Below are 144,179 nucleotides of genomic sequence, written 5' to 3' on the forward strand. Positions count from 1 at the left end.
AAGTAGAAATCAAAATGTGAATTTTTTTTTAGAAAAAAAAGGCAGCCCCCATGGGCATGCTACCAAGGTCAGGGCATGCTGCAACCAAGGCCAGGGCATGCTGCAACCAAGGCCAAGGCAGCCCCTATTGGCAGGCCGCTAAGGCCGAGGCATGCTCACGTGCATGTTGCCAAGGCCATGACAGCCCCCATGGCCAGGCAGGTAGGCAAGGCCATGACATGCTTGCGTGGGCACGCTGGCATGCCCTTAGGGGCACGCAGCCAAGGCCCTAGCTTGCATGCTGCTTGAGAGGCAGTGGCAGCACAACGTGGGCATGTGGGCGAGGCCTTGGCCTTGGGTACTGCATGCTCTAGCCTTGGCAGCATGCCTGTGGGGTACTGGTTTGGTCATCGCACAGCCTGATATCAACGAGGACACCGAAGAGGAAGAAGGGATGGACCTCCAGCCGAGGACTGGCCTCAGGGGTCTCCTATCCAACAGGTCCAAAGGGCAGACCTCTAAGGAACTCCCGAAAGGGCAGGTTGTCTCCAAATCCCCCGCTCCTCCTCCCCCTCCCTCGTCGGGCGCGGCACTGAAGCCTATGCCTAACCTAAGGCGAAAAAGGCCTGTAGAAGAGGCGGAGGAGGGAGAGGTTGCCCGTGAGAAAGCCGGGCCTAAAAAGAAGGGCAAGGAAACGAAAGAGCCCCGAGAAAAAAGAACCAGGTCCACTGAGAGCCGAGATGAGGCGGTCACTCAGAGGGGACCACGAACATGGTCTCCTCGGATCGAGCTAGATGGCGCTCCAATCCTCTGGGATGCGACCCTATGGGAGTCCCAGCGTGAGCAAGCTTCGTTCATGGCTGAAGCGTTGCAGCAGCCTCTACTCTTGCCCCGTGATATGGAAGGCCTCAGGAAGATTCGCCAGCTAGAGCTTTTCATGTCACTGAAGAGGGACATGGCTGTGGTAAGTGGAATCTTCTATCTTATCTTCGTGTTGAGAACCCTCTTATCGTCTTATCTTGGTATCGTCTTCATTTCCGTCTGAGTGCAGGTCACCCAACAAATTTATGTTGCTGAGGAGTGGGCCAAGCAGGCTCGTGAGGATGCGCATAAGGAGGCTCAGTCCCGTGCTACAGCTGAGAGGGCCGCGAGCGATCTCAAACGAGATCTTGATCGTAAGGATCATGAGCTGAAAGAAATAAAGAAGGCCAATGCGAGTGCAGAGGCTGGCCTGAAGACTGCTGAAAAGCAAACCGAAGAGCTGCGCAAGCAGCTCCAACACTCTGAGGAAAAACTGTCAGCGGAGCAACAAGCGGTTTCGGAGCTTAAGGCTGAGCTTGCAAGGGCAAAGGAGGAAGCCCGCTTGTCCAGGGAGGTTGCCGAGAAGGCTGTGGCGGCTTCGTATGAACGTGGGGTTCACGATACTGAGGAAAGATTGACCGAGGAAGTCGCCACTCTCTGCAGGGATTATGTCACCTCGACCTGGGGATTGGCCATGGATAGGGCAGCCGTCCCCGCAGATTCTGATCTCAGGAAAGCTGAGAACATCTTTTACCCTGCGGAGATACGTGAGACTCCTGGGGAGGTCGCCTCCACTGAGCTTCTTCCAGCAGATCCCCCCGTTCCCGAGACTGGAGGCATGGAGCAAGCTATGCAGGGCCAGTCACCCGAGGACAGTCTTCGCATCAGCGAGATCCTTGCCCAGGCCCAGGAGATCGCCCCGGAGAACCCAGCAGTGGATGATCAGCCTGCCCCAACTAAGGGCCCTTAGGGACGTAGAATAGGAATCCGTCTGTCCCGCTTTTGTACTTTGTTTTGTTTGATCCTTGCTAATATTTCTGAACTGAATTACTTTGAACATGATATGACAAAAGTTATTTAATTACATATACCGCTGCTTTACTTTATTTTGTTTTCATCATGAATGAATATCGGTCTTAAAGTCAAACAATAATGAATGAAGACGTTAGAATTGCGACACTTTGTAGTTGAGCAACAACGATTACAATGCTGATTTTTCCCAAGTCCATGGCTAAGAATCCGCGCAGGACTTGGGCTCCCTTTAACGCTTTTCGTGAATCATGAACGGTTAACCCTTGATGAAAGAATTGTGTGGTTAATTTCCCCCAAGTCTGTGGTCCGAGGAGCCATGCAGGACTTGGGTTCGGTTTAACACCTATTGAAAATTGCTGCGTGGTTAATTTCGCCCAAGTCTGTGGTCCGAGGAGCCATGCAGGACTTGGGTTCTGTTTAACACTTATTGAAAATTGCTGCGTGGTTAATTTCGCCCAAGTCTGTGGTCCGAGGAGCCATGCAGGACTTGGGTTCTGTTTAACACTTATTGAAAACTGCTGCGTGGTTAATTTCCCCCAAGTCTGTGGTCCGAGGAGCCATGCAGGACTTGGGTTCTGTTTAACACTTATTGAAAACTGCTGCGTGGTTAATTTCCCCCAAGTCTGTGGTCCGAGGAGCCATGCAGGACTTGGGTTCTGTTTAACGCGTATTGAAAATTGCTGCGTGGTTAATTTCCCCCAAGTCTGTGGTCCGAGAAGCCATGCAGGACTTGGGTTCTGTTTAACGCGTATTGAAAATTGCTGCGTGGTTAATTTCCCCCAAGTCTGTGGTCCGAGGAGCCATGCAGGACTTGGGTTCTGTTTAACGCGTATTGAAAATTGCTGCGTGGTTAATTTCCCCCAAGTCTGTGGTCCGAGGAGCCATGCAGGACTTGGGTTCTGTTTAACGCGTATTGAAAATTGCTGCGTGGTTAATTTCCCCCAAGTCTGTGGTCCGAGGAGCCATGCAGGACTTGGGTTCTGTTTAACGCGTATTGAAAATTGCTGCGTGGTTAATTTCCCCCAAGTCTGTGGTCCGAGGAGCCATGCAGGACTTGGGTTCTGTTTAACACGTATTGAAAATTGCTGCGTGGTTAATTTCCCCCAAGTCTGTGGTCCGAGGAGCCATGCAGGACTTGGGTTCTGTTTAACACGTATTGAAAATTGCTGCGTGGTTAATTTCCCCCAAGCCTGTGGTCCGAGGAGCCATGCAGGACTTGGGTTCTGTTTAACACGTATTGAAAATTGCTGCGTGGTTAATTTCCCCCAAGTTTGTGGTCCGAGGAGCCATGCAGGACTTGAGTTCTGTTTAACGCTTATTGAAAATTGCTGCGTGGTTAATTTCCCCCAAGTCTGTGGTCCGAGGAGCCATGCAGGACTTGGGTTCTGTTTAACGCGTATTGAAAATTGCTGCGTGGTTAATTTCCCCCAAGCCTGTGGTCCGAGGAGCCATGCAGGACTTGGGTTCTGTTTAACACGTATTGAAAATTGCTGCGTGGTTAATTTCCCCCAAGTCTGTGGTCCGAGGAGCCATGCAGGACTTGGGTTCTGTTTAACGCTTATTGAAAATTGCTGCGTGGTTAATTTCCCCCAAGTCTGTGGTCCGAGGAGCCATGCAGGACTTGGGTTCTGTTTAACACGTATTGAAAATTGCTGCGTGGTTAATTTCCCCCAAGTCTGTGGTCCGAGGAGCCATGCAGGACTTGGGTTCTGTTTAACACGTATTGAAAATTGCTGCGTGGTTAATTTCCCCCAAGCCTGTGGTCCGAGGAGCCATGCAGGACTTGGGTTCTGTTTAACACGTATTGAAAATTGCTGCGTGGTTAATTTCCCCCAAGTCTGTGGTCCGAGGAGCCATGCAGGACTTGGGTTCTGTTTAACACGTATTGAAAATTGCACAGTAGAGCGACATCAAGTAAAATATTCTTCATTAATAAAAGTACCTTTTCAGGTTATTTACATTCCATGGACGTGGCACTACACGTTCGTCCAAGTCTTCCAAATAGTACGCTCCAATGCCAGCCACAGAGGTGATACGGTATGGACCCTCCCAGTTTGGCCCGAGTTTTCCCCATGCAGGGTTCCTCGCATTGCCCAGGACTTTCCTCAGCACTAGGTCCCCAGGCGTCAAGGGTCTCGACTTCACCTTGGCGTCATAGCCCCGCTTGAGCTTTTGTTGATACTGAGCTAGGTGTACCATCGCGCAATCCCTTCTCTCTTCAAGGAGGTCCAAGCTTTTCCCTAGAAGCCCGTTGTTAACAATAGGGTCGAATGTAGCAGTCCTCTGGGAGGGAAAATTTATCTCTAATGGGATGACGGCCTCGGCCCCGTAGGTCAACGAAAAGGGGGTTTCTCCCGTGGATCGGCGGGGCGTGGTGCGATACGTCCACAAAACATGGGCGAGTTCTTCAACCCACCTCCCTTTCGCGTCGTCCAACCTCCTCTTCAGCCCATTCACTATGGTTTTGTTAACTGCCTCGGCTTGTCCGTTACTCTGCGGATAGGCTGGTGTAGAGTACCTGTTGACAATCCCCAATTCACTGCAATACTCCCTAAAGGCCTTGCTATCAAATTGCAGGCCATTGTCCGAGATTAGGGTGTGTGGGGTGCCGAATCGGGTGACAATGTTTTTCCAGATAAACTTCTTGACATCAACATCCCTAATGTTTGCCAGCGCCTCAGCCTCAACCCATTTCGTAAAGTAATCGGTGCCGACGAGAAGAAACTTCTTGTTCCCGGCAGCTTTGGGGAACGGACCTAATATGTCTAGGCCCCATTGTGCAAATGGCCAAGGGCTGGACAATGGGTTAAGTACCCCACCCGGCTGATGTATATTCGGAGCGAACCGTTGGCATTGGTCACACTTCTTCACATATTCCAAAGCCTCCTTATGCATGCTCGGCCACCAGTAACCCAGCGTCATAGCCCTGTGGGAGAGGGACCGGCCCCCCGTATGGCTTCCACAAATCCCCTCGTGCAACTCCTCCAGAATGAGTTCAGTAGCAGCTGGGTGCACGCACAGCAAGTATGTCCCCGAGAATGAACGCCTGTAGAGCTTGGAGTCCTCGGACAACCAGAATCGAGGAGCTCTCTTCCGGATTTTGTCGGCCTCGACTTTGTCGTCCGGTAAGGAATCGTTCTTCAAGAATTGGACAAGAGGGTCCATCCAGCTTGGCCCCTCACCGACGTTGTGTACCCGAATACCGTTAGCCTCCTCTTCCGTGGGGCGGCAGAGGTCCTCGACCAAAATAACCCGCGGAAGGGGCTGAGCCGAGGATGTGGCCAGTGTTGCCAGAGAATCGGCGTGGGTATTCCCGCTTCTGGGTATATGCGTTAAACTGAGGTCGTCAAAGTGGGCACATAGGCGTTTAGCTCGGGCAAGATACCGTCGCATTCTTTCATCTTTCGCCTCCAATTCCCCGATTACTTGCCCCACTATGAGTCTCGAATCCGAGAATATGCTCGCGCATTTCCCACCCAGCTTTCGGATCATGGACATCCCCTCCAGCAGTGCCTCATACTCAGCTTCGTTATTCGTTGCTGGGAATCCCAGTCTCAACGACTTCTCCAAGGTTATACCTTCGGGCGAGATTAGAACGAGCCCCACTCCGGAACCCTTTTGGTTTGCTGCACCATCAATATATACTTTCCACTTATCGTGTTCTTGCACAGAAATCGCGCTGACCAATCTCCTATCGTCGTTCGGTGATCCCTGCACTTCCACCCCTTCCAAGGTTGGCTCCGCAAATTCAGCTACCAGGTCGGCAAGGACTTGACCTTTTATGGCGGTGCGTGGCATATATCTGATGTCAAAGGCGCTCAAGATGGTTCCCCATTTAGCTATTCTCCCAGTGTAGTCGGCGCTACGGAGCACTGATTTCAATGGAAGTTGGGTTAGCACAACAACTGTATGCGCCTGAAAATAGTGGGGAAGCTTCTTTGTAGCTTGCACGACAGCCAATATTGCCTTTTCGAGGGGGAGGTACCGGGTCTCTGCCTCCTGTAGCGACTTGCTTACGTAATACACGGGCCGTTGCATGCCGTTGTCCTCTCGGATCAGTACTAGGCTAACCGCATGATCGGCGACTGCGATGTATGCATAGAGCACCTCGTCGGCCTCGGGACTGGACATGATCGGAGGTCGGGCGAGGTACTCCTTGAGCTGTTGGAATGCTACATCACACTCCTCAGTCCACTCGAAACCCTTCCACTTGTGCAACAGGAGGAAAAAAGGTCTGCATCTGTCCGCCGAGCGGGAGATGAAACGGTTCAAAGCTGCTATCATGCCGGTAAGCTTCTGGACTTCTTTGGGATTCCGAGGAGGCTGCATACTATGAATGGCCCTTATTTGGTCAGGGTTAACCTCAATCCCCCGATGGGTTACCATGTAGCCAAGGAATTTCCCCGATCCCACTCCAAATGAGCACTTGGAGGCGTTCAGTCGCAGCTTGTACCTTCTCAGAATGTGAAACACCTCGTCAAGGTCCCTGATGTGCTCGGTCACCAGTTTACTCTTTACTACCATATCGTCTATATACACCTCGACAGTTTTTCCCATCTGCTGTTCAAACATCCTAGTCATCATCCTTTGATAGGTCGAACCGGCATTCTTTAGGCCAAAAGGCATCACCTTGTAATGATAGTTACCAATTGGGGTGACAAAGGCAGTTTTTTCCTGGTCTTCCGCGGCCAAGGATATCTGATGGTAGCCCTGGAAAGCGTCCAAGAAACTCATTCGGGGATGCCCGACAGTTGCGTCGACCAGTCGGTCTATCCGCGGCATTGGGAAAGGATCCTTTGGGCAAGCCTTGTTTAAGTCCGTGAAGTCCACACAGACTCGCCATTTCCCGCTCTTCTTCTTCACCACGACTGTGTTCGCCAACCATTCGGGGTAGAACACTTCCTTGATAGCCCCAGCTCTTTTCAATTTTGCTACCTCCTCCCTCACAGCGTCTGCATGCTCCCTTGATGGGCGCCGAGGGGGCTGCTTCTTTGGGGTAATGGCCGGATTAACGTTAAGGTGATGGCGTATTAGGTCTGAGTCAACCCCAGGTGCTTCATAAGGATCCCAAGCGAATACGTCCTCATTTCGGCGCAGGAAATTAATCAGCGCCGACTTCTACTGTGCTGGTAGCTCCGAGCCGATCTGGAAAAATCTCTCGGGGTCTGATCCGACGAACACTTTCTCCAGCTCTTCGCAACTCACTTCCATGGCCGGTCCTTCATTACCTGTAGATAGGACCGGGGTTCTTGATTGCTATAAGGTATTCCCGGTTGAAGTGGAGGGCACGTTGCTTAATTGTCGAGCAATTGCCGACACCATGCATCGCCTGGCCATTCCTTGATCCCCCACTATCTCTTTGATTCGGCCCTCTGACGGATACTTCACTTTCTGGTGCAGGGTAGACGACACAGCCCCTAGCGTATGAAGCCATGGCCGTGCCACAATAGCTGTGTAGGGTGAGTATGCGTCCACCACGATGAAGTCCACTTCCACTACTTCTATGTCTGTTTGCACAGGCAATCTGATCATGCCCTTCGGGATGACAATTTTTCCCTCAAAACTAAGCAGGGGAGCATCGTATGGAGACAGGTCTTCCTGCTTTAAATTCAGCCCCTTATACAAGTCTGGGTACATCACCTCCACGGCGCTACCCTGATCAACTAACACCCTCTTCACGTCATAACCTCCTATTCTGAGCGTCACGACTAGGGCGTCGTCATGGGGCTGAATAGTTCCCTCCTTGTCCTCCTCCGTGAACCCAATTAATGGCGGGGCCCTCCCTCTAGCACTCCTGGATTCCCTTCCACCTGGCTCTGCCGGGGACTTGCCCACTAACATTACTCTGAACGGGCCGGAACCGGTTCTCCCAGGTGCGGCAAGAATGACATTTATCGTGCCTATTGGTGGCCTCAAAGCGCTTTGCCTGGTATCGACATTTGATTGCTCAGGGCGTTGCAACAGATGCCTTAGCTTTCCTTCTTGGACAAGCCGATCCAAATAGTTTTTCAGGTTCCTGCATTCGTCAGTAACGTGACCAGGCTCTTGGTGATACGCACAATATAGATTCTGATTGCGTCTTGAGGAGTCGCCCGCCATCTTATTCGGCCATTGGAAAAAGGGTTCATGCTTTATTTTCTCCATGATCTCGTGTAATGGCTCTTGGAACACGGCGTGGACTACTTGAGCCCCTGTGGATCTCGATTGTTCCGTATAATCTCTTCTCGGCTTATTGCTGCTACTGAAGTGGTCCGACCTGGAGTCCCTTCTCTCCTGAGGGACAAACTTCGCCTTTCCCTTCCCGGTTTCCTGGTCCTCTTCGACCTTTTTATACTTGTCTATCCTGTCCATGAGTTGCCGAACGCTGGTGGCTGGCTTCCCCGTAAGAGACTTTCTTAAGCCATGCTCTGTCGGCAAGCCCCTTTTAAAGGCACTGATGGCGACGTCATCGTGACTTCCTTCTACCTCGTTGTGCACCTCCCAATATCTGTCCGAGTAGGCCTTCAGCGTTTCTCCTTCTCGCATGGACAGAGATAAAAGGGAATCGAGGGGCCGAGGGACTCTAGTGCTGGTGATGAAGCGGGAGTCAAAGGCCTGCGTCAACTGTTTAAAGGAGTCTATGGAGTTTGGTGGGAGGGCATCAAACCATCTCATGGCCAGGGGCCCCAGGCTGGAGGGAAACACTTTACACATTAACGCCTCGTCCCTGGAGTGGACGGCCATCCTTTGGTTGAACTGGCTCACGTGCTCCACTGGGTCAGTTCGACCATTATACAGGGTAAACGTTGGCTGATTAAATCGCCGAGGGAGCACCGCCCGCTCTATTCTACGGGTAAATGGCGACTGGGAGATCCGATCCAGGGCCTTGCTCATGGCGTCATTGACTAAGCCTTGGTAAGGTGGGCTTTTGCGGTCGTGTTTGTGAGGCCTCTCTTCCTCATAGGAGAACGTCTCGCTCGGAGGGGTCCTCGTCCTTCGTCTGTATTCATCATCCTCACCACTGCTAGTATCCGAAATGGGCAAAGGACGTTTTTGCTGGGCTCGCCGCAGCCTTTTCTTCAAATCCTCTATCTCTTGCTGTAGAGCCTTCTGCTCGTTGTGCTGGTGGGACGCATGATCTTTCCCTTTCGAGCAACTTCTACTCGTGTGAGCGGTGTTCACACTGCCCTCTCGTTGATCATTTTGGTCCTTTGCTCGTTCAAGGTTTACAAAGTTGTCCTGTCGTTGAGATTCTGTACGTCCGGTTTGGCGCGGACCTGATCCTTCCATCCCTTGCTGTTTCGCTTATCGAGACACAAGTTCTTCCCACAGACGGCGCCAATTGTAGGGGCACGATTTTGGGGCTCTAGCCCAACAGGCGGGTGATTCTGGCCCAAAAGTCCCTCAACAATGAATTTGTAGAGAGTAGGTTACAGAACTAGTTCTTGACAGAGGAAACGCAGTTACGACCATGCCATGCAACCAGTTAAACGTAAGGATATCCCTACGAACTTTTGGAGTAATGGTCCCTGGGGCTGTTTCTTATACTTCTATCTCTTTTCTCGTTCTCTATCTTTCTCTTCCTTCTCTATCTTTTTCTTCCTTCAGCTTCCGATCCCTTTTCCATGGGGATCTTCTTCTCTTATATAGCATCCTTCCTAAGATTATGACCCTACACTTGTCAACCATCTGACCTTCCACTTGAGTGCCTGTCCCATAGGCCATCCTTTTTCTTTTCTGTGAGTTGCACTGGCCAAGATGATTCTGCCTTTCTGTCCCTTCCACATTAATGCGGCTGGAAAAGTAGTTCCTTGGCATTTAATGCGGCAGTTGTGGTTGCCCCCCTTCCTGGACGCCATGCACCATTCCTTCGTATTGAGTGACCTTTCGCCAGGTTGGAGGTGCGAATTTGACACTCACTTGGCGAGTCCGAGGAGGTACTCCTCCTCGGACGCCCCTAAACAGGCCCGGCCCATCATAGTTAGGATGGGATATCCTGCGCCCCCTGCCTTTTCTTCTTATCGTGGTTGGGCTTGGTACATGAACTACGGCCCAACATTCGCTGACAGATTTTATCCCCCACACCCTTAATTTAAAGAAATATATCCTAATAAATAATATAAAATTAATTTACTAATTAGTGAGAGTAGCCCTTGGCACAATCACGGATTCTACGCTCAACTTTTATTATATAATATATGATATGATATGATACGATTCATGAGTTATGTGGTATTTTAAGTTTAAAACAATTTGATGATATGCTTTTAGTTTTATTTAAACATTTGTTAAATATTATCCCTTAATTTAAGGAAATATATCATAACAAATAATAGAAATTAATTTACTAATTAGTTGTTCTTAAGATGTTGATAATAGATTTTTTACTTAGAGTAGAAGTCAAAAAATTGTGTATATATATATTAGAAAGAAACCATGGGTTTTTGTATGGGATTTAAGTTTAGAATATTTGATAATAGACTTTTAGTTTGAATAGAATTTAAATTTGTTGTAGTTTAAATGATATATTTTTTTTATCTAAATTAAAAAATTGCTAAATTTTATCCCTTAATTTGAGGAATTATATAATAACAAATAATATAAAATTAATTTATTAATTCATTGTTCATAAAATATTGAAAATAGACTTTTAGTTGAAGTAGAAATCAAAATGTGAATTTTTTTTTAGAAAAAAAAGGCAGCCCCCATGGGCATGCTACCAAGGTCAGGGCATGCTGCAACCAAGGCCAGGGCATGCTGCAACCAAGGCCAAGGCAGCCCCTATTGGCAGGCCGCTAAGGCCGAGGCATGCTCACGTGCATGTTGCCAAGGCCATGACAGCCCCCATGGCCAGGCAGGTAGGCAAGGCCATGACATGCTTGCGTGGGCACGCTGGCATGCCCTTAGGGGCACGCAGCCAAGGCCCTAGCTTGCATGCTGCTTGAGAGGCAGTGGCAGCACAACGTGGGCATGTGGGCGAGGCCTTGGCCTTGGGTACTGCATGCTCTAGCCTTGGCAGCATGCCTGTGGGGTACTGCCTTGGTCTTGGCTGCTATTTGCCCACATATTTAGAGTTATTTATTTATTTATTAAAGTTTAAAATTTTTTATAATAAATTTTTATTTTGAATAGAATTTAAATTTGTTGAAATTTAAATGATAAAGTTGTACCTAAATTAAACAATTTTTAAATATTATCCTATAATTGGAGGAAATATATCTTAACAAATAATATAAACTTAATTTACTAATTAGTGAAAGTAGTCACTTGGTACAATTACGGCTTCTAAGCTCAATTTTTATTATATAGTATATAATGTCATTTAATGTTTTGTCTCTCTAGTTAGTTAATATGCGTAACGTGCTTTCTTAAATATATATATATATATATATATATATATATGCATAATATGTGCGTATAGATCGTGTACGTCCATAAAAAAAAAAAATTAATAATAATAATAATAATAATAATAAAAACTCGCATCTCCCGTCATATTTGCAATGTTACGGAACTCTATGTGTTATTTTGAGACTGAAAGTACAGTAAGCCTTTATAACAGAAGATGTAAATATCGGCTTGATAAAAGATAGGGCTTGTTTCTCGGCCACCAAAAAAAAAGATAGAGCTTGTTAGAGCATCAGCACTGGGACTTTCATATGCCATATCTAATGAAATTTTGGCATTTCAAGCCTAAAAGAGCCAGCATCTGGAATTGTAAAACTGAAGAATTCTAAAAAATTTTAGAATTGTGCTACAGTGCCATTCTACATGTAGAATGGCACTGTAGCACTATTGTATAAATTTAAATAATATTTTATTCTCAACTATCTCTCACAACTCCGGAATGCTCTCTATCTTTCTCAACTCTTTCTTCCTTCTCTCTCATATGCTCTCTCCTCTCTTCAAACCTAAACACCGTCCTCCTCCCAAAATCAACATCACACATCACAGTAATTCATTTTTTCTGATGGGTTGCGATCCGGGTTGTGTTTTGTGTTCTGTTGTTGTTGTTGTTTTTTTTTTTTTTTTTTTTTTTGCTGTGACCGGTGCTTAAAGGAAGAGGTGGGTATGGCTGGGTTTCTGGGTTGCTCAGATTGGCGATGGGTTTGGTGGAGATCGGCGGGCGTGGGTCACTGGGTTTGGTGGAGCTCAGTGTGGGTCACTGGGTTTGGTGGAGATCAGCACGCTTCCATTGCCTTCTCCATCGCTCCATATTGCCAAAGGTTTACCCCACCCGAAATCGTCATCGTACATCGGAAATCTCGGCGAACTTCCCATCTTTATCATTGCACCGTCGAAATTCCCCAACGGAAAAAGCCTCGGCTCTCTCTCCCAGTCCTTGACTCCACGATGCACCGTTTCGTTATCGTGCGCCACTACGTTTTTGTGTAGGCTCACTGGGTTTGGTGGAGATCGGCGTGGGTCCGATGCTGCTGGGTTTCTGGTTTTCTGTTGTGATGCTAGTTTTTTTTTTTTTTTTTTTTTTACATGCGTTTTTGTTCCGGTGGGATTTTGGTGGGCAGTGGACAGTGGTGGCGTGGTGGGCATGGTGGAGGCGCGGTGGTGATGACTGGGCTGTAGAGGCATGGTAACAGAGGTTGAGGGAAGGGGAGGAGAAAATTGGAAAAAACAAAAAATGGAAAAATATATTTTATTGTGTAGATATATTATTTTAATAAGTAGAATAGGAAAATAAAAGTTGGAATGTTGGATGTATGGTAAAATGGTATTGTATAATTAATAAAGTAGCTTTTTAGAATGGTAAAATGGGATAGGATGGCATTTTGGGTTGTGGATGCTCTTAAAAGGTAAAACTAATAACTTTTGGCAATCAAAAGTCAAACAACTATATATAAAATATTAAAAAACTCTTCAAAGCCTTTTCTCCTTGATCGATTACAATCTTACCTTATGCAAATCAATAATAGGTTTTGCTACTTATCGAATGAAAGTTTTGTTGAATGAAAGTTCTGTGGTTATTATTATTATTATTATGATTATTATGTATTCAAACCAAATTTTTACTATATTAAAGTGATTCTAAAAAAAATGTTTAATAATCTTTTTTTTTTATAGAAATAATTACAACATGCTGCTAATCCTGCACCTTTTCCCCCTAGACCTCCAAGCACTTTGTGCATGGAGAGGTGTCAATTCAATTACAAGGCCTTTAGCAAAAAATGTTTAATAATCTATTTTATTAAAATGGCAAACTCAAAAATAAAAATAAAAGCTTGCCAAAATAATCATTGTTAGTCCTTAAGAAAAGAAAAAATTATTATAAATTTTATTATAAAAATGTATAAGTTAATGTGATATTGAATGTGATTAATGTCACTTTAACAAGACAATAGAAGAGTGTTGTTGTTGTTTTTTTTTTTTTTTTAAGGAAAAAAAAAAAAAAAAAAGATATACAGTGTTTGAAACTTTGAATTATCTTTCATGATAGGTGACACATAAATTTGTTAGATCTATATAGTAAAAATTTGTAATATACTCCCTAGCATCACTCTTAAAAAAATTAATTTTATGAGGATGTTTTAAGGCTTCAATCACACTTGGCAAGAGTTAAAGCTTAAAGGTCATGATACAAAAATTATTGTATATATCTTTAAAAACTATAGGTATATGTTTTCGTATTTTTGTTATGAATTTTTAAAAAATAAATGCAGTATACCTGTATTACACATGTAGTATTCTTTCTCCGTTTCCGTATTTTTATGCCGTTTTTTCAAAATGTACTTTTTTGAAAGATGTTGAATTAAACATGTTACTGTATCAAACACATACCGTGTTTAATTAACTATGCTTGTATCCCTTATAGAAATATATAAGTTTCCAAAATTACACTTAAATAAATTTATCAAAAAACCTGAATATTAAATCTTCAATGACACATTTTTATCAAAAAAGAAAAAAAAAATACACGTACAAAAAGTCAGCACTTTACCAAAACAAGCGCCTAGCATTTTTGGAATACTTTGAGAAGTCAAATACAAACTGTAACTTATCCTCTTAATCAAATTTGAAAAATCTACTACTACCACAATACAAAAACTATTAGCTCCAAGCATTTTGGATTACTTTTGATGGGGAAGTGGAAAATTAGTCCCAACTCCAGTTCGTCCAAAGGGATCGTCCAGAGCCAATAGAGCAAGCAAGATCAAGAATCACTCCAGAAGAAGAAAAGATGTTCATGGACGATAATATTGCTCTTGAACAATGAAGTCTCCCATAGACAATAAACTCGTCCATGGACGATTATCAGATGTCCAGGGACGACCAAATCGTCATACACTGGACGGACGAATGCGCGACACTTAGGAAACTTTCGACTCTTTGTAGCGATTACCAAACCCGTAGCTATCGCCATGAATCCCTCAAATGAGTTAACTTCCGTTAGCGGTTACAACTTTAGTAGCCGTTGAGGAAGTTATCTCCGGACTCATTGGCTTCCACAAATCTTGGGGAGGTTATTGGACAAATAACCGTCCCCAGGGTCTCTATATAAAGGACCGGTCTGAACCATATGAAGGTAAGAACATTCTGAGACTTGCCTCCCAAAAAGTTGGAATTCCATTCCTGTGAGAGACTAACTTTGCCATCGGAGGGGGTTTGGCCGATCTTCTCCGGTCCCCTTTTTGACAGCGTGTTTGCTTTTATAGGCCTTCCACCGTTCAGTAGCCCACTGAAGCCAAAGCATCCACCTTACTGATTCGAAGTGATATCATTTATATTTTTGGAAATATATTAATTTTAAAACCTATTATATATACTAAGGAATAATTATTACATCCATTTTAAAGAGGAATAACTATTCTTCAATTTAAAGAATAATCATTCCAATGTAATAACTAATCCATATAATAAAGATGCAACCAAACAACCGAATTACTATTACACATGAATAACTATTCCATTACAGAAGCTACTACAGCATACCAAACGTATCCTAAAAGACTTGTTTGGCAACCTAAAATGGACAAAAAACAAAAATTATTCTCAAAACTCAATTTGTGAAGGAAATAAAAAACATGCAAAAAGTTGTTTTCAGTTTCTAATTTTTAAAAGTCAATGAAAATATAAATATAATTTAATGAATCTGTCTCATTTAATGAGTTAGCATTAAAGTTCAAATCTAAGTAACAACATATTTTAGTATTTTTTTCTTCAAAAAACTATTTTTTTAATTTAAACTAACCAAACATGTTTTTTATTTCAAAAATACAAGAAAATTGTTTTTTTTCTTTATATTCCTAAAAACAAGTTTTTGAAAATAGAAAACAAAAATTATTACCAAACATAACCTAAGTGTTTGTTGAGTTTTTGTTTTTGTTTTTTTTTTTTTAAATGCTTTTGGAAATAAAATAGAGACATGTGGGGGCTACGGCCCAAAATAATGAGTTGGGCCTTGGGCCCGTCCGAGGAGGCAACGTGGCTTAGTGATCCACGTTTTAAGCCTTATCACGAGAGACAAAGAAAAAAGGTCCGAGGAGGAATTCCTCCTCAGACACTGAAAATCCGAAGTAGGAATACGTCCAAGCCACTGAACCCCATCCCCTAAATATGTGAAAAAGAAGGAAACACAAAATATCTCAGCAAAAACGGCCACCATTACATTGAATGCACTACAGCTACCTTCCTAGCCGCATTAATGTGGAGAAGACCCCTGAATAGTGTTGCCTTGGCTACCGCAACTCACAAATGACTGAAAGAGATGTCTAATGGGATGAGTGTTCAAGTGCAGTTAACAAGTGTAAAGCCCAGATGGTAAGGAATGGCTTATATAATGTATAGAAACCCCCATAAGAAAGGGGGGGGGGGGGCAGAAAAAGAGGTCAGAATACTGTGGCATGCAAAGAAACCCTAATGTACTGGTCTGTATACATAAATTAAAACTTTGAATCTCCTCGGACTGTGAGATTTTTCAACGTAATGGCTTTTGTTCTTGTCCATGTGTACCTTTATCCCATGCAAGCCTCTGTCTAACTTATCTAAACTTAGTTCTTAAACTCATACTCTACAAAATTCATTGTGTTGGGCTTTTTGGATCAAGACTTCACACGATTGGGGTTTGGGCTCCAAAAATTGTGACCCTACAAGACATAATTAGAAAAATTAAAAACAACATATCCCTTGAATTTAGGGAATTCAAAATGAGATTCAAATTTGAAATTATTAAGGTTTAATATAGTCACATGATTCTAAGTTGATATTTTTTCTTCACCTTGTCCCACACTCTTCTGTTTTCACGTGAACCCTTATCCCATGCCCCTTTGCTCTCTTTCTCTAGCTAGGTGCATCTCATTCTCTTGGTTTAATCATGTTTGTATTTTCATTTATATACCTATTTAAGGGTGTTCGTGGTGCAGTTTAGTGTGGATTTGAACCATTTTAAGCACTGCACTTTGTGGTGCGGTTTGGCCAAATCCATAACCGCACAAATAGTATGCATGTTAAAAACATGTAATCTAACGGTGAGAGTTCAATAACAAGTTATTAAGTGGTGTAACAAATCTTAGGCTTACCCCAGGTATAACATGAACCCAATCCATACATACACTACAAAAAAAAACCTGTTTATACTGCCGTTTTTTTACTAGCGTTTTCTAAAAACGCCGCTATTGGTACCTTGTTACGGCAATTTTGATAATTGCTGCTATAAAGCATACACTTATAGCGGCACTTTTGTAAACACTACAACAGGTATGGCCAACACTAGCGTTTTGCTAGTCTATAGGGGCGCTTCAAAGGAATAATACCTATTACAGCTTTTTGAAAGCTCTAAGATTGGTGAATTTTTTTTTTTTTTTTTTTTTTAACACAAGGTCTATTATGGCATTTTCAAACTTCCGCAATAGATAATTATTAAATACAAACCTGTTATGACATTTTGAAAATGCCAGAATAGGTCAATTTTTGGATGGGCATTTTAAAATTGCCACAATAGATAATTATAAAACAAAAACCTATTACGGCATTTTGAAAGCGCCAGAATAGATCCAAAAATTTTTTTTAGGTCAATCCCTATTATGGTAGTTTAAAAGTGCCACAATAGGTTCTACACTTAAACACTGAACTCTTTTGTACAAGGTCTATTACGACGCAATAGGTAATTACAAAAGAAATACTTATTATGGTTGTATCAAATCGCCGCAAACAAAAAATGCTGCTATATCTCTTACCCTAGTAAAATTTCAGCTAAGCATCTACACCCGCCTCTAAACACATATTCTCTATCTCTCTCTCTCTCTCTCTCTCTCCACAACTTTTCGCCTCCCACACCCCGACATCATTCCTAGCCGACATCAACGCTGACGTAGCCACTCCTAGCCCACGTCGTCCCTCCTTGCTAACACTGCTAATGACTTCTCCCTCCTCGCGGCTTTCACCCACATCTCCTCCATACCCATCTCTCCATATCTCTCTCTCTCTCTCTCTCTCTCGCGCACTCACCACCATACCACTTCCCCTTCCCCTCCATCTCTCCACCTCTCACTCTTCCTATACTCAAACAATAATCTAAAATCCCATCCCTTCTCCTCAATAGTCTCCAAACCCTAGTCATTTCCCCCACACTCTAGGTAACTCTCTCATTTTCTTTAACTCTATTTACTAGTCTGTCTAAAATTGTAGTTAATTTGGTGGTTTTTTTGTTTGTTTGTTTAGATTTTGCTTAAAGTTTGGTTTGTTTGTATTCTTCATGTGTATACATATGTTTCACTATGAGTTCATTTTGATGTTTTTAGTTTTGATTTTGGTTAAAGTTTTGTGTTTTTGTAGCCTTGTTCCAATGGTTGAAATAAAATGGTGTGAAGGTCTGTTTTATTTTATTTTTTTAATTGAGAGGTGTTTTGCAACATTTTAAAAATGCCAGCAAAAAATATAGAAGCGCCGCTAAAGACCAAATATCATTTGTAATGAATCAAGTCACTTATAAATGGTCATGTTCTACCAATAGTATATAATTATTTGTTTAGGAAAGAAATTGTCATTTTTTAACATCTTTACAAGGTTTTTATTCGGTGATACATAAGGTTTATGATTATACTAACTATTCTTCAAAGAACATTTGATAATATTGAAATTGATAACTTCATTATAATGCAATTTTTTTAATTACTAATTCTCCACACAAAAAATATTATATAAATATATATATATATGTGTGTGTGTGGTTAAAAAGATTTTTGATTGTGTGTTGTATATATTTGAATGGTTGTTCAATCATCAAATTAAACCTTATATCTAATTTGACATTTGTAATAGTTAAAATGTGTTTTAGCTAGTAACAATGTTATTGAATATAACAAGTCTACGAAAAGTTACATTTTAAAGAATCTCTCAACTTTAATAGAACTATTGTTTAGTGTAGTTAAATACAACTATTATCTCCTCCACTGCTACAGGGAGGCCAACAAAGTTGCTGACTCACTAGCAAAAATGGGCAGACTGCAAGAGGAACCTATTGTTTATTTTGTAAACACAACCCCCCCCCCCCCTATATTTTGGATGTTCCTGCTTTTGACAGCTCAATTAGCAGTCCCTCTGTAACTAATTCTAGTATTTATGCGGTGTAGTGTTTTAATGCATCTTTGTTAACCCAAAATATATATATATATATATATACTCTATTGTATTGATAAATTAATTGTAAAATATTATTAGCTTTTGCAGGGGAAGCATTCTTGATTGTGGTAATTTTGGCTTTCTTCTAAAGAGGTGTGTGGTCTATTGAGCATTGTAAGTATTTGCTGCTTAAATAATTTTTTAAATCTACAATGAGATGTTCAATTTCTACTATGTGGTGGGTTGTTGAATTGGTGCAAGTGGGTGGATTGCGTGATGTTATAAGGTGGTTTACATATTCATATGAGAGTGTTGATTGTGTACTGTGTATATTTGGATGATTATAGTCCTGATGTTGTCAATTTCATCTCCTCTTCAGGACTTCTATTACATGATTCTTGAGAATTTTTTACTGACATATTTTAGTGTTTTTGAAAATTTTAAAGGTTTTTTTTTTTTTTTTTTTAATTTTTAATTTGAGTCTATAGTCTATATGTGAGATGCTTGCATCAACACTCATACGTAGGTGTGACTTGCAAGTCATTTGTCCAAATTTAAATTTGGACAAATGACTTGCAAGTCTTAGGAATATGTTAATGGTGTAACTCTTAGTATATGCATTAATGAAATGGTGTTAAGTAAAATTCGTAAAACATTGTATAGCAATGGATAAGAGTTGTATGGACAAGCGAAGGAGTTCCTGGGAATATGTTCATGGTGTATTACAATTTTTGAATTTACGTCTCTTACTGCACGCAATGGGAAGATCTCATGTCCTTGTAAGTGATGTGTGCATGAATAACTGTTTGCGGTAGATGTTATACGTGATCACCAATACTCATATGAAATTCTTAACAATAACAGAACTTGAGTTTTCCATGGTGAATCAGCGTTTGCACGACATCAACTGAAAATGAGAGTAGTTATGTGCAAGAAAACTTGAATGAATACGATGTTTTTCGTGGACTGTTGCATAATTTATTCCCCACACATGATATGACACTAGAACCAATGGAACAAGGTCCTAGTGTGCAACAACCGGTAAAAGGTCCTAAAATGAGTAGAATTGAAGATTTAGGATTTGTACAGGTTGATTTGGGTTAGTGCTCAAATTTTTTCCAAATTTGAATTCAAGTTTTATTTTTTTAATTTTTTAAAAAAATTGATATATTAATTTTTTTTAATCAAATTCTGATGTCTCATTTTTTTAATCTCAAGTCAGCTCCTAGTGTGTCACATATGCATTTTCCATTTGTGAGTTTACGGTAAAGACCAAATTAAGTGCAAGTTCAAAATAATAGGGAGCAAATTAACTGTTACCAAAATGTAGGAATCAAATTGATTGTAAGCTTAAAATATAGGGACCAAAATAATATTTTTACCTTATTATTAATCATACACGACCATTCCATTTCTATTGGTCAAGGTAGTTAGATTAGAGTAGTTTGTCAGGAATATGGTTACACCTGTACAACGGCTATTTTTCTGTCTCTCTGTTCCTTTAGTGATCCGTTTTGTATATAATGAATTATTTGATTATATTCAATAAAATTGATCCACTTCTGTTTAGAGACTGATTTTAACAAGATGAGATACAAAAAAGATAACAAATATGATTTGTATATATTATGTAACAACTTTAGCATCTACAATATATTTATCGCACCGTATGAAATTTGACACTCACAAAAGCAAGAAATTGCCAAATTTTCAATTGACTAACCAAGCATCTCACAATCTCATACAAGCACATGTATAAAGCCCGCGTTTAAATGGCTAGCCTTTGTTTCTGAACCTCAGTTGGTACCTTCACATCAGTTGCCAATCCAATAGCTTGTAGAAGTTTTACTACATACCAAGTCATGTCGAGCTCCCACCATTCTAGGCCATGTCTAGCTGAGTACTCAAAAGCATGGTGGTTATTATGCCACCCCTCTCCAAATGAAAGTAATGCCACCCACCTAAATAATCACAAATTCCAAACCATAAATAAGTAGCCAAATTTGAATTTGTTTGAAATATTATATATTTTATATCTTAGACATCAAAAAGTTGTGATACCAGTTGTTCCTAGACAAATCACCAGTTTTCCATGGTTGCTTTCCCCAGACATGGCAAGCTGAATTTACCAGCCAAGTGATGTGGTAAACCCATACAACCCTCACACCCTGCAATGGCAAATTGGCAATAATTAGGCTTCTATTAAAAATTTGGAAAGACTTTTGTTCAATGCATTAAAGAATTAAATGGGACATAAGACTAACACGTGGTCATTTTTGGACACATGTCTTATATGTGTCATGTCCAGTGCTCAAGAGTAGTGGGCAAAAGCTAAATCTCTAACAAATTACAAGGCTAAACCCCTTATTTAACTCTAGTAAAGGTTATTCCCCCTTCCCCCTCAAAAAAGAAAAAAATCTTTGGTAATATATATTTTCCAACTTTTCTTACCAATGTTTCCTCACCAAACAAAAAATGCATCAAAAGATTTCAAAGAATACTTTATCAAATTATGAAAAAACTGAACATAATAACATGGCACACGGCTGTCCTTACGTTTAGAGGAGAACAATGGATTTTTTTTTTTTTTTTTTTTGATTGTAGGAAAAGAATGGATTGAACTGATATAACAGTTCAACAAACCAGTACTAGTAGAATTTGTCTTGATTCAATTCCAAAACCCCATTTGCTCGTGTGACAAACACTTGGCTTAGCATGCATATTGTACAATTCCATCGAGTGCACCAAAATGGTCAAAATCTGAGAACTACTTGCATTGTAAGAGGAAGCCGACAGATTGCATTGTCAGTCTGGCAATTTTAAGAGTGGAGGCCCGCCCACCTATTATTTTCGGCTGATTGGAGGCCCCATCAATTGAATTTGTGGCTTACATTGACGAAATAAAAAAGTACTTATTCGCCGCCATAACAAGTAGTCATGACTCATGATTCATCTTTAGATTACATCCTAGTGGCATAGGATTGTGCTACACGTGTGAGTGTGACACCTGATTTAAAAATTTTCTCTATACCAAATTGGTAAGACACTATGAACATTATGGTTAGAGATTTTAAACATCCATCTAGTCTCAAAGAATTCAATAGAATATAATTTTAAAAATGAGAATATAAGACAATCTTGCTTACCATTCCCCACACTAGGAAGGGCAATCCACCCAAGCCATATAGTAGAGCACCAAGTGCAATTGGATGAATAATGTAAGTCTTTTTAAGAAACCTGTAGAATGGCTGCTTCTGTAAATCCCCAACATTGTTTGGTCCTCCACACTGCATAACATACCAAAAACAATATTAATCTACAACATCCAAAATACACTATCATTAGTCCATGTTTGAGTTTGAGTAAGAATATATTATTGATTCATACCCTTTCATTCATAGAAGTGGTATCAAAGAGCCAACTCATGTGACTAAACCAAAATCCAGCAGTGGGACTATGTGGGTCTCTCTCAGAATCGACAAACTGGTGGTGGTACCTATGTGTGCTTACCCAGTCAATTGGGCTCCCCTGCAACCCCAAAGAAAAACAACAAAAGTTGTTAAAAGTGTTAAAACATGAACATTTTATAAAACTATCAATTAGACAATAACCAAACAATGAAATTCTACTAACCTGAAGTGCCTGAACACCACAATAGGCAAAGAAATACTCAAGCCATTTAGGAACCTTGAAACTCCTGTGTGAGAGATTCCTATGAAATGATAAGGTAATACCAAAAAGACCTGTTACAACGTACAGTGCCACAGCCACCAAAAGTGCACTCCAATTGAATTGAAATGGTGCGAAAAGACAAAGGCAATGCATTGCCAAAACAACGGTAGCATTGGCCAAGTCATGTGCATTCCATTTCCTCCCATAAAAGACTCTCCTTTGATGATTCACGACCACGTCCGATAACAAAATTCTCCTAAACTTTGCTGCCTCTGGCTCTGGTTTTGGCTCTGCTGCTTCTACCAATGCTGCACTAGTTATATGTGGGACTCTTCTATTGGCATTTTTATGCAAATGGTTGGAGAATTTTGTATTTAGTAAAAGCTTGTTAGACATTGAAATATTATGACCAGAATTTAGGACCATAGAAGTGTTGGACATGGCACGGGAAAGGCCGAATTCGGCTTGTCCTGGCCGCCAGGTTGCACGGTGGAGAGGAGAAAATTGGAGGGGTTTGGGATTGGATGGTGGAGATGTGATCAAGGCCATGAATAAGGCCTGCGTCTCTGTATGTGTGTGTGAGTGTGTGTTTGTGAGACAGTTAAGGACTTTTGGAGTGTTTTGATGGAAATTGGGTTTTTGGTGGTGTAGAAAAATGTTGGGTTTTTGAACCTTTTTTGGAGAGAGTTTGTGGGTAGTGGTATTTGTCAAAACAATTGATGATAGAGAGTAATAACTAACAAAGAAAAGGACAAGAGAGATGTGGCGGTGGGGCTTTTGATTAGTGTTGAGATTAGGGGTGGTGAAGTTGGATCCAGATATCTATTATCCTATTAAGAACCAAAGATGTACCCGGGGTGATTTTTTTTGGCTGTACTTGCCATTTGTGCTGGTAGGAATGTAGGATATTTCAGCAAAATTTTGTGTCTCTGGTTTTTTTCCTTTTCAAGAAGTTTCAACAATTCATTCCCGAATGGTAGTATTATCTACGATAATATTGCCTTCTTTTTTTTACCATTAGATTGAATATAAGTGCATCTCTCTCTCCCTTGGAAGCTAAGAAAGGCACTCAAAATGTGATTCATCACCCACAAATGTGTCAATCTTTGCGTCTTTGACGAGAAACCTTTTTAGGCCACACGTTTATAAAGGCCACCTGTTTCACAATGGATTTCTTGCGAGTCTCGTTCTTTTCATTTATCTTCCACTGCACGTTTTTGGCATTCACGATTTTAGTATTAAAAAACGATCATTGTTCACTGCTAAACTTTCTCAAAGATCATTGTAGAGTAATTAGGCCATAAAACACTTAGCAAGCATGTATGATTGGTAATGCTTCATAAACTTCGACTGCACCCCATAAAGAAAATGATAAATTCAATTGCCTAACCAAACGTGTCTTTTAAACGTTAAACAGTCACAAGTAGCACCAATCATATAAGCCATATAATTGACCTAGGGAGAAAGGAAGATCCTTGGTTAAGAGTTAAGACTAAAATCAAATACACAGAAATTGTCTTTGATTTTAGCTCGATCAAGAATATGTATATATACACACACATGTATTTGCTAACATTCTCCCTCAAAGGAATCAATCTTGAGTTTGGAGACAAAATCGCTAAGACGGCTTAGCGGATCAGAGTATGATACTAGTGAACAAATCCGCAAGTTGGTTTTTAGATTAAATATAGTGCAAGTAAAGACTACCTTGCTTACATAAATGCTTATATGTCTAAATATGCTGATGTGGCTGCTTACGTGGCATCGATCCTGATGTCACATAGTGATGCAAGCTGGAAGTCGCACATGACCCAACAAGGACAATCAAATGCGTGATTGGATCTTACCATTGCAAGAAGAAGTTAGGTGGTGTGTAGAAGCACACAGGGTCGGTAAGCAAATTTGGAGGCCTAGGACGATATATTCAACTAGTTTTATTAGGCAAGTAATATTTAACTAGTGTTTAATATCATCTTTTTATATAAACAAATATTTAAATGAATAATGTTAGGGATATTATAAATGTTGTGCAGTTACTCCATTTTACGAGCGAATTTAGTCGGTTTTGGTGTGGTCATGCATTTAAGCAGTTTGGTGAACACCTCTGGCCGCAAGGATGTGACTTTGATACCATGTCGAAAAAAAAAAAAAAAAAAAAAAACTCACGAAATAACTGTGCATAATATATATACTCTGAATTTTTTCTATCATGTAAGATACATGAGAGGTACTCAGTGTATAGGTCATGTATCCTTGATTGAGACGAAAATCAAGGACGCATAATTGCTCTTGATTTTAGCTCAATCAACGATATGGGTTTATACATGGAATATATACTTGCATGGATTTTTTTTTTTTTTTTTTAAAGAATCCAGGTCCAAAAGCTCTTGCTAATTTTTGGTTTGGTGGTAGCTATGGACAACGATGGGACTAAAATTTTAGAGTATGTTTGGTAATTGTTTTTTCCCCTTATTTTCTGTTTCTAAAAGCAATTTTCTATTTTTGAGACTAAAAAACTTAAGTTGGCATCCAAAATGGACAGAAAACAAAAACTGTTCTCAAAACTCAATTTGTGAAGGAAACTGAAAACATGCAAAATACCGTTTTCAGTTTCTAATTTTCAAAAGTCAATGAAAACACGTATTTAATTTAATGAATCAGTCTCATTTTCTGAGTTAGCAATAGAGTTCAAATCCTAGGAATAACATAGTTTAGTATTTTCTATTTTTTTTCTTCTAAAATCTATATTTTTAATTTCAACTAATCAAAAATGTTTTTTATTTCAAAATACAAGAAATTTTTTTTTTCTTTATATTTCCAAAAACAAGTTTTTGAATGTAGAAAACAAATATTGTTACCAAACATAACCTTAGTTTTTGGGCCAAAAGTATGAACAAAAAAAAAGTTTGGAATTCAAGAATAAAAAAATACTAAGATTTAAGTTCAAATTAATATATGAAAAAAAATAAAATTAGTATCTATTCAATATGAACAAAATATAAAATAATTGAAAACTAATATATTTCAAATGAGCATTTATCAATTATAACTTGACATTTTTTAAAACATGCAAATTATCTATAATTAATTTTATACTAAAATTTTTCAATAATTTAAAATTTTAAAAAAAAATCCTTTAAAATATGGGAGGGGAAGCAAAAAATAGACTGATCCACCAATCAAATTAGTGAAAACGCAAATAAAAATAAAATAAAATAGGAAAAAGTTTGTTTACAAACTTAGTTGTAGCCTAAGATTACAACTCCCACTTTACATGCAAATTATCTAGAATTAATTTTATACTAGAATATTTCAATAATTTAAAATTAAAAAAAATCCTTTAAAATATGGGAAGGAAAGCAAAAAATAGACTAATCCACCAATCAAATTAATGAAAACGTAAATAAAAATAAAATAAAATAGGACAAAGTTTGGTTACAAACTTGGTTGTAGCCTAATAGTACAACTTCCACTTAAAAAATCAACATGATTACATATTTTGAAAATCTAATTGTTGAATTGCTTGTTTTTTATGTTCTTAATACACAATAATACACAAGTAAAATTTCGTGTCAATCAGATTTTATATACTCCTTGATCTATAAACTTATTTTTTATGTAAAATTTTAGAGAATAAAATTCAAACATTTGATTGATGATATAGCTATTGATTTTTGATCTTCTGGAAATTTTGCAAATATGAGGAATATAAGAATAAAATGTAATCTAACAATAGATTTGTCAAAATTAATATTCAATAAAAAAATATTGAATGGAGTTATAGCCTAAAATTTCGATTACAACTAATTTTGTTACTAAACTTTTAGTTAAAGCACTCAGTTCGGGTTCAAACATGCAACTTCCGCTTTTGACAAGGCAGTGCTCTACCGATTGAACTTCAATTCCAAGAAAACTAGGTAGATAGCCACAGTTATATATATATATATATATATATATATTCTCATTGAATTTCATTTGAATCATTTAGTTTCGCCATGTTGTATCCAAGTCATGAAAGAAAAAAATAACTACATATTAATCTTTTCTTTAAAAAAAAAAAAAAAAAAAAATCTTATTAAGATATATACGTTTTTGTCTATTCCTCTTACTTGTATAGATAGATATTTATGCTTAATTTTTGTTTGTGGTGGGACGCTTCTGTTTCTACAGCGCGCTCTCTCTCTCTCTCTCTTCGTGTCTGAGAATTAGTTGGAGAAGGCACTGAAAGTGTGAGAAATGGCGGCAGTAAATGCATCAATTGTTACGTCTTCCACACAAACGTTTCTGGCCATGCAGTCCGTTTCCAATACTAATACAATTCGACTTGTTTCAAATTCGCTTGGTAAGTCTCTTTGCTATGGTCTCTGTTTCTGTTCAACTGAAAATTCTTTATGGGGTTTAGGTGGACTAATATATACTGTTTAGTGTGTACTATAACCTTTTCATGACTTGAGGTTTGAGATTCCAAAACATGTTCCAAATATTGTTCTTTATGATTTTTGGACTACCCCTCAGTTTGAAATTTACATTTTAGAACCAAATATTACACAAACTTCAATTGTTACTCATAAAACTCTTCTCTTACTCACAAACTTCAATTGCACTAAATTTAACGAGAAACAGTCTGAAATTAATGAGATAATGGGGTTCATCTTATTCCAATGCAAAAGAGGACCAGACCATAAAGAATAGAAGTTCAGTCCAAGTTGTTGCTCAACTTACTAATTAGAAGTAAAATAGTAGCAACATTTCAGTCTATTTGGTTGTGATTCTTTAATAAGAAAAATTGGCATAACTAAATCCATTTAACTGGATGGAGGTGTTTGTAGAGTTTAAGTGGCATAGCTGTTGATAAAAAATATAAATTGCCAAATGTTCAAAAGTTAAATGATACTCATTTGATTTTTTTTGAGGGTGGAAAAAGTTTATGGTAGATACTAGATAATATATATTTTCTGTTTATTTATTGGTTTGCTTCTCTGTACCTATATGTCATTCTAATTTACATTACCAAAGTCCAAAGATAAATAAAATTAATTTATCACTCCATTTCAAAATCATCAAAGAACAAAAGCTTCTAGGAGTTCTATTTCAAGAACAGCCAATTAATATCTACATTTTGTGCTAACCATTTACATATGGTCATATATACTTTGGTGATGTGTGACCAAATTTCTCAACTGCATGACTGTATCTTGATACAAATTTGGGTACAAGCTGGAAACAGGATTGAAAACCCCAAAATCAAAATTAAAAATAGCTAGAAGTTTATATCCTAGACTTCAAATATACAACAGCTTCATGTTTTCTTACGCAGCTAGCAGTTTCATCGGTAATTCGTTGCCACGGTTTTTCCCAATGAAGAAGAGAGTTGTCAAGGTTAGTGGGGAAGTCAGAGCTGCAGCATCTGTTACAACTAGTCCTGTTGAGGAAACCAAAGAGTATGAATTCCTTTTCCTGGTCATTTTTTATTTCAGTACTAAACTTTTGTCAAGAAAGTTGCTGGTGTAGAACATCGGCGGCTCTACATGCAAGCCAGGGTGGTCATAGGATCACCCTAACTTGCAAAAAAATGTATATATACACTTACCAAAAAAAATATTATATACTAAACTAACCTATTGTAACTACTCTAATAAAAATTTTGAACACCCTGACTTTAGAATTACAAAAATTTGGGTTTAACAAAAATAAGAGTATAGTACTACTATATTCACAACATTTTCTCAATAATTTTACAACAAATCTAATGTAGTAAGCTGTTACTGATTCTAATTTGGGCCAAATACTAATATTGCATAAAATTTATTGTAAAAATGTTATGAATGTAGTATTACTTCAAAATTAATTCTCCAAACATAATTCTTAATCCCTATTTTTTTTAAAGCTTAAATAACAACAATAAATATTAGCTCAAATAAAACAAACATAAACCAAACAAAAACAAGACAAGACCAAATAACAAGAAGTGAAAAAATTATTCAACAAAAAACCTATTATAAAACAAAAAAAAATGAAATTTGTAGCTTGTTCAACCTATACAATAAAAATAATTTCTAATTTCATTTTTATTAAAAAAATGGTACCAAGAAAAATATTGTGGTAATTTAAATTTCTTAGTGACCACCCTAAAAAAATTTCCTAGAACTGCCACTGGTGTAAAAAGTCTTTTTCTTAACTAAATAGCACCCTGTCTTCTTGGATTTCTATCTATTCTTATTACACACACCCCCCACCCCTCAACCGATCGCGTGCCAGCCAAAAAAACAAAGCGGAGGCATACGTGACAAAAAAACAAATCATTGCCTTATATTGTTAGAAGTTGAATCATGATTATGGTGTATCTGTGAATTCCTTCCTTTCAGGTTTACCCTCCCTTCACGGGCTATGTTTGAACTCGGCAAGGCCCCAGTATATTGGAAAACCATGAATGGTCTTCCTCCTTCTTCTGTAAGCTTGGCATTGCTGCTGAATTACAATTGCAATGGGCTTTTCTTAGTTATCCTGTTCTAATGACAAGGTGCATATAATGTTTTACAGGGGGAAAAGCTAAAGCTTTTCTACAATCCCACCGCAAACAACCTTGTTCCGAATGAAGAATTTAGGATTGCTTTTAATGGTAATATTTTATACAATGGCAAATTACAACTCACTCACTGGTGATTTGGCCGAAATTTAAGTTGCCTACCTATGGTTTAAAATTTGACACTTTATCCACCTTAGATTTGACCAAAATTTAAATTGTTTACTTGTGATTTGAAATCCCATAATAAAAGTGTTCCGCTAGATCATTTGTTATCTTATTTGATCTTGTATTTTTATGTTTTTTTTTTTTTTTAGAGGAGAAAGACATAAAAGTGGAGCAAAATTACATATTTAATCATGTTTTTAACAAATGTATGTTACGGAACTCTAACTGAGCTAACCTTAGGTGGGTAAAGTGTCAAATTTTAAACCACATGTAAGCAAATTAAATTTCGGCCAAACCATGGGTGGGTAAGTTGTAATTTGCCCTTTATACAATATAAGACCTCATAATATCTTGTAACTTCCAATCAGTTTTCTTGTCCATACCAATTAAAGCAAGCACAAATATGAAAGTCATAATGAAAACAGAAGGTATATTACTGAAAAGAATTGCGGTTAATCGGTTTATTTGTGAAATTGTATATATATAATTGTTATATTTTGAAGTCTTTAATAAACACAAGAGAACCAAGCAAGTCTTAATGCTAGACAAAAATGAATTGTGCTAGTTTATTATAGCATGGCAAATACAATTGAATGATTTTATTCTTGTGGGAGGTTTCCACTATTTGATAAGTAGTGCTGACTACTTAACTAGGAAGTATCCATGGTTTACCTACCATCTTATTGTTGCGACATTGTGGCATAAGGAGTGCAGCTGGATTGGCCTATGCATTGAAACTATTCAGTTACAGCTCATTTCAATTGGCTTTTTGAATTGTGCCCTTTGTAGGAGGTTTTAATCAGCCAATTATGTGTGGTGGTCAGCCAAGGGCGGTGCTGAGGAAGAACTGAGGCAAAGCTGATCCCCCAATATATAGTATACACAAAACAAACAAAAAAAATAATATTAAACTTTTAAACTATTGATTTTGTGAGAGTGAAATTGTGAGATGGAGAAGTGAATGATGTTTCAAACTTTCGATTTTGTATCTAACCTAAGCGAAATTGTTTTAACATGAAGCTGAAATTTACTAACACTAGGCTGATCACTTATTTCATATATTATTAAATTATTAATATATATTTAATATAAAAAGAGATAATTATATATAGGTGTGGTGCGGGATAGTTTATAACCAATTATAGTGCAGTGCGGTTACTTAATTTTGCTGGCAGTTTTGGTCAATTTGGGTGCAATCATGTAGTTTGAGCGGTTTTGTGAATGCCCCTATACCTATTTATGATGTCAATTGATTCTTGTGAATGCCAAATTAAAATTATGATGATTGATTTTTTAACATTCTCTCTCTCTCTCTCTCTCATTCATTTTGTCAGCAAATATTTGTCTAGTTTTTTTTTCTAATAAATATCGGGCGGGTTGGGTTGGATCCTAAATCGACCTGCTACCCGAAACAAACCCAATAGTTTGGCCCGAGCCAAACCCGAGCTTCCTTTCAACCCACCCAAGACCCTTCAGTTTGGGTCAAGTTGGGCGAGTTTCATGCTGAACCCTAACAAAAACCCTTTTTAGCCCACGCGTTTATAAAGGCCACATGTTTCACAAGGGACTAGTGATTTTTTAGTATATAAAAGGATCATTATTTACTACTAGTTTAAATTCATCTAGATATCCAACTAAATAATTATTCAGTGCGTACTGAGTATAGCAACATATTGCTTTCTCCTCGAACAAAATTCAGGTTTCTTAATCAAATTCATTATGAGATTTAACATTAATGTGAAATGAGTGAGTACTACCATCAAAGAAATGGTGATGGGTATAAAAAGACTTCTAATCAATCTTCAATCGAATCTGGTTCCACTATATATTAAGCACAATCAATATGAGCCTTATCCGCTCTATAGCATCCTCACCCACAACCCCCAAAGATTCTAACTTCAAATCCACAATTTCATGGTACAATCTTCAGCAAATAATATATTACTGTTCATTTAGAATGACTTGTTTACATTGGTTTATTGGGCTTAAAAAATAAGTTGGGTATGTAACTAAAATTTTTTTTTTTTTTTTTTAATCTACATAAACTAATTCAGATGAACAAACTACATGACATTTTTTTTTTTTTTTGGTTGAGAAATGACCTCAAAACCTTTTGTTCTCACACGTGGCACACAACAATTACTAATTACAAATTGCAACAATACTAGGGAAGTTCAATGTAGATAATCCTAAACCATGGACAGATTCCTCAACTAAATGATTAGGGTAGCGTTTGGATTCAGCGTCCACGTCCCACGTTTTGCGTTTTCAGCTTCTTCTTTCTTTTCTTTTCTTTTTTTTTTTTTTTTTTTAACCAGCGCCTATTGCACTGTTCATGGGACATGAACAATGCAAATAGACAAATGAACAGTGTTTTGGGTGTGAACAGTAATCCGGAAATTTTTTTTTTTTTTTTTTTTCAGTTTTTAATTTTCAGCAAAATAAACAATATCCAAATGCACCCTAAAAATGAAGGGAGAGAAATGTACGAAAGCATGCTTCACATTGATGTAAGCAGAATAGAATATTGGGGGAGGAACTGAGAAGAACTACTCTGTTTTTGGAAAGAACTTTTGAAGGCGATCATATCTATGTGAAAAAACAACTTTTCTTTGAACATATCTATGTAAAAATAGAAAAGCATCTCTTTAACTCAGGCTTCACAATCATGTTCATGCTTTTTTTGCTCCCGTGCTTACTTGCTATAGACATTATTCATGCATAACAAACTATCCTTTTTGTCCTATCATTCTTATAATAATTTAGTTTCAGTGTTTAAGTGCGTGTGTGTATAAATAATATCACACCATTCAAAAATTATTAATTGGATACTAATTTTGAAATATCCATTATTGGATTTTATTATCTTCGTTTATTTTCCATGCTCGCAAAATTTCAAGGTGATTAAAGATCAATAGTCATGTTATCAATCAATTGTTTAAATTCAAGTTTTTATAATTTAAAATAATGCATAAAAGATGAGTTTATCGATCGAATGGTAAATAACATCCAATTGGCATTAAAATTGGAATGCCCGTTAAAAACATGTAATCTTACTATGAGATTTCAATAATAAGTTATTAGGTGGTGTAACTGGCGTTTTTACATCCAATTGGCATTTAAATATATATATATATATATATATTTATATATATAAATAAAAAATAAAAAATAAACCCTGTTTATACCGGCATTTTTTTACTATCGTTTTCTAAAAACACCTTATATGTCCCCTATTACGGTAGTTTTGATAAGTACCGCTATAAACCATATACCTATAGCGGTGCTTTTGTAAACACCGCAACAGGTATAGCCAACATTGTCGTTTTGTTAGGGTCTATAGGGGCACTTCAAAGGAATAATACCTATTACAGCTTTTTGAAAGCGCCAGGATAGGTCACTTTTTGGATTCGTTTATTTATTTATTTTTTTTTAATATAGGGTCTACTGCACTATTTTAAAACTTCCGCAATAGATAATTACTAAATAAAAAACTATTATGAAATTTTGAAAATGTCGAGGTAGGTCAATTATTGGATGGGCGTTTTATAACCGTTGCAATAGTTAATTATAAGACAAAAACCTATTACAGTCATGGTTTTAAAAACCGAACCGGACATAGAACCGTTTTTTTTGGAATTTCCTGTTCAACCCCGGTTTTTGGCCGGTTTTCCGGTTGTTGACCGGTTTTGGGGTTTTTAACCGGACCGGATTGGCTCCCGGTTCCCGGTTGAACCGGTCGGACCGGCCTGTCCGGTCCGGTCCGGTTTTTAAAACAGTGATTACAGTGTGTTGAAAGCGCTAGAATAGATCAGAAATTTTTTTTAGGTCAAGCCCTATTATGGCGGTTTAGAAGTGTTGCAATAGGTCCAACACTTAAACACTGAACTCTTTTGTACAAGGTTTATTACGGCAGCTCAAAACTGCCACAATAGGTAATTACAAAAGAAATACCTAATACGGTGGTATTAAATCGCCGCAAACAAAAAGCGCCACTTTACCCTAGTAAAATTTCAACTAAGCGTCTACACCCACCTCCAAACACATATTCTCTCTCTCTCTCTCTCTCTCTCTCTCTCTCTCTCTCTCTCTCTCTCTCTCCACACAACTCTTCACCTCACACACCCGGATGCCATTCCTAACTGACGTCGACTTTAACACTCCTAGCCCATATCGCCCCTTCTTGTCGATGTTACTAATTACTTCTCCCTCCTCACAACTTTCACCCACATCTCCTCCATACTCAGCTCTCCATCTCTCTCTCTCTCTCTCACACACACACACACACACACACCCCACCATACCACTTCCCCTTCCCCTCCATCTCTCCACCTCTCTCTCTCTCTCTTCCTTTCTCACTCTTCCTTTACTCAAACAATAATCTAAAATCCCACCCCTTCTCCTCAATAATCTCCAACCCTTGGTCATCTCCTCCATAGTCTAGGTAACTCTCTCTTTCTTTTAACTCTATTTTCTAGTCTATCTAAAATTGTAGTTTTTTTTTTTTTTGAGAGTCAGAAATTGTAGTTAATTTGGTGGGTTTTTTTTTTTTTTTTTTTTTTAAATTTTGCTTAAAGTTTGGTTTGTCTGTATTCTGCATGTGTATATATATGTCTCACTATGAGTTCATTTTGATGTTTTTAGTTTTGATTTCGGTTAAAGTTTTTTGTTTTTGTAGCCTTGTTCCAACGATTGAAATAAAATGGTGTGAAGGTCTGTTTTACTTATTTTTTTAATTGAGAGGTGTTTTGCATGGTTTCAAAAACCAAATCGGACCGACTAGTTCGACTGGTTCAACTAGGAACCAGGCACAAGTCCAGTCCAGAAAACACCCCAAAATCGATCAAAATTGGTTTAGAATGACTTGTTTACATTGGTTTATTAGGCTTAAAAAATAAGTTGGGTATGTAACTAAAAAAAAGGTTTTTTTCTCTTTTTCTTTTTTAAAAAAAAAATCTACATAAACTAATTCAGATGAACAAACTACATGACATTTTTTTTTTTTTTTGGTTGAGAAATGAACTCAAAATCTTTTGTTCTCACACGTGGCACACAACAATTACTAATTGCAAATTGCAACAATACTAGGGAAGTTCAATGTAGATAATCCTAAACCATGGACAGATTCCTCAATTAAATGATTGGGGTAGCGTTTGGATTCAGCGTCCACATCCCACATTTTGCGTTTTCATCTTTTTTTTTTTTTTTGGTGTGAACAGTAATCCATAAATTATTTTTTTATTGTTTTCAATTTTTAGTTTTCAACAAAATAAGCGATATCCAAACGCACCCTAGAAATGAAGGAAGAGAAATGTACGAAAGCATGCTTCACATTGACGTAAGCAGAATAGAATATTGGGGGAGGAACTGAGAAGAACTGCTCTGTTTTTGGAAAGAACTTTTGAAGGCAATCATATCTATGTGAAAAAATAGATTTTCTTTGAACATATCTATGTAAAAATAGAAAAGCATCTCTTTAACTCGGGCTTCACAATCATGCTCATGCTTTTTGTGCTCCCGTGCTTACTTGCTATGGACATTATTCATGCATAACAAACTATCCTTTTTGTCCTATCATTCTTATTATAATTTAGTTTCAGTGTTTAAGTGTGTGTGTGTATAAATAATATCACACCATTCAAAAATTATTAATTGGATACTAATTTTGAAATATCCATCATTGAATTTTATTATCTTCGTTTATTTTCCATGCTCACAAAATTTCAAGGAGATTAAAGATCAATAGTCATGTCATCAATCAGATATTTAAATTCAAGTTTTTGTAATTTAAAATAATACATAAAAGATGAGTTTATCGATCGAATGGTAAATAACATCCAATTGGCATTAAAATTGGAATGCACGTTAAAAACGTGTAATCTTACTGTGAGATTTCAATAATAAGTTATTAGGTGGTGTAACTAGCGTTTTTACATCCAATTGGCATTAAAAAAAAAAAAAAAAAAAAAAAAAAAAAAAAAAAAAAAAAAAAAAAAAAAACCTGTTTATGCCAGCATTTTTTTACCATTGTTTTCTAAAAACACCCTATAGGTCCCCTATTACGGTAGTTTTGATAACTGCCACTATAAACCATATACCTATAGTGATGCTTTTGTAAACACCACAACAGGTATGGCCAACATCGTTGTTTTGTTGGGGTCTATAAGGGCACTTCAAAGGAATAATACCTATTACAGCTTTTTGAAAGCGCCAAGATAGGTCACTTTTTGGATCCGTTTATTTATTTATTTTTTTTAATATAGGGTCTCCTATGCTATTTTAAAACTTCTGCAATAGATAATTACTAAATAAAAACCTATTATGAAATTTTGAAAATGCCAGGGTAGGTCAATTATTGGATGGGCGTTTTATAATCGTCACAATAGTTAATTATAAAACAAAAACCTATTACAATGTGTTGAAAGTGCTAGAATAGATCAGAAATTTTTTTTCAAGTCAAGCCCTATTATGGCGATTTAGAAGTGTTGCAATAGGTCCAACACTTAAACACTGAACTCTTTTGTACAAGGTTTATTACGGCGGCTCAAAACTGCCACAATAGGTAATTACAAAAGAAATACCTAATACGGTGATATTAAATCGCCGCAAACAAAAAGCGCCACTATATCTCTTACCCTAGTAAAATTTCAGCTAAGTCTCTACACCCACCTCCAAACACATATTCTCTCTCTCTCTCTCTCTCTCTCTCTCTCTCTCTCTCTCTCTCTCTCTCTCTCTCTCACCCGAATGCCATTCCTAGCCGACATCGACGCTAACGCAGCCACTCCTAGTCTCACCCCTTCTTGCCGACACTGCTAATTACTTCTCCCTCCTCACAACTTTCACCCACATATCCTCCATACCCAGCTCTCCATCTCTCTCTCTCTCTCTCTCTCTCTCACACCCCACCGTACCACTTCCCCTTCCCCTCCATCTCTCCACCTCTCTCTCTCTCTCTCTCTTCCTCTCTCACTCTTCCTATACTCAAACAATAATCTAAAATCCCACCCCTTCTCCTCAATAATCTTGGTCATCTCCTCCATAGTCTAGGTAACTCTCTCTTTCTCTTTAACTCTATTTTCTAGTCTATCTAAAATTGTAGTTAATTTGGTGGGTTTTTTTTTTTTTTTTTTTTTTCATTTAGATTTTGCTTAAAGTTTGGTTTGTCTGTATTCTACATGTGTATATATATGTTTCACTATGAGTTCATTTTGATGTTTTTAGTTTTGATTTCGGTTAAAGTTTTTTGTTTTTGTAGCCTTGTTCCAACGATTGAAATAAAATGGTGTGAAGGTTTGTTTTAATTTTTTTTTTTTAATTGAGAGGTGTTTTGCATGGTTTCAAAAACCAAATCGGGCCGACTAGTCTGATTGGTTCAACCTGGAACCGAGCACAAGTCCAGTCCAGAAAACACCCCAAAATCGATCAAAACTGGACAAAAACCGAGTTAAACCGAGAACCAGAGGCAAAAAGGGTTTTGCCCCCGGTCCGATTTTTAAAACCATGGCGTTTTGCAACATTTTAAAAATTCTAGCAAGAACTGTAGAAGTGCCAGTAAAGACCAAACATCATTTGTAATGAATCAAGTCACTTATAAATGGTCATGTTCTACCAAAAGTATATAATTATTTGTTTAGGAAAGAAATTTTAATTTTTTTTTTACATCTTTACAAGGTTTTTATTTGGTAATACATAAGGTTTATGATCATACTAACTATTCTTCAAAGAACATTTGATAATATTGAAACTGATAACTTCATTATAATGCAATTTTTTTTAATTGATAATTCTCCAAAAAAAAAAATGGTTAATATCTAATTTGACACCTGTAATAGATAAAATGTTTTTTAACTAGTAACAATGTTATTGAATATAACGTGTCTCTATGAAAAGTCACATTTTAAAGAATCTCTCAACTTTAATAGAACTATTGTTTAGTGTAGTTAAATTTACGGGTGGCAAAGTAAGCCCAAACACATTTGCTCACCCAAACCCACCCACTCAATTATTAGTTGGGTTAAATGGGCATCAACCCAATTAGACCCAATGATTATTGGGTTTTAACTAAAAACCCATTGAGCCCCATTTAACCCAAAAACAATATACCCAAATTCAACCCTGCCCTTCCCATGAAAAAAAAAAAAAAAACCAGCCTTCAGAAGTCAGACGTTTCAGTGTTTCAGGGTTTTCATTTTCCTTCATTTTCTCGGCCTCCAAACACTTCTCTCTCTCTCTCTCTCTCTCTCTCTCTCTCTCTCTCTCTCTCTCTCGCTTGCTCTCTCTCTTTCTCTCTCTAGCTCTCATAGAGAACAATAAGGCACAACAAACACAGCACAAAGACTAGTGGATTTCTCAATGTGGCAACGTGGGGGTTTCGGCGTTTGTGTTTGTGTTTTAGAGTGGATTTCGGGCTGGGTTTTGGGTTGTGTTTCTATATCGGTATGGGTTTCGGCATTTGTGTTTGTGTTTCGACGTGATTTCGGGCTGGGTTTCGGGTTCTGTTTGCATTTCAGGTTTGTGTTCGGGCATGGGTTTCGGCCTCTCTTTGCATTTCGGGCTGGTTGTTCTCGATCTGTTGGTTTCAATCTGGGTTGCTCATATTTCTGCTCTTTTTCTGATCTAGTTTTCTGCTCATTTTTGCTCATATTTCCGATCTATTTGTTTTTCTAGTTTTTTCTGATCTGGTTTCAATCTGCGTTTTTTTTTTTTTTTTTTTTGTTCTCAGACCACCGAGTCTCGCTTCTTAGGAACCATATCCACTTCTTACAGTGCTTTTTTGTTTATTTGTTTGTTTGGTTGCTAAGAAAATGCAGGAAATGGAAGCTAAATGCTTAATAAATAAGGCCCCTTTTATGTTTTTTTTTTTAAAAATAAATAAATTTTGTTGTTTAGATAGTGCTATTTGCATGCCAAGAAAGTGTGGGAAAATAAAAGGAGAAGGATGATCCAATTTGAAGCGATTTTCTTTTCAAGCTTGTATCTTTTGTTTAATTTGATTTTTTGGGAAAGTAGAGTGGAAAAGGGAATCCAAGAAAGTGTTGGGGTTTTCACTTTCATGGCATTTTGGTAATTTTGATAATTGGGTAATTGGATGAGTTGAGATTTATCCATAATAATTAGATTGGGTTGGATTTGGGTCATAAGCAATTAGTTAAATGGGTTTTAATGGGTAAATGAGTTTTATATACCCAACCCAATTATGCCCACCCCAAACCTATCCAAACCCACCCATTTGACACCCCTAAGTTAAATATGACTATTATCTCCTCCACTGCTACAGGGAGGCCAACAAGGCTACTGACTCACTGGTAAAAATGGGTAGACTGCAGGAGGAACGTTTTGTTTATTTTGTAACCTCCCTCCCTCTATTTTGGATGTTCTTGCTTTTGATAGCTCTATTAGCATTTCCCCTGTAAATAATTCCTGCATTTCTACAGTGTAGTGTTTTAATGCATCTTTGCTAACCAAAAAGAAGTACAACTATTACTCTACTGTATTGATAAATCCACTGTAAAATATCATTAGCTTTTGCAGGGGAAGCATTCTTGATTGTGGTAATTTTGGCTTTCTTCTAAAGAGGCGTGTGGTCTATTGAGCATTGTAAGAATTTGCTGCTTAAATAATTTTTTAAATCTACAATGAGATGTTCAATTTCTACTTTGTGGTGGGTTGTTGAATTGGTGCAAGTGGGTGGATTGCGTAGTGTTATAAGGTGGTTTACATATTCATATGGGAGTGTTGAGTGTGTACTGTGTATACTTGGGTGATTATTGTTCATGATGTTGTCAATTTCATTTTCTCTTAGGGACTTCTATTACATGATTCTTGAGAATTTTATATTGACATATTTTAGTGTTTTCAAAAATTCTTAAAGGTTTTATTTTATTTATTTTATATATATTTAAAAATTTGAGTCTATATGTGAGATGCTCGCATCAACACTAAAACGTAAGTGTGACTTGCAAGTCACAAGAATATGTTGATGGTGTAACTCTTAGTATATGCATTAATGGAAGATGTTGTAGGTGATCACCAATACTCATATGAAATTCTTAACAATTACAGAACTTGGGTTGTCCATGGTGAATCAACGTCTACCACAACATCAACTGAAAGTGGGAGTAGTTATGTGCAAGAAAACTTGAATGAATATGTTGTTTTTTGTGGGATGTTGCATAATTTATTCCCCGCGCATGATATGACACCAAAACCAATGGAACAAGGTCCTAGTGTGCAACAACCAATAGAAGGTCCTAATGAGAATGAGTAGGGTTAGTACTCAAATTTTTTCCAAATTTGAATTCATGTTTTTTTTAATTCTTTTTTCTTTTTTCTTTTTTCTTTTTTTGAAAATTGATAAATTAATTCTTTTAATCAAATTCTGATGTCACATTTTTTAATCTCAAATTAGCTCCTAGTGTGTCACATATGCATTTTTTGTTAGTGAATTTAGGGTAGAGACCAAATTAAGTGCAAGTCAAAATAATAGAGACCAAATTAACTGTTACCAAAATATAAGGATCAAATTAACTATGAACTCAAAATGTAGAAACCAAAATGATATTTTCATCTTGTTATTAATCATACACGACCGTTCCATCTCTATTAGTCAAGGTAGTAAGATTAGTAGAGTTTGTCAAGAATATGGTTACACCTGTTCAACCGCTATTTTTCTGTCTCTCTATTCCTTCAACAATCCGTTTTGTATATAATGAATTATTTGATCATATTCAATAAATTACATCTACTTCTATTTAGAGACTGATTTTAACAAGATGAGAAACAAGACAGATAACAAATATGATTTGTATACATCTCTCTCTCTCTCTCTCTCTCTCTCTCTCTCTCTCTCTCTCTATATATATATATATATATATATAGGTAAAGTTTAGAAAAAATCCAATTAAATTCTACAATTGAAGTCCAATTGTGCGCCATATGTCATAAATTATTTATTTTTATAGAGATTTTTATTTCTTAAGTTTTTGAGTCAAATGTGAAACCACATCATAAATATTTATCTAAATGAGTTATTGCGTATAAAAACCAAAAAATCTAGAATTAATTAACATAAAAAAAAATTAAAAATTAAAATGGACAATTTACATTTTCTACTCAATAATATTCTTACAAGACTTTTTAAAAAGTTAAAAAAATATATAAGAACGACTATCAATAATATTTAAATTATATATGTAATAATTATACAATGCATCTTAACGTATATCTTTTAAGTATATCCATACATATGCATGGAATTACAAGCTAGTTATGCAATAACTATAGCATCCACAATATATTTATCATTCTGTATGAAATTTGACACAAACAAAAAATGGCCAAATTCAATTGCCTAACCAAGCATCTCACACTCATACAAGCACATGTATAAAGCCCACGTTTAAATGGCCATCCTTTGCTTCTGAACCTCTGTTGGTACCTTCACATCAGTTGCCAATCCAATAGCTTGTAGAAATTTTACTACATACCAAGTCAAGTCGAGCTCCCACCATTCTAAGCCATGTCTAGCTGAATACTCAAAAGCATGGTGGTTATTATGCCACCCCTCTCCAAATGTAAGTAATGCCAACCACCTAAATAATCACAAATTCCAAAACCATAAATAAGTTGCCAAATTTTAATTTGTTTGAAGTATTATACACTGTATATCTTAGACTTCAAAAAGTTGTGATACCAATTGTTCCTAGACAAATCGCCAGTTTTCCATCGTTGCTTTCCCCAGACATGGCCAGCTGAATTTACCAGCCAAGTGAAGTGGTACATCCATACAACCCTCACGCCCTACAATGGCAAAGTGACAACAATTAAGCTTTTATTAAAAATTGGAAAGACTTCTGGTCAATGCATTGAACAGAGTTAAATGCGACAAAAGACTGACATGTGGTCATTTTTAGACACGTATCTTGTCTGTGTCATTCTAGTGCTCAAGAGTAGTGGACAAATTACAAGGTTAAACCCCTATTTAACTTTCGTAAAGGTAATTTCCCCTTCCTCCTCAAAAAAGGCAAAAAAGAGAGAAAAAATAATAAAGAAGTACTAAGTCACCGCCATAACAAGTAGTCATGACTCATGAGTCATCTTTAGATTACATCCTAGTGGCATAGGATTGTGCTACACGTGTGAGTGTGACACCTGATTTATTCTTACAATTGACCAAAAATTTTCTCTTTACCAATTTAGTAAAGACCCTATGAACATTATGGTTAGAGATTTTAAACATCCATCTAGTCCCAAAGAATTCAATAGAATATAATTTTAAGAAGAGAATATAAGACAATCTTGCTTACCATTCCCCACACTAGGAAGGGGAATCCTCCAAAGCCATATAGAAGAGCAGCAAGTGCAATTGGATGAATAAAGTAAGTCTTTTCAAGAAACCTGTAGAATGGCTGCTTCCGTAAATCTCCAACATTGTTTGGTCCTCCACACTGCATAACATACCAGAAACAATATTAATCTACCACACCCAAAATACACTATCATTAGTCCATGTTTGAGTTTGAGTAAGAATATATTATTGATTCATACCCTTTCATTCATAGAAGTGGTATCGAAGATCCAACTCATGTGACTAAACCAAAATCCAGCAGTGGGACTATGTGGATCTCTCTCAGAATCAACAAACTGGTGGTGGTACCTATGTGTGCTCACCCAGTCAAATGGGCTGCCCTGCAACCCCAAAGAAAAACAACAAAAGTTGTTAGAAGTGTTAAAACATGAACATTTTATAAAACTATCAATTAGACAGTAACCAAAACAATGAAATTCTACTAACCTGAAGTGCCTGAACACCACAATAGGCAAAGAAATACTCAAGCCATTTAGGAACCTTGAAACTCCTGTGTGAGAGATTCCTATGAAATGATAAAGTAAGACCAAAAAGACCTGTTACAACCCACAGTGCCACAGCCACCAAAAGTGCACTCCAATTGAATTGAAATGGTGCGAAAAGACAAAGGTAATGCATTGCCAAAACGGCGGAAGCTTTGGCCAAGTCATCAGCATTCCATTTCCTCCCAAAAAAGACTCTCCTTTGATGATTCACGACCACGTCCGATAACAAAATTCTCCTAAACTTTGCTGCCTCTGGCTCTGGTTTTGGCTCTGCTGCTTCTACTAATGCTGCACTAGTTATATGCGGGACAGTTCTATTGGCATTTTTACGTAGATGGATGGAGAATTTTGTGTTTAGTAAAAGCTTGTTAGACATTGAAATATAGTGACCAGAATTTAGGACCATAGAAGTGTTGGACATGGCACGGGAAAGGACTAATTCAGCTTGTCCTGGTAGCCGGGTTGCACGGTGAAGAGGAGAAAATTGGTGGGGTTTGGGATTGGATGGTGGAGATGCGATCAAAGCCATGAATAAGGCCTGTGTCTCTATATTGGTGTGTTTGTGAGAGAGAGTTAAGGACTTTTTGGAGGGTTTTGATGGAATCTGGGTCTTTGGTGGTGTAGAAAAATGTTGGGTTTTTGAACCCTTTTTATTGAGAGTTTGTGGGTAGTGGTATTTATCAAAACAGTTGACGATAGAGAGTAATAACTAACAAGGAAGGGGACAAGAGAGATGTGGCGGTGGGGTTTTGAGTAGTGTTGAGATTAGGGGAGGTGAAGTTGGATCCAGATATCTTTTATCTTATTAAGAATCCAAGATGTACCCGGTGTGAGTTTTTTTGCTGTACTCGCCATATGTGTGTTAGGAACTTAGTGGTTCCTAACAAGGATGGATAGGAATTGTATGGGAGTGTATGAGAATGGTGGAAAAATTCCCTTAATTCGAGTTAGTCACCCTCCATAGAGAAAGAAAGAGATTAAGAGAGAAAGATGCACTAATGCACTAAGCGATTGGTTAATTCTTCATTGATATCTAATGTTAAATTACAATCATGTATTTATAAGAGACTAGCGCTAATGTTATTGGCCCACATAGGTTAAGATAATTGGCTAGTTAACTAACTCATCTTAATCTCAACCAACTAGCTAACTACCTAACTAGACAGATTATAACAATTATTTCATATTCCTAACAATGTGCTGGTAGGAATGTATTCCTAACAAAAACCATAGGCACCACCATAAACAAAAAACCCCCCACCACCATTAAACAAAAAACTCAGCCACCACCATTAACATAAAAACCCAGCTACTACCATAAACAAAAAACCCAACCACCATTAAACAAAAAACTCAGCCACCACCATTAACACAAAAAGCACAGCCACCACCATTAACACAAAAACCCAGCCACTACCATTAACAAAAAACCCAACCACCACCATTAAACAAAAAGCACAGCCACCACCATTAACACAAAAACCCAGCCACTACCATTAACAAAAAACCCAACCACCACCATTAAACAAAAAGCACAACCACCACCATTAACACAAAAACTCAGCCACTGCCATAAACAAAAAACCCAACCACCACCATTAAACAAAAAACTCAGCCACCACTATAAACAAAAAACCAACCACCACCATTAAACAAAAAACACAGTCACCACCATTAACACAAAAACACAGTCACTACCATAAACAAAAAACCCAGCCATCACAATAAACAAATAACCCAGCCATCACAATAAATAAATAACACACCACCAACATTAAACAAAAAATCCAACAACCATCATAAACACAAAAAACCCAACCACACAATAAACAAAAAATCCAGCCACCATCATTAACACAAAACCCACCACTACCATTAAACAAAAAATCCAACCACCACCACAAACAAAAAAGCCACCACCACCATTAAACAAAAAACACAATTGTGCTACGGTACCCTCATACATATAAGAGGTTACTATAGCACAATGTAAAAATTTTTACAATTGAGAGACCGGGTAATGCTAGTTTTTGTGTTTTTATGCTAAAATATAGCAACATATACCATATACAAACCCCAATACTAATGCTCTTAGGCAGGAAAATAAAACACTAACCAAGGTGTGTTCTAGTTAGTAGATGAGCTCCCCCCACTGCCACAAATGTCACTGTCACTCTTGCTCTTCAAATATTGTATGATGCAATCCATCTTCTCCTCCAGCCTAAAGTTTGCATCCTGGAGCTCTTCTACTCGACCCTCGAGTTGTTGAATATACTGAGTTGAGGAAGATGAGCAGGAGTCCTAAGAAATGAGGAAGGCCTCATGCCAAGTCCCTTTACATAGCTAGATCTCAGCTTAAGAACCATCATAGATATCTCCTCTTCGGTCAAAGGCTGTGCTTTAGGAGTGCTATAATGCTCATCTTGTATTCTCAACATCTCTTGCTATCATTTCAAATAATAGAAACTATCAGAAATACATATGTTCTAGTTTTGCAAACATATATAGAATAAAAATACATATATTCTAGTTTTGCAAACTCAAGGCATGTACTGATATATATACATATGTATGTTCGCAATTAGGGTGTACCCACTGTTTTGTCTTTGAATTGAAGCGGGTATCATAGTAGAGTTGTGTCAGCTTAGGAATATGACCTCCATTTTTCCGTCTCTGATTAATTTGCTTTCCAATGTCAGCTATCCTAAATTGTTTAGAGTTTGCCGAGACAAGGAGGTTAGTGTGGCTGAGCTTATGAAGCTTGATAATGGAGTCCTTTTTTGGGATGTAAGTTTCTTTAGGGGTGTGCATGCTTAGGAATTAAAGGCACTGGCTGGTTTCATGGATTCCATTTATGTTGCTTTGGTGAAAGAGTTTGGTGAGGATAAGATGTGCTGGAAACTTGATAGAGAGAAGGGCTTCCTGGTTAAAGACTATTATAGTCTCTTAGTGGGCTCTAATGACTATTGCTTTCCTTGGAAAAGTATTTGGAAACAGAAGATTCCTTCTCGATTAGCTTTCTTTGTTTGGATTGCTGCTTTGAGGAAGTGCTTAACAATTGACAATTTACAAAGAAGGAAGGTTTGGATATTGGATTGGTGCTACATGTGCAAGTGTAATGGTGAATCGGTTGATCATCTTTTTCTTCATTGTCCAGTTGCAATGGATATGTGGGCTATGGTGTTCGGATTGTTTGGAGTGAACTGGGTTATGCCGCAATTTGTAGTGGGGCTTTTAGCATGTTGGCAAGGCAGATTTGGTTGTCATCGAAATGGGTATATATGGTTGATTGTTCCCCATTGCTTATTGTGGTGTCTTTGGAGAGAGAAATAGTAGGTGCTTTGAAGATAAGGAGAGATCAATATCAGACTTGAAGCTATTTTTCTTTAGAACTTTAATGGATTGGGTGGCCACATTGCGGAAACAATCATTTTTATCTTTTCTTGATATCCTAGATTCTTGTAATTTTTGTTCTTGATTGTTTGACCCCTTTTACACTCCCTGTGTACTAGGGTGCTCCCCTTTTTGATATCAATAAACTTATTACTTATCAAAAATACAAGTAATATACTAAGCTTTTGAAAAATTGAAATAACACACCGCCTCATCCACCCTAACTGCAAGCGACTTGCTTCCACATCTATGAATGTGTTTGTCAACCATTCCCTCTTTATTTCTGTTTCTAGCATTTCTTTCTGAGACTTTCTATAAAGAATAAAGACCAAGAAAATATTAGAGTTTTGACTTAAGTTATATATATAGATTACACGGCCAAGTTGGCCAGCACAAGAAATCTATTTACTTCTAAAAGAAAACGTAGTATTTTACTTTGTGGGGGGGGGGGGGGGGGGGGTAAACTTTGGTTACAAAAAAGGTATTGTACCATTTCACTAATAATTATACCATTCTCTTCTTAAAAAAAAATATATATATATATATATATTTATACCATTCAAACTAAAATTTATAAATTAGGATGGAAACAATATATGATAATGAAAAATAAGGATTTTAACCTTATTTTTTAAAAATAATGATAGAAAAAATCAAAAAGTTTTACAAAATAATATTATGCCTATTCTGTCAATATCGACTTTGGCTTTTTTTAAGTGATGGAAATTGTTTTTGCAAACTGCTAATTAGTATTATCCTAATTCATGATGCCATCTTCACTCTACGGTCCAAATTTCTTTCTTTCTTTCTCTTTTTCCATCTATCTTTTTAATATTTTAATCTTGGAAACTTGGACAATTATCGACCACTAGCACTATAGTGAAACATGGGGCTTGAAGATGCCTTGATCTGTGATTTGCATCCAGCTGAAATCAAGTGGATCAATAAAATTAGGTTGGATTGGAACAATTATTAATCCATTGGTGGTTTGATAAGTATCCCAGGCATTAACATTTTTTTTTTTTTTTAACAAAGAATTTTTTTTTTTTTTTTTACATCTTTTATATGTTTTTTTTTTTTTTAATTATTTATTAAAATTAAGATGGTCTTATAAATGAAAATATAAGTGAGAGTGTTTGAACAGTTTGGTCATGTGCTTAAAAGAGAGATTGATATTCTAATAAAAAAGAATGAGTTTATTCAAGTTAAGGAAACAAAAAAAAAATGGACATATCAATTAAGGAAGTGAACATATAATATAATTTGAACATGATATAGAATGACATTAAAAATTTAAATTTAAATTTAAAAATAAAATAAAATAAAATAAAAAACACAGATGGCAGATCTTGATTAGTCTATTGATAATCCATAATCGACCCAAAAGTTTTGGAACTAAAACTTATTTGTCGTTAGTGTTGGCATTTTTTGGGGTTTATAATTTTTTGCTTCTTTTTACTATATAATCATTGAAATAACAGTCAAACTAAGCATTGACAACAAGTTACATGCGCAAATACCATAAGCCACTCATATAATCCAATATAAGATTAAAATAATTGATAAAATGTTTTACGTTTCTATTCCAAAACCTTATGCATACTTCAATAATTTTTTGGTTCATAATTGAAACTTAAGTGTATTATTATTCCTAATTAGTTCAATTGATAAAATGATTTTTTTTTTTGTTGAATAAAAGAATTAGGATTGAATTTTATGTCTACACAAAAAAGAAAAGCATTGATGTTTTGATTTAATAATAAAGAACAATTATAATAAAACAAATATCGTATGTTCAACACTTATCAAATCTATTAAAAAGGGGGGTGTGTGTGTGTATTATGTAGCGTACAAACATTAAACAATATGAGTAAACAAAGATATACTGTACTTTGGTAGATGTACCTTCAATTAGGGCAAGTGGCCCATAAAATTTTCCAGAATCCTATCTAATTGGATTTTCTAGTGGAGACACATAATGCAGATAATAACTCAGTCCAAGAATCAATCAGCCAAATTTGTGTGGTTGACTTTCTATGCAGTTTAAAATTGGTGTGTGCTTTTGTTTCTATTTCCCCTTTAATTTCAGTGAGTAATGGTTCCTAACTAGAATTGACCATGTTGATGTAATTGAAAACAATATTGCAGGGAGTGTAGCTACATATCAAGTTACACTTTATGTGCACAACAAATGTCCCTTTCCTAAATGGCCTGCAACAGCACCAAATATTGGCTATCCAAAACCCAAAACACAAAACATTTCAAGCATAAGAACAAACAAGCAAATCACATATAGGTAGTAGCTAAGCCAAGAAATTGGGTGGATATACAAGCATATATGAGAAAACCCAAATCACAGAAAAGATGAACTGAGCAACAAATCCAATATAATCCAATATTGGATTAAAATAATTGATAAAATGTTTTACGTTTCTATTCCAAAACCTTATGCATACTTCAATAATTTTTTGGTTCATAATTGAAACTTAAGTGTATTATTATTCCTAATTAGTTCAATTGATAAAATGATTTTTTTTTGTTGTTGAATAAAAGAATTAGGATTGAATTTTATGTCTACACAAAAAAGAAAAGCATTGATGTTTTGATTTAATAATAAAGAACAATTATAATAAAACAAATATCGTATGTTCAACACTTATCAAATCTATTAAAAAGGGGGGTGTGTGTGTGTATTATGTAGCGTACAAACATTAAACAATATGAGTAAACAAAGATATACTGTACTTTGGTAGATGTACCTTCAATTAGGGCAAGTGGCCCATAAAATTTTCCAGAATCCTATCTAATTGGATTTTCTAGTGGAGACACATAATGCAGATAATAACTCAGTCCAAGAATCAATCAGCCAAATTTGTGTGGTTGACTTTCTATGCAGTTTAAAATTGGTGTGTGCTTTTGTTTCTATTTCCCCTTTAATTTCAGTGAGTAATGGTTCCTAACTAGAATTGACCATGTTGATGTAATTGAAAACAATATTGCAGGGAGTGTAGCTACATATCAAGTTACACTTTATGTGCACAACAAATGTCCCTTTCCTAAATGGCCTGCAACAGCACCAAATATTGGCTATCCAAAACCCAAAACACAAAACATTTCAAGCATAAGAACAAACAAGCAAATCACGTATAGGTAGTAGCTAAGCCAAGAAATTGGGTGGATATACAAGCATATATGAGAAAACCCAAATCACAGAAAAGATGAGCTGAGCAACAAATCATATATTGGCAGAACTCACGTGTTTTTAATGGCCACAACTTCTTCCAATTGCTTCCCCTTGACCCATTTAGAAGCTGAAAATTATGATAGAGAGCAATTAGAACAATCCCTTGCAATAACAAAGGCCACAATACCATGGAAAAAGGACAATAAGCTAAAGCAGAACACAGATGGCAACTTCCAAAAACTTGACAAATCAGTTAAAGAGACAAATATTTAAAAGCAATTTCTAACTCTAGACCAAGTTTCAGATATTTTCTCAATAAACAAGCAAAATCTCAATAAACTGAGTGATGGATTGTTACTGTAGGCAATCTATTTTTTAATGGAACATTGACTTCCAAACCAAATTACCCTAGCAAGATGACATTAAGTAAATAGATGTAGTGAGGATTTTATCTGAAATTTGCAAAGAGAGCAACTTGAATTTGAGTTGAGAGCATACCTGTTTATACTAGCAAGATGACATTAAGTAAATAGATGTAGTGAGGATTTTATCTGAAATTTGCAAAGAGAGCAACTTGAATTTGAGTTGAGTTGAGAGCATACCTGTTTATATATATAAACAGGTATGCTCTCAACTCAACTCAAATTCAAGTTGCTCTCTTTGCATATATATATTTTGATAGAAATGTTTTCTCTGGTATATAAAATATGTTATTGGTAGGTGTATAACATTTTGATAATTATCATCATATTATAAATAAATGAGAGTGGTCCATGTAAATAGTCGAATGGCCTTACTACCGTCCATGTAACAACCATATTGGACAAGACATAACATAAAATGAAATCAAATTATATAATGGTAGAAAAACAAAGAAATCAAACATTAACACGCCTCTTTTTCTGTACTTGTCAGCCTTTTAAGGATCACTATTTGAGATGCATACAAAACCAATTTATAGATAGTGCAGCACAGTTCCATGCATTTGTACTTTTGAATTTATCCTTTAGCTTTATTGGTAATCTTGTAATAGTTTGACTTAAATTGTATGTGTAAATGAATATAATATAACTCTTTAATTTCTTCATGCAAACTTTGCATTTATTTTAAAAATTGGGTTAAATGTACAATACCTTTCGATTGTAAAGAGTTTTTCTCATGATATCTATAAAGTGGTTATTTTAATATTTTATCGTATTAGTTTGTGAATACATACTACATAATGTTTAGGAATATAAAAGTTAAGAGCTTCTAGATTTGAAATTTAAAAATTACAGTACCATTCTGTACCCATAATAAGAAAAACGATATGCAGGATCACTATATATGTAATGTTTGACTTGAAAACTTACTTTTCAATCCTAGCTAGATTGCACTAGACATTAACATCAAACCTTCCTAGTCGGTATTTATCATTTATCATTTGGGTTCTTTTAGGTCTAGGGCTACATCATTTATCATAACTTTTACTATAACTTGATAAAGAGGCTTATTGTTAGTAGCAGATAATTATTTTCACATGTATCTGCTATTTTTTTCTCTCTATCACTCATCATATGACAAAAAATGACACAAATAAATGTTGTGTTTGACTATCTCTCATCATTTTGGTTGCTACACATAAATAGACACAAATTTTCATAATTTTTTCTAGTGTTTCCAATTTTCGGTCGATTTGTTTTTCAAAACTCAAGAAGAGAAAATAGAGAAAACATAACACGTTGGTATATGTTTACTCAAATGGAGTTTTTAGTAGTTTTATTGCCACGAAACCAAAATAGATAGTACTCCCTCCACCCGATATTATGTGATATGCTAATTGATTGGATTAAATGGATATCTAATCTTATTTTTGATAGAAAGTGGATATCTAATCTTATTTCACACATATGTTCTTTTCAATCAACCATACTTGTTTTCTTGATTCATAGCCATAGGGGATTGTAAATCAATCCACCACAAAACTTCAATCTTATAACTTGGACTTATTATTAAGGCATAAAATTATTTTCAATCCACAGATATCAGTCAAATCAAAACCGAATGTAACCATTTGAATATGTAGTACTTATGAATGGCTAGAAGAAAGGACACGTATGCATGGTTCAAAAAGTATACCAAATTTTGAATTATTGTAAGGATGCACGTGTAAGTGTGTAACCCTTTATTTCTTCTAGGTCTAGCTCCTAAGAATCAAAACCTACATATGCAAAATATGCAAATCTTCATTCAACCCTCGAATTCCTTTAGTTTTGATAGCAGTTTCACCTATATATAAACAAAACTTGCTTTTCTTATCCATGCTTAACCTACTCGGCACAAAGCATCACCAACCCCATTTAGCAAACCTAATTATAGGGAAGAACTGTTTGTAAGGAACGACAAGACAAAACAAAACACTCCTACTGATCAAAGAGCTTCAAAGATTAAAGAGAAAACCCCATATCAGAAGTGACTACCAACCCCTATTTTGGTAGGTTCATAGTACTTTGTACTTAAAAGAGCATGCATCATTCATGGTGGTGTTGTTAATCAAGGTAGATAAATAGTACTAGCTAGGAAACTGAGTAGATATTGTTAATCACTTGGTTTATTAACGATTTTGCTAGTTTATTGTCCCTTTCCAAGTTTCAGTTTATTGAAAGGATTCCACACCTATAAAGGAAGAGAAACTTTATTTCTGTCCGTTTTTAGTTTTTTATGAATGAATTCGTTAATAATACAACAGAGCTTGGAGTTCAATAAGTTTTATTGAAGACATAAATTCAGAGAGATTACATTACATTCTAACACAAAAGGCATGCTTGAACTTGAAAGCATAAAGAGCAATAGATGGACTCTAAAACCATCCAATGCAAATTCACCCCAATTCAACCCCTTTGGACAAGAAACCTAGGTTACACACTGCCAATTGAACAATGCAACAAACACATGCAAGAAAGCCTCAGTCTTAAAAACACAATGCCGACAAAATTAAAATTAAAAAAACGATTCTATTTCACTTCCCTAATAAATTTTAGGGAATCCATAGAAAAACACTAAATCTATCCAAATAAAGAAGACCCAGAAGAGAAAATCCAACTGGGTATGTAAAAACTTGACTAAAAGATTAAACAAACCCAGAAAGGAATTAACTTTTACGCGCAAGTTTCAAACAAAGACAAAGTCAGAAACTTTAATTTGTGTTATTTTTTCTTGCGCAGAACCATGAAACAAAAGAGAAAGACTCTGTTACCTTCTCCAATCCCAAAATTTATGTCCTAAAACCAACACCCTCTCTAATCTCGAAATCAATATCCTGCTAATCCTGAAAGAAGAAAAAAGAGTGAAGGAACAAACTTACGCTTTTGATAGAGATTAGAGGTTAGAGAGAATGAAGCAATATAGTAATGGAATATGGAGAGCAAACTTACGCTGGCATTAGATTTTTCAGGAATAAAAGTTGAATCATGCATTTTCGAAGAGATGTTTTGTAGGCATTCTTGGAGCTAACCAAAATGAAGAAAGAGACGAAAAAGGAACAAAGCATCAGACTGAAGACAAGAAGAGAGAAGATAGAAAGCTAAAGAGGAATTGATGGTGAGGATGAAGTTTTGAATGTGAGAATTTTGGGATTTGTTAATTGATAAGACTAGAGAGAGCAATTTTAAAAAAAAAAAAAAAAAAAAAAAAAAAAAAAAAAAAAAACCTAGAGAGAATAAGCCAAGACAATCCCACGTGAAAGAGATGAGAATGGCAAGAAACAGTTTTGGGGAGTGGGGCCGAATGAAAAGTGAAAACAAGTCACCTGAATTAAGCTTTTTTTTTCTTTTTCTTTTTCCTTTTTGTGATAATTATGATTACAAAAAAAAAAAATAGTAATCCTAGTTAATTAAGTGAATAAACTTTAAGTTACTTAATTTTTATATAACATTAATTAATTTATTATATATAATAATAATTTTTTTATGATTACAATTAAACATATGTGATTGACCCTTCTAAGGAAAATTAAATAAATTTAAACGAAAAATGTCACTAAATGTTATATTTTTACATTTTGCTATTTTTATTTTCTAAATTTAAGATGTGAAAACTCACATAATTTCTTAAAAATATTTTTACCTACATATTACTAGTAATAAACTTATTATATTTTTATTTGTATAATTTAAAAATTACTAATTAAATTATTTATGACGTCACCGGTTTGACTATCGGTCGGACCCTTGTCCAACTAAAAAACGGTTAACCAGTCCCTTTTTTAGTTCTTTCACCATACTGGTTTTTAAAACCATGGTTATGAACATGGTTTTAAAAATTGTACAGGACTGGCCAGTTCAACCGAGAAAGGGAACTAAGTCCGATTCGATTCTATCTAAAAATGAAAAATATCAAAAAATTCGGAAAAACTAGAAATCATCAGTTAAACCGGTGAAACTGTAAACCGGGATGATTCGACCAGTTTTCAACGATTTTATTCATTGAGAAAATTTTCCGTGGACTTCTTGGCTTCTGACAAGGAAGGTGCAAGTTTTTCTACTCTATTTTGAAAAATCTCAAATTTGGGATAAAAGGAGATTTTGGGAGACACTTACTTTGGGAAAAATCTCATATTTGTTTGAGGAGTTGTGAGAAGCAATGTGAGAAAATGATTAGGAAATATCTCAGATCTGTTTGGTTTGGGCGAGGAGTAAGGATGAATTGTCGAACTAGGCTTGAAGGAGAGAGCAATTCAAATCTACCACTACTACTTCTTTGGAGAGAGAGCTCAGAGCAATTTTCTAACTTTTTATAGATCTACTTTTGTTTAAGCCTTTAAGGAGAGGTGAAGACTTAATATTTTTTAAAAACTTTAGCATAAACATGCATGGTTGGATGTTGTTTGGCCACGTTGATGATTTGGTGGGAGACCACTTTGTGACTCCCATGTTGATGGTTAGGTGGAAAGTTTAGGATATGTTTGGTAATTGTTTTTTTCCCTTATTTTTTGTTTTCAAAAACAATTTTCTATTTTTGAGAGTAAAAAACTTGTTTGGCAACCCAAAATGGACAGAAAACAAAAAATATTCTCAAAACTCAATTTGTGAAGGAAATTGAAAACATTCAAAAGACTGTTTTCAATTTCTAATTTTCAAAAGTCAATGAAAACATGCATTTAATTTAATGAATCTATCTCATTTAATGAGTTAGCATTAGAGTTCAAATCCTAGTAACAACGTATTTTAGTATTTTCTATTTTTTTCTTCAAAAAACTATCTTTTTAATTTCAACTAACCAAACATATTTTTTATTTCAAAAATACAAAAAAAAAATTGTTTTTTTTATATTCCCAAAAACAAGTTTTTGAAAATAAAAAACAAAAACTATTACCAAACATAATCTTATATTTTTTTGGTTTGTTTGTTTTTTTCCTTTATATGTATACTTATAACACAAATAGTCTACTAATAATAGTAGCCCACTTAATGAAAAAAAAAAGGGTATTATGCATAATTCATTTCTTTGATTGATTTTATTCATTATTTCTAAAAATTTGACATTTAATTTTTTTAAGTTATTTTTTTCCCTATGAAAATACAGGTCGGCCCATTTACCTCGCAACTCGATTAACTCGACCTGACCGTTTGCCATGCATGTCTAGCTATACCCATTGGGTAATGGATATCCAACTCTACCTGATCCAAATATTCTAGGTAATACTTAGTTCTTAATGGGGCAGAAGGTAATTGAGTAGGATTTAGATATTATCCAAATTTGTCGAATATGGTTTGGATATTATCCATTTACCCATTATTACCCATTTAACTAATTAAATATAATTCAAACCTAACTCAACCAAATTATTATGGGTAAACCCCAACCCACCCAATTATCCAATAATCAAAATTACCAAATTGCCCCTAAAACTTGCAAATAACCAAAGTACTCCTAAAATCTTATAAAATTGCCAAAATGCACCATAAACCTAAAAAATGACCGAAATACCCCTAAAATCTTAAAATTCCCAAATACCCCTAAAATTTAAAAAACAAAAATTGCCAAAATATCATGGGAAACTAAAAAAATACCAAAATACCCCCTAAATCTAATAAAAAACCGAAATACCCCCAAAACCTTTAAAACGACCAAAATACCCCCCGAAACCTAAAAATGACAAAAATACATCCTAAACCTAAAAAATGACCGAAATACCCACCAAAACTTAAAAATTATCAAAATACCCTTGAAATCTGAAAATTACCAAAATACCCCCAACCTAAAAAATAATTGAAAATACCCCCGAAACCTTGAAAATGACCAAAATACCCTTAAAACTTATAAATAACTAAAATACACCCTAAACCTATAAAAATGACCGAAATACCCCGAAATTACAAAAATGAGTATATTTTGGTCATCTTTTAGTTTTGCGGGTATTCCGATCATCTTTTAGGTTTAGGGTGTATTTTTATCATCATATAGGCTTTAGGGGTATTTTGGTCATTTTCTAGGTTTCGAGGGTATTTTGGTCATTTTTTAGTTTTAGGGGTATTTTGGTAATTTTTAAGTGTCAAGGCTATTTCGGTCAATTTTTAGGTCACAGAGGTATTTCGGTCATTTTGTTAGGTTTAGGGGTTATTTTGGTAATTTTTTGTTTCAGGGGTATTTTAGCCAAATTTTAGTTTTCGGGGGTATTTTGGACATTTTTTAGGTTTCATGTATACTTTGGTCTTTTTTTAGGATTTGAGGGTATTTCGGTCATTTTTTAGGTTTAAGGGGTATTTTGGTAATTTTTAGTGATTTTTGAGCATATTTGGTGACTTCGGGGGTATTTTGGTCATTTTAGAGTTTTCATGAGTATTTTGCTCATTTTCGAGAATTTGGGATATTTTGGTCATTTTAGTGGTTTTTTAGCATAATTGGTGATATTAAAGATTTTAGGGGTATTTTGGTCATTTTAGAGGTTTCATGAGTATTTTGCTTATTTTAGAGATTTTGAGGATATATTGGTCATTTTAGTGGTTTTTGAGCATATTTTGTGATTTTATAAAAATTTAGTTTAGGTAGGGTATGGATATTCATGGATAAACAAACTAGATAACAATTGGATATGAATTCTAATTAGGTAAGTTAATCAGATATCCATGAATAAATCAATTGGGTCGGGTATATATGGGCATGCCCTGCCCATGGCCATCCTTAATTATTTGTAAACAATAGGTGACAAACACTTATTTCGTCACTAATTTGTACATCTTTGGTGACGAAATATTGATTTCGTCAACAATTTTAAAATTTTTATAATATTTGGTGACGAATTCTTCTTTTCCTCACCAAATGTTATCATTGGTGATGAAATTGTTTATCCTCACTAGATTTCGTCACCATAGCCCACTTTTGTTGTAGTGATGTGCTAGTAGGAATGTAGGATATTTTTGCAGAATTTTGTGGCTCTGGTTTTTTTCATTTTCAAAAAGTTTCAACAATTCATTCCCGGATGGTAGTATTAGATATCTACGATAATATTGCCTTTTTTTTTTGCACCATTAGATTGAATTTAAATGCATCTCTCTCTCCCATGGAAGCTAAGAAAGGCACTCAAAAGTTTGATTCATCACCTACAAATGTGTCAATCTTTGCATCTTTGACGAAAAACCTTTTTAGGCCACCTGTTTCACAAAGGACTTGTTGTGAGTCTGCCCTATATGTTCCTCCAAAAAAAAAAAAAAAAAGACTTGTTGTGAGTCTCGTTTTTTTCATTTATCTTCCATTGCAGGTTTGGCACTCAAGATTTTAGTAAAAAAAAAAAAAAGAATCATTGTATACTTTCTCAAAGATCATTGTTGCTACCTTGCGGACTACCTTAAAGACTACCTTGCGGACTTGAATGTTTACATGTCTAAATATGCTGATGTGGTTGTTTATGTGGCATCGATTCTGACATCACATGTTGATGTGGCTGGAGTTAAAGTGACACAAACTGGAAGTCACACGTGACCCAAGTCACCCAACAAGGATAGTCAATGCGTGATGGGATCTTATTATATTGTATTAAGAAGTTAGTGTGATCGGCTTTGAGAAAAAATTGATATAGTTGATTTCAAGGAGATCAGCAAAAAAAAAAAAAAAAATTGATAGTGATGCCATTGAGCTAGCAGCAATGTGCAAGGTTGCATGGTGAATAAATTGGTTATGGAAGACTACAAGGATGTGGCTTTGATATCATGTTTAACAAGAGAAAAAATCAATAAAAAAGACTCATGAGCATAATATATATACTCTAATTTTTTCCCTATATTGTAAGATACTTAGATACATGAGGGAGACTCAATTTGTAAGTCATGTAGTTGACCACTTGATAGACCTAAGGGGGGAGGAAGATCCCAAACTGAGATGATAATCGAGGACACATAATTGCTCTTGATTTTTTGAAGAATCTAGGTGTGAAAACTCTTACTAATTTTTGGTTTGGTAGTAGCTACCGACGCGGATGAGACTAAAATTTTAGTTTTTTAGTGGCCAAAGTATGAACTAAAAAAAGTTTGGAATTTAAAAATAAAAAATATACGAAAATTTAAGGTCAAACTATGAAAATTAAAATTAGTATCTATTCAATATTAACAAAAATATGTAAAATAACGGAAAAATAATATATTTCAAATGAGCATTTATCAAATATAACTTGGTCTTTTTTTAAACTTGCAAATTATCTAGAATTAAAATTATACTAAAATTTGTCAATATTTTAAAATAATAAAAAAAAACCTTTAAAATATGGAGAGGAAAAAAAAAAAAAATAGACCAATCTACCAATGAAATTAGTGAAAAATACAAATGAAAATAAAATAATTGACACAATTGAAAGTACCAACTTGGGGCTCGAACTTGCAACTTCCACTTTGACTGAAGGCGCTCTAAAAGATTGAGCCAATTCCAAGAAAACCTTTTGATTTTTTTAAGGAACCAATTCCAAGAGAACTTGGTGTACAGCTTTCTTTTTCTTTTTCTTCTTCTTCTTCTTTTTTTTCATTGATTTTCATTTGAACCATTTAATTTTGCCTTGTTGTAACGGTTAAACAGGAAAAAAAAAAAAAAAAAAAAAAAAAAAAACCCTCGTGCAATGACATTTTGCATTGCAGCGGTGTCATTCTAATAAGAAATCATTAAATGAATCACATGACAAAAAGCTGGGAAGAAACACTGTAATTTTGTTAATGAAAACTAACTTGTATCAACTTAAGTATAAAAAAACAAAGCAGTTAGGAACAAATCAGAGCGAATTATGGAACTAAGCGGGAATTAAGGAGTTAATTATTACTGTATAGAACTCAGTTATTTTTCTTTCTTTACTTTGATCGTGTTCTATTGCTCATCTCTATATATTAAGAAAATTCAGAAAGTCAGTTATTGTCTTTTTTACTTCCAAAAATATCCATAATTTAATTAACTTATCCTTATTCCTAAAACTTAAAAATGAAGTTAAAACTGTAAATTGACAAAAATTAAAAACAAAAAACCTACCAATGTTTATAAAATTAAACCATGTTCTATAAAACTTCCCACTACCCCATCTACACAACCAAAACTACGCCATGGTACTATAAAATATAAAATAAAAATAAAAATAAAAAAACTACTCCAAGTTCCTATTAAAAAAAAAAACCTCATTACACGCACGAAACACATGTGATGAGGCTAGTATGTAAGATAAGAGTATCTAAATTGTAAATTTTTCATTCACTTTCATTCACATCAATAAGATTGCTCTCCATTTCTATTTAGAGATTGAGTAAATTCTAAGTGAGAGAGAGAGAGATTGAAATTTAACAAAAACAAACATACGAAAGTCTTTTTAAATGCAGTAAACCCAAAGTGCACTAATTCATGAATTGAATCAAAAGGGTTAAGAGGGGGAAATTGAAAGGATTTTTTTGGCATTTAACCTAATTTTACAAACAATTTTGTTAGTTGACAAGAAAATCAAACATATTTGTTAAGCAACATCTCAAGTCTGAGGGACTAAGTTAAATGAAGGAAGACTCGAGTTCCACATACGCATTCCAGTGCCTTGCAAAGGGATCAGATCTAGAGAAACCCAATAGAGAAGAAGAAAGAGAGAACCACCTCAGTGGGTAGAGAAGAAGAACGAAAGCCACCTCAATGGGCGGGTGAGCTTTGGCCCTGGAGGCCTGATTTGACCTTAATCCAGAGAGAAGATTTAGAGAGAAGAAGAAGGATCAGTAAGCTCGAGTTTTTCTCCTGATTTTCTTTTAAGAAACTCAAGTCTCTACCAATTGATCTCGAGTTTCAAAGACTTGAGATGCCTCTTTACAAATATGTTTGCAAAACTTGTCAACTAATAAAATTGTTAGCAAAATCAAGCTAAATGCCAAAAAAATCCGGAATTGAAAGGTTGAAGTGTCAAAAATCAAATAAGATGGAGGGGTGAAAGAAAAAATATCTACATATATATTAACTTTTTCTTAAAAAAAAAATCTTATTGAGATACATACCCATGCTTGGTTTTTGTCCGTTCTTCTTGCTTGTATAGATAGATATTTATGCTTAATTTGTGTTTGTGGTGGAACGCTTCTGTTTCTACAATTCCCTTTCTCTCTCTCTCTTGTTTCTGACGACTAGTTGGAGAAAGCACTGAAAGTGTGAGAAATGGCGGCAATAAATGCATCAATTATTACGTCTTCCACAAGCATTTCTAGCCATGCAGTGCGTTTCCAATACTAATACAACTCGACTTGTTTCAAACACGCTTGGTGAGTCTCTTTGCTTTGGTCTCCGTTTCTCTTCAACTGCAAATCCTTTATGGGATTTCGGTGGACTAACAGATACTGTTTAGTGTTTACTAGAATCTTTTCATGACTTGAGGTTTGAGATTCCAAAACATTGTTCTTTGTGTTTCTTGGACTATCCTGTAATTACCTCAGTTGGAAATTTAGATTTTAGAACTAAATATTACACAAACTTCAATTGTTACTCATAAATCTCTTCTCTTAGACTCTTACCTTATATAAATAGACAGTTAGAAATATATATGCTTTTCTTACCAACAAATTGCGCTAAATTTTGTGAGAAAACACTTCTGAAATTAAAGAGATAATAATGGGGTTTCATCTTATTCCAAAGGATAAAAGGACTGGACCGTAAAGAATAGAAGTTCAGTCCAAGTTGTTACTCTACTACTTGAAGTAAAATAGCGGCAACATTTCAGTCTTTTTGGTTATCATTACGATTCTTTAACAAGAAAGATTGGCAAGCGGTATAATCTCTGTTTATTGGTTTGCTTCTCTGTAGCTCTATGTCATTCTAATTTACATTACCAATGTCTAAAGATAAATAAAATTAATTTATCATTCCATTTTAAATTCATCAAAGAACAAAACCTTCTAGGAATTCTATTTCAAGAACAGGCAATTAATATCTACATTTTGTGCTAACCATTTACATATGGTCATTTACTTTGGTGATGTGTGACCAAATTTCTCAACTGCATGACTATATCTTGATACATGATAAGGGTAATTTTGTAATTAATCCCTGACGAAACAAAAGGCGACGGACATAACAAGGTTGTCAACTTCACTCATGAGAGACAACCTTGTTGTAAAGTCTACAGCTCCACCCCATACCTGACGGTTGCATCTTGGGCACAGTAAGTTGAAGACAATAAGCTGAAGATAGTAAGCTGAAGACAGTAAGCTAAAGACAGTAAGCTGAAGAGAATAAGATGAAGGAGATATATGAATCTCTGATGAGTCTGACATGGCCTTGCTTGGTCTTTAGGCATGCGTGTATAAGGAAATATCTTGCGCTCTACGCTTACCTCTAATCAAGAAGACTTTTATAATGAAAGGATTTCGAAAGATACACGGATTAAAGAGGTTCTCTCCTATAAGGAAAGAACTTCTGGATCAAGGCATGGATTCAGCGCTACACTACTATAAAAACCCCAAAACCCTCACAAACGAAGGTACGCACAATTTCCTCCCAGCTCTAACACTCTAGAGTTATGAACAAGAGATTTCTCTAACTTTACCATCGGAGGGTATTTGGCCGGTACCACACCAGTACTCCTCTTAAGGTCTTCAGCTTTTGCGTTGTGCAGGTTCTTGTTAAGAGCACGTAAGGACCGTGTGGCTTACTGACGATTTTTCGGCATCATCAATACAAATTTAGGTACAAGGTGGAAACAGGATTGAAAACCCCAAAATCAAAATTAAAAATAGCTAGAAGTTTATATCCTAGACTTCAAATATACAATAGCTTCATGTTTTCTTACGCAGCTAGCAGTTTCATCGGAAATTCATTGCCACGGTTTTTCCTAATGAAGAAGAGAGTTGTAAAATATTAGTGGGGAAGTTGTTGGGCTTTGTATAGTCTAGTTTTGTTTGATTCGATTCGATGACCTGACTTGACCTGAATAATATTGCGTGGTTTTTAATGGGAGATTTACTGAGGCTTAGTCCATAAAGTGGAGACTTGGGCTAATAGGCTCAAGTTGGAGTGCTCATGGACAAGCCTTTGGGGGTGGAAATTTTTTTTGGCCCGTTTAGCCCATTGTGAAGCTGCCTTTTGTAATTAGGGTTTTTTATAGAGTCAGTTGCCGTGTCTTATATATAGAGAAAATATTGTAGCCGCATCTGGTGTTGGATTCTTCCCTGAAAATAATGAAATCCTTGCAACTCCGTAGACGTAGGCAAATTGCCGAACCACGTAAATATTGTCTTGTGCGTGTGATTGTTTTTCTTTGGCGTGTGTTTTTTTTTTCTCTATTTTTGTTTCTCACAGGTTGTGAATTCGGTGTAATTCCCTACAGAAGTCAGAGCTGCAGCAGCTGTTACGACTAGTCCTGTTGAGGAAACCAAAGAGTATGAATTCCTTTTCCTGGTCATTTTTCATTTCAGTACTAAACTTTTGTCATGAAAGTTGCTGGTGTAGAAAGTCTTTTTCTTAACTACATAGCACCTTGTATTCTTGGATTTCTATCTATTCTTATCACACACACCCCCCACCCCTCAACTGTGCCACCCAAAAAAACAAAGCAAGGGCATATGTGAGAAGAAAAAAATAATAATAATTGCCTTATACTTTTAGAAGTTGAATCGTGATTATGGTGTTGTAAACACAAATTTTTTCCAATTGTAGAAAATCAAGCAATTGAAAAGAAATATGGTTTGCAAATAATAATTTGTATTGATGAATAATAAGTACAATCTCTATTTCAATTCTTTTACAAAAGAATACCCTCTGATTCTATCTTCATTGAACTTGACTCGAACAAGGAATCTTCTTGACTTTAGTTGAAAGATGGATTGAACAGTCTCCACAACAAATCTCTAGCTTCAAGCTTATTAGAGATTTATTGTTCTTCAAGTCTTTGAATATGAAGGCTTTTAGGTTGAAGTTCTTTGGGGCTTTAGAGGCTTGATCCGTAGAGCTTCAAGGATTTGAGGTTTGTTGAAGTTTATGGAGGCTTTTTCAGCTTAATTCCAATAGAACTTCAAAGAACTTATTTGAATGTTCTTCGTGTGTTCTTGAGACAGAATTTCTCCAGAGCTTTGACGTCTTGAAAACTTCGTGTCGAAAATGAGAAGGGATGCCCTCTATTTATAGTGATTTTAGAGGATAAACTCCACTTCGAATTGATATACTTGAAAGTATGTAGTAGACTTTTGATTGGCTCAAATTCTTCTTAGAAATAATTATCTTTATTTATCTATTTTGATAAATATCATATTTTGAATAAAGATAATAATCAACAAATATAAATAATTATCTCTATTTAATTTATTTAATAAAGATAATTATCTACCAATTTTGAATAGAAAATTTATCTTTATTTTATTTATTATTTATTTTAATAAAGATAATTACCCATAAATTTTGAATAGGAAGTTTATCTTTATCTTGTGGGCCAAATGACACATGGCAAATCTTGGTATGCCAATGTGATGCCAATTTGGATGACACATGTCATTATTTGATTTAATTAATTTAATGACATATTAATTTAAAATTTGTCACTAAATTTTGATGTGGCATTTTATAATTGGCTTAAAATTTTGCCTCCTACAAATGCCCCCTCGAGACTTGACCATGTCCACAATTTTGAGTGTGGAAAATGGGCGAAGTCTCAACTTGCATGGTGTTAAATTTTGTATACACCATTCTCTTAGTTTCCAAGGATCCAAACTTTTCCACTGTGAATCCAGACCATTAGATTTTTTTTTTTTTTTTTTTTTTTTTTTTTTAATGTCCAGCTCGTAGTTTTGGCTCTTCTTGAAGTACACCCAGACATGTTTTACAAAGCATAGGAAACTTGCTATGATGTATACAATGCTTTGACTTATGTATATCCAAATCTTCACGTGATATACATAGGAACTTCTAGTCATCCAGATCTTCTTCCCAATAGTTCCACGTGCACATAAATTCCCAATAGCTCTACGTGAGCATGGATATTGGACCATATTCTACCCGAGGTGGACTTCGTTTCCTAGTATAACTATGACTAGATGACTTCTAGATGGAGTTACACAAAGCTTAATATCAATCAGCCAATGTCCCAGCCATATAAGGACTAAAACCCTATCCTTTGGAGAAGTCCCCACTCGCAATGATGATTATTTTAAACTTCTTATCTTCGTATCTTTTTATGACAAGTAGGAGTTAGTGTCTGTTGCAACTAAAACCTATTTAAGAGTTTAATTCCAAGTAGGAGTGGAATTCTCAATGCCTTATCCCTTCAATCAGATACAAGAATTCTCCTTCATTCTGACTTCTTTTCCTGGCCAATCCGGTTTTAACTAGATGAGTCTTAATTGCAGTTGAACTTTCTCTGACTAGCACTATAAAAGGATAGCCGTAGCTGCACATAATTCACAATTTTTTTTTTCATAGTGCGTAAGTTTGGAAATCATAAGCTTTTTCCTCTATAGAAGACGGATAGCAAAGAATATTTTCTTTTCTATATTCTTTTCTTCTTCCTTAGTCAGATAACAAGGTATAATCTTTCTTCTTCTTTTTTATTGCGACTTCACGTTTTTTTTTTTTTTTTTCTTGGTAATCCATGTTCATGACTTTATTTTCTTCATGTAGTATCCGGCCCCACAATTTCTAAAGAAACTTGCATCAAGTTTATCTTCTTCAATTAGAAGAACAATCATCACCACCATAGATTGCACCAAGTTTTATCAATCTATACGAATATTGGTTGAGTATCTTCCTTCTGCTCTCTTCTCCTTTTTATTTTATTTTTTTGAATCTAATTTATTCTTTGTCCCCCTTTCTTTGTGCAGCTACGGTCCATCTTAGAACACTTTAGCCTCAAATTTGGCAAGAGCCCCATCACTCTAATCTTTGGAGGTACATTCTTGTACCAAACTTTTCTTACTTGTGAATTTCTCTTCCTGCATGTCTATTTTTTTTTTTCAAGCCAAGTAGCTACCAAGACAACGACCTCAACAACAATCTTGAAGACCAAGACAATCTTGGCAAGGAAGTCTATCTGTGATACGAAGACTTGCTTGAAGAGGAAGACAATCTTGACAAGGAAGTCTATCTGTGATACGAAGACTTGCTAGAAGAGGAAGACAATCTTGACAAGGAAGTCTATCTGTGATACGAAGACTTCCTTGAAGATGAAGACAATCTTGACAAGGAAGTCTATCTGTGATACGAAGACTTCCTTGGAGAGGAAGACAATCTTGACAAGGAAGGAGTGATACGATGACTTCCTTGAAGAGGAAGACAATCTTGACAAGACAATCTTGACAAGGAAGGAGTGATACGATGACTTCCTTGAAGACGAAGACAATCTTGACAACGAAGTCTATCTGTGATACGATGACTTCCTTGAAGACGAAGACAATCTAGATACAATGACTTCCTTGAAGACGAAGACAATCTTGACAACGAAGTCTATCTGTGATACGATGACTTCCTTGAAGACGAAGACAATCTAGATACGATGACTTCCTTGGAAGACAATCTTGACAAGGAAGTCTATCTGTGATACGATGACTTCCTTGAAGAGGAAGACAATCTTGACAACGAAGTCTATCTGTGATACGATGACTTCCTTAAAGACGAAGACAATCTAGATACGATGACTTCCTTGGAAGACAATCTTGACAAGGAAGTCTATTTGTGATACGAAGACTTCCTTGGAGACGAAGACAATTTTGACAACGAAGTCTATCTGTGATACAATGACTTCCTTGAAGAGGAAGACAATCTTGACAACAAAGATTGCATTGAAGAAGAAGGCCACTTTGAGGATGAAAATTGTCTATGCAAGGATGTGTGTCCATTGATATATTGCAGTGGAGCAATACTTGCATATGAGGATATAATAACTTTTTTTTTTTTATTGCATGTCCATGCCCCTTTTTTTTTATAACCTTCTTTGCACCGTAGTTTATATTCTTTTGTAGATTTTTTTTTTTTGTAGGTTCGCCCTATCATCATGGTGCTCTTCAAAGACTTCTCTTCATTCGGCAAGAAGTATCTTGTTGTTACTAAAGAATCGAATGACACTAAGGAAGTAGACATATCAATGCTCATTGAAAGGCCGATTATTGGTCGATTTGCGGAAAAGCGGCTTGAACTTAAAGACTCAAGAGACATTGTTGAGTGGACCTATGATGTCTCTCGGAATTCTGATTCCCTTTCTGGAGTGTGGTCTTTGCAATGGAACAACTGTCGATGCAACAATCTAAGGACGTGCTTTGGCATCTTTGCAATGGATGTGCATTGGCTTCTTGCTATGATACTTTTTAAAGGTATAAAATGATGAGTACCAGACTTTAGCGATACGGGGTGACACCATTCAAAGTTTAAATATGTGAGAAGATGACATCAAAACTTCGAGGATTTGAGGTGATCCAACTCAACAAAGAGGCAACTCAGTCCAAACTTTAGAGATGCAAAGAGGTGCCACCAAGTTTTTGAAGATGCAAGGAGATACCACCAAGTCTTTGAAGATGAGAGGCAACACTGTGCAAACACCAAGACTTTATACGTGAAAGGTAGAACTACTTAGACTTTAAAGACGAGAGAGAAAGCACATTTTAGAGATGCCAAGAGACATTCTCACAATGATGTTTGCTTTCATGGAGACTTTGCATTCCTTCTGGTTGTAATGTCTTACAATGATGTTAGCCTTCATACGGTAGCATTGTCTTCTTGTAGCGACTATCTCATAGTGATGTTCGCCTAAAACTATGATTGCACTTAGTGTGACATACCAAGTTTTGCCCGTGTTGCACTTGAGAGAGATCGAGTCATCACGTGGTTCAAGAAAGTTTTTTTTATCAAGTAGTTCAGGAGGAGTTTTTTTTTTTTTTTTTTTTTTAAGGATGTGACTGAACTCAATAAATGATACCAAGCTGCCTAAGTACCCGAAAGGAGATCAAGTCAACATGTAGTTCAGAAGGAGAGATTTTTTTTTTTGAGGATGTGACTGAACTCAGTAAATGATACCAAGCTGCCTACATACCCGAAAGGGGATCAAGTCAACATGTAGTTCAGAATGAGAGTTTTTTTTTTTTTTTTGAGGATGTGACTGAACTTAGTAAATGATACCAAGCTGCCTACGTACCCGAAAGGGGATCAAGTCAACACGTAGTTCAGAAGGAGAGATTATTATTATTATTTTTTTTTTTTTTGAGGATGTGACTAAACTCAGTAAATGATACCAAGCTGCCTACGTACCCGAAAGGGGATCAAGTCAACACGTAGTTCAGAAAGGGTTTTTTTTTTTTTTTTTTTTTTGCCTAGGCCGCCTTTTTAAAGGTTTTCAACCTAGCGAGCTTTTAATACCCTAACTTTTGCCTAGGCCACCTTATAAAAAGGTTATCAACCTAGCGGGCTTCTTTTTTTTTTTTTTTTTTTTGTGTGTGTGCCCTAACTTTTGCCTAGGCCGCCTTATAAAAAGGTTTTCAACTTAACGGGTTTTTTTTTTTTTTTTTTTTTTTAGAACACTTTCAAGAGTAATGGGAAAACATCATGTACCCTTTGAGTGTTGAGGTAGGCAGTTTTAGGCTCTTACCAAGGAGCATTTCAAACTTCAATCATAGTAATGCTTCAAGAATTTGCCGTTGATGGGGCTAATTCTCAAACCATCTTCAGTTGTATTAGTGTTGATTTCCTTCAATTCCTCAACTGTAGCTTGTATGCCTTCTTCAAAGATGGGTGGAGCATCCTTAACATCATCTTTGACTTCTTGGTTTGTGGTCACCATTGTACGCCTTTTTATAGTCAAGGCTTCTCCAGTATTCACTTCCCAAATGGTTCTACGTTTCATACGAGATGGAATGGAGTTTCGAATCTCATTCAAATCTTGATCAACAATAAGTGTGTCGTTAGCATCTCTAGGAAGGAAATTTGTCCTCTTATTCTGCTTTCGTCTTGCCTTTAAATCTTTTGAGAGTCGAGAAGGGATTGAATGACTAAGCCTTTTGAGAACTGAACCTCGAGTGCCAACTTGAGAAGGGGTTGAGTGACTGAGTCTTGTGAAAATAGAGCCTTGAGTGTCAACAACAGAGTTATCTTCTTGAGTCCCTAACCTATCAAAGACTGAGATATGTGAAGTGGGTCGCCCAATGCGGTCAAAAACAGACAAATTCTTTGATAGATTCAAAGATTGTTCTTCTTCCTCATAATTTGCCGAAATTACAGAAACACTAGCTTTTCGGATGGGAATATGAACAAGAGTTGGTGGGGTGTATCCAATTCCAGCCTTAGAACTTGTTACACTGAAACCTTTAGCCTTTGACACTTTATGTTTTTCTTTTCCAGAGGCTTCAGGGATGAGCTTACCCAAACCACTTGGCTTCTCATGGTCATAACCAGCTTTAGCCATAAGTCTATATGCATTAGGGTTAAAACCCTCTTTGGTTCTTTTGGTGGGCAAAGTCCCATGTTTAACAATTGGTCCTTGGGATGGTCTTGTAAACCCTTTCAATGGTTGGCTTGAGATTCTTGATTTTGTGATTTTAGCAACTGGGAGAGTTAATTCCTGTAGATCTTCCAATACTGACTCTCCATCTCCTGAAAAGGGTGATTGACCCTCTTTTCTTTTGGTGACTGGGACATAGTGTAACATAGGAGCTGCCTTAGTCGCTTTAGAAACTTGATGCTTCTTCTCTTCTGTGGAAGTCTTTGTTTGCTTGGTTTCCTTCTCCTCAATTGGGTTGGCTTCCTTCTCCTTAATTGGAGAGTCAATCCTTGAAGTTTTGTAGTGGAGGTTTACGTCTTTGCTAGATGGTGAAACAATGACTTGTGCTTCTTCTGGTGTATCATCTTCCAAGTAAAATTTTGCATCAGCAAAATGTGCTTCAGCTACAGTAAAGGGCTTGTGATCAGCTACTATCTTCTTAACTTGTCCATCTTGGAAATATTTAAAGCATTGGTGATACATAGATGGCACAACACCATATTCATGCAACCATGGGCTTCCAATAAGCACTTTGTAAGTGGTCTTGGCATCAATGACATGAAAGAGCGCACTTGATTCCATTTCACCGATGAGCATATGAAGTCTAATCTTTCCAATAGCTCTTTGTCCACCTTGATTAAAGCCTTGAATCATCAATTTACTGGGAAGTAGTTCATCCAATGAGATTCCAAGTTCTTTCAATATTTTGAGTGGAAGGATATTGACTATAGATCCACCATCAATAAGGATACGATTGACTTCTTGTTCTCGAATGTAGCCAGTCACAAATAAAGGACGATTATGAATCTTGGATCCCAACAAACGATCATCATCAGTGAAAATGATTGAAGACCAATATGCTCTATACACAATAGCTCGCTCTATTTCTTCCTCACTATCTGAAGAGTCTTCTTCACCACTTACTTGATAACATGTAAGAGATGAAAAGATATAGTCCTCGGGAACTGGAACTGGGGAGAAAGCTATTTTCATCTCAATAGGCTCAAATGAGCCAAATTGAATTGTGAAATAAGTAGAAGTGGTTGTTGAGGCTACCATGGCTAGATTGGCAGTTGCAACTTCATCATCAAACGTGATCTTTCCTTGATGGGCTAGCTCCATGATTTTATCTTTCAACACAAAGCATTGTTCTATGGGGTGGCCTATGAGGCGATGATACTTGCAATACTTGGGATCATTTGTTTGGTCAGCCTCTTCAGGATGTTTCATCTCTGGTAGCTCAATCAACTTCAACTCAAGCAGATGATCCAACATGTTGGAGATATCGGAATCAGGGAATGGATATTTCTTTTCTTGCATTTCTTGTAAGGTTGGTCTTCTTCTTCTCTCTTGTGTGAGAGCATATGTCTGTTCTTTTATCTTAGGTTTAACTGGAACTTTGAGAGGAGCAGTAGTTACAATCAAAGACTGTTTGTTTTCCAATTTAGGAGGGAATTTGCCCCCTTTGTGAGTATTTCTCTCCCATTGTAGGGTTCTTGAAGAGGTGGGCCTTGGTGACCATTGGAAGCAATACTAAGCTCCATGTCATGAGCACGTGTTGCTAATTCTTCAAATGTTTTAGGCTTTATTCCTTGAAGAATGTAGCTTATAGCCCAATTCATTCCTTGAATGCACATCTCAATTGCAGACGCTTCAGATAATTGATCCTTGCAGTTGAGACTAAGATTTCTCCACCGTTGAATGTAATAAATGACAGGCTCTTCTTTCCACTGCTTTGAATTGGTGAGTTCTATCATGCTAACAGTACGCCGAGTACTATAAAAACGGTTTAGGAATTCTCGCTCCATTTGATTCCAACTATCAATGGAGCCAGGCGCTAGGTCAGTATACCAATCAAACGCATTTCCCTTCAAAGAGCGAACAAATTGCTTGACCATGAGATCCCCATAAGTTCCAGCATTGTTACAAGTTTCCACAAAGTGAGCTACATGTTGCCTTGGATTGCCTTTACCCTCAAATTCTTGGAACTTCGGTGGTTGATAGTTTTGAGGCATCCTCAAGAGATCTATCCTTTGAGTGTATGGTTTAGCGTAGGCAATGGATGCTTGACTTCCACCCCCTACTTGGTCTTTGATAGCCTCCTTGATTAACTCCTTAAGCTGGTCAGGAGAGATAGACCCCTCTGTAGAGAAATTAAGATCCTTTGTTGAATTTTTAGGTTTGTCATTATGGGTTTGTTTCGACCTAGAGCTTTCATCTTCACGATTCACTTCAGATGTATTCCCCATCTTATCCATTAGGAGAGCTATTTGTGCGTCTCTCATTGCTTCCCTTTCTTTCATAGACTTCATTAATTCTTCTAAGGTCTGGGCTATAGTCGAGACTTGTTCCTCCAATGATGTTGTGTTAGTCATCATGACTGGCATGGCAAATGAGCTAACAGAGTGAGGAGAATCCCTAAGCTTGGAAGCAGGAATATCGTCTGAAAAAAAGAATTCAGAGCCATCAAGTGATTCATCCTTTTCGTCAACAATCAGAGCTTCTTGTGTTGGTTCTAGTGACAAAGCTGGTTAAGACAACATTTCTTTGACGAGGCCAGCTACATCTTTGCTTGCCCCCTGAGTAGATGAGGCTGTTTGTGACTTCTCGGTTTCAGAAGTGTTGAAAACAGACGAAGATTGGGGTATAGGTGTTGTTTGAGCATAGACTTCTGCAAGGGCTTTTATCCTTCCCCTTGTCATGGGTCCAGTATAAGGATATCAGAGTTTGAATCAAGTGTGGGATCAACTTCACTTGTTCCAAAAAGAGGGTTGTGGATTTGAGTCTTCTTTGAAGCCATATGGCTTCAAAGGATGTGACAAGTTGATGAAGAAGAGATGAGAGGTAGAGATTGTCCCACCGAGCGTGCCAAAAATTTGTAAACACAAATTTTTTCCAATTGTAGAAAATCAAGCAATTGAAAAGAAATATGGTTTGCAAATAATAATTTGTATTGATGAATAACAAGTACAATCTCTATTTCAATTCTTTTACAAAAGAATACCCTCTGATTCTATCTTCATTGAACTTCACTCGAGCAAGGAATCTTCTTGACTTTAGTTGAAAGATGGATTGAACGGTCTCCACAACAAATCTCTAGCTTCAAGCTTATTAGAGATTTATTGTTCTTCAAGTCTTTGAATATGAAGGCTTTTAGGTTGAAGTTCTTTGGGGCTTTAGAGGCTTGATCCGTAGAGCTTTAAGGATTTGAGATTTGTTGAAGTTTATGGAGGCTTTTTCAGCTTAATTCCAATAGAACTTCAAAGAACTTATTTGAATGTTCTTCGTGTGTTCTTGAGACAGAATTTCTCCAGAGTTTTGACGTCTTGAAAACTTCGTGTCGAAAATGAGAAGGGATGCCCTCTATTTATAGTGATTTTAGAGGATAAGCTCCACTTCGAATTGATATACTTAAAAGTATGTAGTAGACTTTTGATTGACCCAAATTCTTCTTAGAGATAATTATCTTTATTTATCTATTTTGATAAATATCATATTTTGAATAAAGATAATAATCAACAAAGATAAATAATTATCTCTATTTAATTTATTTAATAAAGATAATTATCTACCAATTTTGAATAGAAAATTTATCTTTATTTTATTTATTATTTATTTTAATAAAGATAATTACCCATAAATTTTGAATAGGAAGTTTATCTTTATCTTGTGGGCCAAATGACACATGGCAAATCTTGGTATGCCAATGTGATGTCAATTTGGATGACACATGTCATCATTTGATTTAATTAATTTAATGACATATTAATTTAAAATTTGTCACTAAATTTTGATGTGGCATTTTATAATTGGCTTAAAATTTTGCCTCCTACAGGTGTATCTGTGAATTCCTTCCTTTCAAGTTTACCCTTCCTTCATGGACTATGTTTGAACTTGGCAAGGCCCCAGTATATTGGAAAACCATGAATGGTCTTCCTCCTTCTTCTGTAAGCTTGGCATTGCTGCTGAATAACAATTGCAATGGGCTTTTCTTGGTTATCCTGTTCTAATGACAAGGTGCATATAATGTTTTACAGGGGGAAAAGCTAACGATTTTCTACAATCCCACTGCGACCAACCTTGTTCCCAATGAAGAATTTGGGATTGCTTTTAATGGTAGTATTTTTTACAATATAAGACCTTATAATATCTTGCACATTGCAATCAGTTTTCTTGTCCATGTCAATTAAAGCAAGCACAAATATGAAAGTCATAAAGAAAACAGAAGCTACATTACTGAAAAGAATTGTAGTATCTGTGAAATTGTATATAATTAATGTTATATTTTGAAGTCTTTAATAAACAAGAGAACCAAGCAAGTCTTAATGCATAATATTTTCCAAAAACATATTTATATATAATTAATGTTACTTTTTATGATGAACTCATTACTAACAAAGTTTTATAATAAATATGCTATAATATATGCATAATATTTTCCAAAAACATATTTATATAAGACACTACAACATTATTCGTGCATCGCACGGGCAACTGACTAGTTCTTAACAATTACAGAACTTCGGTTTTCCATGGTGAATCAGTGTTTGCCATGACATCAACTAAAAGTGGGAGTAGTCATGTACAAGAAAACTTAAATGAATATGGTGTTTTTTGTGGGATGTTGCATAATTTATTCCCCATGTATGATATGACACTTGAACCATAGAAGGTCCTAATGAGAATTAGTAGAATTGAAGATTTCGGATTTGTAAAGGTTGATTTGGGTTAGTACTCAAATTTTTTCCAAATTTGATTTTTTTTTTTTTGAAAATTGATAAATTAATTTTTTTAATGAAATTCTAATGTCTCATTTTTTAATCTCAAGTCAGCTCTTAGTGTGTCATATATGCATTTTCTATTAGTGAGTTTATGGTAGAGACCAAATTAAGTGCAAGTTCAAAATAATAGGAACCAAATTATGACCAAATTAACTGCTATCAAAATGTAGGAATCAAATTTATTGTGAGCTCAAAATGGAGGGACCAAAATGATATTTTGGTCTTGTTATTAATCATACACGATCGTTCCATTTCTATTGGTCAAGGTAGTTAGATTAGTGGAGTTTGTTAGAGCATTTGCAGCAGTGTAGCTATATTGCTATATTGCTATATTTTAACTACACTGCTACTAAAATGATGCTCCAGCAGTGGAGCTAAATCTAAAAATTTTAGCTCCACTGTTCATGAGGAGCAAAAAAAAAAAAAAAATATATATATATATATATATATTTTAATCACCCCCTTGTTAAATTAATCCTCTCATTCTCTCTCTCTCTCTCTCTCTCATCTCTGAACATCACTCTCTCTCTCACTCCAGTCTCTCACTCTCTCACTCCGGACTCCGGCCTCTCACTCCCTCACTCCGGTCTCTCACTCTCTCACTCCGGCCTCTCACTCCCTCACTCCGACCGGCCTCTCACTCTCTCACTCTGATCTCTCACTCTCTCAACTCCGATCACCCAAGTCGCCGATCCACCGCTTCTGCCGACCCAACTCGCCGACATGATCGGTGCTTGCTCGTTGTGGGATTTTTTTTTTTCCTACTGTGGACTATTGGTGCTGGTGGTGGTTGTGGCTGTGGTTGTGGCCGTGGTTGAGGAAAAAGATTGGAGATTTGGGGTTTTTTTTTTTTTAATTTTTTTATTTATTCCTGCTGTGGACCGGTGGTGGTGGTGTTGTTGGTGTTGGTGTTGGTGGTGGTTATGTCTGGTAGAGGTGTTTATGGTTGGTTTTTTTGGGTAGTGGGATATATTATTTTATTGTAGTGGTTATATTATTTTATTGTGATGTTTATATTATTTTATTGTATTGAAAGCTAAAATAGATCCATTGCTGCAGTATGTGTGTAGGTAAAATAAATAAATTTAGTTTTGGTGGTGCTAAATAGCTAAAATTATAGATCCACTGCTGTGGATGCTCTTAGGAATATAGTTACACCTGTTCAACGGCTATTTTTCTATCTCTCTGTTCCTTCAATGATCCGTTTTTTATATAATGAATTATTTGATCATATTCAATAAAATTCATTCACTTCTATTTAGAGATTGATTCTAACAAGATGAGAAACAACAAAGATAACAAATATGATTTGCATACATCTATATAGATATTAATTGGTAAATTTTAGAGAATATCTAATTAAATTCTACAATTGAAGTCCAATTTTGCACCATGTGTCCTAAATTATTTATTTTTAGAGAGAGTTCTATTTCTTAATTTGGAGTCAAATGTGGGACTACATCATAAATATCCATCCAAGTGAGTTATTGCGTACAAAAACCAAAGAGTCTAGAATAGTCTAGATTAATGAACATAAAAAAATAAAAATAAAAATAAAAAAATTAAAAATTGACAATTTATATTTTCTACTTAATAATATTCTTACAAGACTTTTTAAAGAGTTAAAAAAAATATAAGAATGACTATCAATAATATTTAAATTATATTTAAATGACTATCAATATAAGAATTATACTATACATCTTAATGTATATCTTTTAAGTATATTCATGCATATGCATGGGGTTACAAGTTAATTATGAAATAATTATAGCATTCACAATGTATTTATCGTATTGTATGAAATTTGACACTCACAAAAGCAAGAAATGGCCAAATTCAATTGCCTAACCAAGCATCTCACAATCTTATACAAGCACATGTATAAAGCCCACATTTAAATGGCCATCCTTTGCTTCTGAACCTCAGTTGGTACCTTCACATCAGTTGCAAATCCAATAGCTTGTAGAAATTTTACTACATACCAAGTCAAGTCGAGCTCCCACCATTCTAGGCCATGTCTAGCTGAATACTCAAAAGCATGGTGGTTATTATGCCACCCCTCTCCAAATGAAAGTAATGCCACCAACCTAAATAATCACAAATTCCAAAACCATAAATAAGTTGCCAAATTTTAATTTGTTTGAAGTATCATATACTGTATATCTTAGACTTCTAAAAGTTGTGATACCAGTTGTTCCTAGACAAATCACCAGTTTTCCATGGTTGCTTTCCCCAGACATGGCAAGCTGAATTTACCAGCCAAGTGATATGGTAAACCCATACAACCCTCACGCCCTGCAATGGCAAAGCGGCAATAATTAAACTTTTATTAAAAATTGGAAAGACTTCTATTCAATGCATTGAATAAAATTAAATATGACAAAAGACTGACAGGTGGTTATTTTTAGACATAGATCTTGTCTGTGCCATTCTAGTGCTCAAGAGTAGTGGACAAATTACAAGGTTAAACCCCTATTTTAACTTTCGTAAAAGTAATTTCCCCTTCGTCCTCAAAAAGGGGCAAAAAAGAGAAAATAATAACAATAAAGAAGTACTAAGTTGCCGCCATAACAAGTAGTCATGACTCATGAGTCATCTTTAGATTACATCCTAGTGGCATAGGATTGTGCTACACGTGTGAGTGAGACACTTGATTTATTCTTACAATTGACCAAAAAATTTCTCTTTACCAATTTGGTGAGGACCCTATGAACATTATGGTTAGAGATTTTAAACATCCAAATAGTCCCAAAGAATTCAATAGAATATAATTTTAAGAAGAGAATATAAGACAATCTTGCTTACCATTCCCCACACTAGGAAGGGGAATCCTCCCAAGCCATATAGAAGAGCACCAAGTGCAATTGGATGGATAATATAAGTCTTTTCAAGAAACCTGTAGAATGGCTGCTTCTGTAAATCTCCAACATTGTTTGGTCCTCCACACTGCATAACATACCAGAAACAATATTAATCTACGACACGCAAAATACACTATCATTAGTCTATGTTTGAGTTTGAGTAAGAATATATTATTGATTCATACCCTTTCATTCAAAGAAGTGGTATCAAAGATCCAACTCATGTGACTAAACCAAAATCCAGCAGTGGGACTATGTGGGTCTCTCTCAGAATCAACAAACTGGTGGTGGTACCTATGTGTGCTCACCCAGTCAATTGGGCTGCCCTGCAACCCCAAAGAAAAACAACAAAAGTTGTTAAAAGTGTTCAAACATGAACATTTTATAAAACTACCAATTAGACAGTAACCAAAACAATGAAATTCTACTAACCTGAAGTGCCTGAACACCACAATAGGCAAAGAAATACTCAAGCCATTTAGGAACCTTGAAACTCCTGTGTGAGAGATTCCTATGAAATGATAAGGTAATACCAAAAAGACCTGTTACAACGTACAGTGCCACAGCCACCAAAAGTGCACTCCAATTGAATTGAAATGGTGCGAAAAGACAAAGGTAATGCATTGCCAAAACAACGGAAGCTTTGACCAAGTCATGAGCATTCCATTTCCTCCCAAAAAAGACTCTCCTTTGATGATTCACGACCACGTCCGATAACAAAATTCTCCTAAACTTCGCTGCCTCTGGCTTTGGTTTTGGCTCTGCTGCTTCTACTAGTGCTGCACTAGTTATATGCGGGTCTGTTCTATTGGCATTTTTACGTAGATGGGTGGAGAATTTTGTGTTTAGTAAAAGCTTGTTAGACATTGAAATATAGTGACCAGAATTTAGGACCATTGAAGTGTTGGACATGGCACGGGAAAGGACTAATTCGGCTTGTCCTGGTAGCCGGGTTGCACGGTGGAGAGGAGAAAATTGGTGTTGTTTGGGATTGGATGGTGGAGATGCGATCAAAGCCATGAATAAGCCTGTGTCTCTATATTGGTGTGTTTGTGAGAGAGAGTTAAGGACTTTTTGGAGCGTTTTAATGGAATCTGGGTCTCTGGTGGTGTGGAAAAATGTTGGGTTTTTGAACCCTTTTTGTTGAGAGTTTGTGGGTGGTGGAATTTATCAAAACAGTTGATGATAGAGAGTAATACCTAACAAGGAAAGGGACAAGAGAGATGTGACGGTGGGCTTTGAGTAGTTTTGAGATTAGGGGAGGTGAAGTTGGATCCAGATATTTTTTATCTTATTAATGTCGGGGGAATAAACACTTTGGAGAGCTTCCTTAAGTAATTAATATGATATATAGAGACACACTTTAACCCAAAAAGCCTAAGCCCAATGGATATGTGCTCAATTATGTTATATTAACCACTCATTCTTCTCATCTTTATTCAATGTGGACTTCACTCACACGTGTAACCCAACAATTAAGAATCCTAGTATGAGTTTTTTTGCTGCACTCGCCATATGTGTTAGGAACTTAGTGGTTCCTAACGAAGATGGATAGGAATTGTATGGGAGTGTATGAGAATGGTGGGAAAATTCATTTAATTCGAGTTAGTTACCCTCCATAAAGAAAAAAAGAGATTAAAAGAGAAAGATGTATTAATGCACTAAGCGATTGGTTAATTCTTCATTGATAACTAATGTTAAATTACAATAATGTATTTATAAGAGACTAACGCTAATATTATTGGTCTAATGTTATTGGCCCACATAGCTCAAGATAATTGGCTAGTTAATTCAACATGTGCTCTATGAATTAAGTCATGTATTAAATGAGCTACATGTGCTCAAATCTTAACTAACTCATCATAATCTCAACCAACTAGTTAACTATCTAACTAAATAAATTGTAACAATTATTTCATAATTCTAACAATGTGCTGATAGGAATGTAGCAATGTTATAAATACCGTTTCGAAACCCGTTTCGGTTTGTCCATACTGTTTCAAGTTGTTTCAGATTTCCATATATATATATATATATATATATATGGTATGGAAAATTATTTGGTACTCTCGGAGTACCATAAATACGTACTCCCCCTCTTACATAAATGGTGGGTCCCACCATGAATTTAATTAGTAAAACTCACCATTTATGTGAGTGGCAGGAGTATGTATTTATTGTACTCCAGGATTATACAATAATTTCTATATATATATATATATATATATCTTTCAATAAATTTTTCAAAAGATGATAATAATAAGTAATTAATTAATTACCAAAGTAACCACAAAAAAGCAAATAATGAGTAGATTATTCATTTTTTAAATATTATTTATATACTATTAATTGGGTGTCTTTTTTTAAGAACAATGTGTATTTTTTTTTCTTCTAAACAAGTAGTAGTGTGGTACTATTTTTAATTATTAGCACATGTTTAGACTTTTAGCCTTAGGTTATGTGGCACTATTTGGTAGAAAAGAAAAAAAAAAAAAAAAAAAAAAACAAGGCATCATTTGCTTGCTTGCCCATTTAAAAGATTCCACCTACCCCACTTAACCCCAACTCCTTTACCCAAGTACTAGTGTTCAAACTCTTTACTTTGAGTCTGAGTTTTTAGCTTTTAACTTAGTGTACGTTAGAATTAAAAAATAAAAATTATTTTATTATTCAGTTTATTTTTGTTATTATTTATGAATTTCATTTTACTTTTTGTCTTTATTCATAAGTTTCATTGTACTATTTCAACTAATTTTTACCTTTAGTTACAATACTTTTAGCAATAATTTTTCGGTTTTTGCAAAATAAACGGTATCCAAACACACCCTCACAGCATTCTTTTTGCCGCAAGACTTCTTATGCCACTCTCTTTGTGCTGCAAAATTGCAATTATGTGAAGGTTGAAGTTTCATGAGTAATCTACCTCAGGCTCAAAGAATGATCCAAGTTCACCTTTGGGTTCTTACCTCTCTCTCTCTCTCTCTCTCTCTCTCTCTCTCATTACTTCATTGTTGTGGATTTTTGGGTTGTATTTGATGCTATGAGGTAGAATAGAATCTGTGGAACTCAAAACATTTTTGCATGTAATGGTGAAAAATATCCTTAGGTTGAAGAAGGAAAAAAAAAGGCAAAACTCATTCCGGAGGAAAATTACATTTTGGCCGAAATTGCCCGGAATTGACTGGAATGCTCGAAACTAGGCGAAATTTGATCTAAAGTGGAAGATAGGCTATTCCCGTTCTGGTTTGCATACTGGTACGAAAAATTCTGTTCCATTCCGGTCGGAACGAAACGGAATTCATAACATTGGAATGTAGGATATAATCTCAACCAACTAGCTCACTAGCTAACTAAATAGATTATAACAATTATTTCATATTCCTAACAATGTGCTAGTAGGAATGTAGGATATTTTTGCATAATTTTGTGTCTTTGTTTTTTTTTTTTTTTTTTCATTTTCAAGAAGTTTCAACAATTCATTCCCGAATGGTAGTATCATCTAACGATAATATTGCCTTTTTTTTGCGCCATTAGTAGGGCTGTCAACGGGTCGGGTCGGGTCGGTTTTGGACCCATACCGGACCCGACCCGCCGGCGTCGGGTGGAAGTCAGAGGGACCCGAAACCGACCGCCGGTGTCACTCAGTTGAGTCGGTTTTGGGTTCGAGTGGTGTTCGGGTCGGTTCGGTCAGTTGAGAGAGTCGCCGGATCCTATAAATGTCGCTGGAATCTTCAAAAAATTTGCCAGAATCTACAAAAACCCAGTAGATCTGCACCAAAAATCGCCGAAATCAACTTGGATCTCCTCGAATCTCGCCGGATCTCACCAAATATGGTCGAGATCTAGCTTGGATCTCCTCGAATGTCACCGGATCTCACCAAATCTCGCTTGAATGTCGCCGGATCTCACCAAATTTCGGTTGGATCTCCCCGCATATTGCAGGATTTGTATATAACGTTGGTCGGGTCGGGTGGGTCGGGTTTTGGAGAAGAAAATCCACCACTTGACCCCCCAGCGTCGGGTCTTGGGCGCGGAAACCCGTCACCGACCTTCGGAGTGGTCGGTTCGGGCGGTTGCCGGTTCGGGTTCAGGCGGGTTGGTTGGGTTCCGGGTTGGGTTGGACACCCCTTGGCATTAGATTGGATGTAAGAGCATCTCTCTCTCCCATGGAAGCTAAGAAAGGCACTCAAAGTGTGATTCATCACCTACAAATGTGTCAATCTTTGCGTCTTTGACGAAAAACCTTTTTAGGCCACCTGTTTCACAAAGGAATTGTTGTGAGTCTCCTTTTTTTCATTTATCTTCCATTGCACATTTGGCACTCAAGATTTTAGTATAAAAAAACGATCATTGTTCACTGTAAACTTTCTCAAAGATCATTGTAGCTAGAATAATTAGGCCATAAAACACTTAGCAAGCAGAGGAAATAGAGTGCAAGTAAAGACTACCTTGCGGACTTGAATGTTTACATGTCTAAATATGCTGATGTGGTTGCTTATGTGGCATCGATTGTGACATCACATGTTGATGCAGCTGGAGCTAAAGTGACGCAAACTGGAAGTCACACGTGACCCAAGTCACCCAACAAGGATAGTCAATGCGTGATGGGATCTTATTATATTGTATTAAGAAGTTAGTGTGATCGGCTTTGAGAAAAAAATGATATAGCTGATTTCAAGGAGATCAATTTGATTGTGATGCCATTGAGCTAGCAGCAATGTGCAAGGTTGCATAGTGATTAAATTGGTTATGGAAGGCTACAAGGATGTGGCTTTGATATCATGTTTAACAAGAGAAAAAATCAATAAAATAGACTCATGAGCATAATATATATACTCTAATTTTTTTCCCTATATTGTAAGATACTTAGATACATGAGGGGGACTCAATTTGTAAGCCATGTAGTTGACCACTTGATTGACCTAAGGGGGGAGGAAGATCCCAAACTAAGATGAAAATCGAGGACACATAATTGCTCTTGATTTTTTGAAGAATCTAGGTCCAAAAACTCTTATTAATTTTTGGTTTGGAAATAGCTACCGACAAGGATGGGACTAAAGTTTTAGTTTTTTAGCGGCCAAAGTTTGGAATTCAAAAATAAAAAATATAAGAAGATTTCAGGCCAAATTATGAAAATTAAAATTAGTATCTATTCAATATTAACAAAAATATATAAAATAATTGAAAATTAATATATTTCGAATGAGCATTTATCAAATATAACTTGATCTTTTTAAAAACTTGTAAATCATGTATAAATAAAATTATACTAAGATTTGTCAATAATTTAAATTAAAAAAAAAAACCTTTAAAATATGAAGAGGAAATCGAAATATAGACCAATCTACCAATGAAATTAGTGAAAAATACAAATGAAAATAAAATAATTGACACAATTGAAAGTACCAAGTTAGGGCTCGAACTTGCAACTTCTACTTTGAATGGAGGGCGCTTTGAAAGATTGAACTACAATTCCAAGAAAACTTTTTTTTTTCTCCTTCTTCGTCTTCTTCTTTTTTTTTTTTTTTTTAATTGATTTTCATTTGAACCATTTAATTTTGCCTTGTTGTAACTGTTAAATAGAAGAAGAAAAAAAAAACCCTCGTGGGATGACATTTTGCATTGCAACGGTGTCATTCTAATAAGAAATCACTAAATGAAGCACATGACAAGAAGCTGAGAAGAAACGTTGTAGTTTTGTTAATGAAAACCAACTTGGATCAACTTATGCATAACAGAACAAAGCAATTAGGAACAAATCAAAGCAAATTGTGGAACTAAGCAGAAATTAAGGAGTTAGTTATTACTGTATAGAACTCAGTTATTTTTCTTTCTTTACTTTGATCGTGCTCTATTGCTCATCTCTATATATTAAAAGGATTCAGAAAGTTAGTTATTATCTTTTTGACTTCCAAAAATATCCCTAATTTAATTAACTTATCATTATTCCTAAAACATAAAAATGAGGTTAAAGCTATAAATTGACAAAAATTAAAAACAAAAACCTACCAATGTTTATAAAACTAAACCATATTCTATAAAACTTCCCACTACCCCCATAAACACAACCAAAACTACCCCATGGTACTATTATTTAAAAAAAAAAAAAAAACTGTCTAAAAAAAATAGCCTCATTACACACACGAAGCGCGTGTGATGAGGCTAGTATATAAGATAAGAGTATCTAAATTGTAATTTTTTCATTCACATCAATAAGATTGCTCTGCATTTCTATTTAGAGATTGAGTAAATTCCGAGTGAGAGAGAGAGACTAGAATTTAATAGTAACAAACATACGAAAGCCTTTTTAAATGCAGTAAACCCAAAGTGCACTAATGCATGAATTGAATTAAAAGGGTTAAGAGGCAGAAATTGAAAGAATTTTTTTGGCATTTAGCCTGATTTTACAAACAATTTTGTTAGTTGACAAGAAAATCAAACATAGTTGTTGAGTAACATCTCGAGTTTGAGAGACTGGGTTCAATAAAGGAAGACTCGAGTTCCACAGATGCATTCTAGTGCCTTGCAAAAGGATCAGATCCAGAGAAACCCAATAGAGAAGAAGAAAGAGAGAACCACCTCAGTGGGTAGAGAAGAAGAAAGAGAGCCACCTAAATGGGCGAGTGAGCTTCGGCCCTGGAGCCTGGAGGCCCGATTTGGGCTTAATCTAGAGAGAAGGTTTAGAGAGAAGAAGAAGGATCAAATTTGGAGAGAAGAAGAAGGATCGGTAAGCTCAAGATTTTCTCTTGGTTTTCTTTTAAGAAACTCGAGTCTCTACCAATTGACCTCGAGTTTCAAAGACTTGAGATGCTTCTTTACAAATATTTTTGCAAAACCTGTCAACTAATAAAATTGTTAGCAAAATCAAGCTAAATGCCAAAAAAATTCCGGAGTTGAAAGGTTGAAGTGTCAAAAAACGAAATAAGATTGGGGGGTGAAAGAAAAAATATCTACATATATATTAACTTTATCTTTTAAAAAAAAAAAAATTCTTATTGAGATATACCCATGCTTGGTTTTTGTCCGTTCTTCTTGCTTGTATAGATAGATATTTATGCTTAATTTGTGTTTGTGGTGGAACGCTTCTGTTTCTACAATTCTCTTTCTCTCTCTCTCTTCGTTTCTGAGAACTAGTTGGAGAAGGCACTGAGAGTGTGAGAAATGGCGGCAGTAAATGCATCAATTATTACGTCTTCCACACAAACATTTCTGGCCATGCAGTCCGTTTCCAATACTAATACAACTCGACTTGTTTCAAACTCGCTTGGTGAGTCTCTTTGCTTTGGTCTCCGTTTCTCTTCAACTGCAAATCCTTTATGGGATTTTGGTGGACTAACAGATACTGTTTAGAGTTTACTAGAACCTTTTCATGAATTGAGGTTTGAGATTCCAAAACATGTCCAAAATATTGTTCTTTATGTTTCTTGGACTCTCTCGTAATTACCTCAGTTGGAAATTTAGATTTTAGAACCAAATATTACACAAACTTCAATTGTTACTCATAAATCTCTTCTCTTAGACTCTTACCTTATAGAAATAGACTGTTAGAAATATAAAAATATAAATAAATATATAAATATATATATATATGCTTTTCTTACCAACAAATTGCACTAAATTTTGTGAGAAAACACTTCTGAAATTAATGAGATAATGGGGTTTCATCTTATTCCAAAGGATAAAAGAACTGGACCATAAAGAATAGAAGTTCAGTCCAAGGCTTTACTCTACTACTTGAAGTAAAATAGCGGCAACATTTCAGTCTTTTTGGTTATCATTACGATTCTTTAATAAGAAAAATTGGCGAGGGGTATAATCTCTGTTTATTGGTTTGCTTCTCTGTAGCTCTATATCAATCTAATTTACATTACCAATGTCTAAAGATAAATAAAATTAATTTATCATTCCATTTTAAATTCATCAAAAGAGCAAAACCTTCTAGGAGTTCTATTTCAAGAACAGGCAATTAATATCTACATTCTGTGCTAACCATTTACATATGGTCATATACTTTGGTGATGTGTGACCAAATTTCTCAACTGCATGACTGTATCTTGATACAAATTTGGGTACAAGCTGGAAACAGGATTGAAAACCCCAAAATCAAAATTAAAAATAGCTAGAAGTTTATATCCTAGACTTCAAATATATAACAGTTTCATGTTTTCTTACGCAGCTAGCAGTTTCATCGGTAATTCATTGCCACGGTTTTTCCCAATGAAGAAGAGAGTTGTCAAGATTAGTGGGGAAGTCAGAGCTGCAGCAGCTGTTACAACTAGTCCTGTTGAGGAAACCAAAGAGTATGAATTCCTTTTCCTGGTCATTTTTCATTTCAGTACTAAACTTTTGTCATGAAAGTTGCTGGTGTAGAAAGTCTTTTTCTTAACTAATAGCACCCTGTCTTCTTGGATTTCTATCTATTCTTATCACACACACCCCACCCCTCAACCGTGCCAGCCAAAAAAACAAAGCAGGGGCATAGGTGAGAAAAAAAAAAAATCGTTGCCTCATATTTTTAGAAGTTGAATCGTGATTATGGTGTATCTGTGAATTCCTTCCTTTCAGGTTTACCCTTCCTTCATGGACTATGTTTGAACTTGGCAAGGCCCCAGTATATTGGAAAACCATGAATGGTCTTCCTCCTTCTTCTGTAAGCTTGGCATTGCTGCTGAATTACAATTGCAATGGGCTTTTCTTGGTTATCCTTTTCTAATGACAAGGTGCATATAATGTTTTACAGGGGGAAAAGCTAAAGATTTTCTACAATCCCACTGCGACCAACCTTGTTCCCAATGAAGAATTTGGGATTGCTTTTAATGGTAATATTTTTTTACAATATAAGACCTCATAATATCTTGTACATTGCAATCAGTTTTCTTGTCCATGCCAATTAAAGCAAGCACAAATATGAAAGTCATAATGAAAACAGAAGGTACATTATTGAAAAGAATTGCAGTATCTGTGAAATTGTATATAAGTAATGTTATATTTTGAAGTCTTTAATAAACAAGAGAACCAAGCAAGTCTTAATGCCAGAAAAAAATGGATTGTACTTGTTTAATATAGCATGACAAATACAATTGAATGATTTCATTCTTGTGGGATGTTTCCACTATTTGATAAGTAGTGCTGACTACTTTACCAGGTAGTATCCATAGTTAACCTACCGTCACATTTTTGCGACCCAAAGCAAGCGTAACATTGTGGGATAAGAAGTGCAGCTGGATTGGCCTCTGCTTTGCAACTATTTCAGTTACAGCTCATTTCAATTGACTTCTTGAATTGTGTCCTTTTCAGGAGGTTTTAATCAGCCAATTATGTGTGGTGGTGAGCCAAGGGCAATGCTGAGAAAAAACCGAGGCAAAGCTGATCGCCCAATTTATACCATCCAGATATGCATTCCCAAGCATGGTTGGTACTTGTTGTCTGATGCATCTTGCTTTCCACTAATTTATCTAGCAGTCTGTTAATTCTCTTCATCTTACAAACTCATCATCTTTCCACAGCTCAGAACTTGATCTTCTCATTCACAAATGGAGTTGATTGGGATGGTCCTTACAAAATGCAATTTCAAGTCCCCAAGGCTTGGCGGAACAAACCAATTGACTTCTTTAACCAGGTATAATAGGACACATTCTGTTAGATGTTTGAATTTACTGCTACTAGCTTCAAAACAGTAACTGTATGATATTACCAAATTCTTATTGAAAGCATAAATTAATTCGAACAAAATCATATTTAGCAAGTTATTGTACAACAATTCAGTATGAGACATGCTGAAAATGAGTCTTGTGTTCTTATTGCAGGGCCTAGCACAAGAGTTGAGTAAAGAAGGTGCATGTGAGAAAGCAATCTTTCCAGACACAGAAATTGTTGTCACAAGATGTGATATGATCGGAAACTTGACAGTAGAAGGGGTAAGTAAAATTTTCAGAGTGATTTTAAACAATCATTTCATAAGTTTTCTAGTTGGGAGTATAATAAATTTATCAATCACTGCAGGGTGATCGTTGCAATCTCAATCTCGTACCAGGATGCACAGATCCTAGCTCTCCCACTTACAACCCACTTGCCAATGTAGATGATGGATCCTGTCCAATTGATTCAGATTCTGAGGTTTAGTCCATATCCAATCACCTCACACGTAAATATCATAAAGCATGTACAAGAAATGTTTATAACATACCCAATTAAAGGGTGGGGGAAAAAAAACTCGTTTGGTTAAATAGAAAATGAATATATTACTGTCATCACTGCTAATCTTCATACTGGTATTTCAATTTTATACGGTTGTAAACCATCTACATTGATTGAACAAAATTTATAAAATAAGTGTTAGAAAGATGATCAGTACAACCTCGTTAGACAGGTTCCACTGTGGGCTGTGGCCAAGCAAGAGTTGGGCCAAAACAATGAATTCGACTTCATTAAATTACTCTGGCCCAGCTAAAATGAAGATTAAAATGGTACTATTTAATTTTCCAAGATCATTTCGAAACTGCAAAAGAGTACACAATTCTAAACAATGAATACATTATAAATGACAATTATTAGCAGCCAAGTATACATACGGATCCTTTTTTTTTTTTTTTTTTATCAAAGAAAATAGGGGCCTCGCATGTATAGTCATCGCCTCACACCCCAAGTACAAGTTGGGTAAAGCTCAAAAATACCACCAACACATAACAGGGTATATCACTATTTGTATCCACGTTTTATACAGTCGAGACAACTTAGGTCAAATGCTAAAGCAGCTCACTACACAAAGTTGCAAGAGATGGGAATCGAACAGATGGGGGCTTTAGAGAATTTCCTATCGTTGGGATAGGATTAGCAACCAAGTACATATACGATCTTATATTTTCCTCTTACGTGTACAGAGATGCATTTAATGACAGACATGCATTAAATTATAAAGGCTTAGCATAACTAAAAATTAAATATTTACCAAAAAAAAACTAAAATTAAAGAATGGTTAAAAATTTGATTGAGACATGGACCGCAGTGGTCCTATGCTCAAAATAGTTCTCTCAAAACCGACAAATGCCGACATAGATAATGAGTCAACAAAATAAGTGGTCAAAATCAACCAGCCCCCCAAAATAATTATATGTGTTTCAGTTCTCTTCTCCAACTATTTGTCCAAATAAAAAATTTAGGAAAAAGAATGAATACGAGCAGCATGTTTTTGATTCGCTCATAAAAAATAAATAAATAAAAAACATGTTTTTGATTCGTCAACGCGATCAAACTGCCAAGGATTTTTCTATTCCAGGTACAGGTTTTGTCTAATATGAACAGAACGAGGTGAATTGAATATTTAGAAAAAAAAAATATATATATATATATATATATATAATCTATGCAATAATTTCTTTCTTTCTGCTTAGCGCGCGTTTGTCATAAGTTTTATTCAGCTTACATCATTATTTAGCTTATTTTTCTTTACTATTTATAGGTCATTATTTAGCTTATTTTTCTTTACTATTTATAGGTTTTATGGTACTTTTTTTTTGTTACTATTCATAAATCACACTATACTATTTTAACTAATTTTTATCTTTATCTAAAATATTTTTACTCAAATATTTTCAGTTTTAGCTAAATAAATTGTTCCAAACACACCTCAAGTGTGAGTTTGGATAGCAAACACTAACGTTTTTCCTTAGTTTCATGCATTGTTTATGAGACCTGCAAGTATAGAATTTAACAAATATAACTTTAAAAATGGGTCTCACGGGCATTATTTATAGTTTAAAAATTATTTTGCTATAGTGTTTTCATCAATAAATTTTTAATTTTCAATAATAAGCAGTATCCAAACACATCCTAAATGTGAAAACTTATGCTTTTTTAACTTTTCACAAAATGGTACAACGTTATGATTACATGTTGCTGTCATCAGATTTTTCACTATAACATTTGTGTCAATTCATGATCCGGGGCTTACTAAACGTCTATATCTAAAAATTAATACTAGTAGTTGAACTAGAAATTGCAACAATTTAGTGTGACATGACCCGCGACAATTAGGGCTGTAGACAAACCAAGATGGCAAGGTTATTTAAGTCCTATTACCGTTAGGGATTTAAAAAGTTGAGCTTGAACCAAATTTAAAAACTTGTTTAGTAAGCAATATTTCAAACAAGTTATTTTATTCATAAACAATCTCACGGAGCTCAAGGATAGTACATTAAAATGGCTAGCAATTTCTCATTAGATTAGTGTCCAACAAATGGTTGAGTTGAGAGAGAGAGAGAGATGTAGATCATTTTGATTCAAAATGGTCAACAAGACATTATAGAAATACCTAAATATTTAATTTATTACTCAAAAATAATAATAATAATAATAATATGGTCACTTTGCTCACTAGACAGTGACAGGTTCACATGAAGAACATACTATATATAAAGTGCAGCTCGCCTAACTTTTATGGGCAGCCGCATTTTGCATCCTTTTTATGCTTGTTAACAATGCCCTCAATATTTGTATTTTGAGTTTTTGACTATCCATGACTATGAAGGGTCTATAAGACATTTGGCAATTGTCTACACAAGACAGCTATGTATTCGTTCTTCTTTTCTCAAATCAAAATGTAAATATTGTTTTGATATCTATGATTATACTATGCATTTTAGGCTTTCCCACCAACTTCATAGTACGCAAGTTAAGCATACACATAAAATAAAAGAATTCCAACAAAAATTCCTTTAGGTAAAACCAAGGCACTGCAATGAACAAAGAAAATGGTAGTTGACCTCTCTAAGCACCTCTCTTTACAGGGTCACATTTTTTATTTTCTTATATTCGTTGGAACAGCATTTCCCATCGTCTTGTTGACATTTCAAAGCGTGTTCCTAAGTAGACCAAGGAGAATTCCTCCATTGGTTTTAATTTATGTTGAGAAAATCTAAAAATATAATTTTTGCTACAACTTGTTGAAATGGTCGACTATAAGTGATGGGTCCATATGACAGTGATAGTGATTGTCCATCACTCATAGTCGATAACTTCATCAAGTTGGACGCGTAGAAGAACGGGTTTCTGTTTGTTCTTCCTCCTCGCTAGTATTATGTAAAGAAAGTGTCTTTGGTAATGGTGGTGGCAGCAATGGGTGGTATTTTCTTGCTTTCTTCATACTTTCCAGCAAGAGAATCAAAGAGAATTCCAGCTCCAACCCCTACGGCCAAATCAATAGTATAGTGACCCCTAGTACCCAGCAATCTCACAGCTTGGAGAATATTCAACACGTCAAAAATCCTTGCCAATTCAAACCTTTGCATTCGTCGCATGTCTAGCGACGCAATCACTGACCCAGCTACATGACCCGAATAGAATAGAAAGAATGATACATTCCCTACAGGAAAGTCCACTCCAGAGCCCAGAAATCCCTGTTATCATATCAAAAACTAAACAAATTAATACTATATAATATGAGAATTTTATAAAGATAAATAAAATTGTTATTGTTACTATAAAGTCTTAACTACAAATAATTTAGTTAAAAACTAACAATAAAACTCATATTTTGTCGAATTTTTTCGTAGGACATGGAACATGCAAACACTAGGCCATATTAAAGTTTATTTGAGTTTTAATTTACTTTTTTTTTTTTTTTTTCTAGTACAATATTGTTTGACTTTTAGTTATAAGCACAATTTTTAGCATTTTAATTTTTACATCTCACATGTCACAAGTGGTGTAACAGTGACTTTATTCTAATTTTTAAATAACACGCTCATAAGTCACAAGTGGTGTTATTTACATATTAAAGAAGACGAGACTGACATTCATTGATGTTGTCCTTTAATTGAATAGGTACAAAGCTTTTAAAACTACCCTAATTAATTTAAAATCGGCCAAAAGAAAAGTATGACTTTTTATTTAAAATAAATACTAAATTAAAATGTTTATTTATTGATTTCCCAAAAATTACTAAATTTTGAGATATCTCAAAATCAAATAGAACATCAAAATATATATATATATTTATTTATTTATTGATAGAAGAACTCCAACAATTTGGGTTGGAGAGTAAAAACAAAACCGAACTAGTTTTCACTCTGTGGATCCCACGGATTTTGAGTTTTGAGCTATATAATTCAAATCACCCCGATCCAAAAACATCTGAGTATCACTTTTTTTAAAAAAGTATTAAATATATATATATATATTTAAAGTTAAACAGCTGTAATTTTGAATAACAAACAAAAGAAGCTAATCTCAAAACATCTACTGAAACAGGACAGATAGTAGACTGACACACGGTGTCATTTTAGGACATATATACAGCTGACAGTACTGTGAAAGTGTGCAGTGAAGGCCTTAGATGATTTATGGCTTTTTTTAAAGTGGGGAATTTTATTTAATAAGCAGAACATAGATAGATGGGAACCTGAGGCAGAGGGAGCTGCGTGGAGTAACCAAGAATTCCTCGGCACGTGAACATGAATAGAGCCGATATTGTGGCCCTCGGACGTCCTTCTATTAGCCACGTCCACAGGATATATGTTGTTTGCATTCCCACAAATACCTAATCATCAAAAATAAAAAAATTACATAAAAATACACTTAATCATAAAACCAAAAACAAATTAACAGTAATACAACCATATATGGAGGATTAACCACGTTACAAGTTGTTCATAGCAATTATTGGTAATAAAGAAAAATATAGTAATTTCAATCTAAATTATAATTAATAATAGCTGTCATTAATTATTGTATGTGAAAATATTAGGAATGTGTCATTTATGCTACAAGAGATATTATAAGATGTGATTGGATTAACCATATTTGACATGATCAAATCCATATCCCTCAATTCTATCTACCCAATTCCAAAAACTATGCTACCAGATTTGCCAATACGGCAAATATCTGGAAAGTAAAAACCCCCCATAATTATCATAATACTTAAAAGTCCAAAAAAAGTGAAAAACAATAAGTTAGAGTTGGACCCAACTTCTGACCGCAAAATTTTTCCAAAATTCCATCGTTGTGAACGGTGGGGAATGTAGAAAAAAGCTATGAATCTAAATATAAATGTGATGATTTTTTAAAACCGAGTCAACGTCGGCAAATAATGACAAATAGTGTGGTTATAGTCTTACAAAAGCACTGTTTAGTTTCATCAAAAAATAGAAGCAAAAAAATAATTAACGTGTGATACCAAAAAAATTAACACATAACACATAGAACGTGCCTAACCTAACGCATCAAAATTAAAATTTTTTTAAAAAATAATAATGTAAATTAAAAAAAAAAAAAAGAAAAAAAAGCACCATACAGTGTTAAGAAAAGCGAGGAAGGTGTTGAGTTCAGGCGAAGCGGAGAGGACGCGGTGGAGGGAGCGCGTGGCGACGAACCCCAAATCGAAAGGCTCAGAAGACGAAGGGATCATATGGAGCGTGTACTCCACGCCCATGAAGAACAGCAAACCCATGGCGAACAAACAAGGCATCCAATGGAACTTCGCCACGTGCGCCACGTCCTCCGCCGTCCACGTCATAAACGACGCTCTCTTTTCCTTCTCTTTCTTTACAACCATGTCCCTAGTAACGTCGCCGCCGTTAGTCCTGGTACCGGTAGTAGTGTGCCTTTTGTTGAGCGTGAATGAGGAAGGAGTATTATTATTGTGAAAAGGAAGAGGCAAAGGTAACGCAGCTGGGGCACCGTCCATTGCTGCCGTTAGAAATGACGGAGGATGAGGATGAGAATAAGCAAAAGAAGAATGGCATTGTGAAAATGTGTGAATGAAGAGTGTGGACCTTATAAAGAGACGAAAAGGCGGAGTTTCCAAAGATTGGGTGAGAAAAATCTGAGATCTCAGAAGATTACATTACACCACATTTTTATTACTTCTTTCTTTCTTTGCACCCTTTGGAAAAAACCGTGTTTTCGTTTTTCCTTTAAAGGACTCTTTTTGTTTTTATTAATTATGTTGGTTTTTATAGTGGGGGTGGGGTTGTTGGTGTGACTTGTGAGCGAGTCCACTGACGCTAATTTTTTCAAAACATAATTTTGTCGTAACTTTGCTATACGATGACTTGTAAAAGTAGTAAAATCATGAATCTATATTGGTTTATTATTTTATTTTCACTGCTCATCAGTCGTCACGTAACAAAATTTTGATAAAGTTGTGATAAAATCTGTTACTAAACTTACTATGAAGTTGTTGAGACTTGTGGGTTGGCTAGGTTTGGAGGCAATTGTGAATAGTCAAGCAAAGACAGAGAATAGGGTCGTGTTACATTTATTTTTTTAGTCTTTTTCGGTTTCTCCATGTGACATTAATGCATTTTTACCTTTTTCTTATCTCCAGTCCTGGACCTTTGATTCTTCTCTCTCTCTCTCTCTCTCTCTCAGTGTCATTTCCACTCCCTCAATCTTTCTTTACTACCAAAGTTTTCATCTTTTCTTTCCATTATTTTTTGTTACTCCAAATCAACGAGAAAGTTTGCAGTGGTGGGCTTCAGAAAATTTTTTGAGAGTGGTCATTAAAAATAATTAAATTAAAAAATTTTTATAATAATAAAACTTGAATATATTAACATCACAAAATAAAAACACACACAAATACATAAAGTTTTAAAATTTCCTTTCACAAGTTTTCATATTTTAAAATTATTGTATGATATGATAGTTTCAATATTAATGTTATTAGTTATATCTTTTTTAATGTACACAACCAAACAATTATTAAGCAACTGATTTCTCATTCAATTACTAACATATTTCTTAAATAAGTACTAATATAAACAAAATGTATTATCTTTTCGAAAAAATTTATAATATAAATCTAACAAATTGGGCTAAAGACTAAAGCAAGCACTAACATTAAACATACTAGCTATTTAAAAAGTGTGCATTTTTTATATAAAAAATAGCGATATTAAAGTATGTCATTTGAAAACACAATTTAAAAAATCACAATTAAACGTTTGATTTGAGATTTTAAGCTAATTTATTTGTTTGGGCAATTTTTGAAAAGTGCTATATATTCATAACATTTTTGCAATACGTTCACAACAAAACCTAGGTGGTAAGTTTTTACTGGTTCTAATTTGAACTTGCCATTGAAATTATTTTTTTTTTGTTTACTAATAACAACATGCTATTTAGGATTGTTATGAAAATATTGTGAAAAATATTGTGAGCATTGCATTTCTTGTAATTTTTTTTATTCAACATTCAATGGACCAAAATTTTGAAGAGGTTTAATTTTATTTTTAATGGGCTCATTGTTATTAAGGGTGTTTAAGTTTTTTTTTTTTTTTTAAAGGTGGTCAAGTTGTTTTTCTAGGGTGGTCAAAAGACCTATATTAATTTAAAACTCAAAAATTTTAAGGTATATTAAAAAAAAAAAAAATCAGGGTGGTCCTGTGACCATCCTCATAAGTACATGGCGCCGCCTGGCCATTTGATATCCAATAATACTACGTCAATTATATCAAAAGATTAAATAAATGAAAGATAGATGCTGATATGATTATTTTGTACATAGAGAGATGCTACGTCTACAACATTTTTATAACAAATCACAGGTGGTTAGTTGTTATTAGTTCAAATTTGAAACTAACACTAAGATTACTTTTTTGCCCTAACAATAACAACCAGTAACAACTTGCTACTTAAGATTTGTTGTAAAAATGTTATAAAAATATTGTAGATATATCATTTCTCTTTGTACATATATCTCTCAATTATTATTTTTCTTTTGGTAAATATCTCTCAATTATTGGACTTTAATATAGCTTACCTGGTATTAAATATGCTAAATAAATTTTCCAAAATTCTAGAGGCTATTATTAGTGTCGTGCTGTGCATTTAAGAGATGTGTCATGCGTTTGTCTGTTTATAATAATAGGGTCTAGTTAATGTGTGCCCTAAGGGTACACATTAAGCCTTTTATTTTTGGAAACATTTTCTCGAAAATTGAAAAAGCTGTTATTACTTTTTCAATTCCCAAAAAAATGTTTCTAAAAATAGAAAACTTAATGTATGCCCTTAGGGCACACATTAGCAAAATCCATAATAATAATGATAATAAAGAAATGTGTATACTGTTTATCTATTATTCACCTTAATAAAAGTATTGCCAAAAACCTTATAATAAATTGGTTTATATATTTTAGTGGTTCTAAATAAAACATTATTTTTCTCAAAAAATAAAAATAAAACATTATCATTCAGATCTCCTCCTAACTATTGGATTATTAAAATAATAATAATATTAGGGTAAATTACAAAGTTGATCCTTATCTTTTACAGCATATCTCAATTTGATCCATAACCTTTTAATTGTGTCAACTTGGTCTCTAACCTTTTTAATACCGTGTTAATTTGGTCCTCGCCGTTATTCCTTAAATGGGAAAAGCTGAAGTGTCAAACAGAATAATAAAAAATGATTTTTCATGTCACATCAACTGCTAACTATACTACTATGTCAAATTTATTAAAAATAAAATCAAATATATAAAAAAAATTTAAAAAAAAAAACTCAAATTGAAATGTTAAATGACACCTGGCTATTTACTAATCCTACCGTTTAAAATAAGCCCACTTAATCTATGTAATTTCCTCATCTTCTTTTCCTCACCTCACCTCTCGCTGCAACATTGCCACCATCACCTAATCATGAGAGGCCCATCAATGCAAGCTTTGATTCAACCCAAGATTCCAAAGAAAATAAATCCAACACCATCTCCCTTCTCTAGACCTATTACCCAGTAAGATTAGAATTTAAAATAAAATAACATTGAAAACAACTTTCCAGATTTGCTAATATTAATCATTGTTAAATATAACAACATAAAAATCTGAAGACAATACTAATATTAATTCGGGTAAACTACATATTTGGTCCCTATCCTTTATACCATATTTTAATTTAGTCCTTAACCTTTCAATTATGTCAATTTGGTTCCTAACCTTTTAATATTGTGTCAATTTAGTCCCTGCCGTTATATCTTGGATGAAAATTGCTGACATGATAAATGGCAAAAATAAAATTTAGTTTATTCTCACATTAACGGAAACTAATTTTTTATTTTGACTATTATACACATCATCAATTTTCATCCAAAAGATAATGGTAGGGACTAAATTGACATGGTACTGAAAGGTTAAGGACCAAATTGACACAATTGAAAGGTCGGGGATAAAATTGAAATACGGTGTATATGTTAGGGACCAAAAACATAGTTTACCCTATTAATTCATTCGAATCATATAGACATTTACAAATATTGATCACAAACAATAGGGAATATCACTACATTGCAGAAGCATTATGCCCAATCTCCAACAACAAACAATCCCAATCAGCAACCTTGTTGCTCTACTTTGCATCTTGTCTTACTGGGTAATAAAGTTCGGCTACCCAATCGGCTTTTTGGTACCTCCTACTCTAGCCGCAAACCCATCCATACCATCTTATAATTTCCACATCTTCTTGTGATCAACCCAATGTGTGTTCTAAAATTTCTTGACATTTGTGAAGTGGACGATGGGGGTTGATTGGCGGAGGACAAAAACTTCTAAATTACTAATTTTAATTTGGTTTTTTTTTTTTTAAATGATGCGGTGGTATAGTTACTAGTTGATGTGGCATGAAAATCAATTTTTATTATTTCATTTGACACATCAGCTTTTTTCATGCAAAAGATAACGGCAGAGACCAAATTTACACAACATTAAAAAGCTTAGGGACTAAATTGACACAATTAAAAAGTTAATGACCAAATCGAAATATAGCGTAAAGGATAAGGATCAACTTTGTAATTTACCCATAATATTATTACCTTTCTCTCAAACAAAAGTTAATTAAAAATATTATATATAATTTAAAGTGCTAGGTTCTAAATATTTAGGTTAAATGTTTAGATTCCAAATTTACTTAAGTTGGCAAACCAAGAACAAAAACATACCTAAATTAGGTGTTAGACATTACTCAAGATTGTTCAAGTCAAGATTCAAGAATTGTCAAGCTGCAAAAAGAAGAAGTAAGTTTTTGTGAAGCTCAACCGATTGAAAGAAAGGTTCGACCAATCGAAAGTCGTAATTTGTAGAATTTAAATCAAGCCCAAAGCCTGCGAAAATATTTAGAGTTTCAGTCCAACACTGTTAGGTATAAAAGGAAAACCCTAAATACGTTTCAGAGGTTCTTGGAAGTCTTGTGAGATTTGTGAGGTTTCTATAGCCTTCTAACTCAACAAGCATCTACTGAAACGAGATCTACTATTGATGGTGATCTAAACCGTTGAGTAAGATCTCAAAGTCACAAACGTGAGTGTTTTTGTTCAACAAATTCAGATAGAAGAGTTCGTGGAGTCGGAGTTGCACGTGGTCGAGTGAGTCAGTACTATAAGAGGTAGCTTTAGATTTTAGGGAGAAAATCTATTGTAAACTTTCATTCTATCATAATGAATTTGTTTACCTTGAGAATAGCTCGGTTAAATCCTCTCCAGGTTTTTACCTTGAAATTATTAATTTCATTGGTTTTCCTGGGTCATCATATTGCTTGCCTTCTTTATTTTTTCACACTAAGTAATATGATTGTATGTTTTTAAACAAGATCTCATAGTTAACCTAAGTAACTACTTAGCTAAGTAATTAGGTTAAACACTCTAAGTATACAGGGGTCTAAACATTAAAAAAAAAAAAAAAAAAAAAAAAAAAAAAAAAAAAAAAAAAAAAAAAACATAAAAAAACATAAAGAAAATATTTTTAAAAATATTTAAAATTGAATGAATAAATTATCATAAGTTTAAATTGTTATTTTCTTCTATTTTATTTAATTTTATCATTTAAGAAGGTATTTTCTATTACCCAGTTGTTGAATTCTCATATTAATCTTTAAATATAAGAATTCAACATATCCTTATCTATTTGGGATTCGGTAAATTTCACCCTAGAGGTTTGAACTCTCTCATAGTAGTCAATTTATCAAACTAAGGGGTCCTGATTCCCTTGAGGAAACAAACAAAAAATAGCACATAACATTGGGTATCAAAGCCACGTTATGGACAATTCACACTTTGAACAGCTAGAAACTCGCATGGTGTTGTTGTTTTTTTTTTTTTTTTTTTGGATAATCTGCAATGCATTACTAGAAAAAGGAAGAACACAAAGGATAATCTGTCTTACAACAAGCCGCTAAGGCGGGGGGAAGATTATCTTTATTGAAGAAAAAAGACAAACGAGAATTCAAAGCAAATCTAGCTGCATGGTGCGCAACACCATTGCAGGATCTATTAACCCAAACAAAAGAACAAGAAGAAAAACAATCCAAAAGAGCGCGAATATTTCGTATAGGAATGATCAACGTCCAAGGGCAAGGGTTGCTGGGCTTGTTAATAGCATCCATGTAGATCTTGGCATCCCCCTCTAATACCACATGACTCCATTTTTCCACCCTGGCCAACTGCAAAGCCCAGAGAAGTGCATCGGTTTCAGCTTGAATTGGTGAGGTTTTCCTGATGGTCCTCGCCCAAACTTTAACAGGTACACTGAGGTGGTCTCTAGCGACAACAGCGATTGCGGCAAAGATTTTTGAAATTGCAGCATCCACATTCAATTTGATCATACCCAGAGGAGGGGGTGACCAATGTTGAATACTAAGACAAGGCTTAGTAGTGCAAGGCTGTACAGAAACTACAAAGAGTTCATGTACCTTGCTATGAATGAGGTGGGTGGATTTCTGAATGTCCCAGGTGGAGTTTTGGAAAAATGAATAGTTTCTTGACCGCCAAATTTCTTCCAGAGTTAAAGCCATAAGAAGTGATACCTACCCCTGTTGCCGCTAACCATCAAAGAAACTTGGAGGGTCTAGTACCCACTTAATAATGTCCTCGGGTTGATTTGAAACCAAGCACTCTGTTCTGAGACCCCAGCAGGCAGCAAACCATAAAGCTTTAGAGGCAAGACAACCGAGGAAAAGGTGGCAAGGTGTCTCAACTTCTTCCCTACAGAAAACACACTTTGGATCTTCGATATATAGCCGGAGCCTTAGATTCTCTCTGGTAGGCAGCGCATTTGTACCTAGACGCCATAGGAAAACTTTGGTCCTCTCGGGAATTTTCAAATTCCATAGCTTGCTCCAGTTTACTTCAGAGGAAGTTGTCTGGGAGGTGGGGTCACGACCAACAAGGTAAGCAGATTTTACTGAAAAGCAACCTTTTGAGTCCGGGATCCAAATGAGTTTGTCTGGAGACGGTTTGGAAGGCACCGGCATGGATAAAATAGCTTGTGCAGATGGGGAGTCAAATAGAGCCTTGACCAGGTCTACTTTCCAACAAAGTAGGTTCGGATCAAAAAGGTGGTATACCAGTAGGGGCCTTTGGATATCTGCTGCTTCTCTAGGGGTAGGGATGAAGCCCTAAATCCAAGGAACCCAGGGGTCTTGCCAGACATTGATAGTAGTACCATCCCCAATAGAGTAACAAGCTCCCTTTACAATGACTTTCTTTGCTTGCTCGATGGCCTTCCATATTGGTGATGCACGTTTGGGATAGTCTGCATAGATACAATTTTGACTGATCTTATATTTGGTTCTTAAGATGCTCATACATAGGCTGTCTCTCTTAGTTGCAATCATTCAAGCTAATTTGGCCAAAAGAGCGTTATTAACTTCCTTAGCTTTTTTGAAGCCAAGACCTCCTTGCTTTTTTGGGAAACAGAGTTTGTCCCAAGATCTCCAGGCGAGGAAATTTCCTTTTTGATTTTTGGGTTTCCACCAGAATCTTCTAGTGAGGGAATCGAGGTTGTTACAAACCTTGTTGGGGATATTGAAAGATGACATGGCATAAATGGGGATGGTTTAAGCTACAGAAGTTATGAGTGTTCTTCTCCCTGCCCAAGACAGACACTTGCTTCTCCATCCAGCAAGTCTGGCTTCCAATTTTGATTGGAGATAGGCAAAGTCTTTTGATGGAGCCCTGGACAAGAAGAGCGGTGCACCAAGGTATGTGGAATCTCTTTTAAGGGCCGTGACATGGAGAATATTTTTGATAGACCTTTGGGTGGCTCTCTAAGTGTGCTTGGAGAAAAAAAATACCCAACTTACTTCTATTAACTAGCTGCCCAGACCAGCGGCTATACTTCTCCAGGATTTCAGATATAGTTTCAGCATCTCTTTTGGTGGCTTTTGAGAAAAGGACAATGTCGTCAGCATACATCACATGGGTGATAGTTGGGCCACTTATGCTGGTTTTGATGCCCTTGATACTGCTTTGCCTAAGCTCATGGTCAAGCATTCTTGAGAGAATTTCCTGCCCTAGTATGAATAGGTAGGGGGAGAGTGGATCTCCCTGCCTCAGACCTCTACTTGGCCTGAATTTTTCAGTCTTGCCACCATTAACCAAGATTTCGAAAGTGACAAAGGAAATATAGGATAGAACCCAGCTAGAGAAAACCTCATTGAAACCCAAGTGGAGTAACACCGTGTGGATGAAATCCCAGCTCACTCTATCATAGGCCTTTTGGAGGTCCAATTTGATCGCCATCAGGCCAGGCTTAGTTTTACGGGTTTTGAAACTATGGAACATCTCTTGGACAATGACCTGGTTTTCTGCGATCCACCTATTAGGTATGAAAGCTGATTGTGCTAGGGATATAATTTTGTCGAGGTATGGTCTAAGCTTTGCTACCAGGAGCTTTGAGATGATCTTGTACACCACATTGCAAAGGCTTATAGGTCTGAAATGTTGAATAGAGGTGGGGTTAGAAATTTTAGAAATGAGGACAATCAAAGAATTATTTACCTCCCTGGGCATAGACCCGATGTGGAGAAAGGAAGTGACCGCCCTGATGACATCATCCCTAACAGTTGGCCAAAGCTGCTTGTAGAAAATGACAGGATACCCATCTGGACCCGGGGCTTTGAGATCTTGCATATTGAACAATGTAGCTTTTATCTCCTCAGGAGTGGGTATTCTACTAAGCTCATCATTTTCGTCTTCCGTAATGCACGGGAGAACCAGGTGTTCTAAATGAGTGGGGAAGTTAACTTCCTCTTGCTTGAAAAAGTTTTTGAAGCTATTTAAGAAGAGATTCCTAATGGCCCCCGTCTCCGTTATCCAAGCTCCTTGCTCATCCCTGATTGCATCAATGTTATTCCTTTTATGCCTGATAATTGTGGACAGGTGGAAGAACTTGGTATTCCTGTCACCGAGCTTAAGCCAAAGCTCCCTGGATTTTTGGCGCCACAAGGTTTCACTTCTTAGCAACCACTCAGATAGTTCTGTCTGGAGCGCATCCTCTACCGCTCCAGAATTTTCTGTGGAGGGCCCTTGTTGGATATCCTTGATGGCTTGGAGCAGAGAATTTATTTTGTTTTGACAATTACCAAATACATCTTTATTCCACTTCCGAAGCGCATCCCTGGCTAAGCCTTGTTTCTTGTACAATCTGATGAATTCAGAACCTGCAACTTGATCCTTCCAAGCTGATTTGATAACTTCATGGCACCGGTCATCCCTAAGCCAAGTAACTTCAAACCGAAAAGGGCGGTGAGCAAAGTTGGATCGGGGATTTGTATCCAAGAGAATTGGAGCGTGATCAGATTTTATAACGCCAAGGTGGACGATAGTGGCTCCTGGATAAGCCAATCTCCAAGACATGTTTGCTATACCCCGGTCTAACCTTCTCTTAATTGAGGCATTTCCCTATTTGCCTTTTGCCCAGGTGAACTTACTACCCGAAAAACCAAGATCAATTGCTTCAAATTCAAACATCAACTCTTTGAGGTAATTTGTAGCTGAGGAACAGCCTTTCCTTCCTCCTGAGGCTTCATCCTCACTGATGACATAGTTGAAATCACCCATGCACATCCAAGGTCCTTGGTAAGCCTCAAGCAGAGCCATAAGGTTTTCCCAAGCCTTTTTCTTTTTAGAGAAGTAAGGTGGACCATAGAAACCAACCATAAGCCACTCACAAACAGAATCAGTTACGATGACTGCAATGAGATTTTTATTGAATTCAACTTCCCTAACCAAAAAACCTTCTTTCCACAAGACACAAAGACCACCTGCTTTGCCTTTAGCTTCAACCACTAACATGTTATCAAACCCAATAGAACTTTTAACAAAATCCATTCTACTAACAAGTGCTTTTATTTCAGACAAGAAAATTAAATCGGGTTTTACCCCTTTTAAGGCTCGAACTGTCGAGGCGTTGCAGATGCCTCGACAGTTCCAACCAAGGAGTTTCATGGGGATGGTGGGGGCATGATAAGGCCCGCCTCCTCGGCCACAATAGTAGTAGAGCATGAATTATCATAAATGGGTATGCAGGGGTGAGAGTGCAAATGAGGGAAAAACTTACGAGCATGTTCTTCATCTTCATATTTTTTTCCTTTCTTGAAGGATGAGTTACTCTAACCTTGACTGAGTGATGTTCTCCTTAAGCATGAAAATCGCATGGTGTTGTTAGATTTTGGCGACAACGCATGCTTAAGGAGATGTGAGAGATGTACTAAGCATTGAACTCTCACCTGGATCAACTTTTGGGTAACATTAATTGTGGTTGAGTTGAAGATTCGCACAATCAAAATAAATCGAAATGTCCCAATGATCAAATGGGTCTTAATCAACTTGCATGCAATCAAGATTAAAATCAAGTTGAAATTTTGTATAATCTAAACCAATGAGAATGTCTCAAAGGCCAAACTAGTGACCTTTGAGACATTCCTTTGACTAGTTATCATTTTTTGGAGAAGCATTATCATGATACCAGTTATTCAAGAAGAAGGAACGTTGTCAAGACAAGCTTGAAGATGTTTAAAAAAAAAAAAAAAAAAAAAAAAAGAATAAGAAGAAGTAGCCCTTGACAAAGGTTAGGAAGGGTAAATTAAGGAGGGAATGTTATGAGTCACTATTTTATTTAATTTTTATCATTTCACGATTATATTTTTTTGCTATTTGAGGTTGGGTAAATACATAAGGATGAATTGCTATATTATTTTTGAATAAATATGATTAGTTTTCAGTAGATTAAGATTAAGTTTATTCTGTTTCTCCAAAAAAAAAAAAGTTTATTCTCAAATTAAATGTTAGTTTTATTTTGTAAAGCAATTTATTTATACATCTAGATAATAAAGCATTTTGAAAATAAAATTATTAAATGAAGTTTCCTTTTGGAGGTTTGGACTCCTTCAAAGTAGTCTATTTATCAAACTAGGAGGTCTTGAATCCCTCACAGCAACCAAGAAAGAATTAGACACATGACATATATCATGGAAACATATTGTATGACATCCTATTTTTATTAAAACTACAAATGAAGCTAGATGATTAAAATAATATATATTTTAATCAAATCTAACCGCTAAAGCCCCACTGAAGCACAGACCATCGAAAATTCTATCGAACCACAGAAGCTACATCGAAAATCGGACCACAAACCACCAAGAAACACGATGAGAGAGTGGGAGAGTTAGAGAGAGAGAGAGGGACGAGCAAGAGAGAAAATTTGAGAGAAGATAGAGCAGAGTGGAAGAGACAGAGGGAGGAGAGAGAATTTGTGAGAATTTTATTAGAGAGAGAGAGAGTTAATAAAAAATTACTTTTATTTTTTAAATAGTTACTACAGCAAGTTGTTTTATATAGCAGTTTATTGTAGTATGTTGCTAAAAAATTTAGATATAACACTATAAATAAAGCTTGGTTTTTGAGGTTTTGAGAGGTAAAATAACGTTTTTGCTATATTACTACCATTGTTGTAAATGCTCTAAGCACCAATCTTTAATTTCCACAACTTGACAGGGGGGATTACATGCATCCAGTACATGCATTCCTCCTCTCATATTGGAAGTTCACCTTGATATGAGAGGGAGAATACATACACCAGATGCATCGATAAAATTTTCCGAACTTGACAATGTGCTCACCTTAGCTATAGTCCAAGGGCCGAACATGACAGAGTCAGACAAGGTGTTGAGGTTCAGGGAATTAGCTAGATTATATCATCATGATTAGGAAATGATGAGGAATGGTTCGGAGGAGGAGCCTTTTGGCTAAAAATTGCAAAAAACAGAGTTTATTGTTGTTATAGGTACTATTCAAAGTTATTTGGCAAAATGAGGAGAGACATTGAATTTCGGCAATGGTGTTGCCGAAATTTCAAGAAAGAGTACAATGTGTCAGGGGAGAGAGAAAATTGAATTTCGGTAATGAGATTACCGAAATGGAAACCAATTGTGGCAATGGCATTGCCGAAAATGGGAGAAAAAAAAAAAGAATTGTGGCAACTAAGTTGCTGAAAATGGAGGAAAAAAAAAAAAAGATGCTACGTGCACAATATTTTTCACAACAAATTACAGGTGGTTAGTTGTTATTGGTTCAAATTTGAATCTAACACTAAGATTACTTTTTTGCCCCAATAATAACAATCAATAACAACCTGCCACTTAAAAAAAAATTGTGGTGTCGAAAGAGAAGGAAAAAAAAAGTGGCAAATTGTAATTTTTTTAGAAATGATACGTCCACAACATTTTCACAACATTTTTACAACAAATTCTAAGTGGCAGGTTGTTATTGATTATTATTATTGGGGCAAAATAGTAATCTTAGTGTTAGATTCAAATTTGAACCAATAATAACTAATTACCTGTAATTTGTTGTGAAAAATGTTGTGGAAGTAGCTTTTTTTTTTCCCCCTCCATTTCGGCAACTTAGTTTCCACAATTTTTTTTTTCTCCCATTTTCGGCAATGCCATTGCCACAATTGGTTTCCATTTCGGGCAATGCGGACATGACAATAATTTACATATTAAAGAAGACGAGACTGACATTAACCTCTCATTCACTTTCTCTCTCTCTCATCTCCTTAACATTACTCTCTCTCTCACTCCGGCCTTTCACTCTCTCATTTCGATCTCTCACTCTCTCATTCCGATCTCTCACTCCGGCCTCTCACTCTCTCAACTCCGGTCTGCTGCCGATCCACCCCTTTTGCCGACCTAGCTCGCCGACGTGATCGGAGTGCTTGCTCGTGGTGGGTTTCTCTTAACTCTGGTCCCCCAAGCCGCCGATCTACCCCTTCTGCCGACCCAGCTCGCCCACGTGATCGGAGTGCTTGCTCGTGGTGGGTTTTTTTTTTTTTTTTTTTTTTTTTTTGGTGCTGTGGACTACTGGTAGTGGTGGTGGTTGTGGTTGTGGTTTTGGCCGTGGTTGAGGAAAAAGATTGGAGATTTGAGTTTTTTTTTTTTTTTCCCCTGCTGTGGACTGGTGGTGGTGGTGGTGTTGGTGGTGGTTGTGACAGTGGCTGATGGTAGAGGTGGTTGTGGTTGATTTTTTTGGGTAGTGGGATTTATTATTTTATTATAGTGGTTATAATATTTTATTGTGATGTTTATATTATTTTATTGTATTGAAAGTTAAAATAGATCCACTGCTGTAGCATATGTATAGGTAAAATAGATAAAATAATTTTTGGTAGAATTAAATAGCTAAATATTTAGCTCCACTGTTGTAGATGCTGATGTGTGAGTGGGATATGTTAATTAATTAGGTAGGAAAAATATTCTAAGTGAAGCCGAATTTTAGGTTCGGGGATAAAACTTAATGATGCATTCTATGTGAACTGTTATCAAACTATCTCACTCTGGTTGGGTGGTTTGGTACTATTTATTAGTCACTATCAGTCAGTTTCCAGTTAGAAGTATCTTCTATCGTATAAGGCGGCCACACCTGTCTTTATTTTTAGGCAATCCTTTTTTTTTTTTTAGTAAATTATTTTTAGGCGATCTGATTCACCTGTTTAAGACGTTAAGGATCCAATCACACTTGTCACCCATCAAAAAAAATAATAATCACACGTGTCATACATTGAGGGCCATGTCTATTTATCATTTTGCACTTCCTCACTCAAACGACGTTGCCGCCAATCCATCAATTAGGGTGAATTCCCACCTACACAGAAAAATAAATAAATAAATAAACAATGCAACAGATGAAAAGACCCAAAATAGCTTACTTTTTATACTCTATAGACCGAAATTGATCAATTTAAATATCAGGAATTTTATATATATATATATATATATATATAAATAGTTGAGAGTGGAAAGATTTGAAAAAATGGAGAGATTTGAAATCACAGAAGTTACTAAACGCGAAACTGTAATTTAAATTTGAAACAGCTATAACCCAAACAGACACATTAAGTTATAGTTCTCTTTATAGTTTACATGTATTAAAAATCAAAAAAAAAAAAAAATATTGAAGTGATGATGTGAAAAAATTTAGACATTTAAAACAGGGTCGGACCTAGGATTTTAAGCTAGGGAGGCCAAAGTATAAGAAGAAAAAAAATCCAAATAGGTATCCATATAGTACTAATAAACTATCAACCAAGATCAATACACAAAATCATTGTTTCTTAATTCATTAAGATGCAATCATCTACCAACAAAGAAAACACAAAATAATATTGTTTCTTAAGAGCATTAATTGTTGCAAAAAGAATTTATTTTCACAAATCAAACTTACTTTTACTACTTTAATATAGTATTTGAAATGTCTCATATAGTAGTATTTTTGGTATTTGGTGTTCTAAATACTAAATATTTAGCATTTAGAACACGTAATGCTAGTACTCTAATACTGGGTTGACTAAGATTTTTTATTTTTTATTTTAAAATTTTGTTTTTGTTAAGTTTTTGAGTTGGGTAGTTGCTAGTTGGATTAGGTGAATTAAAAATGAGGAGGTCTAAGTTTTTGGAAGAGTGAGGCTAGAAATAAAAAAAATATAACCATTAAAAAAAATTTCTTTCTTGGCCCCCACTAGGTCCGTCCCTGGTTTAAAAGCTCCGCATCATTAGAAAGAGTAAGTTAAAAAAAAGTCAAAGGCTCCATTTTTTATATATATAACTAGATGCTAACCTTTGTAATGTATGAGAAATCTCTATACAATTTTTTTTTTTAATTTTATATTATACACATTAATTCATAACTATTAATAAATAAATAAAATACAATTAATGATTTTTTTTAAGTACTTATCAAAATCTTATATACCTAATTTTTAATTAGAATTTGCTTCATATTGAGTTGCTTTATTAAAAAAAAAAAAAAAATTCTATTTAGTTTAAACTAACATAGTGGTAATATTAGAAGAAGTCAATAAAAAGGTAGGCTTATATTTTATATTGACTATAGATTATAGATATGAACTATTCTATAGACACAATTTGTTGAAGTGATTGGGGCAAAAGCACCTTCATATAGATCCATAATTATTTTTTTTCCACTAATAATAATCGATTACTTCAGCAAGTTATGACAAGCTAATGCAAGAGCTAGATTTTTTTTTTTTTTTTTTTTTTTTAAGAAGCTAGAATTTCAAGTTAGGATTACATGTGATTTGCATTGATAATAGCTTAATTTTGCATATTTATATCATTATTAGAAAGCATTATCATACTTGTTTTGATTTAACTCATGCATTTTATATTTGATTTTGGAATAATGCTGAATAATTAATTTTGTGCTTAATTGAATTTTATTGCGTGAATTTGTAGGAGAATGGAATTAAATAAGTGGATTTGTGTAAAGAAGAAATCTAATGAACTTTAATTTTACAAGGGTCATAATGAAGTTAAAGAAGGCCAACCCAATTAAATTTAAGTCCAATTGGAGCAAGGAATCAAAGGAAATTTGGACCAAATCCAAGTCCAATTCAGATTAGGATTCCAGCCTGCACATCAGTTAGTAGTTTTGGCATAACTTTTGGTTCCAACCTCCAATTGAGATGATTCAAGTTGGGATGGAAAGTTAACTTAAAGGGCTACAACTTTTTAGTTTACCAAAAGTCATAATTCTGATGTTAAATGGGCCAAATTGTCGATTAAATGAAGCTTGAAAATCTGGAATTTTCTCCAGGAATTCAACTTCTAGTAAGATTCCTTTACCCATTTAAAAGCTCTTTAGGGCTAAAATTCAGAGAGGCGAGTGCTAGGGCTGGCATGCGAAACAAAAAATTGGAGTAAGAGGCAATGCCGCATGTGACTTCTCTGTAGCTTTTCTCCATGATAGAATTGTGACTATTTATTTCTTTATTTTATTTGTCTAGTTTAATGTTTAGTATTTTATTCTTGTGTTTTATTTCAATTACCATGAGTAGCTAAATTTATAATTAGGGTTGAAAATGAAACCTTGTTAAGGATTATCAGTAATATTTATGTGATTTGATTTTTCCCACAATAGTTGTTCTTTAATGATTTAAATTGTTCTTGTTTCATATCAATTGACTAAGATGAGATTCTAGATATGAGTTCAATCATGTTTTTCTCATGATTTAGGATTTATCTTAATTAATTGAATGCTTGGTTTATTATTTCTTGATTATAAAATTGGATATCTCTTGTGATTTATTTGGCTACGGATATAATTGATAATTTGATTTTATACTTAAGAAGCGAAAAAGAACATGCTTTAGATATTTAAATAGAAGTTTTAATGATAATATTCTCCATAGTAGCAAGATTGATTTCTAGATTATCATGCAGTAGTTGAGAAAATTTAATGATTATAAATATATGCTGATATGAATTAACAAGGTGTATTCCAAAACCTTAATTCCTATCTCTAGATTGTCTACATCTCTTTATTGCTTTATATTATATCTTTGCTTGGTTTATTTTAATTACAAACAACCAATTTTTATTAAACTAGATTAGGATTAATTTGGTTAAGATTTGATTAATTTTCCTACTGTGAGAGACCGCAACTTCTTGAAAGGGTGCTTTCAAAAAAGAGATTTTTGGGTGCTTTGAAGGGCACCTCTCTTTTTGGGTAAGTGGTGTGGAGTCGCCACTTATTTTTTTTATACGAAAAAAAAAATTAAATACAACTTTACATGACTGAATTGTTCCTTTATCATTGATTGAATAAAAAAGAATACATATTTGATAAATTGAGTATTACATGGCTTTAGGTCCTAATTACAAACTACCAAAAAAATAAATAAATAAAGATAAAGCCTAGGTCTACCTATCCAAAGACACTAAATTTGGAGGCTAGGTTACGGAATAGAAAGGCGTTAGGCACCCATTTTGCCCAGATAAAGTCTGGTCTTCTAGATTCTCATGACCAATGTACCCCTTTTATGCATGACATGAATAATATGTTGCACACATGAAAAACTAAATCACCTAAGTTTATTTATAAATGCATCCTCTTCTTTGTTAAAAAATTCAGATCTGTGTTGTGATAAAAAAAAAAAAAATGATTTGGTTTAGAAAAATCAGATCTGTTTTTGTATGTGTAAAAAAAAAAAAAAAATAGTTTTTGGCATAGAAAAGTCAGATCTGTGTTTATTAAATAAAACAAAGTATTTTGGTTTAAAAAAATATCAAATCTGTTTTTTAGAACTAAAGAAGTAGAAAAATTGGTTTTTGGTTTGTATTAAAAAAAAATCAGATCTATTTTATAACAAAAAATTTAGATTTGTATATAGGAAAAATCAAATCTGTTTTTATATGCTTAAAAAAACACAAGAAAAAGATTTTTTGAGAAGAGGACTTTATTCATTAAATAAACCTATGCTACATGCACTAAACAAACAAATAAAACTACTCATAATTTTTTTATTTCAAAATCTGCTTTGTTAAAAAAAAAAATCATATCTATATCTAAAAAAGATATAGTGATGTTTTTTTTGATCTAAAAAAAAAAAAAGAGAAAAATTCAGATTTGTATCTAAGGAAGATACAAACCAGTTTTTGTTAGAAAATTCAGATCTGCATCTAATGAAGATGCAAATCAATTTTTGCTTGAGAAAAATTCAGATCTGCATCTAATGAAGATGCAAATCAGTTTTTGATTTGAGAAAAATTCAGATCTGCATCTAATGAAGATGTAAATCAATTTTTTATTTGAGAAAAATCAAGATCTACATCTAATGAAGATGCAAATCAGTTTTTGATTTGAGAAAAGATATGATAACCAGCGGATTTTTGAAATAAAAATAGATCTTAACAATAAAAACATCATAAACACATTCTAATAAAGAAAATATCGACAACATATGAGATGAGCATTGCAAAATCAAAACTAAACACATATTTATTCATTTATCACAAAATTAAAAGAGATGGAAGAAGAAAAAGTAAAGAAAAGCTACCTCTTGCATGGATATACTCTTTTTCTCGAGAGAATATTTTAGGGTTTAAAGAAATTTATGCAATTGTCTTGAAACCTAAAAATCCTTGCTTACAAAATAGAAATTCTTAAGACTAAAACCTTTAGAACCTCTTTAAAGTAAGAGAGAGAATATTAGAAAAGGGAGTTAGAAAGAGGGGAAATCTGAGAGTGTCAAAAAGTGTGTTGAATTTTGAGATCCAGTCTCTATTTATAGAGGCTGGGAGACTCGAAAAAATAGTTTAGACAATCAAAATACGAACCGGGATGCGTCCTTATCGCTAAAAAATCGAAAATGATGTGTTTTAATGTCACCCGAATGCCATTGGGCCAAAACCCTAATGTGTGCCATTCGACGCTTTGAAAGTGCCGGTTTGGATTCCAATCCCGCTTTCGAGTTCGGGTGCATTTTGGACTCCTTTTTTAGGTTTTCTTGAGTAGGGACTTGCACTTAGACACACTTTTAATCCATATTCCAAAATTTAAACTCTTTTCTGGATAATTCAGGTCTTTTCAGCAACAATTATCTTATAAATAAATACTCTAAAATAAATCTTGATAAAGTTTAGATTATCCACAATTTTATCGTTATCCAATTACCCCTTTATTCCCATGCAAGCAATTCTATTTTTGACACTAACTATCAACCAATCACAAAATTATTTAATTAATTTTAAATGTTTAACCAATCAGAATTAATTTAAATTAATCATGCGGGGTCGACTCTACTAGATACAATGCATGCTAACCGTGCAAACTTGATCATGCAATATCTTTTGTTCTAACGGTCCGATTTGGAAACCAAGGCATACCGTCGCGACCGTTAGAACTTCAAGATCATTTTTATGAAATGCAATGAATGAATTAATGCATGTAATGCAATCATGAATTTTGGATATATGATTAGTCACTTCAGTTATCTTCCTTGATTAAATCATGGCTACAAAATCGAGTGTCTACACCTACGTTCATACAAGTCCCTGTGTGTTCGATCTCGTTCTTATCAAACTATACTTCAGTACGATTCGTACACTTGCGAGTACTTTAAAATTTCACAACAACATGGTATAGTCATTTTTTATAACAATTTTTATTGATTTTAATAGTCAAATCATTAATTATACACACACACACACACATATATATATATATATATAGATTAGAGGATTCATTTGTATTGATGTTTTTATTTTTTTGGTATGATATAAAATCTTCGCTTAAGTAAAAGAAATCGGGTAGTCTAATTAACTAAAATTAGTGAGTTTTGGTGGGTTTTAGTTAGCTCAACTGGTAAAATCTTTTATACCTGAATAAGAGATTTGAGGTTCAATCTCTGCCTATATCAAAAACTAATAGGTGTTTTGGTCTGATAATAAAGAGTTTTCATCAGGAGTAGACGTCATAAATTGAAACTATCTCTCAAAAAATAAAAATAAAAATAAAAATAAAAATAATGGGTTTTGGGTGGCAAGTGTTTTATTATTTTTTTTTAAGTGGTAAATGTCTTCCACCTTTAAAACCATAGTTGTCAGAGTTGAATCATCTCTTTTGGCATGTTGAACTATTTTTTTTAATGTTTATTATTTTAGATGCCTTAATACCTTTCGTTATTTTGGATGGTTGATCTTTTCTATGATTTTTTAAATGTTTTGGAACCAATACATGTGTAATTGAAAGTAAAATATTTTTAGGTTAATTTGTCGGTTACTTTACACAATAAGTATGTTGTGAATGTAAATTTTGGTTCAAATAATTATTTGGAATTAAAATAAATATTAATTATTATCCGTATGAAGCCAAACAATAGGAGCTATTTATTTATTTTAATTTTTTAGCTCTTTTGAGTTGGAAACAAGCATACAATGACGAGTCAATTTTTATAAAATATTAGGAAATAACCTGCACTTTGCGCGGTTTAACGTTATGAAGATATATTTGTAATTAATATTATGTTTAGAAATTTAGGTGCAAATTATATGTTAAGCACCTAGAGAATTGAGTAGAGTTTGTAGACTGGGGTAGATCACTTTGAGGGGATCTGGGCCTCCATGAGAGAGAGAGAGAGAGAGAGAGTAATCTTAGTGTTATCTATATATATATATATATATATATATAAAACCGAAACTTTTGAAGCTCCCACAATTTTCCACGTCAGCACAATATTTAAATTAAATTTTCCACCTCATCACTGTTTTCCTTTTCCAATGCAAATTAGACTTCTAGCCAAATAAGGACACTCTCCCACCGCCTCTACTCTCTCCTATTTAAGAATTGCTTGCGTAGAAAACCTAAGCCCCAAAAACTTATTTTTGCCGCAACACAATTTTCTCCTTAAAACTTATTTTTCTTCAAGATTTTTTTTTAGGGCAGCTCATGCTTCACAATTCACATATTCCACTTATGTATTGGACTCCTCTCCTTCTTCGGTCAATGCATCAAGGTTAGGGTTATTTGATTTGTTCAATAAAAATTATAGATTTGTTGCTTTTTCTTATAAGTTTGTCAATTGTTGTTTTGTTTATTTAATTGTTGGGCCTGAATCTTTTAATTAAATCTTCAAATTTTTAAATAACCCTAACCTTGATGCATTGACCGAAGAAGGAGAGGAGTCCAATATATAAGTGGAAAAACTATAATCATGGATTCCCTTCTTTCTATTGTATTTCTCTATTGCGTAATTATATATATATATATATATATATATATTGTTTTATTTCAATACTTTTGAAGCTTTGAATCTTCTGATTTTTTTTAAGAAATTTTTTTTGGCCTTTTGGAAGTTTTAACATCATAACTTTTGGGTTTTATTTTTTCTATTATTAGAAATTATCTAGAAGATTTCAATGAATATCCATGGATTATTCTTTTTGAGGGTAACCCATCTTTATCTTATATTTCTATTCCTAACTTTTTTTTCCTATATTTTTTCTTTAATTGTCCGTGTTTACGTCTCTTTTGTTTTTCTTATTTTTTCTTTAATTTTCCGTGTTTATGTCTCTTTTTGTGTGAGTATGTGTCATCGTATCTGGGTACTTAGGCAAAATCTATAAAGACTAAAGATGCTTTTTTTTTTTTTGGTAATGAATCCTGTGTTTTTCATGACTTTAGTGAGTTATATTCTTAATGATCGAAATGGTTTTGTTTGACATGGATTTTGTTCATATTGGTTTCAAAGTTTATTTCTTGGCTTATATTATAGATTGTAATATATTTATTCATCAAACTGTTTAGTTGAGTTTGTTTTCGAAATTGTTTTCAGTGTTGGACATTTTCTTGAAGCATGTTGGTATCATATATTAAAATACTGTTAAGTTGATAATAATAATAATAATAATAATATAGTTTAATAAATGTCTGAAACGTATAGCTGTTAACAAATGTTTTAGCTATATGATTTTATTTTACAAATTCAATTTTGGTGTTGTAGTAAAATAAACAAAGATTAAATTATATATTGTACTCAATACATTTCCCGTGCATCGCACAGGTTAGCGACTAGTTTCTTCTATGAATCAATATCATCCATTCTGTTGCTTTATACAAAGTAAACACAGCTTAACTAACTAACAAAATGATTAGCTAAGCAATCCATTTAATTACCAACTAATTCCCTAACTAACCCACTGGTAATTGAGGCCAGCTGTCACAAGAGAGTAATACAACTAATTGAGGTGTCTAACATTAAAAAAAAAAAAAAAAACTTTTGAATTTTTTTAAACTTCTAAACTTGTTGAAATCTTTATTTTTTCCGCATTACAGACGAAAAAAAAAAAAAAAAAAAAAAAAAAAAAAACCCTTAAGAAGATCTTTATTTTTTATTTTTGAATTAGAATGGTAAAAGCACTAATTATATAAAATTTAATTATTATGCATTATTGACTTCTTTTTTTCTTAATAAAATAAAACATGTTGCAAATCAATCCAACCAAGATATGAGTTTTAGAAGTCAAAATAGATAAAAGGAAAATGTTTACAATGATACTTGATTAAAATAAATATCATGGAGCATTCAGGTTTGAAGCACTACCATATTTATAAATATCTAAAATTAAAAATTAAATAAATAAATAAAATTGATAGGCTAGGTACTATCAATTACTACTTATTAATAATTCCTCTCGAGTTAAAATCCAAAATTTGAAGTTTCTATGGTGGGCATGACAATTGACAAAATATTCTTGTAAGACGATGTAATACTACAGCAATACAAATTGTGAGTTTGGCTCTAAATTAAAAACTCGGTTTATTTTACTATTCAATTTATTTTTGCTACTATTTATAACCTCATTGCGGCACTATTGGGTCTCCACTATACTATTTCAGCTAACTTTTATTTTTAACTATATTCAAAATTTCAATTTTAACAAAATAAACGGATCTCAAACATACCCTAAAAAAGAGCGTAGATGAAAGTCATTTTTTCTCTCCCTGCAAAAGTCCTAGAAATAATTTTATAAGGATAGTGCAATGAAGCATCTTTCATCCTTTCTGGATTCTGAAGTAATTTGACTTTTCTACTTAGCCATGTACATGGTCGGTAATCTACTAGCGCCCCACTGCCCCTAACTTCTTGTGCAATATAATCTTCCACTGAAGGTCATATTTAGTTACCCATCCAAATCAAATCACAAAATTTTACCAATAATTCTTAAGTAGTTCTAGAGTAGTACTCTCACCTGTAGGATCACTTCTAATGTGAGAGTCCGGATATGATCTACCTAACTATTTTACAGATTTTACAAGGGCAGCTAAGATTTGAACTTTGGATGAAATGTCACAACAATGTTCCTTGGCACTAAGAAACAAAATCAACTTTGATGCTTTGCTATATATAATGGCTTTCTTAACACAATTCTTAATTTGTACGTGATTATTACCGATGATATATGTACATAATAAAATGAAAATTAATGTTTGGGATTAAAAATAAGGATTTTTTTTTTTTTTTCTGTTAAAGATAATAATATCCAAAATTATCTTGAACACATCATAAGAAAAGATATCTCGTAACAAAAACAGGACAATACACAAAATTCAAGTAAAGAAAGTTAATTTAAGGGGACAGATTCCCATACCATTTCACAACTTGCCGAGGTTTATGACTAGTGTAAAAATTTGAATGACCAGCAACAAATTGTGATTGGTGTGAAAAAATTGATTGAACAGTATGTGAGAGTGCTTTTTTTCTTTAGCACACAGGCCCAAGGATCCTGGGCCAAATGATTATAATTTGGTGGACTGGGCTTTGGTTCACTGCAGCTAAAGGGCTGTTTAAGAACCAAGTGGTGCACAGGGTATACTTCCTACAATACACATAAACTAACAAACGAGGATATTTGTATTGAGCAACAATCAAAACAGCAAAAGTAATGCAAAGCAATCAGTAAATGTACAAAGTAATGGTTAGGGATCCTCAAATTAATAAGAAATACTTCATTAAATTTTCTTTATTATGATTACAGTGTGCTCACTAAGACGTGATACAAGGTTCATGTAAGCTCAAAAATTATAGACTTAGATGGCTATTCAAACCTCTAAGACTTGCAAAGTTTGAATCTTTTTGAATCCGAGTATGTGCTGTAGTGGCTGTTTTTGGGATATCGGGAGATGGTTTACTAATTTTTCTGAGTTTTTCTCGACAGAGCTTTCTCAAATGATTCTTGTTCTGATTTTTGTTGCCTTCTTCACAATCCTTCCCCCCTTTTTATGGTGTTATGTTGAGGGTCCCGGGGAATTATTGATTCCCCTGTTTTGCCCCCTAGGTACCAGAGCCCGTTTTGTGCCCATTGCCCAGAAGGTTGAGTTTTCCCTGTTTCTCATTTTTTTTTTCTTCCTTTTGGTGCTATTTCCTTGAAAGCCCATGGCTGACTATCTATTTCGGAGTGCACTAGTTTTTGATGTCACGTTCCTTATGATTCAGCTTTTAGCCGTCCTTCCTTTTTATCTTTTTTCTCAAATGGGCGGAATCCCACTCTACCGATTTGAAATTCCTTTGCTGCTACTCCACTTTTTATAGCCCTTCATTCTGGTTTCCCGAGGTACTGTCCACTTGCGCTGTGAGAGGTCACTCTAGGCTTTCTTCTTTTTCTTGCTAGATCTCTGGTACCTAAGAAGGACGTATCTATCCTCTGTTTCTTGTGTTCTTTTGGCTTTTCCTTTGAGCTGTCTTAATCCTCTCTTGGCTGTGCTACACGCCTCAGGGATCCCGACTCAGCTTTCTTTTTACACTTGTAATTTTCCAATCTTTTGATCTGGGCTTCTTTTCTCATAGGCTTTTGGGCTTGTCTTTTTCTTTATGGTTTTTGGGCTTCAAACCTTTTGGGCTTACCACCTTTTTTCATTTTTCTATAGCCCCTTGTGTTTATTTCTTTGGACCTAGGTGCTGTGATATTTTGGACCTCAACACAGTATTGTCTTGTATAAAAACATTGTAAGACCAATCCACCTCAATAGGTTGGAAAATGTTGTAAAAGAGTGCGTGAAAAAGTGTCTCACAGCTCAAATTCAAGAGGGTGTTGGTGCCCGTAAATGTGCATAATTACCTCTAAAATATGAGGGTGTTTCATTTGGCAAGAGCACCGAGTCTGATGGCTGCACTGCTTTTAGCCTTGCATGCAATTAATCAATGGATGTTGTTAATCACTGTTTTAAAAACCGGACCGGACCGGTCGGTTTGACCAGTTCAACCGGGAACCGAAAGCCAATCCGGTCCGGTTAAAAACCCCAAAAACCGGTCAAAAACCGGAAAACCGGCCAAAAACCGGTCAAAAACCGGGGTTGAACCGGAAATTCTAAAAAAAACGGTTCTATGTCCGGTTTGGTTTTTAAAACCATGTTGTTAATAAGTGTCCGGACCATGTTAAAGATTAATAACTGTTCAGTTATAACACCAATAAACGTTTCTTTTAGAGATTTCTTGGAGGATAATATACTACAAACCTTTAATTAAAATATCCAAAATGGCTTTCTTACTTTTCAAGTCAGACAATTCTATCTTGCTAGACCGTTGCATTCGTTAAGTTAGCATACTTGGTCTCTGATTTTCAATCTTAACGTGTACGTAACATCCATGCAAAAGATAATTAACACGTAAAATTAAAGAAATACAAAATAAAGCACACAAGCAAGATTTTCACATCACTTGGGAATCCAGTAGCAGAGACAGCCTTATCACTCTAAATTAATCATGTCTGTGTGGGGAAAAAATATTTAGTATCAATTAATATATCGAGCTAACTGTATCTAAATCCAATAATTGAGAGATATGTGTGCAAAATAATCATTGCATTTTACCACTACTTTCACAGGTCTTTTTTTTTTTTTTTTAGATAGAATTTCTACTCTAACATAATCTAAGTGTATATGTGTGTGAAACTTTCTCCTAGAGACTCGAACTCCGGCCCTTACCCCCTCACACCCCACAAGTATTTATACTTGTAGAGTGACCACTGCACCAAGAGTGTGCGGTCGTTTCACAGGTGTTAGTAGAATAGATATTTTTGTGTACATGTTTTTCATTTATTAGATTTTGATACAACTAATATGGTATTATCTATATATATATATATATATATATATAAAACCGAAACCTTTGAAACACCCACAATTTTCCACATCTTCATTTTAATTTAAAAAAAATTTTAATTTTTAAAAGTAAATAGTGAGAGAGTCCTAACAGGAGTCTCTTTTATATATATATATAAGACAAAATCTTTGAAAACCCTAAAGCAATCTTCTCTGTTCGTCTCCACTAAGAGAGAAAACCCTAAACTTCAATTTTTTTGGTACGCTTGCTATTGCTTTTTCTCTTTTTTGTGAATTAGTTTTTTTTGCTTTTGTTTTGTATGGAGTAGTACTTTACAATATATAATATATATATATAGACAAGTATTGTAGTAAGTTTGCTAACTTTTTGTGTGGTTCAAAGATGCTATATTCTATATTATTTTAGATTCTATAACCTTAAGCTTTACCTTATGGAGACGTATGTACAAGTTTTCAATTCCTTTTGTGTGGATATTTTCTCACAGCTGTGGAGTAAGGTATATGCATTATATGTTATCTTATGTTTTCTCTTATGGTGTCATGCTTCTTTGTTTATTAATTAAAGATTATGTTGGAAGCCTATATTATTTGCACCTTCAAAGTGTTCGACAATGTTTGAACCAAATTTTTCATCAATTAGGAAGAATTGGATTAAAAAAACTTAGAAAAGCTTTCCATCCTTACTGAAATTGTCTCGCAATAATGACTTTTTTTTTTTAAAAATAATTTGTAGGTTCTGAATGTTTTGATTTTTAATTTTATTGTCTTTTGAAAGTTTGATCATCTAAATTTTTGGGTTCAATTTTTTGCAATATTTGAAACAGTTTAGCAAATTTCAACTGTTATAACTATGGATTATTCTCTTGAAGGTAACCTATCTTTCTCTTATATTTCTCTGTTTAGTAGTTATATATATATTGTTTTGTTTCAATAATTTCTAGGCAATGCCAGTAAATTTTCTGATTTTTTTTCCCCTTTCGAACATTTTAACATCAGAACTTTTTAGTTATTTTTTTTTCAATATCTAAATTTGGCTTATTCATCAAATTGTAACTCAAAAAGATAGGAGCAATTCACGCAATAGTATAGTTTCATAATCAATTTAAAATTTTATAAAATTATTTTAGTCTATTATAAATAGATAAGTTCCCGTGCGTTGCACGGATTTCCGACTAGTTTAATATAAAATATCTTCTTTTATGAGGGAAAGATGCCCGACAACGACAAGCAAACCCTGTTTGTCCACGACCCAAACTCAGTGCACATAATTATTCTATAAGTTCATAACTAAAACCCTGCAGCCTTCCTTCAACTAGTGTTACATAACAAGTATTATTTAGAGATCATTTCAACTAGTGCGTACTGCTGCATAACAAGTCTCACGACCATTATTTAGAGATCAATGGTGAATTCCATGTTGACACATGTCAATATTTGATGTGACTAAGGCTATCATGTGTCATTTAAAATTAAATTAGTTTAGCCAGTGGTGAAGCCAAAATTTCAGTTCAAGGAGGAAAATTAAAAAACAATATAAACAATAAAATTAATTAAAAAAATGTTAATAGATATTAATAAATAATAAGCAATTTTTCACAAATATAAATGTAAAATTTATTCATATTTTCATACTTAGTTTAGTTTTCCCTTGACCTTGAAGATTTGTAAAATCTACTTTGATCCAAGTTCATTTAGAATTCAATCTTGACTCATTATTATGTTTGGGTTTCTTCATAATCTCAATTAATTATAAGTATATATTTTATATCATTAAAATAAAAAAAATCAATTCCTAATTAATTAATCTAAATATATAATCTTTAAACATGTAATTTGATTTCTTAAAATAAATTAAGGAAAAAAAAATCAAATGTAAAGTGTTAAGCTAGAATATATCAATATAAAATTGCATTAGTCTCTCAATGCATTGAGTGCTTTTAAAAGATTACGAAAAATTCAACTATTGTTTCTCTGCCAATACAAATTTACATTTGTAAATCAATTTTAGTTGTACCAAAAAATTACAAACATAAAATTTCAAGTAATGCTAGCTCTTTTTTTTGAGTCCTAAGTAATGCTAGCTGATTCATAATAATTAATAAGTATATATTACAACGTGTAATATTTATATTAAATTATCGTGATTACAATGTATAAGAGACATCTATAGTGTATGATATAACAATAATAATAATAATAATAAATACTTTTATTTTAGGGCATTGGATAGGTTGACTGGATGGACGGATGACTGGGAAAATATATATATATATATATACACTTTTATTTCAGAAATTATATATATAATTTCTGAAAATTTAAGGTTAGGTCACCGACCTAATTAAAATGATGGCGATGTGAATAAAGGTGAGAATGGATGATAGAAAGAGAAAGAGCAGCCGTCTCATAAATAGCGTGTGAACCGCTATGCCGAAATTTGGAATATAAAATATAAAGTTTTACTTTTACCTACATACGATTACGAGAGATGGTCGTACAAGGTTGCACGCCACACATTTTTCACATTGTCTTTTTCTATTTTAAATGAATTTGGATCTTAAAAAATAAATAAAAACCAAAAAGAAAGAGAATTTTGGGGGTGTTGTGTTTTCAATTTTCATGTGCAATATGGCCTACATGGCCTGAAAGTGTCCAGGGGAGGAAGCACACCATTAGTGGCATCGTAAATGTGCATTTTAAGGGATTACAAAGAGTTGGTTGTGATGCACTATGCTTGATTGGATATCACATGATGCCAAAATAATTATGAATTCATGAATAATGTCGGAATCTTTTCCTTTAACACTTTCTTTAGGCCACTCATTTATTTTTGAAAGAGAGGTCCAATATTAAATTTTTTTAGTACTTCATCATAAACAAATTTAATCCCTATGTCTTCATTTAATTTAACCGGTAAAATTTTTATCATTATCGATAAATAAAAAAAATTGAGGTTTCAATCTGTATACACAAAAAACTAATTAATATCTTAATTTGATAATAAAGAACAATTATCATAGATAAGATATAATAGGTTGATAGAACGTATTTATATAAAAATAAAAAAATAAAAGCAATTCCTAACCCCTAAGAAGTACTCAGGTCCTTATTATTGAGAATGCGAGAATAGCTTTCAAAATTATATGTTGAGTTGTTGATTCTGAATGATCGGGATTAGCTAGTTACATTCCGTTGTATTCAAGGACGGACCCAGGTGGGGGCCCAAGGAGGCCCTATCCCCCGTGGGTCCAATTTTTATTTTATATTTACTATATATTTTATTTTGTAGTTGGGCTTCCTTACAAAACTCTAGGCTCTTTTTTTTCTCAATAAGCCTAGCTAGCATCACCCAAATAACAATTATCCAACCCAAAAACTTAACAAAAACAATAAAAATATTCATAATGGTGTTTGGATTTTAGCAAAAAAATAGTTATTTTACCACCAAAGAACCAAAAAATAATGTGTTATTGGACAAGCTAAAGCTAAATTTTTTGCAACTATAGAAGTTTGGTATAAATACCAGTTGATTGTAGCAAGTTGTTAAAAATAAAATACAATATTTTATTAAGATTATATCTCTTCCTTCAATTAAAAAACTCAAATTCTCTCTCTTCTTTTATTATTTTAATGAGTAGTTTATATTATTTTAAATGAAGTGATAAAAAAAAAAATAGAACATTTGATATTAGTTGTATTGTAAAGTGAGGTGATAAAATAGATAAAGTAGTTTTTTAAGGTATTAAAAGTTAAAATTTTTAGCAATACCTCTGTGAATGCTCTAACTTCAACAAAAAAAAAAAAAAAAAAAAATCCTAGCCAACCTAGTATTAAAAAATATATTTTTTGTTTTTATTGGTAAATAATTGTATCTTAATGTATTTAGAAACAACGATTTTGTGTATTTATAATTTTTTAATACTATATAAACACCTATTTGAAGTTTTTTTTTCTTTATACTCTGGTCCCTACTAGCTTAAAATCTTGGATCCGTCCCTGGTTGTATTGGTGGAGCACCTAGCTAAGTAGACTTTGTTGTTGCATATGACTCATGTTAACGAAGTTTACCACAATCAAAATCATTATGACTATAACATTTTTTAAGTTTGCAAACTTTGTTTTTTATGTTCGTTCATTTGGAATCCTTTTGGAAGAATTATATAGATGTCTTCTTGTAACTTGATATTCAGAAAAATTTGTTTTGAATTTTGATATGTAGCTCATGCAACAAGAAGTCTAATATCATAGCGCCGTATGCCCGTATCTTAGGTTAGGCCACATGTTTAAGGGGAAAATGGGTTTTTTCCCTTTATTTTTAAAATATCCAGCACAATGTCTCTATTTTCAAACTAATAAGAATTGTGTCCCTCTTTTGGAATTCAATTTTTAAAAAATCGAGTTTCTATGTAACTCGATTTTATGATTATTGAGTTTTAGGTAAGTATTTGCTACTTTGGACTAGCAGTACATGGCTTCTCTGGCTAGGGCTTCTTCAGTTTAGGGCTTCACCGATTAGGATTTGAGGATTTTAGTTTGGATTTGGGGCTTTTGGTTTCAATTTGGAGATTTCACGACGACACTCAACACATGGCTCACACGCGTTGAAGGAGGAAGAAAGGGGCGATGTAGCTAAAGGAAAGGGAGGAGGAGTGCATGGGGCGATTTAGGGGTTTCACTCAAAATCGATTTACCTATTATCGAGTCACTACTTGTTTTTTTCTATCCAAAACTCGCTAATACTAATAGAGAGTAATGATAATATATATATATATATATATATATATTCTCTATGGAACTCAATTTTACTAAAATCGAGTTTCAACTGGATTTTTTTTAATTGGGAAAAGCCACGCTTGCTCATCCAGTGTGTCAAAAACTTACCTAAAACTCGATAATAGTAAAATCGAGTTACATAGAGAACTTGATAATCATAAAATCGAGTTCCAAAATAAGAACACGAAGCGAAATAGTTTCAAAACAAATACAATATGCTGAATATTTTAAAAAATAAGGGCAAAAGCCCATTTTCCGCCATGTTTCAATTCATGCTTTCTTGCTTTCAATTGATTAATTGCATGCCCACATTTTAAATGTAGATTAGTCATTCTCAAAAAAAAAAAAAATATATATATATATATATGCGGCTTTGTCCTAATTAGCATCACTATGATAAATTAATATTTGAATCCCCAAAATCCAATCTGGAACTCAATGCAAGGCTAGAAATCACGGACACGGTTGGGAGGGTGCCGCACCCAAGTCCGATGCGGCCCGACACGGTTGCCCGCGCGTCGATGCCGCGTCTGAGTTTTTTTTTTTTTTTTTTTCCTCGAATTCGCACCGACGCGGCTCGATTCGTGCCGAACCGGGCTGATTCAGCCATATCAGGTCGTATTAGCCGACGACCGATACGACCGAAACAGGCCGAAATTTGCCTTGAAACTCGTTGGAAAAGCCGAAATTCTAACCTCAGATGTGTTTCTTGCCTTCTTCTTTCTTTGTTTTGTGAATCAAGGCATATTAATGTGTTTTTTAAGAATATTTTAATAGTAAAAATATATAGAAAATATAAATAAAAATATTTTTAATAATTTTTTAATCGTCGAGTCTCGCCGCACCCGCACCCTACTTTTTCAAAAATTGCCGAGTCCTGCACCCGCACCCGAGTCCCAAAACGCACCTGTGCTACCTAGGTGCAAGGCTAAACGCAATGTAGCCTTCGGCTATGCACTTTTAACAGGCACACACAATACCAACAGTCCTCTACGCTTGGATCATATCAACGATCTCAATTCATAGGGATGGCACCAACAAGATTAGTTAAGAAAAGAGGACAATATACTACAAATTAAACCTTTAATTAAAATATCCAAAATGGCTTTCTTAACAACACAAACTGTATGCTTTTCATGTCGGACAAATCTATAGTGCTAGACCATTGCGTTTTGTTAAATTAGCATACTTGGTCCCTGATTTTCATTCCTAACGTGTAGCACACTAGAAGGCTTTTCACATCACTTGGGACTCCGATTGCAGCGAAAGCCTTATCACTCTAATAATGTCTGTGAGAGAAACAAGCCCGACAAGTAAGCCCTGTTGATCCACAACCCAAACTCGGTGGACATGTTTAGTGACTGCTTTGTCAATCACTTCGGTGAGGGATGATTCAGGTAGACAAGTCACGAGTTGCCTTGGTGAATCCGAAGATGCATATAGGGGGCCTTTCGAGACATACTCGGTAAAGTCTAGTGCACTCAAAGGCAACCATGATTGCAGTGTGGCAAGGAGGCTACCCCTCAAATCTGTGGCGAAAAATGTACCTATTAGCTTCCTACCTCTGCCCTGCAGTTTGTAGTCTCAATTGTGAGTTTATTTGGGAATAGGTCAATGAAATAGGGGGTAATGTATATAGCATAGGGAAAACTGGAATATGTATGAAGTGACTATTGCAAACACCAATTAATTAACGATAGAAACTCTATGTAGTCTCAAACGTGAGTTTACTTATGAATTGGTCAATGAAACAGGATATATATAGCACAGCAAAACTGGAATATTTATTAATTGACTATTGCAATCACAATTAATTAACTATAAAAACTCAAATCCACCTATAATAAGGAAATTTATTAGATACTCCGGAAGTATACTCCCTCCCTCTCACATGGGGTTGAGCCCTATAGTGAGTGGAATCCACTATTATAGTATACTCTCGGAGTACCCAATAATAACCCATACGATAGTATATCATGAGAATCCCGTTTCCAGGAATATATGTAAAAGTGAGGGAATCAGGATAAACCCATTTCCATCCTCAAATGTAGGAATATATATATATATATATATATATATGAAAAAAGGGCTATGAAAAAAAATTCATTTAAACAGGTCTCTTTGGTCCTCAAAAAAAAAAAAAAAAGATAAAATAAAATTCTCTTTGGTTCCTCGTGGCGCTCAAATTTCACCATAATGGGCTAAACCTATTCAGTACAGTTGACAACATGGTCAAAACTTATTTGATGTTAAGCAAAAATTTAATATAGCAAATGGGTCTACCTAAAGGTCTTAGTAATGAAGTTGTGTTCATATACAGTTCCAAAACAGAGTTGATATCTATTATCTCTGTTAAGCGAAATTGTATCATTTATGAGTAGGACAAAAAATAAATCCATTTAAACTGCAGTGTTAGGAGGCTTACATCTATAAGCTGCTTGTGATCTTCTTCATGGGCATTTGAGGCTGTAACTATAGGAACTGCATTAAGCATTGTAGCCCTCATGCACTTGATGGCTTCAATTACTTTTGTGCGATCAGTGATGGCATAAACATTCTCGGTAACTGCTCCTAATTCACTAAGTGGGCGTGATATGATGCCTTCTAGATCAGACTCATGCTCCTTCAAGAACCTTAAAAAGTCCATTTGTGTAAGCATTCGATAGCTCGATGCAGACTCTACGAGTTCCACTCCTGATATATTCTCCATGTGGCTGTCTAGTGGTACCAAAGCCCGGTGGATTCCTTTGCTGAACACTTCCATACAATCTAACATGCTGCATCTCATATTAACAGCAATTGTTTAATTCACAGTTACTACAGAGCTGATTAAAACAAATATACTACTACATACCTAAAGGAATCTTTATTTTCAATGCAATCAAATATGATAAATTTAGTTTAGAAAACTATTACAAAAAGTCATGTGGCATTTTCACTAGGCATAGCCAATTTGACTCCTAGTACCCAAGCAATTTGAATTGATATGCCACAATCTGAGGCCTACCACCTTATCATATCTTTGTGAAAGGTTTAATCTCTTAGATCCCTGCTGATCTAAATAGAAGGCATTCATTCAACTACATTTTCTATTCTATAGGACAAACATCAAAAGATGCTTCACCAGTTTTACAAAGAAGAAATATTCCTATATATAGTAACACCCACCCACCCAACCCGCCTCCTCCACACACACACACACACACAAAATTGAAAACATGTCTCCAAAGTATGAGTGGATGTGGGTTATGTTCAAGGAATTTGGGATTAGAAAATAACGGAAGACACAAAAGTCAGTCTCTTACAAACATTAAGAATTAAAATGCAATTATTATGTCATTTATTCATGTATCTCGGTCTCCTTCCTTGAATGCGTTGGCAACTCAACAGACCATACATTATTATTCCTGCTCTGATTTGGTCCAAAATTTCTTCCCAATTTCTTAAGAGGGTTCACTTTAAAAGACAATACAATAGCACAGCCCTATTATAATTCCAGAAAAGGGCAACCCCAATGACTGTATGTACCTCATTTTGTTCAACTGCATATATAAGAGGCACCTGCACCACCTTATTGCACAGGGGTAGTAACCTTATCAAGCATACCTACACTGTTGGCTGTTGCCTAACACCTTAATAATAATAAATAAAACCAATGAAGCCCCTTGGTCTGTGATGATTTACTTTTTTTTATTATTATTTTTCTAATGTGTAGCCCCTTCCAAATCAGTTTACATGTTAAGCGTTTATACATGGTAGAACAGCTAGAAACATTTATGTAGGCCATCGAATATTTCATGAAGAGGGAATTATAGGCCGGGCCCAATGGTTATTTAGGATTGAGATTTTCTTCAATTGATTTTTAAGCATACTTATAAAGAGTAAATTATGATGTATGGATACAATCGGTCTTTTTGGTAAAAAGCATTAGTCACTACAATTCACATAATCATACTACTTTTTTACTGACCAAGTGACTTGCTCAAAGTGAATTTCTAATAATGTTTAGAGCATCCACAGCAGATGTGTCAAATGTGTCAAATGCCAAATATTTGATACATTTGACACGCCAAACACAAAAATGAAGCTTTATCAGATGTGTTAAATATGTCAAATTTTTACAACATGCTATAGTACCATTGTATTTTGACACGGCACGGACTCAAATAGCATTTGTACTTTATTATTTTTTTATTATTCATCTTTCTCTCTCATCCCACTCAGTCACTCCATCTCCACTTCTCCAGATCCTGCTTTCTCTCCTCCCTCTCTGTCTAATCGCCCTCTCTCTAGTGAAGGATGGGTTCCGATGTGGGTATATTCTAGCGTGGGCTCCGGCGTGGGTCAGGTGATGGTGTGGGTCGTGGGTATGGCGGCATGGTGGGTCACGGCGAGCTGGGTCGCGGTGAGGTGGGTCACAGGCTCATGGCTGAGGTGAGTGGGTTTTGATGGGTGGGTTCAGATGGGATTTGGGGTGGTTTCCTTCATCGGTTTTTTTCCCCTCCTTTTGTTTGCTCTCTCCTCTCTGTTCGATCTCTTTGGTTATGTTTGATGTGGGTTTTGCTTTTGGGTTTGTTTGATTTGCCATGCCGATCTCTCTGGTTTTTTTTTTTTTTTTTTTTTTTTTTTTTTTTTTTTTTTTTTTTTTTTTTTTTTTTTTTTTTTTTTTTAAGGTGGCGCTGGTGGATGTGGGTTTGTGCTGGTGGTGACTGGTCAATGTTGTTGCAGCAGTGGTGGATGTGTTGTTGTTGTTGTTGATGGTGATGAGAGAGAGGAGATAATATATTATTTTAATGTGTAGTAAATATTATTTTAATGTATAGAATTGAATGATAGAACATCTGATAAATGAGATATTGTAAAATGATGTGGTAAAATAATAAAGTAAGCTTTTGGTGTGTCAAAATGACATTTTTTTTGCAACATCTGCTACGAATGCTCTAATATGTCAAATTAGAATGCATATGGTTTAACTTATTCCCAACTCCCTTTTCGTAAAGAGAAAACATTGGGTCAGGAGCTGTGTTTTACGCCAGTCAATCTTGACCTGCCACGTCACCTTCCTTTTTTTTCTTTTTCTTTTTTCAGCAAAAACATTAAGCCTTAAGCCTCTCTCCCTCTCTTTCTCTTCTCTTCTCACCTGATCTCTCCATCTTTGAATCAAACCCACAACCTCCATGGCCGGAGCTTAAAAGCTCAACACAAGCCACCATCACCACTGCCATGGCCGGAGCTTCAAAGCTCAACACAAGCCACCATCGGCCACAACCACAAACCATAGTAGCAAAAAAAAAAAAAAACACCTTTGCCCCAACAATCAAACCCAGCAACCCAACAATCCAACCCCAGCCAAAAACAAAATAAAAATACCTCCACTGTTGCCCCATTTCCTCTTCCACTTCTCAGCAACCCATCAACAACCACCATGCCACTAACCCATCAATAACACCACCAAGACTCATCATCACCATTGCCGAGGCACCTCCGATACAAACATCCAAGACCCACTAGCACCGACCCACTCACCCACCAAATCAAACCCACGAACCGCCAGACCACAATCACCACCGAGACCCACTAAATCAGCCCACAAAACCCACCAAATCAACCCACGAAACCCACCAAATTAGACCCACATCACCACCGTGCCTCATGACTACAATTGCTGAACCACCACTGTGCCTCTTGACCATAATCGCCAAACCATAATCACTGAACCACCAAGCACAAACAAAAGCACATGAGTGAATAAAGACAAAAAAGAGAAATGCGAAAGGAAAGAGAAGAGAGCAGAGGCTGAGGGAAAAAGAAAGAGTCGTTGGGCAATAAACTCAGGCCGCGAGACTGGTGGCTTGTGTTGAGCTTTGAAGCTCCAGCCATGGAGGTTGTGGGTTTGATTCAAAGATGGAGAGATCAGGTGAGGAGAGAAGAGAAAGAAAGGGAGAGAGGCTTAAGGATTATGTTTTTGCTGATAAAAAAAAAAAAAAAAAAGGTGACGTGCGCGGGTCAGGATTGGCTGGCGTAAAACACAGGTTTTACGCCAGCTCCTGACCCAATGTTTTCTCTTTGGTAAAAGCTTACTGCTGAAAGATGGCAAAATTACCATTGCACCCCAAAAGTAAAAATTTTAAAAATCAGCAATAAGTAAAGAAAAAAAAGAAGAAGCTAATCCAAACACATACTTTAAGTGTCACACCAGTGTTACCTTAATTGTTATGATGCCTCCCATATCATATGTGTGCACTAGATCTACCATTCTTTATTCAATATATAAAGAAACCTCCTTTTTTTCAAAAAATATTAAATGTGCAAATATCATTTTAGTCCCTACTTGAAAGTTGGACCATTTTATTTTTAAATTGCAATTAATTTGGTGTTTGCCATGAAATCATAGTTCAGTTTTTCTTGCACTTTTTTTACAACCAAATAGACAAACACAAATCATGATTTATTAATATCCAATAGGCACATGTATCAAGTCAGCAAATGAAACAAACCCAAATTTGGACTTGAAATTATTGTAAATTGAAAATAAGAGAGACCAAACTTGTTGCAAGATAAAAATAAGAGGACCAATTTGAACTCTACCAAATGGTAGGAACTAAAAATAATAAAAAAAACAAATTAATTGCTACCAAAATGTAGAGAACAAATTTATGGTGATCCCAAAATGGTATTTTCTTGAATATTAAATTATTTGCTTTCCAAGGGAGTATACTCTAGGAGGACTATAGCCTGCTATTTGCAACAATATATAATAATGTTATATTCTATCCCAACAGGCAGCATCATCTAGAACGATAATTCTAGAATCTTCAAGATAAAGAAATTAAAAGTTCCTCAAGCATATGTACAATTGGATCATAAGCAACTATAAATCTATAATAGAAAACATTTCTAACATAAGTATAATAGGACTTGATTTAGGTCCAGTGCATGAACCCAGTCAAATGGTAATACATGTCCAAAAGTGGATACATGTCCTCATCTCAACTGGTCCAATGCTACTTTTTTTTTTTTTTGATAATCAAGATAACTGAAACTTTCATTAAGCTGAGATAATACTCAAATGAGCTACATCAAACAACAGTTGATTTCCAATAACAGGTGGAATATCTTCCACCCATATACAGCAATCAGTTACAGACTTGGCAAACTTTGCCATGATATGTGCTGCAGAATTTCTAGTCCTGCACACGTGGTTTACTTCCCACAAATTAAAAACACTAAGGTCCATTTTAATCCCTTCTATCACCTTTTGGATGGCACTCACTGGACTCTTTGCACTGAAGGCTTTTATGACAACCTGTGCATCACTTTCCACACTGATATTTCTAAGACTGAGGTCCCTTGCAAAGATGATGCCCTCCTCCACTGCTTTCGCTTCCGTTTCCAAAGCTTTCAATGGCAGCTCCACCCTTCTACTCATCTCGCCCATAACCTGTCCTTCCTTATTTCTGATGACCACGCCCACCCCACAACAGCCCAAATCTTTGAACACCGCCCCATCAACATTGACCTTGTATTGCCCCCTTCTCGACGGAGTCCAATGTTGCCCAGCAGCGCGTAAAGGCCTACTCTACACTTCATTTTTCTACCTAACTTCCTTAGCATATGCAGACGCTTCGCGCACTATCAAATCCGCTGCTTTACTCTTCCCACCATGGCAGGTTGAGTTCCTATTGTTCCATAGGCTCCACGCTATGATCGCAAACAACTCCCAGTCTATGTTCAGCTTCTTGATCTTTGTTTCCCACACAACATCTATGAAATCCCTAGGCGTAGTCTCAAAGAAAGGCAACTTCAATCTTATATTTCCCCATACTTCCCCTGCCAATTTGCACCCCCACAAAGCATGTCCCGTTGTTTCACAACACAACAGCCACACAACACGCATTTATCACTTGGAGTATGTTCAGGCATGCTCTCCACATAAAGTGTTTTATCTTGTGGGGGCAGTTCAAACTCCATATCAGCTTCCACAAGTTTTGCATACCTGAATTGTTTGAGGTCTCCCCCCATTCCAGCTTTTGGTCAGCCTCTCTCAACAGCAACTGGGCCACTTTGTATGCACTATTTATAGTAAATTTACCACTTGGAGTCCAAGCCCATACCAATGAGTCTTGAGGGAGTCTAGGGCTGATGGGAATGCCTAGGATTGCTTGGGCTTCTTGGATCATGAAAGTATTTCTCACTTTGGGTACATCCCACCCTCTCCTATCCATATCAATGAGGCTTGCCACCAGCTCAGAATCAGCATGAGGAGGTCTTTGGCTTACAACTTTGAATGAACTCGGGTTTGGGAGCCAACGATCTTTCCAAATACGAACTTGTTCCCCGTTTCCAATAGACCATTTTGACCCCCTTTCTACTACTTGCCTAGCAGCCATGATGCTTCGCCATACATAGGACGGCCTCCTTCCCAACTGAGCTTCCATAAAAGAACATTGTGCAAAGTATTTCGCTTTGAACACCCTATAGATCAAAGAGGTTTGATTTTTCTGGATTCACCAGTCTTGCTTAGCGAGAAGGGCCAAGTTAAAGGCTTTTAAATCCCTAAAACCCATACCTCCCATTTCCTTTAGAGTGCACAATTTTTTCCATGAGACCCATGCCATCTTCCTTTCCCTATCCTTTTGTCCCCACCAAAAATTACTAATCATGGAGTTTAGTTCGTTGCACAACGAGTCCGAAATTCCGAAGCAGCTCATTGTGTATGTGGGTGTGGCTTAGGCCACCACCTTAATAAGGATCTCCCAACCTGCATTTGACAGCAACTTTCCTTTCCACCCAGCTAAGTGTCTCCCCACTTGATCCTTGATTTGGTTAAAGGCTTTACGTTTCCCTCTACCAATTAAAGGAGGCAGTCCTAGGTATTTCTTGTGGTGATGGACAATTTGAGCTCCAAATCTTCGCTGTACATACTCTTGGGTCTCTCTAGGAGTATTCCTACTGAAAAAGAGGAAGGTTTTCTCCTTGTTAAGCTTTTGTCCCGAGTCCCCTTCATACTCCTCCAGAACACTAATAAGCCTATCACATTCTTCCACTAATGCTCTACAAAAACTATGCTATCGTCAGCAAAAAGCAAGTGGGACACGCGTGGAGCACCTCTGCATACAGCCACTCCTTTAATCTGCCCCTCTCTCTCTTCCTTCTTAAGCATAGCAGATAACCCTTCAGTACACAGCAGGAAAAGATAAGGGGATATAGGGTCCCCTTGTCTCAGGCCTCTAGTTGTATTTATTTTTCCTTTTGCTTCCCCGTTAATCAGAATCGAGTACTCCACTGTGGTCACGCACATCATAATGAGAGAAACCCACCTCTCATGAAAGCCCATCCTCCTCATCATTACCTCCAGATAACTCCATTCGGCCCTATCATAGGCCTTACTCATATCTAGTTTCACTGCCATCAGAGCTTCTTTCCCCTTCCTCCTTTGGTCTATGCTATGCATAGTTTCGAAAGCCACCAAGACATTATCCAAAATGAGCCTACCCGGAACAAAGGCACTCTGGGACTCATCAATAATCTCTGCAAGCTTACTTTTGAGTCTATTAGCAAGCACTTTAGAAATTATTTTATAGATAACATTGCATAGGCTTATCGGTCTATATTCCGTAATTTTTTGGGGTGATTTTACTTTAGGGATAAGGCAGATATACGTTTCATTAATTCCACAAGGCATCACACCAAAATTAAGAGAATTTAGAGCACAATTAATCACCTCAGGACCCACAATATCCCAATATTGTTGGAAAAAGATCGGGGACATACCGTTTGGCCCCGGGGCCTTTGTGGGGTGCATTTGCTTTAATGATCACCATACCTCCTCTGCCTTGAACTCAGCTATCAGGCTCTCATTCATCTCCGGAGATACCCTTTGGTTTATAGCATTCAGAGTTGCATCGACATTCGAAGATTGCTTTGACTTGAAAATACCCTCGAAGTACTCAAGAATAATGCTTTCAACATCCTCCTGGTTCTCCTGCCATTCCCCATTCGCATTCTGTAACCCTCTAATTCTGTTTCTTCGTCTTCTTTGGCTAGCCATAGCATGAAAGAATCTTGTATTGCGATCACCCCCTTTAATCCACGCCGCTCTGGACCTTTGGCTCCACATGATCTCTTCCCTGACCAGCATTTCATTAATTTCTTTTCTTAATTCTTGAATTTCCTCTGCTTTTTCGTGAAGGCTGCTCAGATTTTCCAGTTGCTGAAGTCTTTCTTGCTTTTGCTTCAAAGTTTTGTTTACATTTCCGAAAGCCCTCCAGTTCCATCGTTGCAGGTTCGCTTGGCAGCTCTTGAGTCTATCTGTGACCGTATACTCCTCATCCCATTTGTACAGATCCTATGCTTCTTCCACTACCTCCCTGCACCCTGCCTCTCTAACCCACATGGCCTCAAAAAGAAAACGCTTTCTAGCTGGTTTCTTTTGTTGCCCAATCTTCAGGGTAAGAACCAGTAAACAATGATCCGAGCTTGACATTGAGCGATGGCGGACTCTGGCTTCTTGGAAAAGTGCAGACCAGCTTGCGTTAGCCACCATTCGGTCAAGCCTAATCAGTGTTCTATGGTCCCCCAAACGCCCATTACACCAAGTGAAATTTTGCCCCACAAAGCCCAAATCAAAAAGACCACACTGACTTAAGCATTCCCTAAAACTTTCCATCTAATTAACATCCCTCTCTAACCACCCAATCTTCTCCTGCTGGTGCGTGATTTCATTGAAATCACCAAAAACTACCCACGGCATCTCACACTGATCTCTCAACATTTCCAAAAGTTGCCAAGAAGCATGTCTCTTGCTCGCGTTGGGATGACCGTAAAAGCCGGTAGCACGCTATAGGATCGGCGATGACTCTTCTCGAACTACCACATCTATGTGAGAATGTGAACAGCTCTTGAAGGTCACCGCCAAACCCTCTCTCCACAGCAATGCCAGGCCTCCGCTTCTTCCATCACTCAGTACCACAATCCCTTGTGTGAAGTTTATTTTGTTTTGAATCCCCTTTATTCTACCCTTACTCGCCTTTGTCTCTGATAAAAAGACCAGCAGTGGATCCATCTCTTTCACCGCATCGGTGAGTGTGCGAACTGCCAGGGAGGATCCGAGACCTCGATAGTTCCAGGCAAGGATGCTCATAAGGCTCGGCGGTGTTGCGCCGCAAGCACCGCCACTCCGCCATCCATACTCTCTGTTTCGTTCTCTGTATTTCCATTCTCTAAACTCTCATTTCGTTTCAGACCTTTCCTACGTTTCTGGTCTAAAGTGTTGGGATCCAACTCTTGTAACGGGGTTGGGCCCTCCCTTTTTCCAGACTTCAAGCCTTTTTTTCCTTTGGGCTTATTTTGATTCACCTCACGCGCAAGTCTTTTCCAATGTTTGCTTTTTGGGCCGAGTTCAGCAGCCACCCAGCCTTCATTTGGGTTATAACTTAACGTCATTGGGCCCATTACAACATCTTTATCACTTGGGCTTTCCACATGGCTTCCCACCTTCTCATTTGGCGCCACTACGTATTTGAAGATGGCTTCTTTCTCTGGAAAAGGTGCCTTCTCCCAATGCATAAAAGCTGACTGGTCACCATGATTTGTGGATGAGGCCGAGACACTTTCGCTTGATTTGGCTATCTTCTCATGCTTCTTTTCCACACTCTCGCACTCCTTACTATTTTCGTGTAAAACATCCTTTACTTGATCTGAAACACCAAGCTTTGACTCTCCCAATGTGATTGGTGTGTTTCCCCGACCTGTCGTCTTCTCCACGTAAGCCCTACTAATCTCAGTTTGGAGTTCTGGGATTTGCGCCGTGGCCACCATCTGTTCCGTTCCACCACCTGAAGCCGCCTTTCCATTTGGTGGATCACCACGCACTACCGATTTCAGAACCTCATATCCACCCCTCCTACTTGGTTCGCCTCTCAACCAAACCCCATACTGCAGTTGGCTATCATCCATTTGATAGTTCACCCCAACTAACTCCGGACAATCCCTAATCGCATGGCTAAGGAGACCACATCTATAGCAGAAATTAGGTAGTCTTTCATATTTGAAATGTACCCACCGACTCTCCCCTCCCTCGATAGTGATCTTCTTCCCACGCACTAGTTTTTTTGTAAAGTCAATCTTTACTCTTGCCCAAAGATATTTTCCCCATTGAACACCTGAGTCAGAGACATCCATCTCCATCACTGACCCCAACTTAGACCCAATAGCCCATGCTGTCTCCTTTGTTCTACATTTGAGTGGAAAATTGTAAATCTGAACCCAAAATGGAGACCATCTCATCACTATTTCCTTCGGTGTTAGTTCCCCCTCAAATTCCTGTAAAAGGACAAGTTGTTTCTCATAACTCCATGGGCTCATGTCAAGCACCCTTCTCTTCTCCCTTTCGTCCCCAAATTCTACCAAGACCAAGTCCTCTTCAAGTTCACTAAACTTTATGCTCTTGCTTGGTTTCCAGAGCATGTTCAAAGTCTTTCTAAGCGCTTCCACGTTAACACATCTGTGGGATAGGATTTTTAGAACCACACAAAACCTCCCACGATCTCTGGCTGCCTTAGTACTGTTACTTCCCAGATTGATGCCTCGTCTTCCTCCTCAATAAAAGATAGCTTACTCCACAGCTTCTCTAGTTCCTCTGCCATGTTTTCTTGCAGTCGAACCCCACTTACACACACACCCTCTCACGCCCCACCAAAGGAGGGCACGCAACTTCTTGCACAGGGCAAGAACACTCAACTGCTTCTACGTGCTCGAAAGCCCGAGAGCACCCTTTTTTTGTGGTCCAATGCTACTGGACATTGGACCTAAACCTCACCTAATATAATATATGATGCAACATTAACTGGCCTAGTATTAAGATTTAGAGTCCATACACTAAGACCCTCAAGGCAGTGTCCAATGATAGAAGAAACTGGGACCGCCATCTTCTGATCAAGATCAAACACATCCCCACCGTCCATTTGATCATCTCCAGCAATATGTGCCAGGATATCAAGCATGGTAACCATACCAATATAGTGCTTCCGTACAGCCCCAGTCTGCTTATCAGACTCCATGATCATAGACGCACCAGCTCCAATCCAGTGCCCAGGTGGCGCCGCCACTGGCACCGCCACCACGCGGTTGGCCACTAGGGCGTTCATCGTGTGGGCCAGAGACGCCGTGTACGGCACCTCCACTAGTCTCCTCTTCTCCACCATCAGATCCCTAACATGTTTGTCTCTCAGCCGTTGATTTTCAGCGCTGCTGCTGCTGCTGTTGAGCTCCCTATTTTGCTGCATATTATGCTGATGCTACTTCTACTGTAAAAATGGTTAGGGATGAGAATGAGATTGAAAGTGTCTTCTTATGAAAAAGACTGTTTCAGATGTGCATGTACGTACGTGTCAATACCATGATTTGCTTAATTGCAAGGCTAAGTTTCTGTCGGCACGTGGCCATTCTTGTATGACGTAGTTTATGGCATCCCAGACAAGTGTTTATTTCTCTAAATATAAAGTATAAAAATGTTTATTTGCAGTTTTAAAATAACATAGCTCTACCAAGACATTTAAATTCAGATTTAAAAATGATCATAAATCAATAAAAATCCCATCTATATCAAATTTAAATTTCAACTTTATGTGTTTTAAAATTCTACCTAAAATATAATTTTATGATTTAAATAATAAATAATATTGTTTTTGAACAAAATCTAATTGCATATTAAATATATAAAGAATAATAATTAAACGAGAGGATGCTGAGAGAATTAGCACGGGAGGTGTAAAACTCCTTAAATTGCAATAAACAGTAAGTTTGTATATATATGAACTACTGTAGCATGGTTGTAAAATAAAAATATATTATTTTATTTGGTTTGTTTTAAAAGAAGAGATAGAGAATGAGTGGAAAAGAGAGAAAAAAGTTGGAGAGGAAGAGAGAGAAATGAATAAATAAATGAAAAGAGTTGAAAAATAAGAATTGGGATATTGGGTGAGATGTAAAATGAGATTGTAAAATAGATAAAGTGACTTTTGAATGTAAAATAGGTAATTTCTTTAGGTACCCTGATGTGAATATTTTAAAATGTTTACCCATTTAGTGTTTGGGATGGGAACCAGGGATGCATCTTCTTGGATATATATATATATATATGGCAAAACTTAAATATAGTTCCTTAGGATTTCCTCTTAAAATTCAGTCATATAACTATTTAACTAAAAATACACTTCCATCCCATAAAAAATAAAAATAAAAACTCATGATAGAATTTTAAGAGAGCAGCCTAAAAACAACACCTAAGATACTGTTGTGTGGGCCAAAAACTAACGACCCAACTCGAAGGAGATACTCTGGTGCTATATTGTGGCACGATACAATTCATTTATGGAGGTAGGTTATCAAGATCAACCTTTCAAGCTTAATTGAGTATGTCAGATGATTAAGAGAGGGGTGTGCAGTCTATGGAAGACTTCCAAAGGAAAGAAAGAAGGGAAAAACAGGAAAATATAAGTATAATTGCTTCCTCGGGATGGTCCGAGGAGTCTTTGATAGTTTGATTACACTTCTTATTTGGTTACAAAGATTTTTATTACACTTGATCTCTTCTTTCTCTAGATTTCTCATCCCCTCTTTTGGAGGAGTCTATTTTCCTTATATAGCTACCTGAAATTCATCTCAGCCCTCCACTTGGACAATCACCATTTCTCATTAGGATGCTTGTCCCATCAAGGCCTTGCTGGAGGTGGTGGAATGTGCTGCTAGTTGTGAAGGCACTGTTAAGGGGGCATTCTGTCATTAATATAGCCAACTGAGTTGATGTAGTGCATTAAATGCAAAGATGATGGGTATTTTATTTTGAAACTTCCCCTCTTCTTTACTAAATGTCTCCACTTCTTTTCTCAATCACAATCTCCTAGCCCAAGTGGCTTATCTACAATCCTCAGAGGAGTGTTCGCTCTTTAGGCTCCTCGAGCAAGCTGTTTCCTCGACTCCCACATCGGGGCTCTTATCAATGTGCTGGGCTAGGGCTAGTGAGAAGCCGTACCCATTTTCTCCTCGGGTCGGGCCTGTCTGGTAATATTCCTCCCTCATCCAAGCCTCAGCCTCCCACATTAGCCCCCCAAAGCTCCACTCTCTTTACCATTCAAGGGAGTGAGGCTTTGGTAAGAGGCGGGAGTGGGGCTTTGGTAAAGGGCAGGAGGGTTGGCACATTCTGGATGTGTTCTCACATAAGAATGTCTTTTCACCTGTCCCATACAAGTTCCTGACGTTTCGATATTGTTAGGGTCATATTTTATGTAATTGGCTAATCTTTTAACAAAATGCACTTTACTTATGATTGGGTAAATTTAAGATGAGTTTAATGCATCAAGAAATATGTTGTTTAAGCCTATCAAGTGTTCGTATTAAAAGACATGAAGATTGATCCAAGAAATAAGTGAAGAAAAACTGTTCATTAAGTCTCGACAAATAGTTCGACAAATGCCTGCTATTGAGACTTAATATGAAGTTCGATAAATGACTCGATAGCAGCTCGATTTATCGAGAATTACAATTTTTAGTTTCCAGATCTGAAATTCGGCCCAAGCTTATGTATTTGTTTAGGGTTTCTTTTCTCACAACCTTAGACATATATAAGGCTTATTTTAAAAGCTGCTACATACGGATACAAGACCTAGAGATTTATTTTCTTTGTGAGAAGCTACTGCATTTGTATGTTATGGGTTTTGTAACCAAGTTCTTCCTAATCTTCATTATTGATGAAGTAAAGAACTTTGCAACTAACAACATCATTCAAAGTTGCTGGAGTTAGTCACGTATTGAGATCCGTACAAAGGATTAGTCACAGATTGGAGATTTGTGCATCAAGAGAAAGATTGAACTTCATTTCCAATTTTCCATCCCTTTAAGCAAAAGGCAGAAGAGCTTGCACAAACAAAATGTTGTGTAGTTTCAGAATCAAGGGAATGCAAAAATACAATGTTGAGCATAATTAGCGCTTTAAAGAAGTTCAAACTCCAAACAGAACAGTGATTGCTTTCATTTAACGTCATTTTTCTCAGAAAACCATTTCAAATTGGAAAAACTAGCAGTGGCAACATAATATCAAATTACACATCCCAAGATTGAGATCCAATACAATATCACTTTCAATAAATGTGATTAAAAGTTTTAAATAAATAAATCACTTTTTAATCTAATTCCGTGAATTGAATCTAAATTTTTTGAGTAAACTACGTATTTGATCTCTATCCATTACACTATATTTCAATTTAGTCCTTAAATTTTCACTTTTGTCAATTTGGACCCTATCTAGTGGGGTTTTTTTTTTTTTTTTTTTTTTTTTTAACTTTTCCTTCTCACGTCAAATGGTAATTGCACTGCACTGTATTCAAACAACCGCACATCCCAAGTGTTAAAAAACGAGAAAGAAAACATAAACATTTCCACATTCCACAAATTTGATGGAATCAGTCATGCCTTGAACATTTGCAACATTGATGATTGCATCCTCAATTTGAATAGTGCAGCCCAGAACGTAGAAGATGCGCTGCATTTACAATTTAAAGCAAATAGGTAATGAGGATGCTTAATCAATTACATCCGATAATGAAATAAATGAATGAAGTGGAGAACAAATCCATCTTGCAAAGGATTGTTCATGATCAAGCAGATACCTTCCACTACATGAAAAAAATTTGTAGAATTAAGATAGATTACATATCTATTTTTAATACATTTGAGAGGAAATATCTCTCCATCAACCCTAATAAGTAATGACTGCTCTCCTATATCTCTTCTATTATGTTAACACTAGCGTACCACCTCTTTAATGTGTATGGAAGAATTGCCCATCTTAAATCACCTGCCTAATGTTATAGCTGTGCATTAAACAGACTTAAGAAACCTAAACATTTGCTGTTTCCCCTGGAATAAAAAGGGACTCATTGAGATGAGGTATGCATAAATCAGTGGTAAAAGCCTGGCATAATCATTCCAAATCAGCTGCAAGGTTGAAGCTAGGCCCAGCACCATTTTCAAGAGGCAGTATCACACCCCAGTTTCCCTTTGATTCTGGAGGCTCAATAACATATACTCCACCATTAGTAAGTCCAAGTGCAAACTGATTAGGTTGAGACGGATGAGCCGCAATGACAATGGGATAAATCCTTGAGCTGTCCAACAATAGCTTCATTAAAAAAGCAAACATGGAGTTTATAAATGTACATTAATTATCAGCACTTGTAAAACTATATATTGCTAATCAGAACCTGAGATTAGAAGGAAAATATGCATCAGGACTAATCCGAGACCTCGGTTGGAGCATTGTGGCAGTAAGAACCCACACGCTTCCATCTTCAACACTTACATATATTGACTGGCTATCACATGAATATGTAGCATCTGTAACTGAACCGCATGATTCTTGGGGAACCCACTGTCACAGATAAAGTTTCTTAATAAACATAGTCATACAAAGCTATTCTCAACATGAAAATTACCAATACTGCAAAAAATAACCTGCTTTCCCTGCATAAAAAGCAGGCGGATTTGAGAATGCATACATTGAATAAAAACCAGGCAGTTTTGAGCATGCATCCATCTATATTCAATGCAGTTGAGAGTAAGGCTCCATTTTTTTGGGAATAAAATATTTAATGAATAATGTTTTCAGGTTTTCCCAATATTTAGTACAATGGAGATTGCTAGTCAATGGAAAACGTTTACATGGCCAAGAAAATTACCCTTCATAGCATAAACCATTTTCTAGACTAAACCTAGTGCCTTATCCCCACCTATGAAGCACCAACGCGGCTGGGAGGGTGCCGCACTGGAGTCCAACGCAGGGTGCGCCCGTGCGTCAGTGCCGCGTCTAAGTTTTTTTTTATTTTTTTTTGGATTCGTTCCGACTTGGCTCCGATTCGGCTAGAATTAGGTCGTATCAGCCAGCGACCAAAACTAACCGAAACGGCCGAAAATGGCCAAAATTGGCCTTGAATCATGCCAGAACAGCCGAAATCGGCTTTGAATGGAGCCCATACATCCTAAATCTGTCATTCCTCAATTTTATTCTGAATATTTGTTGCTTCTTTTGTGTTTTCCTTTTTATTTTGTGTTTCTTGCCTTCTTCTTTCTTTGTTTTGTGAACCAAGGCCATAGTAATGTGTTTTTTAAATATATTTTAATAGTAAAAATATATAGAAAATATTTTTAATAATTTTTTAATCGCCGCACCCATACCCTAATTTTTCAAAATTTGCCGAGTCTCATACCCGCACCCACCCCCAAATCCAGAAACACACCCGTGCTTCATAGATCCCCACCCTCCTCAATCCCACCTCCCCCAACTCCTTTGTAGCACCATAAAAACCATCTTCCTCTCCTCTCCTCCCCTTCCCACTCCCCCCCATCCCACAAACACCACCTCCCTTCTCCCACTGGCTAGCTGCACTGCCACCACCTTGCTCCCTCCTCCATGCGCCCACCACCAACCTCCCTCCCCACTCCCCTATGCCACCACCACCACCACCCTCCCCCCACCTCCACGCTACCATCACCACTTTTCCCCTATTCCTCTACACTCCCACCACCAGCTCCCACCTCCCTACCCCACCCCCTCACTCCTACCAACCCCTATTCCCACAACCAACACTGACTACCAACTTGTGGTTTTTGTTGGTTTTAAAATAAAAATTTTCAATGCAACCAAATGCTAAATTTTCCAGATTTCAAACCAAACAACCAAAAAATTCATTGCCCTTGAAAAATATTTCTACTTAACATTTACTCATTTACCCTATGAAAATGTTTTTTTTTTTTTTTTTTTTTTTTTTTTTGGATAAGTAACATAAAAAATTTATTAAAAAACACACAGCCCAATATATAGGAAATGTACAAAAAGGCAAAAACATCAAGAAACCAAATTACAAAGATCTAGCAATTCAGGAAGGGAAAAACAAGAAAAAGATGGTAAAACAAGACACCATTCGAGAAGAGTAAAAAAGAAGAAAGACTTAAACTCAATCATGGACCGTTCACAACCCTCAAAACTTCTAGAATTCCGTTCCCGCAAGATACACCACATCAAACAGTGCGGCACAAGCCTCCAAATAACTATATTATGATGACACCTGAAATTGCATGTCCAACAATCCAACAAATCCACTACCCTTTGAGGCATCACCCAACAAATACCAAACAAGCTATAGGACAGTAAAGGAGGAGATGATCTACAGATTCCCCACACCTTTTGCACATAAAACACCACTCAAGGACAACAAAATGCCTCTTCCGAAGGTTGTCTATAGTTAGAATCTTGCCTAAAGCCGCAGTCCAAGAGAAAAAGCTACCCGATGAGGAACCTTCGATTGCCACACCATTTTCCAAGGGAAAGAAATGCCAATAGAAGGGGAAATAGAATGATAATACCCACTCACCTTGAAACCTTGACTGCTGACTGGCTTCCAACAAAGATTGTCAGAACCAACACCCTACACCTTTGTGGAATAGATCAAAACCATAAACGAATCCAAAGATTGTGACTCTTGATCATTCACTAAACGACGAAACTGAATGTCCCAAGAAACTCTCCCATTTACAAAGCACATAACCTTCGAGACCGAAGCATCCCTTGTCCTACTAATATTATATAAACTTGGAAACACCTCCTTAAGAGGACGATCCCTACACCACACATCATCCCAAAACTTCACACGAGTTCCATCACCCACTTCATACTAAATGAACTTGGAAAAATTCCCCCAGCCACTTTGAATGAACTTCCACAAACAAACATCACATGCCCCAAACACAAATTTTGTGCACCAACCACCCTACTCATTCCCATACTTCTCATTCCCACACTTCGTCCCAATGACCCTTCTCCAAAGGGCATCATTCTCCAAACCATAGTGCCACAACCATTTGGCCAATAAGGTAGAATTAAACCTTCTCAAACACCTAATGCCCATCCCTCCAAACTTCACTGGCCTACATATCTTAGACAAATTTACTAAGTGAATCTTATGCTCGTCCCCCATACCAATCCAAAGGAAGTCCCTTTGTAATTTCTCCATCCTCTTAGTCACCTTGCTTGGGATAGGGAAAAGAGAAAGGAAATACGTAGGTAGGCTAGAGAGAGTACTCTTAATAAGGGTAACCTTAACCCCCTTAGATAAATACAACCTCTTCCAACCAGCTAGCCTTCGCTCCATCTTCTCCAAAATAGGATTCCAAATCGTCTTATCTTTAAAAGAAGCACCCACTGGAAGACCTAAATATTTCAGCAGAAGAGCCAACTCCCTACAGCCCAAAATCTCCACTAGCTCATGAAGATTAGGCACATCCCCAACTGGAACCAATTCAGACTTCCCTAAATTAATTTTTAGCCCTGACATCTCCTCAAATCTAGAGAGAATCCCACGCAAAGCTGTTATATGAAAATGTTTTATGTTGAAAACACCAGATGACTTGTCTCACAAAAACAAGCAATATTCACACTAATGATGACTCAACAGTCAAACAATACTATCATGAACTCAGAAAAAAAATTAGAATACAAAACCCATCAATACTTTTACATATTTAGGGTGCATTTGTATAAGTTTTTGCGAAACAGTGTTTTGGGATTAAAATGAGCATTTGTAAAAAAGCTATAAAGATACTTATAAAAAAGTAAAATTAAAAAAAGCTATAAAGAGTTATTGTTGAGAAATGGCATTTTGGGTTTTAAAAATGCTCTTTTAAACTCCTAAATCACCTAACCAAACAAACTCTTATAAGTTTTGGTTAACACAAATAAGTGACACTGTGGCACTGCCTCATTTGCTCTCTCTCCTACACTTCTGAGGACTACAGGAAATGAGCTAGGAGTCCATTCCCTAACTGCTGGTAGAGTAGAGAATTTAAAAGGACAATTATGCAATGCCTCACAGACCTGCTTAAGGTAATCCAACTTTGGTGCCTTATATATGGCTATTTGAGTTTCATGAACAGCCAGCACATGTATCTGGTCTTGGTGAAACTGAACACGGGTCTGTGCACAAGGAGATGATACACGCCCAGGGGGAATCTGCAAGAATTTACTAGCCTGCTTCTCCCAGGGAATCTCCCACTCATCCATGCTCCATACACACAGCTGGAAATCAGTTCCAAAAAAAAAAAATTAATAAAAAAATAATATTTCATAATTCTTCATGTCTGTCACCCATGCACATAAAATAAGGAAACAACTCAATAAGAAGAATATTTCTCATTTCTTGCACTGCAATTGCACCTAAATGGAGTAAAGAGAAATTGCATGTACATCTTAATGAGCATCCAAGTTACTCATGGACCTCAAATGGACCCATAGATGAAGCACAAAAACTGCAGTCACAATAATACAAAAAAGAGACTCAAAACTGTGTTGGAAAACTGTTCCGCAGATGCCACTGTTAGCAATATTACAGTCTACAGAGCAGTCTGTAGAACACACTTGTAAAAATATGTTATCCAAAACACACATGCTTTAGGTCTATAAGAGAGAATTTCCACTGCGCTGGACACCTTTTTCCTCTAGATTCAAATGTGTTGACTGAACATATATAATAGATACCAAGAAAAAATTAATGTTCCTGAAATATTCTCCAAAAAATTAAAAGCTTCAACTAGTTCTTAGTTTCAGTGAACTTCAGCCTAATTTATTAGACAGATTAGCACTTTTTGACAGTTGACCTCCTCCATTGAAACGAATTCCCAGACTGGACTTCTGTCCCCAATATCACAACATAATTTCTAGACTCGACCTGTTACCTTTGACCCCTTTCTTCTTATATACATCCAGGGACCAATATAGTCAAAGACTAAGGCAGCCTTAAGGCACCAAGGCCTTGTATTGCCCAAGGCATGAGGCATTAGCCTAAGTGCAGCAAGGTGCCAAATTCTACATGTAATTATTATACATTTAGAACTTAAACTATATGTAATAATTAATCTAAGAACAAGCTCTATTAATTAGTCTGAGAATAATCTATTTCGAAAAGGAACCATTTGTAAATTGAGAGAAGAGAGAAGAAGAAGAAGAAGAAACAAAGTAAAAGAGAGCTGTCCATAAGGTGAGAATGAGAAATAGTTACCAAAGAGGTGTGAGAGAGTGAGAGAAGTATAGAAATAAGACAGAACAAAATAAAAAGCTTAACTTACCAATTTAGTCCTCAAACTATTGTGGTAAAGTTTAAATTGGTTCCTCAACAATTAATTATGTCAATTTGGTCCCTCAACTATAAATTGTGTCAGCTTAGTCCCTCTCAAAATAAGTCAATCTCATCCTTGTATCTCCTCTCCAATCAAATGTTAATGAAATTATCTTATTTGACAAATAGAACATATGTCAAAAGCTTATTATGTAAAGTGTAAAAATTACAAAATCATGTCATTTTCAACAATTAATTCCATTCATATCTAAATGGATTGGAGACCCAAGGATAACATTTACTTAGTTGGGACAAAATTAACACAATTAATAGTTGACAAACCAATCGAACTTTGCCCAATAGTTAGAAGACCAAATTAGTAATTTAAGAAAATAAACCCATACCTATGGCCAACAGTGTGATCCAGAAGCCCTAGCGGTGAAGAAGCAAGGCAATTTTTTCAATTGCTTTGGTTATGTTTTACCTTTTCATTTCTTTTTTCCTTTTTTTCCTGCTTGAATTTGATGTTTGTGGTGGCTTAGCTCAGCCCAACTTATTTGAAATTAAAAGTACAGAAATGTCCTCTTTCTCTTTCAAAATTACAAAACTATCCTTTTTTTTGTTGATTTTCATTGAGGCATTCTCTCATGCACCCTAATATTTGAATTGGGCTACTATAAGTTAATAATAATACATTAGCAGGAATCATTCTACTAAAAAAGGTTGTAACTAGGGCACAAGATTCTCACTTCTGCGGAATCTACGAAAGGTGGTTGGTAGACAACCTACCCCCAAATTTAGAGAGGTTGATTATAAAATGTGAATCCACACCATATCGCTTGGGCAGAGAGCACTTCCCATCGCACCAAGGTTTTACCTCTAGGTATCATTCTACTAAATGTGAAAATTTCAAATTAAAAAGGCAACAAAGAATATAGGATTTTTCCTTAAAACAGGTGGCCATTGTTCTATTAGACCCTAATGGTTTGTTTGGTAATAGAGATTTTCTAGGGTGGATTGAATAGAAAGGAAAGAAAAGGGAAAGAGGGGTACATGCTCATGCGCACACACTCAGAGAGAGAGAGAGGGAGAGAGAGAAAGTCTTATATGTTATATCTCCATTCCTTCTTATTGTGTGAAGAATATACCTGAGCATCAGCTCCGGATGATACAAGAATATTTAGAACGTTAGAAAAGGCAAGGCCAGTTACTCTCTTCTGGTGACCTTTGAGCTTGCTTTTGATCTATCCAACACCACATAAAAATTTTAATTGTCACTATTTAAAATTCAAATGCACATTTTCATGTTAGTTTGCAACATAGATCATGGTTCAGGTTACTACCTCATCAAATCTGACATTGTAAATATCAATAGAAGAATCATCAATGCCTATGGCAACAATGTTGTTGTCTTGTGGGTAGAAAGCAACAAATGTTGCTGCAGGTGGTGGAGGCATGAATGTTGTCATCCTCTACACAAGAAATGCATAGGTTCATAATATTGGTACATGTGCTTATCATAAACTCCCCAGGAAATTAGACCCCTGGAAAGATATTAGATAACATTGCCATTACCTCAAATGTCATCATATTATAAAGGGAACTTTTTCCACCAGATGCTGATATAAGATAAGAATCATTCTTTGAAAGAGCAAAGCAAGGAATAGCATCTTCAGGATTCATATCGTTTGTCATCAATACTCCATTCGAAGGTTGCCACAATTGTGGTGGCACACTAGAAGTTGCCTACAATGAGCAAAGCATTTGTGAATTGCTAAGTGTATTACAATAACAACATATTTCCCTCAACAACAAGGGCATCCATACCTTCCC

General features: G+C 35.7%; 9 protein-coding genes and 1 long non-coding RNA gene across 26 annotated transcripts in view; 3 read left to right on the forward strand and 7 right to left on the reverse strand.

The window, feature by feature from the left end:
• Positions 1 to 313: 313 nt before the first annotated feature.
• Positions 314 to 1,750, forward strand: LOC126728056 (uncharacterized). Its single transcript, XM_050433937.1, has 2 exons — positions 314 to 727; positions 1,031 to 1,750. Exons 1-2 carry the CDS (start codon positions 314 to 316, stop codon positions 1,748 to 1,750), a joined length of 1,134 nt encoding a protein of 377 aa, XP_050289894.1.
• A 5,180-nt stretch (positions 1,751 to 6,930) lies between these two features.
• Positions 6,931 to 8,163, reverse strand: LOC126728057 (uncharacterized). The gene is made up of 2 exons (XM_050433938.1): positions 7,500 to 8,163; positions 6,931 to 7,040 (listed from the first exon to the last, which is right to left on the reverse strand). The coding sequence occupies exons 1-2, from the start codon at positions 8,161 to 8,163 to the stop codon at positions 6,931 to 6,933; spliced, it is 774 nt and encodes a 257-aa protein (XP_050289895.1).
• An 11,793-nt stretch (positions 8,164 to 19,956) lies between these two features.
• LOC126725705 (palmitoyl-monogalactosyldiacylglycerol delta-7 desaturase, chloroplastic-like) lies at positions 19,957 to 22,956 on the reverse strand. The gene is made up of 5 exons (XM_050430547.1): positions 21,997 to 22,956; positions 21,751 to 21,891; positions 21,510 to 21,650; positions 20,425 to 20,531; positions 19,957 to 20,324 (listed from the first exon to the last, which is right to left on the reverse strand). Exons 1-5 carry the CDS (start codon positions 22,582 to 22,584, stop codon positions 20,132 to 20,134), a joined length of 1,170 nt encoding a protein of 389 aa, XP_050286504.1. The 5' UTR covers positions 22,585 to 22,956; the 3' UTR covers positions 19,957 to 20,131.
• Positions 22,957 to 26,244: 3,288 nt separating this feature from the next.
• On the forward strand, positions 26,245 to 84,972 carry LOC126725707 (protein POST-ILLUMINATION CHLOROPHYLL FLUORESCENCE INCREASE, chloroplastic). Of its 2 annotated transcripts, none has more exons than XM_050430550.1 (8): positions 26,245 to 26,377; positions 27,353 to 27,476; positions 83,285 to 83,369; positions 83,460 to 83,538; positions 84,017 to 84,130; positions 84,226 to 84,338; positions 84,526 to 84,636; positions 84,722 to 84,972. In XM_050430550.1, exons 1-8 carry the CDS (start codon positions 26,272 to 26,274, stop codon positions 84,839 to 84,841), a joined length of 852 nt encoding a protein of 283 aa, XP_050286507.1. In that variant the 5' UTR covers positions 26,245 to 26,271; the 3' UTR covers positions 84,842 to 84,972. The 2 variants fall into 2 exon arrangements, with proteins under 2 accessions (XP_050286507.1, XP_050286506.1); XM_050430549.1 differs by lacking the exons at positions 26,245 to 26,377; positions 27,353 to 27,476 and adding exons at positions 81,753 to 81,986; positions 82,896 to 83,019.
• On the reverse strand, positions 39,885 to 51,785 carry LOC126725704 (palmitoyl-monogalactosyldiacylglycerol delta-7 desaturase, chloroplastic-like). Of its 4 annotated transcripts, XM_050430543.1 has the most exons (9): positions 51,572 to 51,785; positions 51,394 to 51,465; positions 48,231 to 48,285; positions 45,182 to 45,286; positions 41,523 to 44,025; positions 41,276 to 41,416; positions 41,035 to 41,175; positions 40,422 to 40,528; positions 39,885 to 40,320 (listed from the first exon to the last, which is right to left on the reverse strand). In XM_050430543.1, exons 5-9 carry the CDS (start codon positions 42,108 to 42,110, stop codon positions 40,128 to 40,130), a joined length of 1,170 nt encoding a protein of 389 aa, XP_050286500.1. In that variant the 5' UTR covers positions 42,111 to 44,025; positions 45,182 to 45,286; positions 48,231 to 48,285; positions 51,394 to 51,465; positions 51,572 to 51,785; the 3' UTR covers positions 39,885 to 40,127. The 4 variants fall into 4 exon arrangements, with proteins under 4 accessions (XP_050286500.1, XP_050286503.1, XP_050286499.1 ...); XM_050430546.1 differs by lacking the exon at positions 51,394 to 51,465; XM_050430542.1 differs by lacking the exon at positions 45,182 to 45,286.
• On the forward strand, positions 58,664 to 65,450 carry LOC126725708 (uncharacterized). Its single transcript, XR_007655569.1, has 3 exons — positions 58,664 to 61,003; positions 63,234 to 63,347; positions 63,434 to 65,450. It is a non-coding gene; the product is annotated as an uncharacterized LOC126725708 (long non-coding RNA).
• Positions 73,613 to 75,839, reverse strand: LOC126725706 (palmitoyl-monogalactosyldiacylglycerol delta-7 desaturase, chloroplastic-like). The gene is made up of 5 exons (XM_050430548.1): positions 75,152 to 75,839; positions 74,905 to 75,045; positions 74,664 to 74,804; positions 74,047 to 74,153; positions 73,613 to 73,945 (listed from the first exon to the last, which is right to left on the reverse strand). Exons 1-5 carry the CDS (start codon positions 75,737 to 75,739, stop codon positions 73,753 to 73,755), a joined length of 1,170 nt encoding a protein of 389 aa, XP_050286505.1. The 5' UTR covers positions 75,740 to 75,839; the 3' UTR covers positions 73,613 to 73,752.
• A 2,484-nt stretch (positions 84,973 to 87,456) lies between the features above and the next one.
• LOC126725709 (phosphatidylcholine:diacylglycerol cholinephosphotransferase 1-like) lies at positions 87,457 to 90,583 on the reverse strand. Its single transcript, XM_050430551.1, has 3 exons — positions 90,012 to 90,583; positions 89,118 to 89,255; positions 87,457 to 88,113 (listed from the first exon to the last, which is right to left on the reverse strand). Exons 1-3 carry the CDS (start codon positions 90,402 to 90,404, stop codon positions 87,793 to 87,795), a joined length of 852 nt encoding a protein of 283 aa, XP_050286508.1. The 5' UTR covers positions 90,405 to 90,583; the 3' UTR covers positions 87,457 to 87,792.
• Positions 90,584 to 121,302: 30,719 nt separating this feature from the next.
• On the reverse strand, positions 121,303 to 133,485 carry LOC126725711 (SNF1-related protein kinase regulatory subunit gamma-like PV42a). The gene is made up of 3 exons (XM_050430567.1): positions 133,036 to 133,485; positions 122,609 to 122,960; positions 121,303 to 121,752 (listed from the first exon to the last, which is right to left on the reverse strand). Exons 1-3 carry the CDS (start codon positions 133,467 to 133,469, stop codon positions 121,420 to 121,422), a joined length of 1,119 nt encoding a protein of 372 aa, XP_050286524.1. The 5' UTR covers positions 133,470 to 133,485; the 3' UTR covers positions 121,303 to 121,419.
• Positions 133,486 to 136,818: 3,333 nt separating this feature from the next.
• LOC126725710 (topless-related protein 4-like) overlaps positions 136,819 to 144,179 on the reverse strand; it is a 16,039-nt gene continuing 8,678 nt past the window's right edge. For 11 of the 13 annotated variants that reach the window (XM_050430558.1, XM_050430560.1, XM_050430564.1 and 8 more), the window contains 7 exons: positions 144,174 to 144,179; positions 143,922 to 144,092; positions 143,690 to 143,818; positions 143,495 to 143,590; positions 141,110 to 141,310; positions 137,445 to 137,611; positions 136,819 to 137,348 (listed from right to left, as the gene is read on the reverse strand). The exon at positions 144,174 to 144,179 is cut by the window's right edge and continues 93 nt beyond it. In XM_050430558.1, the coding sequence (XP_050286515.1) occupies positions 137,165 to 137,348; positions 137,445 to 137,611; positions 141,110 to 141,310; positions 143,495 to 143,590; positions 143,690 to 143,818; positions 143,922 to 144,092; positions 144,174 to 144,179 (954 nt within the window). In that variant the 3' untranslated portion in view covers positions 136,819 to 137,164. Of the gene's footprint in view, positions 137,363 to 137,444; positions 137,612 to 141,109; positions 141,311 to 143,494; positions 143,591 to 143,689; positions 143,819 to 143,921; positions 144,093 to 144,173 lie in introns of all 13 variants that reach the window. The other 2 variants (XM_050430559.1, XM_050430566.1) reach the window with 2 other exon arrangements.

Source organism: Quercus robur, chromosome 5 (assembly GCF_932294415.1).
Source record: "Quercus robur chromosome 5, dhQueRobu3.1, whole genome shotgun sequence".
Lineage (NCBI taxonomy): Eukaryota > Viridiplantae > Streptophyta > Magnoliopsida > Fagales > Fagaceae > Quercus > Quercus robur.

Coding starts and splice junctions, on each gene's coding strand:
- LOC126728056 (XM_050433937.1), top strand. CDS start 314: ATGTGGGCGAGGCCTTGGCCTTGGGTACTGCATGCTCTAGCCTTGGCA. Junction 728..1,030: donor CTGAGAGCCGAGATGAGGCG/GTCACTCAGAGG, acceptor GTCTGAGTGCAG/GTCACCCAACAAATTTATGT.
- LOC126728057 (XM_050433938.1), bottom strand. CDS start 8,163: ATGGACAGGATAGACAAGTATAAAAAGGTCGAAGAGGACCAGGAAACC. Junction 7,041..7,499: donor CGTGACGCTCAGAATAGGAG/GTTATGACGTGA, acceptor TCCTATCTACAG/GTAATGAAGGACCGGCCATG.
- LOC126725705 (XM_050430547.1), bottom strand. CDS start 22,584: ATGGCCTTGATCACATCTCCACCATCCAATCCCAAACCCCTCCAATTT. Junction 20,532..21,509: donor CCTTCCTAGTGTGGGGAATG/GTAAGCAAGATT, acceptor TTGCCATTGCAG/GGTGTGAGGGTTGTATGGGT. Junction 20,325..20,424: donor GATTTGTCTAGGAACAACTG/GTATCACAACTT, acceptor GTGATTATTTAG/GTGGGTGGCATTACTTTCAT.
- LOC126725707 (XM_050430550.1), top strand. CDS start 26,272: ATGGCGGCAGTAAATGCATCAATTGTTACGTCTTCCACACAAACGTTT. Junction 26,378..27,352: donor ACTTGTTTCAAATTCGCTTG/GTAAGTCTCTTT, acceptor TTTCTTACGCAG/CTAGCAGTTTCATCGGTAAT. Junction 84,339..84,525: donor CAATTGACTTCTTTAACCAG/GTATAATAGGAC, acceptor TTCTTATTGCAG/GGCCTAGCACAAGAGTTGAG.
- LOC126725704 (XM_050430545.1), bottom strand. CDS start 42,110: ATGGCTTTGATCGCATCTCCACCATCCAATCCCAAACCCCACCAATTT. Junction 41,176..41,275: donor CCACTTCTATGAATGAAAGG/GTATGAATCAAT, acceptor TATGTTATGCAG/TGTGGAGGACCAAACAATGT. Junction 40,529..41,034: donor CCTTCCTAGTGTGGGGAATG/GTAAGCAAGATT, acceptor TTGCCATTGTAG/GGCGTGAGGGTTGTATGGAT.
- LOC126725706 (XM_050430548.1), bottom strand. CDS start 75,739: ATGGCTTTGATCGCATCTCCACCATCCAATCCCAAACAACACCAATTT. Junction 75,046..75,151: donor GTGGTGTTCAGGCACTTCAG/GTTAGTAGAATT, acceptor TTGGGGTTGCAG/GGCAGCCCAATTGACTGGGT. Junction 74,805..74,904: donor CCACTTCTTTGAATGAAAGG/GTATGAATCAAT, acceptor TATGTTATGCAG/TGTGGAGGACCAAACAATGT.
- LOC126725709 (XM_050430551.1), bottom strand. CDS start 90,404: ATGGACGGTGCCCCAGCTGCGTTACCTTTGCCTCTTCCTTTTCACAAT. Junction 89,256..90,011: donor TCCTCGCTTTTCTTAACACT/GTATGGTGCTTT, acceptor TTTGATGATTAG/GTATTTGTGGGAATGCAAAC. Junction 88,114..89,117: donor CGCAGCTCCCTCTGCCTCAG/GTTCCCATCTAT, acceptor ATATGATAACAG/GGATTTCTGGGCTCTGGAGT.
- LOC126725711 (XM_050430567.1), bottom strand. CDS start 133,469: ATGCAGCAAAATAGGGAGCTCAACAGCAGCAGCAGCAGCGCTGAAAAT. Junction 122,961..133,035: donor ACTCTAAATCTTAATACTAG/GCCAGTTAATGT, acceptor TATGAGATGCAG/CATGTTAGATTGTATGGAAG. Junction 121,753..122,608: donor ATCACAAGCAGCTTATAGAT/GTAAGCCTCCTA, acceptor TACAAACTGCAG/GGCAGAGGTAGGAAGCTAAT.